General features: G+C 42.8%; 1 protein-coding gene across 1 annotated transcript; it reads left to right on the plus strand.

Moving 5' to 3' along the window:
- Window positions 1-3,663: 3,663 nt before the first annotated feature.
- On the plus strand, window positions 3,664-119,144 carry SLC16A2 (solute carrier family 16 member 2; the record flags this gene model as incomplete). Its single annotated transcript, XM_079727153.1, has 6 exons — window positions 3,664-4,299; window positions 107,957-108,101; window positions 111,340-111,790; window positions 113,107-113,250; window positions 117,091-117,319; window positions 118,924-119,144. The coding sequence occupies exons 1-6, from the start codon at window positions 3,864-3,866 to the stop codon at window positions 119,142-119,144; spliced, it is 1,626 nt and encodes a 541-aa protein (XP_079583279.1). The 5' UTR covers window positions 3,664-3,863.
- Between the last annotated feature and the right edge of the window lie 25,035 nt (window positions 119,145-144,179).

Below are 144,179 nucleotides of genomic sequence, written 5' to 3' on the forward strand. Positions count from 1 at the left end.
TGAATATGAGTGCCTCAGAGACAGGTACCAGGTCTTTTTGTGTCCTTGGTATTTAGTACAGAGTCTGGCACATAAAGGTTCTTAGTAAATGAGGCTGGTCCCAAACCATAATGGACTTTTTATGCCTGGTTGTGGAATTTAAACTTAACAGTCAAATGGAGAAGCACTGAAAGCTTTTAAAGCAGAGAAGTGTCATGATTAAAACTGTATTTTAAAGTTGTAATGGGCTTCCCTGGTGGTGCAGTGGTTGAGAGTCCACCTGCTGATGCAGGGGACACCGGTTCGTGCCCCGGTCCAGGAAGATCCCACATGCCGCGGAGCGGATGGGCCCGTGAGCCATGGCCGCTGAGCCTGCGCGTCCGGAGCCTGTGCTCCACAACGGGAGAGGCCACAGCAGTGAGAGGCCCGCATACCGGAAAAAAAAAGTTGTAATTGACAGGATTGTTTGGAAGGAGAAGAGACAAAAAGCCACCGGCACCTTCAGACCTGATTTGGCTCCTAATTGCCGATCCTCACTAACACTACGACCATCCTTTCCTTCACTTGAGCAAGAGATGTCAGCATCATCTTTGCTTCTTCTTTTTCTCTCACTACCCAGATCTGTTCTGTCAGCTCTATCATAACAATGGTTCATAGAGCCGACCCTTTTTCTTCATCCCCAGTCAGTGCCCTATTCCAGATCATGAAATTTTTTTTTACCCGGTTCATTGTTTGGTTTCTTTACCTCTTATCTTTCCAAGCCACAGTATACTGTCGCCACAGTTTTTTTTTTTTTTTTTCTAAAGTGCAGATCTGATATTAGTTAGCTACTCGAAAATATTCAGTGGCTCTCTTGTATTTCCAAAATAAAGCCTATACTTCTCAGTATGCTATTTAATAACTGTGAAGTGGGTATTAACTCCATCTTGCAGATAAAGAAACTGAACCTCAGAAAGGGTAAACAACTTTCTTAGGATCACCCAGGTATGCAATGGTAGAACCATGATTAGAATCCAGGTCTCTTGATGCCAGTGCTCTAGCCATTATAAAATGCCTTTTAAAAAGGGAATAAATGGTAGGTGCTGCATGTGTTTCTAGAATGGCGGGATGGTAATTATGTAATCTTGCTTCCTGGATGGAGCATATAATTTGAAGCTCACACAAATGAGCAAAGATTCCTGTTCTGCCTCTTGATGGCTTTGTAGACTTAAACAACTGAGTTAACCTTTCAGAGCCTCTGTTTCCTCACTTACAAGACAGGGACAAATCATCCCAATCTTATAGGATTGTTATGAAGATTATATGAGATCATGTTTGTAAAAGGCTAGCATAGTGCTAGGCTCACAAGAGTTTCTCAGTGAGTGTCACCACCCCCCACTCCAGTGCTCTAAAAAAGACATTCAAACTAGAACAGAATTTAGGCAGTAGGAGTCCGAGATGACCTGCAAGACTTCAGGGTCTATTCCTTGTTCTGGGGTTGGAAATAACCCTTTTCAGGGTCTTAATCAGGTTCCCTGAAAATGGAAGCAAAGGCTAGTGCTCCCCTAGGGCAACAGTTGGTCCTGTGAAACTGCTGACTAAAAAGCAAATCTTAAGCCCCAGTGCCCATACTGTCCATGATTTGTCGCTCCTCATGACTGAAGCATCGTGGATTTTTATTAAAATGCAAACGTTTCCTGGGAGAGGCAGCATACATATTAACTTTTTGGCCTGATTAGCTTTCACTTACCTCTTTCTATGAGTAGAGTCCTTCCATGCCTCTTTGTTTTGTCCTTCTTAGGTAGGGACACCCAACCTCCACCCCCAGCCTGTTAAAATCCTTCTCAAGATTCAAGGCCCATCTAGGCCACTATGTGCTCCGGAAGCCTACTGTGATAACTCAGCCACATCCTGCCTTTCCTTCCTCTGTCCCTCTTCCGGGGAGCACCAAGCCCCAGCCGCCTGTGGTGAAGCTCAGGGAGCACGAGGCTTTGCCTTGAATTCCACCTTGTACTTGACTTTTCCCAGGACCTTCGGCTAATAAACGCCTTGATTTCGTTGAGCCTCTGCCTTCCTGCTTGGAAAAAGCAGGTGATAAAAATACTCACCTCCGGGCAATAAGGGAATGCTCTATTCCTCTAGCAATGCCTGCTTTGCTGACTGGCATGGCCCCCGTGATTTGTGAATTATGGCCGATTCCTTTCACGGCATGGCAAGCTACTTGGGACACCTCTACCCTCCCGCTCAGCTCAGCCCGCGTTCAGGTTCTTAATGACTGTGTTCCTGGGCATCTGTCACAGCCCTGAGCTGCATTTTCACCTGCCATGCAGTCTTTTCACCCAGCAAGAAGGTTAATGAGATGCTGGGTAGAAAGGGCTTGGCGCTTGCCCTCCCGCTGGTGGGGAGCGAAGTAGCCTGGTAACCACACCACGAACTCATGATTAGTGCATTAGACGCGCGGGCCCTTAGGGGAGGCAGAGCTTCCCGGGATCGCTGGGGCCGGCCCCGAGGGCTGAGGCTGGAAACAGCCGTGCACTGCGGCAGGGAGCCCAGCCGCCCGCAGGGCAGATCACCCCTCCCGCCTCCCGGGAGCCGCGCACTCCGTAGGGAGCAAACTCTCCCTTACCCTCGCGGGGCTAGGGCCTTAGTCTGGGACATTCACCGGGATTCTGGTGTCTCTATGCCCGAGGTGGGCGGAAGGGCGCGGTGGGTGCTGGGAAGACATCCCTCGGCTAGCGCCTCGGCCGAGTTCCCGAGCGCCCGAAAAGCCGCGGCGGAGGCCCGGGGGACCAGCCCAGCTGGGATGTTGGGGGCTGAGCGGCCCTTGCCCGAACTGGCGGCTCGACATGGCCCTGACTCCCAGTTCCCCAATGCGGGACAGAGAGCCGGGAGGAGCCTGAGCTGAGCTCTGGCTCCCGCCCCGCCCGGGCCCGGCTCCCTCCGGTGCCACTGCACCTCCCTCCCTACCTGGCCCGGCCCCCGGCCCAGACCCGGCCCTCTACGGCTCCTCTGGGCTCCAGGTTGGCGCAAACAAAGCCCTGATTGACTGCCCGGAGAGGCGGGCCTCGCTGCCGGGCCGCCTCCTCCCATCCGTGCCCCGCCAGGGATTTGCCGGGAAGGGCGGGGGTGGAGGGGGAGAGACGGGGATGGGGGGGGGGTGTTGCGCAGGACTGTGGGGGGCTGAGCCCCCGGGCTCGAGAAGACTGTGCCCACCCTCTGTCCAAGCTTGGGTGTCCCTTCCAAGTCCCCCTCAAACCCAAGGCGGGGCATAGGCACTACTGAGGGCGGGGTGGGGTCTCTCAAGGGCCACCTCTCGTCCTGGGGTCCCTGGGGCCACCCCAGTTCCAGGCTACTTGTGAGAAAGGAGAGAGTGGGAGCAAAGAACAGGCGGGGTCTTCCCTGCGGGTTCTGGGTTGATCAGTGCTCGTTTGGAGCCTGCAGGGAGGAGGGGGCAGAGGAACAGGATAGTTTATGCTCTCGTTTTTCCATTTTAACTATCCCTCTACTGGGCTTCTGGACAAGGAGAACAGGATTCAGTAGTTTGGAAAGGGAGTTGAGGGAGACAGCTGCGGATTGAGTAGGTAGGCGAGTATGAGGAGGAGGAGGAAGGGCTGGGGAGAAGAGAGAGGCTGTAGCGGCTGTCTGTTGAGGGAGGAAGAGGTTGGGGGGAAGGGAGAGGAGGAGGAGGGGGAGGAGAGAGATGACATGGGGAGAGGAGGAGGGGGGATGGGGGAGGAGGAGGAGAGGGCTCGAGGGACCGTCTGTCTCGGGACAGGCTGGCCAGCTGGGGCGCGGAGCCGGGAGGAGGAGGCAGCAGTAGCAGCGCTTGGAGCAGCAGCAGCAGAAACAAGTACCAGCCACACAGCGGCTCCTCCGGCCCGAGCAGCCACAGTCCCCCGGCCGCGATGGCGCTGCAAAGCCCGGCGAGCGAGGAAGCTAAGGGGCCCTGGCGGGAGGCAGACCAGGAACAGCAGGAGCGGGTGGGTAGCCCCGAGCCAGAGCCGGAGCCGGAGCCGGAGCCCGAGCCCGTGCCAGTACCCCCACCCGAGCCCCAGCCAGAGCCCCAGCCGGAGCCCCAGCCCTTACCGGACCCTGCACCACTGCCGGAGCTGGAGTTTGAGCCTGAGCCGGTGCACGAACCCGAGCCCACGCCCACCGTGGAGACCCGCGGCACCGCGCGCGGCTTCCAGCCCCCCGAAGGTGGCTTCGGCTGGATGGTGGTCTTCGCTGCCACCTGGTGCAACGGCTCCATCTTTGGCATCCAGAACTCCTTCGGGATTCTCTACTCCATGTTGCTGCAGGAGGAAAGAGAGAAAAATCGCCAAGTGGAGTTCCAAGCAGGTGAGCAGCTCCGCGCGCCCCACCTGGCATTCTAGGCAAGGGTGTCCGCTCCGGCTGCCGCCGATCCTATACCTCCTGGTCCGAGGCACCCCTCTAGCGCGCCGCTTGGACTCCTCCCCCTTGCCCCTTGCCCGTGGCGCTGCTAGAGCGCCGGTTGCCGGGCTCTGGGCAGCCTCGGCTGTGGAGACTAGGCGCAAGAAGTCCCGGGGGTGGGACCTGGGACCTTCATTGATCATACGCAAAGAATGAACTTTTTTGCTCTGAGACATATCCAGACGCACCTTTCGGGTTTGTTTAAAGTACTCTGAGCGTGTGTACTGGGGGAAAATATTTTCAGAATGTTGTTGTGGATTTTTTGTTTTTTTGGGGGGCGGGTGTGGAGTGCGTAGACATGGAGAGAGGAGAGAGTTTGGAGGTTGGGAGGACTTTGAGAGAAACACTGTACCGCAGATCTCCACAGCGGCCCCTGTTCCTGTACGGGGAGCGGAGGTGTTTTCTGTCAAAAACACTTTAGGAATCCTGGTGGCTGAGCGAAGACTCTAACACATGGCAGGCGTGTGTATCTGCAGGAGAGAGAGGAAGGGAGGGAAGGAGTGCGAGTTGGGGGGTGTGCGCACGTCTATTTGCCCGAGGTGGTTACGGCCCAACCGGGCCCGGCCGTCCTCTGCCACTCTGAGGGAGCGAGCGGATCTCTGTGCCCTCTGAGCTGAACCCCAAAGCAGGCAGGGAGGCAGTCTCCGCGGTCCTGCCAGAGAGGCGTGAGGCGGCTGGCAGACTGGGCCCTGAGGCTCACTTCGCACCGCCCCCAATCTCAGCCTTGCCCTGCCTGGCGCCCCGCGCCTCTCCGCTATCCGCTGGGTGACTCGTTAGTCTTTAGCCGGAATGCCGGCCTCCACCCCTCCTGCCTTCGTGTGGTGCTGACTTGGTCTTCTTCCCTAAGACAAGCAGGGCTGGGGGCATAGCTCTCGCTCTTCAGGCCCGCGGCCACAGGACCACAGGCTTGTGTGCTCCTCCCGTTGAGCCTGACTGTGGACTCGGAGAAGTCAAAGTAGCCATCCCGCTTTCTCAGCAAGCCGCCGGCGAAGCCCCTCAGCCGTTCTCATGAGGAGTCTCGGGAGCGAGCCGGGGGGCTTGGGATGCCGTCTTCCTCAAGGCTCACTCCCTCTTGTGGTTCCTCAGGACAGCTCCACTGGAGACCCGCCGCAAGTTTGCAGCTTAGAATACGTGGCTTTTTAAAACGCAGCTCAGAATAAGTGTTGCCCTGGAACTGAAGGGTTCCCTCCTCTCGCCACCCCCAAACACGTACTCCTGCTGCTCTTTGAGGGAGCCTGGGGATCATTTAGTGAATAGAAACCTTGAATTCTGGGGGCATCCACCTGTGGATTCCCTGGGCCCTTGGAGAGCCTCTCCTACGGCTCTCAACCAAGGACTCTTTCTTTTCTTTTTTTTTTTTTTCTTTTTTTCTTTTTTTTAGTTTGCTAGGCTGCCCTTTAAGAGGTTTTGGGACTCTTGGTGCCTCTGACCTTGTGATCCATTGGCGTTCTAGTGTGCGGGCCCCACTTGAAAGTTCAATTGTGCGGCAATGGCTGTCCAAGGCAATCTCAGGACTGCCCAGGCTGCGTTGACGCCTGAGTGGAGGGGGTCCCTGACTGTATGGAACAACATTTGGGCGGAAGGTCACTGTCACACTCACCCCTGGGACTACATTTTCCCTGCTTTGATGCAGTTCAGGGGCTCTTGGGAAGGAAGCCAGTGTAGGGCCTCTGGCTGTTGCCTAGGTTACCTTGGAGGGCACCTGCTGAGCATTGCCCTGTGGTTAAAGGCAGGCTGTTGGCCTTCGGGGTTAGTGGCAAAGTCTGGGTAAAACTTCATGGGAGGTAATGGGGGATGGGCTGAAGCTAGGCCCTGGCATTCATGTGATGTGAGCAGGCCTAGAGCTGGGGCCTTAGGAGTGTGTAATAAAACTTGGAAAAACCACTATTTTACCAGGAAGAGGTTCACTGCTGGGGAACGAACTTCAAAGTAGGTGATCATAGGGGACTCAGGGGGAGGGCTGGCTGAGACTTTCCGGTCAAGACATCACAGTGCAGCTGGGAAGGGGGGGTAGCAGTGAGCTGTGCAGAGGTGTGGCTGGTGTGTGTTCTGACACAGACTAGGTCCATTGAGGGGCTGGGGTTACCAGTTTAAATTATGGTGAGTATAGGTCAGGGAAGAACAGAGAGGAATTTGGTATGTCCCCAGGGTCACAGACTACTTTGGCTTGGGTCCTTGCTGTATGTGTCTCGAATTCATGAAAGTTATCTGATACTAGAGGCTCTGGGAAACACCTCAATTTTTATTTTAAAAAAGTCAGGAACACCCCACTACACTCCTGAGTTCCTAGAAAATCTCATCCTCACCACTACCTTTCTTGAGCCCCTCAGCTTTCCCAAGCAACCATTCAGGTCCTGAGATTCCAAGTGTGCCTCTGTCTCCACACACTTTCTTCAGTTTACTCAAAATTTCTCAGCTACCTATGCCACAACACTGGTGTCTCAAAGCGATAGAATAAGCCCGTAGAAGCTTGCTAAGATGTTTTTCAGCCAGTGTTTGCCCAATAGCCATTCTGAGGAACACAGAATATACACTCCCACAGTCAAGGATGTTGGTGCATTGTCCATTTCTATTAATGTCTGACATGACTTACATCTCTAGAAATCTATGAATTTAATATTTCAAGGCACCCCACAATCCAAATTCTCTTTGGCTAGGCCTAATATCTTCACAGTCCTAAAGCTGTGCTGATTGGCTTAATGGGTCTAAGGCTCTGCAGATGACTGGGACTATTGTGAGGGTGCCCCAGAGAAAGGTTGTTTTGATGTCTGGGGGCTAACTCCACATCAGAGGGGTCTCTGGTCATGTGAAAAAGCCATGAAGAGTAGAAGGGAAGTGGAATGCAGGCCATTCTAGAGCATGCAATGTCCAGTCTTTGTGAACTCTGTGGTGCATACAATTCTATGGTGGCAGTGTATCTTGTCCTTTCTCTTCACCCATTTTGAAAAGGAAACCAACTTTCCCTGGGCCTTAGGCCTGGGATGACTGGCAGACAAAAGGTTCTTGAGATGGAGGCAAGTGACCAAGGTCCGATTTAGGGGAAAAATGGAAAAAAGTCAAGAGAGAAATGAGCCTATATTTTTGTAGAGCTTGTGGGAAATTTGGGAGTTCCCCCAACCCAGACCAAGCAGCAGACAGGACATGGGCAACCCAACAATTTGGTGAAAAGTATATCATGGCTTCCTGGCATGAGAGGGGAGCATTTTGGAGGAAAGAGAGAGCAAGGTAGCATTGATTGCAGGCCTCAGATCATTACTGGAACCCTAAATGAGTTGGAGCTGGGGCAAGGTTAGGGTTGGGGGTCCAGAAGACAAAGCAGAACAAGTCAGAGTTTTTAACATTGTCTCCAAGCTTAGGTCTTTTTGAACATGCTCCAGAGTAAACCCAGTACCCTGCACTTTCCACCTTGACTGCCAGTCTAGCACTGAGCCATAAAATATGATGGGAGGCATCTTTTCCTGGGCAGTTTATAAGCATGACCCTTGTAGGCTCCCAGGTGAGGAGGGTGGGGCTATGTCTCTCACCACCTGGGGAAAGGGGTAATAATGGTCAGGAAGGTTAATTATTGGGCACAAGATAGTTCAGGCTCATGGGCCACTCTGATGGAGACAGAATTTTCTAGGCATGGGATAAATGATACAATCTACCTTTGGGCAAATAGTCCCAAAGATAGATGGGGCCAGGGACAGTTTAAGCTATCTTTCTCTTCCCCATTTTAAGGGCTTTCATTGCTTAGTTCAGTGTCTCACTGGACTGACCACTAAATTGCTGACTTTGAGAGCCAGGTATCTTTTGAGCAAATCTGCCAATGTCTTGACTTTGGCTAAAGGCTTTTGTCCAGAGAAGGTTGGCTCAGAGCCTGCTATGGCGCTTTGGGTCACAGGGCCATTGGCCAGGCATCTTTGAAGTCACTCCTCTGACTCCTCTCCAACCAAGCTGGGTCCCAAACTGAGACCTTGACTCATACCAGAGGGGGTGAGGAGGAGAGGTTAGGGTACTTGGAAGCCAACCAGGGGGATGCTTGTTTGAGCTGGAGTAGCCAATTGAAGTTGGATCCCTGGCTCACTGTCCAGTAGCCTCGAGTGCTCATTCTAAGTCTAAATCTGGATCCCAATGGGCTGGTGATCTCAGTAATACCAACTAGGCAGTGACTAGGAGCTAGACAACTTGTGCCCCTGACTTACTCTGTGACTATGAGCAGGCACTTTACCTCTCTGTACCTCAGTTTATCTATCTGTAAAGTGAAAGGGTTTGACTAGATAAACTTAGCTCTGCTGTTCTATCCTTCTAAAATTATGTGATATTTTATTCTTTACTATTCACTTGGCATACATTTTGACTCATTCAGACAAATGGAAACATGTTAATCTGCCTGAATAAGGGTGTGGATGGGTTGGGAGGAGATTGGGAAAGCAATGAAAAACCATGTAGACATCATTTCTCCATGTGTATTAAAAGACTATGGGGCTAACTCATATGTACTGATGTGGTTGAAAAGACCCACTTTTTTTTAACCCAGTATGTAAAGGCAACTTCAGATCCACAGTGCTTCTTCCAGAATGTCCTGCTTAGCATAGAATTGGGCCTCCAAGAGAATTCCCTCAACTTGGCCTGCTGCTGGCTAGCAGAGTAGTTCTGTATGCTGCTGTTTCCCAGCATTTGAGCCTGTTTCTAAAAAGCATTAAACTGCAAGCATTCCCTTAAGCCTCAGTTTGGACCCCTCTCCTGAAACTTAATTTTCCACAGCTCATTCTCATTTCTCAGAAAAGCTGTGACAAAGTGAGAGAGTGGCATGGACATATATACACTACCAAACGTAAAATAGATAGCTAGTGGGAAGCAGCCGCATAGCACAGGGAGATCAGCTCGGTGCATTGTGACCACCTAGAGGGGTGGGATAGGGAGGATGGGAGGGAGGGAGACACAAGAGGGAAGAGATATGGGAACATATGTATATGTATAACTGATTCACTTTGTTATAAAGCAGAAACTAACACACCACTGTAAAGCAATTATACTCCAATAAAGATGTAAAAAAAAAAAAAGAAATGCATTGTTAGTATGATCTTGGTTTGCTGTTACTTCAGGATAGAAGAGTAAACCAATATTCCTAAGTGCAATACGGTGTTTTCCTTCAGGGGGCTTCAGACAGGGCATCTTTATAGCTGGCTAAGGCCTGCTGCCTTGTAGTGGGTATGAGAGGGCTGCTGCTTGCCATCCTAGAGAAGGCCATATTGAGTATTCACAATTTCTAGGCAACTTCAGCTTCACTCAGGGCTTAGCTGAGAGTGTGGCTACTGAAGTAGCAGGCACAGAGCTCTCTCTCCTTTTCCCTGAATTTATACTTGCTTTGGAAATATTTCCTGCAGTGCCATGAAGAGTAAACAAACAGATGGAGTATCAACATTTACAGAAATATATAAAGGATGTCATCTGGACCTTTTGAGCAGACCAGTTTCCCAGGAGGGTATGCTGCCTTTCCCATCAACATCTTTTTGTTTTATTGCATTTTGAAAAGAAAGAATCATTTATTCTTTTCAGATTGTGTGAAAGATGGAGTGGGATTTCCTGTTTTGAAAGGAATTATTTCACCTGGGATTGAATGAGTAAACCTTAGAGAAAAAGCTTTATTCATAAACACACACACACACACACACACACACACACACACATACACACTCTACACCTCAAGCCATGGATTATGAGTATTCTATCTGAAAAAAGTCTTTTCTCATCTGTTTACAGAATTAGGTTTAATGTAACAGAAGCTTCTGTAGGGGTTGCGGGGGACTAGTGCAAAGGGCCCAGATTGGGAAACTTGCTAGGTAAGAGTGATGGAGAGAATATGGCCAGCCTGGATTGTACCTCTTGGCACGGACTCTTTGCAACTCCCCAACAGTGGGGCTTGGAAACATTTATTGTAAGTTTCTTTCTGCTTCCATCCTCTCCTTATCCTGCATCCCTCTTGGTATTCAAAGGTTATTGGGAAGAGGGTTTAGAATACTCCAGCCCTCTCCCGTTTTAAGGGTGACAGAGGACTAAGCCTAGGGATGTCTAATAATTTGCCTTGAAGTCAAGGTACTATGATTAGTGTGAAATCACTTGGCGCTTATTTTGTGGGTAGGGAATGTGGCCTGCTTAAGTGGCTTGAGGAAGTACATGTTCTTCACGCTGGAAGTCTTGTCTTTCTCTGTTCTCTTGTTTGCTTGTTTCTGGGGTTGGTAGAAGAAGGGCTAAAACTGGCTGTCCCAACCACACATTTTCTTGGCTCCTCCTTTTTTTTTTTTTTTTTTTTTTTTTGCGGTACGCGGGCTTCTCACCACCGTGGCCTCTCCCGTTGCGGAGCACAGGCTCTGGACGCACAGGCTCAGCGGCCATGGCTCACGGGCCCAGCCGCTCCACGGCATGTGGGATCTTCCCGGACCGGGGCACGAACCCGCGTCCCCTGCGTTGGCAGGCGGACTCTCAGCCACTGCGCCACCAGGGAAGCCCTACTCCTCCTATTTTCACAGTGCATTTGTAATACCTCTGCTCATACGCCATCCCTTTGCTCCCAGTATTGTTCTCTCTTCTTTCCCTCACTCAATTAGAGGAACAACTGGGGTTTGGATGTTGTACAGGCCTCACTCCAGACTGGATCTCAGGCCCATTCCCACACATCCTGTGGAAGTATCTTTTCCCTTTTCCCCTTTCTCTTCTCTTATTCTCCACTTTCTTGGGGAAGGGTGACTTCCTGTGAAGCACTCAAGAGTGTAGAAGCTATCACCTCTGGATTTTTGCAGTAAGATAGCTGCTATGAAACACTTTTCATCATTTCCACACCTCCTTTTTTCACAGCCCCAGGACCCCAGTCAAAGATATAGCATTGTAGCAGGTCTTACTCAATAGTATTCAACAAATGTCCTGGTCAGTTGCACCATTCCTCTTTAAATCCTCACTATTGTTGTCCCTCAATTCCTCAGACAACTGAACTTCCAGAGACTTCAGATTGGTTTTCAGTAGCTTCAGGGGTTCTCGATAGAATAGAACTCTTCATTCTAGTTTGAGCCCCTATCATCTCTTTTCTTGCCAAAAAATACTGCAGAATCGATTGTAGAGGAGTTGAAGGGGGGAGGAGACAGACACCCATGTCCTAACTAGAGTCAAAAGTGAGGATGGAGAGGGAGGAAGTGAAACTCCCAGGTTAGTTGCTTCCATGCAGCTGAAGGGAAAAAAGGAAAGGAAAGGTCACTAAACTAGCAGTCCCCACACAGTCTCCTTGTCTAAGTTATCCTGTGGATCTGTCCACCCACCTTCTAACCCAGGCTGGAAGGGTATGTGCATGCACCCATGTGTCCAGACCTGTGTGTACGTGTGTATAGCTGGGTGTGTGATGTCTGTCTGGGCCAATTAGCACAGTTGCTTAGAACATAGTGCCGATGAGACTCAGGTCACAAGTTCAGTCACTTGTTTGGGTAACTGAGCTTCTCACAAAGAAAAGAACTCTTCTGTTCATCACCCATGCCCCTCATGTGGGGTTGCCACTGATCCCAAGAGGACTGGGTAGAAGTATGGAGATGACTCCCTATAAGCTTTCCCTATTATGGAGGAAAAGACACGAAGCATACAACCTAGTGATAGCTGCTCTTCCACAGTGTTATTTCTTTGACATTTAGCTTCTTACTTCCATCAAGCACCCTAATAGTAGTAATAATAATAGTAATAATAACAATAGAAATTGCTAACATTTATTTAGCATTTAGCAATTAATTCTGTGCTAGGCATTATGTTAAGCACTTTACATGTACCAACCCATTTAAATTCTGAACAACTCTATGAGGTAGGTACTATTATTTCCTCCATTTCACAGATAAAGAGAAAGATGCACAGAAGTTAAGCAGCTTGCTTAGCTCATATAGCAAATAATAGCAGAGCCAAGATTTGAACCCAGAGTATGAGACCAGAACTCCTGCCTTTAGATATCACCTAATACATACTAAAGATGGGAGGAGCACAGCTACCAAGGAAGACTGCTGCAGAGTATTCAATTCCTGTAGCCTCAGGGCATCCTTATGACTAAGGGATAAAAAGAGATGACCAAGAAAGGGTTTAGTAAACAAAAGTCTCACAGTCTTGTGATACATGACATACTCTTCTAACCACCCATCTTACTCTACCCAGAGTCATGGTCCTTGGGTCCAAAACAGGGCCAGAGAAACTGTCTCTTTTTAGTTGGTTAGCCTGAATAAGTCACATAACCTTTCAAGGCTTCAGTGTTCTCATCTTCATAGTGAGATTGACAGCATTTACTTTTATAGGACTATGAAGGGTCACATGAGATTCTGTATGTGAAAGACATTTGTAAATTGTGAAGGGGTTGGTATTATTATTATCACCATCACCGTCATCATCATCCAGTAACCTTTTCCAGCTCCTAGAAAGTGAGTTGCTATACCTTTCTCTAAATATTTCTGGAAGAGGAATCAACCCCTCCTCTCCACCTTCCACCTCCCCACGCCATCTCTTCCCCATCTCTCCTCTGTATTCTTCTGCAGTTTTACCCGGGTATCCTGTAGCTAAGGACTGGCCATGTTTTCTTTGTTCCTCAATTCTCTAGGAGCCCAGGGAGAGGAGGGGTCAGATCCCAGGTCATATACATTCAAGGAAACAAGGCATGTTGAAATATTTACAGCTCTTGGCAGGAGCTCACAAACCTCCTTTGAGTCAAGGACTGAGTTTTTAAATAGGAATTGCTGCGCATTGGGGGCAGATGGTGGGTGGAGTTAGGGTGTCACTTCCTCCCGAGGGTCTCTCACAGAGCCTCTGTTCTCCTGCAGGTAGTGAGAAGAAGGAAAGGGATATTTAGGGTCAGAAGGTCTGGGCCAGGGGACATTAAGCAAAGAAGGGGCCTTGCTCCTTTGTATTCAGTTTCGGAGTGGGCCAATTTCCTTATGTTCTAAACAGGATAGCCCCAGAGAACAGAGGCCACAGAAAGCCAGAGATCTGGAGGAGGACTGCAACAGCAGGTTTTTAAAAAATTTTTATTGGAGTATAGTTGCTTTAAAACTGTTAGTTTCTGCTGTACAGCAAAGTGAATCAGCTATAAGTATACATACATCCTCTCTTTTTTGGATTTCCTTCCCATTTAGGTCAGCAGAGAGCACTAGGTAGAGTTCCCTGTACTATACACTAGGTTATCATTTGTTATCTATTTTATACATAGTATCAATAGTATATAAGTGTCAATCGCAATCTCCCAATTCACCCCCCCACTTTGTATCTATTTCTGCTTTGTAAATAAGATTGTCTATACCAATTTTTTCAGATTCCACATATATGCATTAATATATGGTATTTGTTTTCCTCTTTCTGACTTACTTCACTCTGTATGACAGTCCCTAGGTCCATCCATGTCTCTACAGATGACCTAATTTCATTCCTTTTTATGGCTGAGTAATATTCCATTGTATATATGTATACCACATCTTCTTTCTCCATTTCTCTGTTGATGGACATTTAGGTTTCTCCCATGTCCCGGTTATTGTAAATAGTGCTGCAATGAACACTGGGTGCATGTATCTTCTTGAATTATGGTTTTCTAAGGGTATATGCCCAGTAGTGGGATTGCTGGGTCACATGGTAGTTCTATTTTTAGCTTTTTAAGAAACCTCCATACTGCTTTCCATAGTAGCTGTATCAATTTACATTCCCACCAACAGTGCAAGAGGGTTCCCTTTTCTGCACACCCTCTCCAGCATTTGTTCTTTGTAGATTTTGTGTTGATGGCCATTCTGACTGGGGTGAGGTGATATCTCACTGTAGTTTTGATTTGCATTTCTCTAATAATTAGTGACGTTGAGCATTTCTTCATCTGTTCATTGGCCATCTGTATGTCTTCCATAGAGAAATGTCTATTTAGGTCTTCCACCCATTCTTGGATTGGGTTGTTTGTATTTTTGATATTGAGCTGCATGAGCTGTTTGTATATTTGAGAGATTGATCCTTTGTCAGTTGCTTCATTTGCAAATATTTTCTCCCATCCTAAGGGTTGTCATTTCGTCTTGTTTATGGTTTCCTTTGCTGTGCAAAAGCTTTAAGTTTAATTAGGTCCCATTTCTTTATTTTTGTTTTTATTCTCATTACTCTAGGATGTGGGTCAAAAAAATCTTGCTGCAATTAATATCAAAGAGTGTTCTGCCTATGTTTTCCTCTAAGAGTTTTATAGTGTCTGGCCTTACATTTATGGCTTTAATCCATTTTGAGTTTATTTTTGTGTATGGTATTAGGGAGTGTTCTAATTTCATTCTTTTACATGTAGCTGTCCAGTTTTCCCAGCACCACTTATTGAAGGGGCTGTCTTTGCTCCATTATATATTCTTGTCTCCTGTGTAATAGATTAGGTGACCATAGGTGCGTGGGTTTATCTCTGGACTTTCTATCCTCTTGCATTGATCTGTATTTCTGTTTTTGTGTCAGTACCATAGTGTTTTGATTACTATAGTTCTGTAGTATAGTCTGAAGTCAGGGAACCTGATTCCTCCAGCTCTTTTTCTTTTTATTCTCAAGATTGCTTTTGCTATACGAGATCTTTTGTGTTTCCATACAAATTGTAAAATTTTTGTTCTAGTTCTGTGAAAAATGCCATTGGTAATTTGATAGGGATTGCATTGAATCTGTAGATTGCTTTGGGTAGTGTAGTCATTTTCACAATATTGATTTTTCCAATCCAAGAACATGGTCTAACTTTCCATCTGTTTGTGTCGTCTTTGATTTCTTTCATCAGTATCTTATAGTTTTCTGCATATAGGCCTTTTGCCTCCTTAGGTAAGTTTATTCCTAGGCATTTTATTCTTTTCATTGCAATGGTAAATGGGATTGTTTCCTTAATTTATGTTTCTGATCTTTTGTTGTTAGTGTATAGGAGTGCAAGAGATTTCTGTGTATTAATTTTGTATCCTGCAACTTTACCAGATTCATTAATGAGCTTTAGTAATTTTCTGGTGTCATCTTTAGGATTTTCTATGTATAGTATCATGTCATCTCCAAACAGTGACAGTTGTACTTCTTCTTTGCCAATTTGGATTCTTTTTATTTCTTTTTCTTCTCTAATTACCATGTCTAGGACTTCCAAAACTATGTTGAATAATAGTGGAAAAGTAGGGACCCTTGTCTTGTTCCTGATTTTAGAGGAAATGCTTTCAGTTTTTCACCATTGAGAATAATGTTTGCTGTGGGTTTGTCATATATAGCCTTTATTATGTTGAGGTAGGTTCCCTGTATGCCCACTTTCTGGAGAGTTTTTATCATAAATGGGTGTTGAATTTTGTCAAAAGCTTTTTCTGAATCTATTGAGATGATCATATGGTTTTTGTTCTTCAGTTTGTTAATATGGTGTATCACACTGAATTATTTGCAAATATTAAAAATTCCTTGCATCCCTGGGATAAATGCCACTTGATCATGGTGTATGATCCTTTTAACGTGTTGTTGGATTCTCCTTGCTAGTGTTATGTTGAGGATTTTTGCATCTATGTTCATCAGTGAAATTGGCCTGTAATTTTCTTTTTTGGGGATATCTTTGTCTGGTTCTAGTAGCAGGGTGATGGTGGCCTTGTAGAATGAGTTTGGGTATGTTCCTCCCTCTGCAATTTTTTGGAAGAGCTTGAGAAGGATAGGTGTTAGCTCTTCTCTAAACGTTTGATAAAATTCGCTGGTGAAGCCATCTGGTCCTGGACTTTTGTTTGTTGGAAGGTTTCTAATCAAAGTTTCAATTTCATTACTTGTGATTGGTCTGTTCATATTTTCTATTTCTTCCTGGTTCAGTATTGGAAGTTTGTACATTTCTAAGAATTTGTCCATTTCTCCCAGGTTGTCCATTTTATTGGCATATAGTCACCCGTAAGAGTCTCTTATGATCCTTTGTATTTCTGTGGTGTCAGTTGTAACTTCTTTTTTGTTTCTAATTTCGTTTAGTTTCGTTTCTAATTTTATTGAAATTAAAATCTCCCTTTTTATCTTGATGAGTCTAGCTAAAGGTTTATCAATTTTGTGTATCTTCTCAAAGACCCAGCTTTTAGTTTTATTGATCTTTGCTTCTATTTCATTTATTTCTGCTATGATCTTTATGATTTCTTTCCTTCTAATAACTTTGGGTTTTGTTTGGTGTTCTTTCTCTAGTTGCTTTAGGTTTAAGATTAGGTTACTTATTTGAGATTTTTCTTGTTTCTTGAGGTAGGATTGTATTGGTTTAAACTTCCTTCTTAGGACTGCTTTTGCTGCATCCTATGGGTTTCGGGTTGTCGTGTTTTCATTGTCATTTGTTTCTAGGTATTTTTTGATTTCCTTTTTGATAGCTTTAGTGAGCTCTTCATTATTTAGTAATGTATTGTTTAGCCTCCATGTGTTTGTGTTTTCTATAGTTTTTTTTTTCCTGTAATTGATTTCTAGTCTCATAACATTATGGTTGGAAAAGATGCTTGATATGATTTCAATTTTCTTAAATTACTGATGCTTGCTTTGAGACCCAAGATGTGATCTACCCTGTAGAATGTTCCATGCGCACTTGAGAAGAAACTATTCTGCTGCTTTGGGATGGAATGTCCCAGAAATATCAATTAAGTCTATCTGGTCTAATGTGTCATTTAAGGCTTGTGTTTCCTTATTAATTTTCTGTCTGCATGATCTATCCATTGGTGTAATTGGAGAGTCAAAGTCCCCCACTATTATTGTGGTACTATCAATTTCCCCTTTTATGGCTATTAGCATTTGCCTTATGTATTGAGGTGTGCCTCTGTTGGGTGCATAAATATTTACAATTTTTATATCTTCTTCCTGGATTGATCCCTTGTTCATTATGTAGTGTCCTTCCTTGTCTCTTATGACAGTCTTTATTTTGAAGTCTATTTTGTCTGATATGAGTATTGTTACTCCAACTCTCTTTTGATTTCCACTTGCATGGAATATCTTTTTCCATCCCCTCACTTTCAGTGTGTATACGTTCCCAGGTCTGAAGTGGGTCTCTTATAGACAACATATATACAGGTCTTGTTTCTGTATCCACTAAGCCAGTCTGTGCCTTTTGGTTGGAGCCTTTAATCCATTTACATTTAAGGTAATTATTGATATGTTTGTTCCTAATACCATTTTCTTAATTGTTTTGGTTTTCTTTTTGTAGGTCTTTTTCTTTGCTTGTGTTTCCTTACTAGAGAAGTTCTTTTAGCATTTGTTGCAAAGCTGGTCTCGTGGTGCTGTATTCTCTTAGCTTTTGCTTGTCTGTAAAACTTTTGATTTCTCCCTTGAATATGAATGAGAGCCTTGCTGGGTAGAGTAATCTTGGTTGTAGATTCTTCCTTTTCATCACTTTAAATATATCCTGCCACTCCTCTGGCCTGTAGAGTTTCTGCTGAAATATCAGCTGATAACCTTCTGGGTGTTCCTTTGTATGTTATATGTTGGTTTCCCTTGCTTCTTTTAATATTTTTTCTTTGTATTTAATTTTTGATAGTTTGATTAATATGTGTCTCAGCATGTTTCTTCTTGGGTTTATCCTGTATGGGACTCTCTGCACTTCCTGGACTTGACTTACTATTTCCTCTCCCATGTTAGGGAAGTTTTCAAGTATAATCTCTTAAAGTATTTTCTCAGACACTTTCTATTTCTCTATTTTTTCTGGAACCCCTATAATTTGAATGTTGGTGTGTTTAGTATTCTCCCAGAGGTCTCTGGGACTGGTCTCAATTCTTTTCATTCAGTATTTTTTATTCTGGTCTGTGGCAGTGATTTCCACCATTCTATCTTCCAACTCACTTATCTGTTCTTCTGCCTCAGTTATTCTGCTATTGATTCCTTCTAGTGTAGTTTTTAAAGAAATTTATTGGAGTTTAATTGCTTTCCAATGTTGCATTAGTTTCTGCTGTATAACAAAGTGTATCACCTACATGTATACATATATCCCCATATACCCTCCCTCTTGCATTTCCCTCCCATCCTCCCTATCCCATCCCTCTAGGTTGTCATAAGGCACCGAGCTGATCTCCCTTGTGCTATGCAGCTGCTTCCCACTAGTTACCTATTTTACATTTGGTAGTGTATATATGTCAATGTTACTCTCTCACTTTGTCCCAGCTTACCCTTCCCCCTCCCTGTGTCCTCAAGTCCATGCTCTAGTAGGTCTGAGTCTTTATTCCTGTCCTGCCGCTAGGTTCTTCAGAACCATTTTTTTTTTAGATTCCAAATATATGTGTTAGCATATGATATTTGTTTTCCCCTTTCTGACTTACTTCACTCTGTATGACAGTCTCTATGTCCATCCAACTCACTACAAATATCTAAATTTCGTTTCTTTTTATGGCTGAGTAATATTCCGTTGTATATATGTTCCACATCTTCTTTATCCATTCATCTGTCAGTGGCCACTTAGGTTGCTTCCATGTCCTGAGTATTGTAAATAGAGGTGCAATGAACATTTTGGTGGTACATGACTCTTTCTGAATTATGGTTTTCTCAGGGTATTTGCCCAGGACTGGGATTGCAGGTCATATGGTGGTTCTTTTTTTATTTTTTAAATTTTTATTTATTTATTTATTTTTATTAGTTTCTGCTTTATAACAAAGTGAGTCAGTTCTACATATACATATGTTCTCATATCTCTTCCCTCTTGCATCTCCCTCCCTCCCACCCTCCCTATCCCACCCCTCTAGGTGGTCACAAAGCACCGAGCTGATCTCCCTGTGCTATGCGGCTGCTTCCCACTAGCTATCTACCTTACGTCTGGTAGTGTATATATGTCCATGCCTCTCTCTAGCTTTGTCACAGCTTACCCTTCCCCCTCCCCATATCCTCAAGTCCATTCTCAAGTAGGTCTGTGTCTTTATTCCTGTTTTACCCCTAGGTTCTTCATGACATATTTTTTTTTCTTCAATTCCATATATATGTGTTAGCATACAGTATTTGTCTTCCTCTTTCTGACTTACTTCACTCTGTATGACAGACACTAGGTCTATCCACCTCATTACAAATAGCTCAATTTCATTTCTTTTTATGGCTGAGTAATATTCCATTGTATATATGTGCCACATCTTCTTTATCCATTCATCTGACACTTAGGTTGTTTCCACCTCTGGGCTATTGTAAATAGAGTTGCAATGAACATTTTGGTACATGTCTCTTTTTGAATTATGGTTTTCTCAGGGTATATGCCCAGTAGTGGGATTGCTGGGTCATATGGTAGTTCTATTTGTAGTTTTTTAAGGAAGCTCCATACTGTTCTCCATAGTGGCTGTATCAATTTACATTCCCACCACCAGTGCAAGAGAGTTGCCAATTCTGCACACCCTCTCCAGCATTTATTGTTTGTAGATTTTTTGATGATGGCCATTCTGACCAGTGTGAGGTGATACCTCATTATAGTTTTGACTTGCATTTCTGTAATGATTAGTGATGTTGAGCATCCTTTCATGTGTTTGTTGGCAATCTGTATATCTTCTTTGGAGAAATGTCTGTTTAGGTCTTCTGCCCATTTTTGGATTGGGTTGCTTGTTTTTTTGATATTGAACTGCATGAGCTGCTTGTATATTTTGGAGATTAATCCTTTGCCAGTTGCTTCATTTGCAAATATCTTGGGTCACAAATGAAGCCATGGTTAAATTTAAGGAAATTGAAATCATATCAAGTACCTTTTCCGACCACAACACTATGAGAATAGATATCAATTGCAAGAAAAAACTAAAAAATACAAACACATGGAGGCTAAACATTATGCTACTAAATAACCAAGAGATCACTGAAGAAATCAAAACGGAAATAAAAAAATACCTAGAAACAAATGACAAGGAAAACACGACGACCCAAAACCTATGGATGCAACAAAAGCAGTCCTAAGAGGGAAGTCTATAACAATACAATCCTACCTCAAGAAACAAGAAAAATCTCAAATAAACAACCTAACCTTACACCTAAAGCAATTAGAGATAGAAAAAGAAGCAACCAAACAAAAAACCAAAGTTAGCAGAAGGAAAGAAATCATAAAGATCAGATCAGAAATAAATGAAAAACAAATGAAACAATAGCAAAGATCAATAAAATTAAAGCTGGTTCTTTGAGAGGATAAAGAAAATTGATAAACCATTATCCAGAATCATCAAGAAAAAAAGGGAGAAGACTCAGGTCAACAGAATTAGAAATGAAAAAGGAGAAGTAACAGCTGACACTGCAGAAGTACAAAGGATCGTGAGAGATTACTGCAAGCAACTATATGCCAATATAATGGACAACATGGAAGAAATAGACAAATTCTTAGAAAAGCACAACCTTCCAAGACTGAACCAGAAAGAAATAGAAAATATGAACAGACCAATCACAAGTACTGATATTGAATCTGTGATTAAAAATCTTCCAACAAACAAAAGCCCAGGACCAGATGGCTTCACAGGTAAATTCTATCAAACGTTTAGAGATGAGCTAACACCTATACTTCTCAAACTCTTCCAAAATATAGTAGAGGGAGGAACACTCCCAAACTCATTCTACGAGACCACCATCACCCTGATACCAAAACCAGACAAAGATGTCACAAAAAAGAAAACTACAGGCCAATATCACTGATGAACATAGATGCGAATAACCTCAACAAAATATTACCAAACAGAATCCAACAGCACATTAAAAGGATCATACACCGTGATCAAGTAGGGTTTATCCCAGGAATGTAAGGATTCTTCAATATATGCAAATCAATCAATGTGATACACCATATTAACAAATTGAAGGAGAAAAACCGTATGATCATCTCAATAAACGCAGAAAAAGCTTTTGACAAAATTCAACACCCATTTATGATAAAAACTCTCCAGAAAGTGGGCATAGAGGGAACCTACCTCAACATAATAAAGGCCATATATGACAGACCCACAGCCAACATCGTTCTCAATGGTGAAAAACTGAAACCATTTCCTCTAAGATCAGGAACAAGACAAGGTTGCCCACTCTCACCACTCTTACTCAGTTTTGGAAGTTTTAGCCACAGCAATCAGAGAAGAAAAGGAAATAAAAGAAATCTAAATCAGAAAAGAAGAAATAAAACTGTCACTGTTTGCAGATGACATGATTCTATACATAGAGATTCCTAAACATGCTACCAGAAAACTACTAGAGCTAATCAATGACTTTGGTAGAGTAGCTGGATACAAAATTAGTGCACAGAAATCTCTTGCAGTCCTGTACACTAAGGATGAAAAGTCTGAAAGAGAAATTAAGGAAACACTCCCATTTACCTTTGCAACAAAAAGAAGAAAATACCAAGGAATAAACCTACCTAAGGAGACAAAAGACCTGTATGCAGAAAACTGTAAGAAACTGATGAAAGAGATTAAAGATGATACAAACAGATGGAGATTAAAGATGATACAAACAGATGGAGAGACATACCATGTTCTTGGATTGGAAGAATCAACATTGTGGAAATGACTATACTACTCAAAGAAATCTACAGACTCAGTGCAATCACAATCAAACTACCAATGTCATTTTTCACAGAACTAGAACAAAAAATTTCACAATTTGTATGGAAACACAAAAGACCCCAAATAGCCGAAGGAATCTTGAGAAAGAAAAACGGAGCTGGAGCAATCAGGCTCCCTGAGTTCAGAGTATACTACAAAGCTACAGTAATCAAGACAGTATGGTACTGGCACAAGAAAGAAATATAGATCAGTGGAATAGGATAGAAACCCAGAGATAAATCCATGCACATATGGTCACCTTCTCTTTTATAAAGGAGGCAACAATATACAATGGAGAAAAGATAGTTTGTTCAACAAGTGGTTCTGGGAAAACTGGACAGCTACATGTAAAAGAATGAAATTAGAGCACTCCCTAACACCATACACAAAAATAAACTCAAAATGGATTAAAGACCTAAATGTAACGCCAGAGACTATAAAACTCTTAGAGTAAAACATAGGTAGAAAACTCTATGACATAAATCACAGCAAGATCCTTTTTGACCCACCTCCTAGAGAAATGGAAATAAAAACAAAAGTAAACAAATGGGACCTAATGAAACTTAAAAGGTTTTGCACAGCAAAGGAAACCTTAAACAAGACCAAAAGACAGCCCTTTAGGTGTTTTTTTTTTAAATTTTATTTATTTATTTATTTATTTATTTATTTTTGGCTGTGTTGGGTCTTCGTTGCTGCACGTGTGCTTTCTCTAGTTGCGGCGAGTGGGGGCTACTCTTCATTGCGGTGCGTGGGCTTCTCATTGCAGTGGCTTCCCTCATTGTGGAGAACGGGCTCTAGGTGCGTGGGCTTCAGTAGTTGTGACACACGGGCTCAGTAGTTGTGGCTCACGGGCTGTAGAGCACAGGCTCAGTACTTGTGGCACACGAGCTTAGTTGCTCCACGGCATGTGGGATCTTCCCGGCCCAGGGATCGAACCCGTGTTCCCTGCATTGGCAGGTGGATTCTCAAACACTGCGCCACTGGGGAAGCCCTTTGTTGTATTTTTAATTTCATTTATTGTGTTGTTCATCACAGTTTGTTCTATAGTTCTTCTAGGTCCTTATTAAATGTTTCTTCTGTTTTCTCCATTCTATTTCCAAGATTTTGGATCATCTGTTCTGTCATTACTCTGAATTCTTTTTTAGGTAGACTGCATATTTCCTCTTTATTTATTTCTTCTTATGGATTTTTACCTTGCTCCTTCGTTTGCAACATATTTCTCTGTCTTCTCATTTTGTTTAACTTTCTGTGTTTGAGGTCTCCTCTCTGCAGGCTGTAGGGTCATAATTCCTCTTGCTTCTGGTGTCTTTCCCCATTGGATGAGGTTGTTCCAGTGGCTTGTGTAGGCTTTCTGGTGGGAGGGACTGGTGCCTGCAGTTTGGTGTGTGGCGCTTGACCTTTGGCCTCTTATGGGCAGAGCTGCATCAGGTTTTGTGTCTTAGGGTGTCTGTGGGCTTAATATGACTTTAGGCAGCCTGTCTGCTGATTGTTGGGTTTGTGTTCTTGTCTTGCTTGTTATTTGGCGTGTGTCATTCAGCACTGAAGCCTGCAGGCAGTTGAGTGGAACTGGTTCTTGGAGTTGAGATGGAGACCTCTGGGAGAGTTCTCACTGACTAACATTCCCTGGGGTCAGGAATTCTCTGGTGTTCCAGCATCCTGGACTTGGCACTCCTACCCCAGAGGCTCAAGCCCAACCCTGGCCTGGGAACCAAAACCCTACAAGCCACACAGCTTGGCAGAAACGGCAAAAAATGAAAAGGAAAAAAAGGGCACGATGTAAAACAGACATACAAAACCCAAGACAATAACAAAGACAAAATCTAGCAAACAATGACAACAACAATTAAAAATAGACAATCAAATGAACAGACAAACAGAACCCCAGACAAAGGTAAAAGCAAAACCGAACAAACAGAAACAGACAAACAAAAAAACAAACACACACAAGATAAGAAACAAAAACATAGAAAACAATAAACAAGAGAATAACCAGACAAACAAAAGAATCCCAAAATGAAATCAAATTATTAAAAACAAAACTAACAAAAACAAAAATATAAAACAAAACAAAAGCACAATGGCAACTGAAGGAAACAGCAAAGAAAACAGTACAAACACACAAAAAAATATTTTAAAAAAGATTAAAAAAAGGTAAGAACAAATAGAACAAAGGGAAAAAAGGTAAAAACAAAATAGAACAAAGGAAATTAAAAAAGCAAGGAAAAAACACAGAACAACAAAAGAAGCAACATAGACATAGAAATATAAAAAAATTAAAAGTATATAAAAAATTTAAAAAACTAAATGAAACTTAAAAAAGTAATAAAAAACAACAACAGAACAAGACAAAACATAAAAAGAAATAGTAATAATTATATTTTCCTGGGGTTTCAGCTGTCAGTGTCCTTGCCCCCACCGTGAGTCACAGTCAACCTCCACCTCCCCAGGAAGCCCTCCAAAACCTCTAGGTAGGTCTCTGGTCCCTTTGTGGGCACTGTGGGGGCAGCTCAGACTCTGACCTGGCATAACTCCTGCATGTACTAGTCCCCAAAGTCCATAGCTGCTAGAGCTAGAGTGGTTTCAGTTTTGCGACCACCTGTTGTCCATTCAGATATTCCATAGATGCAAGATATTACCAAGCCGATTGTGGGGATTTAATCTGCAGCTTGTGCTACTGCATGGAAAAATTTTTGTTCCTCTTCCTAGTCGCCCTGCCCTGGGGCTCAGCTATGACCCCACCTCTGCGTGTGGGCCACCCACAGGACTCTGCTCCTGAGGCTGTCCTGGAGCACTCGGATCTGCCCTGGTGAGGACAGGGCACGGAGGTGGCATGAAATGCCTGGGTCCGGGGGCCCTGGCAGCAACAGGTGTGTGGGGAAGCCGGTGACCATGGGCATGAGAGATCTGGCCTTAGTGGGAGCCTTTCCTAGTGCCTGACATCAGGTGTGAGAAGGTCAGCCCTGGTGGGGGCTTTTCCTAGGGCCTGGCAGGGCTGGGGGCTGGCGTGTGGGGAGCGAGAGGTTGCAATGGCAGCTCCACCCCCTGCGCATCACTCAACAGTGGCGCCTTGCTTCTGTGGCAGTCTGGGTTTCCTACACAAGCATTCCTAGTTATGGATTTCCTCCCTCTGGTCCCCTCAGGCAGTCTCCTCACAGCCAACTGCAGTCCTCCCCATGGGTTTGCTCTCCAATTCCCATGTTCAAGCTCTCAGCCCCTGTGTGCACTGGTGGACACACGTTCCGGTCTGGGGTGCACAGGGCTGTGGCACAGACTGTCTGTGTAGGTCTCACTCTGTCCTTTCTGCCACAGACTGGCCATTTCATCCTCCTCTTACAGCCTCAGATGCTCTCCTTCTGTCCCGACTGATTTCCCCATTGGTGAGGGGGCTTCCCCAGATGTGGGACCCTCTCCTCTGTTTCAGCTGCCCCCCAGGGGTGCAGATCCCTTACTGCTTCCTCTCTTCTTCTTTCTTCCTTCTTTCTTTTGTCCTACCTGGTTATGCGAGGATCTTTATTGTCCTTTTCATTGTCCAAGGTCTTCTGCTAATGTTCAGCCGGTGTTCTGTGAGAATTGTTCCATCTGTAGATGTATTCTTGATGCATTTGTGTTAAGATGACCTCCATGTCCTCCTCCTCCATCTCCATCTTGGTTTCTCTGCAATAGCAGTTTTGAGCAGCATTTCAGTGAACACTTATGGAGCCTCCATTAATACCATTTAGTAGACAAATGTTTATACCATTTCACAATGAAAATGTTTTTCTTTCTTGTTGTAAACAACAAAACAAAATCCCCAAGTCCTTTTTTGAGACTAATATTTCAAATATACTAGGACATACCATCTTGACTTTCAGTTATTTAAATGTGTGAACTGGAAAGCATTTTAGACTACTTATTCCTAACCATTTGGTTCCCATTTTACAGGGAGAGAACTGAGATCTGGAAAGATGTAACCTCAATCAGTATTATAGGTAGATGATTGTAGTGAAGGTTGGTTTATAAGAGGAGTTGGGGAATGGGTGTAAGGGGTGGGCTGTCTGCCACCTTGGGGGTTCCCCAGCTCAATAACTGGCATCCTGCCCCCTTCATCTTTCCCTGAACTTTTCTAAAGTTAATCCCCAGGCACTACTTTGTGGAAAGAGATTGTATTGTGTTGTAATAAATGTAATTTTATTTATTTAATCTGAGACAGAATTCAAGGGGTATGATGCTAAAAAGTGTCTCTCCTACACTGTCTTGTGCCTACCTTCTTCCCCTCCCTAGAGGCCACCAGTGTTATCTGGGGTGTCCTTCCAGAGATATTCTGTATATTTACAAGCAGTTGTGTATGTGTGTATACATCCTATTTTAAAAACACAATGGTAGCCTTTAATTCACATATCCTCCACCTTGACTTTTATACTTCAAAATATATCTTGGGGCTTTCCTGGTGGCGCAGTGGTTGAGAGTCCGCCTGCCGATGCAGGGGACACGGGTTCGTGCCCCGGTCCAGGAAGATCCCGCATCCTGCGGGGCGGCTGGGCTCGTGAGCCATGGCTGCTGAGCCTGCGCATCCGGAGCCTGTGCTCCGCAGTGGGAGAGCCCACAGCAGTGAGAGGCCCATGTACCACACGCACACACACACACACTATATATATATATATATATATATATATATATATATATATATATAGGATATTATTACACATTAAGTGCATAAAATCCTCACTTTTTTAAATAACTGCACAGTATTCCATTATATGGGTATGTCATAATTTATTTATTCAGCACTTTGCTAATAAGCATTCAAGCTGTAACCAGTCTTTGAATATAGGCTTTGGAATCAAACAGCACTAGATTCAAATACTCACCATATGGCTGGCCTTGACAAAGGTTTTAACTTCTTGAAGTCTGAGTTTTCTCATTTGTAAAATAGGGATAATAATAACATCTGTCATTATTGGTGTGGAGAGTAAATGAGAGGAGGCATATAAAGCATCTAGCATACAGCCTAACACATACTAAGTGTTCAGTAAATAGTTCACTCCTTGCTCACAAGCCTTCCCCATACTCTCCATCTTCAATTCAATTGATGTTGGTTCAACTCAAGTCAATAGGTGTTTATTATGTGTTAGGAGGCTGGACCTTGGAGGAACAAGAGAAGGACAGGTGTTCCTCAAGAAGTTTATAATTTCTTTGAGAAGACATAACATACCAAACAACCACAGATCACTGCTAGGTAGCAAAAATATGTATATATAAAATTGAATGCAATTTTGCTGTGGTGATGTGGAAAAGGAGAGACGAATGTGAGGGCCAGAAGAATCAGTGAAGTTTTGCTGGTAGAGTTGTAACTTGAAAAGGGACTTAGCTAAGTGGAGAGGAGCCTATGAATTGGGTAGTGGTCGGCTGAAGGTTGTGAATTGGACAGTTTGGTTGTTACTCAATGTCTGGGTCTTTGCCCTCTGGAAGTCCCTGACCCGGCAGGTGGAGTGGAGTGGAAGGGAAGGAGGAGAGGAAAATACTGAAGACATTTAGAGAAAAGGGTATGGGACAGGGGGATGTCTGGACATTGGGCCACAGAATGAGGTGCCTACAAGTGGCTTGTGGCATAGCCCACCCAGCCTACACCACCTGCTCTTCCATGTCAGCAGCCAGGTACTTTTCCTAAGAGGTCCAAGAAGAGGGATAAAGGGCCTGAGAGCAGAAGTGGCAGCAGCTCTCAGCCTCTCACCCTGAGTCCCAAACAGGTCTGATGCTATGAGCCCCAGAAGAGGGAGAGACAACTGAGTGATAATAATCCCTTCTGTGTGTGGTACATTTGTAGTTTACATCTTAATTGATGTTTATCCTTGCAACAGAGACAGTTATGAAATAAAATACTCAGTTGAATCTCATTATGTGCCAACTTCTTTGATCACAAGTGGTGTGTTGAGGGGTTCTGGAAAATGAAAATTCAATGTGGTTTGTGTTAGTTAAGGAAAAGTTCATGGCAGGGAAGGGCTGTGTAGAGAACCATAGTCCCATTTTACAGTTGCAGAAAATGGAGAGCAGATTGAGGGCAAGTGAGTGGCCCAACGTCTCATATACTTAATATTTAGCAGAGCTGAGACTAGAAACCAGGTCTCTCAATTCCATGTTCCATGGGGGCAGAGATGTAGGAGCTCCCTGAAACTTGGAACAGTTTTTCCTAAACTTGATAGCAGCCTGAAACAAATTGGGAGTCAAAAAGCTAAGGGGGACAGAAATAAGTGTCATTGAAGGAAGGATCTGGGCATAGCTAAGGCCTGCTGGCTGGGATCAAGAAAGAGCACTGGACTGGGAGTCAGGAGAGCCAATTTCTGCTTCTGGCTCTGCTACTGTCTTTGTGACCTTGACAAGTCCCTTTCCCTTTCTGGGCCTTGATTTCTCCACTTAAGCAATGAAAAAGCTGGACGTCCTAGAAACGTAGTGGTGCTTAGAACCAACGGTTTCTATAAACCAAAGAGGTCTTGGGTGCTTCCTGGCAAGGGGTCAGAGGTTATAAGGAATGGTGAGACAGTGAGTGTAAGAGAACAACTTCTCTGATGAAAATTGAAAACTGATCCTCCCTGATTTGAGAAAAGATGAGTTTTGGAAATGATAGCTATCCCATGGTCTCTATCTTATCTCCTTGAAGAATTCCACCCAAGAGAGGCAAAGAGAGAGCATGTGTGCACAAGTGAGCAAGTACCTCAATGTGAAACTGAGATTTGGTGGGACAGATTATGATATGCTGAGTCAACATGCCTGGACATCTTTCCTGAATATTCTCTACTTTAATATCACTTTTATACGATCTTAGCTTTATTTTTTTTTAAAGGGAGTTCGTGTCTTATGGGAAAAGTACCACTGAGAGTCCTCCTTTCTTGGAGCCCTCTTGAGTGAGCACTGACTGACCCTGGAGCCAAACTGCCTGGGTAAGTCCTGGCTCCACCATTTACCAGCTGTGTGTCCTTAGGCAAGGCACTTAACCTCTCTGTGCCACTAGTTCGTCATGCGTAAGGGAGGATAACAAGAGTACTTACCAGTAGGGTTGTTAAGTGAGTTATATATACCTCAGAACAGTGTTTGGCACATAGTAAGTGCTTTTACTGGCACATATAAGCATTTGCTGTTCTTGTTATCTGTCTAGTAAGCTAATGTAACCCCAAGTGAGCCCAAGGGAGTTTAGCATTACTCATTCAGGAATTTTGGAGGTAAAGGTGCCTTGATACCAGGCTTCTCTGATGTTGGTCATTCCCAGGACCAGATTAATACCTTTAGAGGCTTGCAGCACTGTTTTTCCAACTGCTGAATTCTGAAACAATTCATTAAATTTATAACTTTTTCATTTTGGGGTGCTCTTGCTTCATTGATGCCCTAAACTCATACTTAGTCCACCTGTTGGGTAATCCTGCACTGGCCACATCAGCCTATAAGCTCCTCCTTAAATTCTGGAGGGAACCAATGACTGTGAGTGGTCTACACATACACATACAACAATTTTGAATCCAAACAGCTCTATCTACAACATGGTGCTCTGTGTCCTGCCTCCTAAGAGCTTATCCTGCCAAGCCCCTTGACCTCCTTGCCCATTGGGACCTCCCATCCTGTTACTTGGAAGAAGGGTTCATCTTTTGGGGTGGGGGAGGGGAGGACAAATACCAGCAAGTCCCAGTAAGGGCCCCCTATGGGAGGCTCTAAATATTAGCAAGTTAAAATTCTGGTGACCAGTTGGGATGACTGAGTACAGTCATAGTAGAGAGGATCTCCTGCCTGCAGATGACTAGGAGACCATCCCCCCTTCCCTGAGCTCTGACTTCTCCAGGGATTTCAGATTAGTGATCCTGAAGATTTGGAATTACTATCATTATCTCTATTACTCTTGACCAGGTTCTAATCATCCAAATGGTGAACGACAGGAAAGTTGTGTGTGTTCCAAGAGCCACAGTGGTTTTTTGCTTTGACCTAGATTTTGCCTATGGAAAGACTAGCCAAAAGCAAGTTTTCCTTAAATCTTTGGGTCAACCAGCTGGAGGGACCTGGTGGCCAGGGTAAAGGAAGTTAGCAGGACCCCAAACAGGTTCATTTGCTGCTTTGCCCTGGGATGGCACCACTCACATTCAGGCTTAGCCAAGCCTGTGCACCCTGCCCTCCTCACAGTATATCTCAAACATGGAAGGCTCAGTGGAACCGGTCAAACCAGATGTTGAGAGCCTGCGGCTCTTAGGAAGAGAAAGACAGACAGCCAGAGGAGAGAATAGGGAAGGAACAAACCTATTGTCCTGACTCCTAACCCCTGGAAGCCTCCTCTTGGGCTCCAGGGTGTCACCAGTGAATACCTGCTCAAGGGGACCATGGCTTATCTGTGTCCCATGAATGGATTTGGCCACATCTCCAGGCAGGACCAGCAACCTGCAGGCCAATCTCCAGACCATGGCTCAACAGAGAATAGCACAGGTCCTGGAACCCTCTTCCTTTTCATGGAATTTGTCTCAGCACTAAGAGAAAAGATTTCTTTGGAATGGGAGGTCATAAAGAAGACCCTGAAGTTCAAGTCCCTTTTGCGTCATTTCTCCTTGTGCTGTGTGCTATAGGGTAAGGAACAGGATCTGACATCAGATAGACCAACATTAGAGTCCTGACTTTGCCATTTACCTAATCTGTAACCCATGGCCAAGTCATTTGGCCTCTCTGAGCCTCACTTTACCTATCTGTAAAATGGCGGGTGGGGGAGAGAGTAATAATCTCTCAGTCTTGCGATGAGGTTCAAATGAGAGGATGGATGTGACAGTCCTCTGAATACTGATTTGAGCCTTACATATGAATTATCATCATGGCTGCCAGGTACATAGGTTTATCTGTAGATTTGCACATGTACTCATGAATGTAGAGCTGGATTGAGGCATCACCAAGGATGCACATATGTATAAGCAACCACTTGTGTGTACAAAACTATACACATAATCATGACATAGGCAACTAAAAGCACATACCCATAGGCACACAGATACACATTTATCTATATTCATAGCCTCTTTCTCTTCCTGTCACATATATATACACACACAGGCAGATGTATATGTATCTATGTATGTTTTTACATGCATATGTACATATATGTACAGCCCCGTAGCTGTACAGGTGAGCATACCATACCCTTCAGCTTCCCCCCAGACCATTCAGTTTTCTAAGGGTCTGAGAAAGGTCCTGTTTGTTAATCCCCCCTTTCATACTGATAATGTCCCTTTTGCCCTTGCTGGGGCCTCTTCCTTGCTTCCATTTTGTTTGCAGATTAGCACAGCTACTGCCACAATTCAAGCTGTAGTATGTGGTATCCAGAGTATGCTCTGTGAATAGCACTCTATTCTGCGCAATATATTGATATCCATGTTTGACAGTTTTTTCATATTTATTTCAAAACACAGCTAATCTAGCCATGAAAATAGTCACTGGCTCATATGTCCTGAAGCTAAAAGAAATTAGCAACAAGCCTAATGAAACTCAGTCACAGAGCCTAAATGAGGTTGAATCAATCAGTCTCCCCTCTCCTGTCCTCTCCTTTCCCCTCCTCCTCCTCTTCTTCCCCTTCCCCCGGTCCTTCTCTCTCTCTCTCTCTCTCTCTCTCTGTCTCGGTAGTGGGGTAGAGGATGGTGTTTGCATGGAGTGTATTGGATTCAGAGAGATCCTGGGTTCATCAGGCTCTCCTCTTTGGGAGGAAGGAAGAGAAAGGAAAGGAGAAAAAAAGTTAGGGTTTCGGGGATTATAAGCAGGAAGAACATAGCTGCAGAATTAAATGGGGTGACACCAAAAGGAGATGGATTCATGCCCACTTTGAGGCCAACTAGAAAGGCAAAGCACCTCAGCCTCCCCTTAATCACCTAGATGTGATCTAGTAAACTGTTTTGTTTGTGTGCAGGGTGGGAACACCAAGAAGTATCCCTAGTGAGAGAATTGAAAACTTAAGCTTGGTTAAAGAGCAAGATGGGTTCCCGGGAAGAGAGCAGGCCCAGGCCAGATGTGATGGGCCTCATTCCAGGTGGCCTAGCCATGGCCCAGGGTGAGGAGAGCTTTACTCAGGGCTATCAGATCATTTATTTTCCAAACTGGGATACTTTTAAGAATGAAAGCGGACACCATTAATAATATTAATTATTATGAATAATAATAGTTCCCATTTCAATAGCCTGGTGGGACAACAGGCATAAACTAGGATTGTCCCAGGCAGACCAAAATGTATTTTCATTCTAAGTTTAGGCCATATTGCTCTAGTTTTCCAGGAAAGGGCAAACTGTAAGGGCTCCTCACAAGTATGACTTGAATAATGTGTGTGAGGGGGGCGGTTGGGTAGTGGGGAGCAAGGCAGGGAGATTCATCCTTGAGACTAAGGATTGTTTATTCTGAACATGAATTCCTTTTCTTGCTGTCGTCCATAAATATATAATGGAACTCTTTCCCAAGTATGTTATTTCCTGGTCAGCTTCAGAAGAGGAGAAATTGTATGTTTGTGTGTGTGTGTGCAATTTTGTGTACTGTGTGTATGTATTTGTATCAAAGTTTTTAAAGTATGTACGAGTGGGAGTGGGAATATGAGTATATGTAATTGTGTGTAACTATGGGCACGTACATGTGTATGGACGTGTGAGTGTATGAACATGGATGTGGTGAGGATAAATGAGGGTGTGTGTGCATGTGTGTGTGTGTGTGCGTGCACATGAGCCCCAGACCTGACCCCCTGATTCATTAAGTTGTGAACTTTTTAACTTCCAGAGAGCAATCACATAGACCACCACCTCATTTTACACGTGAGGAAACTGAGGCATGTGTAATGAGACTTACTATTTTCTTGTCAGTGATTGGGGGTAGATTAGCGACAGTCACAAAATCCTGATTGGGAGCCAACTGCCAATCCATGCATTGGAGTAAAAGCCTGGCTATTTCTTTAAGGTTTCTGAAAACAACAGGCGTTTGGCAAGTGTGGGAAGAAGCGGCTTGAGAGTAAGCGTGAGATGCCTGTAAGGCTAGATTTGAATGCAAGGGGAAGATTTGACAGATGGCCAGTTCTCTAAGCCTGCCTCCCTAAAGGAACTTTTCAAGTAATAGAAACTTTCCAGTGTTTTGAACATCACACAAAGCCTCCCAGTTCCAAACATACAACCTACAGATGAGGTTTGCCTTGGAGACAAACCTGGATAGTAAAGACCCACTAGAGGCCTTCACAGGATGTGGGCCAGACATAGGCTGAAAGTATCCCCAGACCGAGCAATAAGACAGGAAAGCCTCTCCCCTTCTAATCTCTGACCTTTCAGCTCCTGCCCTCATCACTTTGGGCTCTGGGCAAAGGAAATGGCTGGAGAGGCCCCAGGAGTGTTAGGGTTGGCTGTTGAAATGGGGATTTGTGCCCCCAGGAGAAGGATGGGTGACTCTCTCATGAGCTCTAGCCTGTTCTATCTGTGGCTGAGGAGTTACCTGTGCAAGTTAGCAAGTGCAAGCTCTGCATTAGCCCAGTGCTGATGAAGCCAAACCCCAAACCGTGATTCAGTCCTCACCTGGACAAAGCCAGCTTTCTTGAACCTCTGTTCAGGCTGCATACATTTGCCTGACCAGTCAAACAAAGGATGAAGCAAAAGAGTATGGGGCGCTGCAGCACAACTGAGAAAACAACCCAGGTCTCATGTTGTGATATGCCAGTTCAGACTCAGTCAATATTTATTGAGCATTTACTATACGCCTAGTACGATGCTGAACTTTTACATGTATTAATTATATCCTTGAACCTTCACAAGAGCCCTGTGAAGTAGGATTCATCTCAGTAAGAAACTCCAAGAGGTAAAGTAGCTTGCTTAAAGTAAAACAGCTAGTAATAGGGGAATCAGAATTCAAACACAACTCTTCTTGACTAATGGTATGAAATCCATTTACATTTAAAATAAATTATTGAGAACCCACTGCACACCAGGCACTATGCTAATATTTTTTCCATTCGTTATCTCACTTAATTCTCAAAATAGCCCTATGGGGAGGATACTCCTCCCTTTTTTTACAGATAAGGGTATTGAGGAATAGAAATGCTAGGTCATCCAAGGTCTAGTGCTAGTATAGCACTAGTATAGCCTCTTGACTCCCAAGCCTAGGGTGTTTTCCCTGATCCACTGTGGATATCAGATTCCCCATCTACACGATTCCTAAAGCTCCTTCCAACTTTGACATTCTAGTGGTCAGCAACTCTATGGTAACCCTTCCCCACAAACTCAAGCAGCCTTGAGTCACTTTGCTGTGTTCCCCTGTCATGATCCCCTTCCCTCTAGGGAAGAGTGAGCAAGTGGCCCCCAATCAGCTTAGTCTGTTGGCCTGGAGTTCTGACTTAGCTACTGCACTGCTGACCCCAAGTACCAAGTGAGGTGCTTTCTGTATCAACCTCTAGAAGCTGCTCTGGGCTCTAAGCCTGGGCCCTGTAATTCTTTCCCTCCGTGAGAAACAGGAAATATCTTCTTAAATTGGCAAATGAGAAAATCCTGCAAAATGGGCCCAGAGAAGCTCCCTCCATGCCTTATGTGACTATGTCCGTGTCTGTGTGCCCATTTCTCTGGGTTTATGGTACAGTTAAGAGTTGCAGACAGAGGTCAACCTTTTAAAAAAACTTTTTTTAGTGACACATAGTTGATGTATAATATTATATAAGTTTCAGGTGTACAACATAGTGACTCAATTTTTAAAGGCTATACTACGTTTACAGTTATTATAAAATGTTGGCTATATTCCCTGTGTTGTACAATACATCCCTGTAGCTTATTTTTACTTATTTATTTACTTATTTTTATACATAGTCGTTTTTACCTCTTAATTCCTTACCCCTCTCTTGCCCCTCCCCCTTCCTTCCATCCACTGGTAACCACTAGTTCGTTCTCTACATCTGTGAGTTTCTTTTTTGTTATATTCACTAGTTCGTTGTATGTTTTAGATTCCACATATAAGTGATATCATACAGTACTTGTCTTTCTCTATCTGACTTAATTTCACTAAACATAATACCCTCTAAGTCCATCCACGTTGTTGCAAATGGCAAAATTTCATTCTTTTTTATGGCTGAGTAGTATTCCATTGTGTGTGCACGCGTGTGTGTGTGTGTATGTATACCACATCATTTTCCATTCATTTGTTGATGGACACTTAGCTTGCTTCTATATCTTGGCTATTGTAAATAATGCTGCAGTGAACATTGAGGTGCATGTATCTTTTCAATTTAGTGTTTTCATTTTCTTCAGATATATATCCAGGAGTGGAATGCTGGGTCACATAGTAGTTCTATTTTAGTTTTTTGAGAAACCTCCATACTGTTTTCCACAGTGGCTGTACCAATTTACATTCCCACCAACAGTGTACAAGGGTTCCTTTTTCTCCACTTCCTCACCAACATTTGTTATTTGGGTTCTTTTTGATGATAGCCATTCTGACAGGTGTGAGGTTATGTCTCATTGTGGTGTTTTTGTTTGTTTGTTTGTTTGTTTGTGGTATGCAGGCCTCTCACTGCTGTGGCCTCTCCCATTGCGGAGCACAGGCTCCGGACGCGCAGGCTCAGTGGCCATGGCTCACGGGCCCAGCCGCTCCGCGGCATGTGGGATCTTCCCAGACTGGGGCACAAACCCGTGTCCCCTGCATCGGCAGGCAGACTTTCAACCACTGTGCCACCAGGGAAGCCCTCATTGTGGTTTTAATTTGAATTTCTCTCATGATTAATGATGTTGAGCATCTTTTCGTGTGCCTGTTGGCCATCTGTATATCTTCTTGGAAAAATGTCCATTCAGGTCTTCTGCCCATCTTTTAATCAGATTGTTTGTTTTTTTGGTGTTTAGTTATATGAACTGTTTTTATATTTTGGATATTAACCCACACAGATCAACCTTGATTCTGCATTGTCCACAGCCCTTGGTAGGCTGAGATGAATATTTCCTTCCCCACTACTCCATCAGACCTTTTCCTCTTGGAAGCTGATGATGAATTTTCCATCCTTTTCTCAACCCTTGAGCAGAAGAAGGCAGTTTGGCTCACAGAGTGATATTAGTCAAGGTCTGGTGGAGGTGGTACTGATCTACACAATCAGAGACTACCTGGATGTGCCTGGTGGCCAGGGTCTGGCATGAGCCAAGTTGACTGTGGAGGCAACATCTGGGGAGGGGAGTTTCCCTAGGAGGGCCCTGAGCAGCACTTGGGAAATTACTATGGGTGGAGGGGCTGTGGTTCAGATACCTTCCCATTCCCCTTCTTTCATCTTGATGCTCTCTCTCTTCCTTCTCTATACTACCTCCTTCTTGAAACCTTGCTTTCCTGACACCATATCCTGCCCCTCACTCCTTCACCCTTGTTATTTGTTACAGGGAAAGGAGCACTCTGAAAGGAATCAGAAAACATGGGTTCTACTACTATCTGCAAATTTCACTACTATCTCCCTGTTGACTTTGAACAATGTACTTTATTGCCCTGAACCTCAGTTCTGTCATTTGTAGAACAGGAAAAAAACAAACTGTTTTTCAAGGTTTGACTCAGGATTTAAATGAAAAATATGTATGCAAAAAACATCTAGGACATTTCTGTTGCTTATTTTGAGGATAGAATGAGAGAATAAACTGGAAATATTTGGAGAGCTCTAAAGTGCTATTTGCACAGGAGGAGTTGTTATTGTTAATACCCTCTATTCCCTGACTGCCTTGCCATACACATACATTCAAAGTTACCCAGCTTGGCTAATGTCCTGGCCCCCTCCGATGTTTGCTCTGAAGACTAGGTAGTCATCTGTTCCTGGAATCTCTATGTCTTTGGCAGAGAATCACAATGTTCGCACAGGGTCCTCTTTCTTCTCCCAGGGACAAACTTAGCTGGGCTTTTCTGCACCGAAATGCTTTCTCATCTCACCCATAAGAGTAGTGGCAATCTCAAGTCAATGCAAACCAGTAGGAGAAATCTACCTGGGAAGATGCAGCCTGTCTCAGGATGTTATTGTTAGCCAGTTATTGCAGATGAGGAAACTGAAGCTCAGAGGAGTGAAGTAAAGGGCACGTAGATGATAATTGTCAAGTTTTAAGTTGTGTGTGTGTGTGTGTGTGTGTGTGTGTGTGTGTTGAGGTGGGTAGGAAGTTCATCTGGAAGCATATGAGAGGTGAGAAGTCTGGATTAGCTATTAAGATAACCATCAGTCTCCAGGAATCAAATAAAACCAGGCAGCAATCCTAAAAAAGGTTAAGCAGTGCACCAAAAAGATACTGACTGTGCACTACCTTTTCATCTCTTTCTCTATTTGGCTTGGGTTCTTACAACAAGACTTATTTTATTTCACTATATATATCACATTTGCTAGGTGCTATGATCAGAGGGTCAAGGGGAGCTAGAGAACGAAGTCTCATGTTTCATGTCTGTATGAACAGACATACAGTTGAGTACAGTGATTTATAAAGAATGATGTAGTGATCCCGGCACCTAACACAATGCACTATATATAGTAAGTGTGTGATAAATGTGTATTGAAAGAAATGAGGGCCAAAGGTAGGAGACCATGGGCATGTTTGGGGGAAAGGTTAATGCATTGTGGGCATGTTTCATGCCTGTCACTTCAGTATCCACCGCTGACGTCTCAGACCTTATTTGCAAGGCTACTTTAAAGGTGTGATGTATTTGGATTTGTTTTCCAAATCATTGTTCTTAACAGCCACGGTCGTTGGAGTTTTCGGCTTTTCCTTTGACTGCTGACCATGCCCCCCTGCCTAAGAAATCCCACAGGAAACCCCTGAGCTTCACTTTGCTCTTGGACAGCTGGCAAATGTCTCTCCCATTTCCTTGCCCTATCTATGGCCTCTGATTTTAGTTGTGGAGGCCAAGATTCTACACACACCCTGCCTTCTTCCCCTGGGACCAATCAGGTTTCTCAATTCCAGAGTAGAGGTACACTCTCACCCATCCTCTGGCCGTCCTAGTCTGGAATTCCCAAAGATGGTTTGCCTTGTCTGCACTCCAGGGCAGCTGGACAGGGTAAATTTCCTAGGCATCTTCCCTGTCCTTCCTTGGGCAGCCTGGCCTCCCCACCCCCAGTTTCCAGACTCAACCTAAGTCAGTTCTCTGCTTTCTTTCCCCTTTGTGAGAAAAGTTGACAGGGGGGACAGGATTCTCTCTTGTCAGCTCAGTGACACCTTTGGATGGAGCAAGCAGATTGCATCCCAGGTTCAAGTGGATTCTGACATATAATTATCTAGGGGTTGGTATTTTAAGCTTGCCTACCTCTCATACAAAGACCAGATTACTGGTGAGGTAAACCTGCAGCAGAAAAAATTAATCTAGAAGAAAGAACCTCTCAACTTTGAGAATTCTAAGACATTGTTACAGGTACAGTTCTCCCTAATGCCTTGGATTCAGCCTCCTGCCTCCAGTCATGACAGAGAAATGAAGGTCTGTCTATTTTCTTAGTGTCTGAAGTTCAGATTTTGGCCTGGGGCCCGGATGAAGATGAGGATGACAGAATGACAGAGTTACCTAACTGCAATAGAGAATGCATTCCTCCCCACCCGGTCGTGCCCCAACATGTAATTGAATACCTCTCCCTTTGCCACCCCTCAATAAGCTTTTGCCCTTCTCATCCTAAATAAGGTTATTAAGTTATTGACTTAGTTATTCAAATAAAAATTTCAATGTTCAAGAGACCATAGGTATGTCCTTTAGGTCTGAACACGTGGTCAATTTCAATCTTTGTGAGTTTTCAGAGAGGCCCACAAACTCCCCATGTGAAATGCCCAGACCTGAGTCATGTGAAGGTAGTTGCATGATAAAGGCTTTTTGGATGGTGACACTGATAATCATGATAAAGTACTTGGTCCAAACTTGACTTATATTCATAGAAGGTCGGGGCTAGAAGATCCACAGCAGTCATCTAGTCCAGTGGTTCCTAACTCCGGCTGACCATCAAAATTATCTAGGGAATGTGTTAAAAATACAGCTTCTCTGGGGCCCATGATAAATCTACTGAATCAGAGTTTCTGAGGTGGGGCCCCAAAGCCTGTATTGTATTTTAAATAATCTCATCAGGTGATTCTGATAATAGGCCAGGTTTGGGAATTGCTTGGTTGAATCCTTTGATTTTTGTTTTTAGATGCTGAAATTGAGGCTCAGAGGGTCAGTGGCTTACAGCAAAGTGGCCAGACAGGAAAATAAGGGCAGAGCCCTTCTGCCTTGGTTCTTACCATCCCCTCTTTGCATAGAACACACATATTACTCTTCTACATCCTGCCATTACTTATCTTTCTGTGTCTCTGGAATTATGCATACTTTGACTCTGGGGCCAAGTCAGATCCATCTCTGAAGCTCCAAGTCCTTGAGTTTTATGCTTGAAGCCAGACTCTCAAATTGCTGCACATTCTTAGTCTCTGCACCTTCATTTTTCCAGGGATAAAAGGTTGGTGCAGGAGCCACAGTGACCCCTTCCTTCAGAAAGCAGGGACGGCTGCAAAGTTTCAAGTGTGTGTGCTGCCAGAAATCTGTCCAGAGCTGTGTGGGAGCTGGGAGCAGTTCTTGCGCTGAGGGAGCCGGAATGTCTAGTGGCAGCAGGTTACCTAAAGCTCGGGCTGGAGCTAAGTGTCTGTTTATCTCGGGGAATTTTGGCCTTATTCCCAACACACTATCGCCGGCAGCAGCCTTAAGTGCAAGGGTAATGACATGCTTTGAAAAATGCCTCAAATGTCAATTACCCAGCATTGAGGCAAACCCTGGGAGGTGTTCCTTCATGTCCACATCTTAAGCTGTGCTTATCACTCTCACAGCACTGTTTCACCCTTTCTAAGTCTGCAGGGCTGCCCACATCTTTGGCCTGCTGTTCTTCAGGGCCAGGGTAAGAAGTTGAATGGAACGATGGCTGGTGGAGGGCAAGGCAGGGCTGACTTGTAGTTCTCATTTTTGTTCACTGAGATGAGCTCAGTGTCAGGCTAGGTAGGGGAGTATGGTAGAAGGAGCACTGACTGTCATTAGACCTGGGTTCTAGCCTCACCACTGCTATGTTCACTTGATATGACTGGGGAGTAGGCCCTCACCCCTCTACGCCTCAGTTTCCCCAACCACACAATAAGGAGTTTGGACTCAGAGCCTTTCACTTTTGATTGAATGCTGCTAACTTAAGAGCCAAGCTGTAGGGTCAAGGGAGAGGGCACCTAATGGGTGATGCTCATTCCCTGACCCCGTGGTACCCTATTCATCTCACATCTTGAGTTCATTCTTGGAGAAGATGTGTTATTACCCCAGGTTCAAGATCTAACCTCCAGAGCAATTTGCATAACATGTTCACGCCCTACTGTGCTGGCTTCATTGGGCCTCAGCTGGGTGATATCTCAGTGCAGCCTGGCTCCACTGCACTCTGAATGTTTCAGCTTCTTGAAGGCAGCCAGGTGCAACAGAAAACTGCTTTTCCCACTGGATGTGAGAGCCTGAGGACATAGCTAACTTCGCTTTTCAGGATCCCCTCCCTGGCTCTCTTTTGCATAATCTACATTTATGGGACTTTTTTAGCACATTGACTCCCTTAGCCGTACACCCCTCTCACTAGGTCACCTGCTGGCACCAGCTCAGTGCCAGCAGCTTGTGGTTTCTCTGACTGGAAAGGACTTGATCATCTTGTTGTGGGGAACTCTTCTTTTTGGCAGTTTTACTCTGGGGATTTCTCCTCTGCCTAACCTTTCTCCTCCCAATAACCCTCCCTCCCTCCTCCTCCTCCCCACCCTCCACCTTAATCCTCAAGGGATAATAGGATGGTCTTTGTCTTGGAACAGGGCACTATGGTCTACCAGGAAGGCCCACACTTCCTTTACCACCAGTTACAGTAGTAACAAGGGCTACCTTGGGAAACTTTAGCATCTCCCAAAGCCATAATTAATAAATCAATAATCTAAGTAAAACTCATGCACTTGCTATGCAAGCAAGCATCAAAACAAGTCCTTTAGTCACCTCCTTCCAGCCAAATTACTTTCCTTATGCCCTTCCTATTGAGAAATTATGGACGCCCCATTGCATGCCTCAGGGTCTAACACAAGGCCTGCCTGGCATATAATAGATACTAAAGAAATATTTGTTGAATGAATAATGACTGAACAAATGAAGACTAAACAGACTGAAAAACCAAAGGAAATAGTGCTAGCTGAGTCAGGAGACCTGGATCAGCCACTAACTCATCTTTTAACCTTGGGCATATTCCTTCCTCTCTCTGGGTCTTAAGTCCCTCCCTCTATAGAATTGGATGCTGAACTCAGTGGTTCCTTAGGGAATCTTCCATTTCTGGCAGTTTAAGGCTCTGTGATCTGAACTCTAGTACCAAATGCCCACCCCCTCCACTCCAAGAAATGAAAGAAACTTCCATCTAGTTATCAGAGAGTATTTGGCTCATGCTAATGGGAAAAAAGAACTAAACTCTGGATTTTGGACCAACCAATTTCAGAGAAGGCACTGCCTCCCTCCCTGACAATAGGGATTACTGATTAGATCTCACTTCTATGAGTGAAAGTCACAACATTCAAGGTCCCCCACTTTTTGCCCCTTCTACACTGTCTTTGATGGCCCACGAGAAGTAAGTTGCACAAATGGTATCCCCTCGGCTCTAGTGGTGGTTGGGGTGGACAGGTTCCTGAAGACCTGGGAGTCTTGGTCATGACAGAATAAATCCTTGTCTTGGTTTTGAAAGTCTCATTCAGCCATAAAATATATATAGCCATAAAATGTATCCCTGCCTGGGATTAAAGGAAACCAGGCAGAAAACTGGAAAAGGTAGAATCTCTCTTAGTTAGTCTTTCCTTTCTTGTCCCTCTGGATTGGGTTTCCATAGAGCTCTGTGGCTGAGGCACATGCTCTTGAAAGATGCTGTTTATTAAGGATAACCTTTAAGAAAACTTCCAATCCCTGACATCTATGATTCTGATTCCAAATATGTAACCAGTAGAAAGGCAGTTTGTTTTGCGCATATGCTTTGAGTGTGATGAGTCAGGTTGGAGTTGGGGTTAGGCAGTGGGTATGTGGGTATGTGGTGAGTTTCAGAGGGGAGGTAGAGGCAGTTTTCTGAGGAAAGGCAAAGCATGTTCATTGGACAAAGAATGTATGCAGCCTAAAAAGTGTAATCAATAAATTGAAAAGCTGAGCACCCATACCTCCCACCTTCCCTCGTATATACAGTTAGGCTCCATGATCAAAGATCAGATTTAGGCTGCATAATATCTAAGGTAACTTCCAGTTCTGCTGTTCATTCTATGACTCTATGAGATTATTCAGACTTGCAATGCACTTTGCCAATGACACCTATTATTTTCAATGTTTTATTCCAGGCAAGGAACAAATGACCATGTCACATGGCTAGACTTTGGTAGGCTTGGCTATAAATTGACATGGAAACTAAATGGTTAGTGATGGGGGGATAAGCTATGAGGCAAGGAGAACTCTGTATCCTCAGGGCCCAGTAGCTCAAGAAGGGATTATAAAGGAAGTGTGTGAATGTGTATGAGGGGGAATTTCTCATAGTGACATGCCTATTTGCATTGAAATGTCATCCCCCTGGTGGTTCCGCACCTGTCATGGGACAAATGGAGAATGTGACACTTAAATGTGCCACACTGATCAAATGCTTTTGGTGTACTTGAGCCTCCCTGGGGTTATAAGTAGGAGAGAATGAGCCTGGATTCAAGTATGTCATGCTCTGTCAGAAAGAGGAGGGATGCATTACCATTAGTAAGGGGCTTGGAGGAGCCCATAGTTGGGAAAAGGGCTAAAGGAGGCCCTCTATTTGAAGAAGGGAAAAGTCAATGTCTTTGTCCACTGTTAGAGCACAATTTGAGCTAAATGACTAGCAGCAGGTTGGTCCTTGACCCCCTTGGATCATGGTAAAATGACCAGAATGGAGTTGGCAAGCCCCCTAGGCATCCCCCACGCTGGACATGCATTGAAGCTGGGCCAGCCAGTTCCTACCACCTTTCCAACTACCGGTCAGCTCTCTTCCCTGAAGCATTACCACCACTACTCTCAGCAGAGTGGATTTGAGAACTAGCCTGGAGGGGGCAGGCCTTCTCTTTTGTCCCACTGGGGGCAGTCTTATAGCTCCTGCTCTAGGAAAGAAGAGCAGGGACATGCCCATAATTCAGGTACCATTTTGGACCAGGGAGCAAGCAATGAGCAATACAGAAGGGTAGAGGCCTAGAACATGTGGAGACCTCTAGATTTATCTAGTACAGTGTTTTTCAAAGTGTGCATTATACCCCATTAGTGGGTCATGAAATTAATTTAGTAAGTTCACATTCTGCATTTTAAAAAAATACAGTGCATTAGAAAATGTCAGTTTGTCACACAGAGTAGGAGTAATTACTGTTTAAGAAATTTGTTTAAGGTATATGTAAATATCATATGTATATTTTAAAATATAGATTAGTTATATATATATACGTTTTACATCCTGACACAAATGTGACATATACATATATAGGTATGTGTAATACATATATATTTTGCACATATAAATATATACAGTTCTTCTTTCATTGACACTCATATGGTATAGTTTCAATTGTCCTCACTCTACTCTCCTCTAGACATATTCCAGTTGGTCTTTGAGTGTGGGGCCCTGGAATCACAGCATTCCTCCAGGCATAGTCTGCTTAGAGCAGAAGAAATCACAACTATCTCTTCCTTCGTTCTGATCAGTGCATTTTGGACAACTCAGTTCAAGATTTCCAATAAGGCAGCACATCACAACTTTGATACCTATTAAACTTATTGTTGTCTAAAACTCCTAGGTATCTCTCACATATGTTTCTACTAAGCCATAGCTCCTTCATTCTATAATTGTGCAGGTTTCTTCTTACTCCAAGTATATTAACTGTCATTTATCTCTATTACAGTATACCTTTCACCTTGACTCACGTTTTTTGAATCCACTTACATATCTCATCCCTGACCACCTTCATGTATATAAATTTTGTTTCGTTGGCCTGGAGAGAATTACATTTAAACCCCACATAGCTCTTGCTCAGCAGGTCATGTTTATTTTTTTCCAGACCATTCCTTTTACTGTTCATCTATCCTTTCTCTGTCTGGCTGCCATGATGCCCCAACTCCAGCCAACTCGGTGTCCTCACTGTTTTCCTCCCTGTACCTCAAACATACTTCTGACACTGGATTTTTGACTACACTAAACCCTCATCTTCTGATACCCTCCTTGCTCCAATTCATCTTTCATGACCTAGCTTAAGTCACTATATCTTCCATGACACTTTATTCAATAGCTTTAAATCACATCGATCTATACTATGAATTTCTAAATTTCTATTGCATTTCCTGTCTATTGCATCACACTTATTATATAAGAATATATATGTATGTATGCATTTGTGTGTGTATATGTAAATTAATATCTTGTTGCCCATACTGGAGTTGTATTACTAAGTCATACAAGTGAGCACTCAAAAACTAGACTGCCTAGGTTCAAATCCAGTTTTACAATTTACTAGTTGTATATCCTTGTGCAAATTACTTAATCTCTCTCTGTATCTCAGTTTCCTCAAAATCAGGATAATAAACGTATGCTTTGCATAGGGTTGCTTGGTGGTTTAAGTGAATTAATCTATATGAAGTACTTAGAACAGTGTCTGGCACATATAATGATAGTTAATAAATATTAGTTAGTAAATATTAGTTAATAAGTATTTATTAACTATCATTATGGTTATGTATGATATGTTTTCACATATGTTATCTTGTGATCTGGGAGGAGGTTAGAGTGAGAATTGTCATCTCCATTTTACAGATGAATAACTAAAGCTTGAGAGGTTAAGTGACTTGTTGAAGGTCATACAGCAAATGAACTGTCTTAGGGTTATTGGGGGATTAATTATAAAAGTAGAATAGAAAATGCTAAGGGCCATGAGAGAGGGGAACAAAAGGCCTCAGGGAATTTAAAAGTTCTTCTGGCTGGGGGAGTAGAGAAGGCTTGCTGGTGGTGATGAGGAAGCAATGAGGAATGGATGGGGTAGTATTGGCCTTGATAAGAGTCTGTCAGCCCATTCCAGGCAGAGGGAGCCCAAGTGGGGTGGGGGGTAGTGGAAGAGGTGAAGTGTTGTTCCTCCTACGTTATACTGCTGGTAGAGAAGGCCTGGATCAGGAGGAGAATGAACCTGAAGAGGAGACATCAGGTCATGGCAGCCATGTGGGGAGCAGACAGGAGTAGTTCTATGGCACAGGTTGGAGTGTACTGTGTGGGAGAGGAACAAGGAGAGCCTGCAGTGGCAAGCCAAGGCTCTGGATCTGTATTCCAAAATATCTACTCACAAAATCCATGAATATCTGGCTACGGCACTGGGCTCTTACAATCCTTGATTGATTAACCCTGGCAACTTTATCAGATGAGCCAACTGGCCTCTTGTGAAAGATATGCACTGAACCGATCAGTTCCGTGTTAAGCTGTAGGGGACTGAGGAGAAAGAGGAAGCAAGATCTCTTTCCCAAGAAGCTTTCAGTCTATGTAATTGACTTACTTGTGAGTTGTGGTTGTTGCATGGTGAAATTGTTATTGAATGGATTGTGTTCTGTAGTTGTCGTTCATGAGTAGGGCTATGGGGGAGAGGCAGGAAATGGATGAAGAAACTGCCAGGAGGTATGAGGACACTGGCTGGGAAAGGAGGTACAGATTGCAGGTGGAAGAAGACACTTTGCTCCCTTCCCAACTGGGCAGCAAGCCATTCTTTTTTTTTTTTTTTTTTTTTTTTTGCGGTATGTGGGCCTCTCACTGTTGTGGCCTCTCCCGTTGCGGAGCACAGGCTCCGGACGCGCAGGCCCAACGGCCATGGCTCACGGGCCCAGCCGCTCCGCGGCACGTGGGATTTTCCCAGACCGGGGCACGAACCCGTGTCCCCTGCATCGGCAGGCGGACTCTCAACCACTGCGCCACCAGGGAAGCCCAGCAAGCCATTCTTAGAGTCCAGTGTGTGGGCTGAGAATCTTGGCCAGGCTCAAGCTTGGAAAACGGTGACTTGAAATATGAATTACCATGTACACTTCTACCTCGGTTCCCTGGGCCTTTGTCTTCTCAGTGGGGAGATAATAAGAATGAAGAAGAGAATGCAGTTGAAGTGGTTTAAGCTCCTTAGGATGTTACCGCAGACACATTTGAGCTGTCATTATTATGAGATGGGAAATCTAGATGTCAAATTAAGATCATTATCACTACTACTACTACTGCAAATAATATTAATAAACTTGTATGTGATGCTATCAACGGGAGCCTGCACTTAGGCACTGCCTCTACCTAGTGGGTTCACAATTGAGGAGGACCTGAGGACAGTTTGCAGGCCTTCCAATTTGAGCTCTGGATAGGTAGGTACCTGAGACCAGCCCTTCCCAGTGGGCTGGGTTAGCAGTGCTTTTTTGCATCCCCTGCGGGCCAAGGCTTGACCACACAGCAGTAGCAAATCATCCCCCACTCCCTTCTCCTGCCTGGTAAATTCCTAGAATGTTGAAGAAGTTGGAAGGACACTTAGAAATCCAACTCTTTTTTTATACTGGTGGAGATATGGGAGCACAGAGAAAGACATGGACTTGACCAGGGACACACAGTAAAGCAGTGGCAGAAACATGGCCTTGACTTAGATCTCCTGGCTCACATAGGCCAGTGTGTGCTTTCCACAGCATCCATCTCTTGCTACTTCCTCTCTCTCTACCTCCACCAACTCCCAGTCACTTGACCTGTTACCTAAGCTGGCATCAAACTGAGACTATGGGCTTCTTCCAGAGCAGTGGTTCTCTTCAAAATCCCTCGGGGAGCTTTAAAAAATGCTGATGGGCTGGCCCTACCCCAGACCAATTGAATCAGCATCTCTGGGGGCTGGGGCAGCATTTTAAAAAGCTCTCTAGATGATTCTAATTTACAGTCAAGATTTTTTAAAGAACTTGCTCTACAGAAAACGAACTTTACATCTGTGAGACTTGAAGGACAGACTCCCAACAAATCAGGCTTCCCAGCCTCTGCTCAATTGACTCTCGGTCACCCTGCACCTCAACAAGACCCTGAATCCTGGTATGTGGAGGGCCTAGAAGTCTGAGTTTCAGGATCAGTGATACTGTCCTGAGCCCCACTGACCCTTTTGTCATCACCTTTCCCCTTGTGCTAGATCAGAACTATTTTACTTCCAGCCTTCTTACTCTTTCTTTACCTATCACAAAGGCTTATGAAGAAACTGTCTGCCTCCAGTGAGAAGCCCACAAACAATCTGACCCAGTTTCTGACTTTTCTTGGAAGCCTCCCACACAAGGCATGTTTCTTCTCTGGCTCCCTCCCAGGGACTCATGCTATCTAGAATATCCTTCAGCTTCCACCCCATCTATCAATACTTACAGTTCTCACACATAGAGCGTGCTTCCTATGCACCAGAGACTTAGGAAGAGTTAGCACAGAGGAGGGAGAAGAGAGACACTGGTCACTGGGACTCCTGATGCCTGTTCATCTCTGCCTGCTGTCTTGCTGGCTGTGGGCCCATAGTTGTGTATAAGCTTGACTTGCCCAGGGATGAGGGGGTAGATATGTGTATCTTTTCCCACACCACCAAATGGACTTTCTTTTTTTTTTAGAAAAGTAAGATTTATTGAAATATTCTAGTAAAAAATACATTAGTAATACTGAATAAACAGAACATCCTTTTCAACATACTATATACACCTATCTTTAAATAATCAGTCTGGAAGGGATTATCAATAATTTTTTGGCAACATAGGCACTTTGCTATGTTGTTGTCTTTTGATGTCCTCCTTTGGTCAGATTTCTGCTCCTTCTTCTACCTCCTACCACCTATGGCTTAGTGCCCAAGAATGTGATTGTTAAATCTCCTGGACTGGTGTTCTGTGGACTTTTTAAATGTAAAATCAAAGCTACAGCAATAAAGAAATCCCTCTGGGCCAGTGTTGTGGGAGAATAGCTTATCCTGTTCGCTTCATTAAGTGGTGCATGGACTGGAGTGCCTAGAAAGCCCAGCTAAGCTCCAATCTCTGTCTAACCAGAACCTTGCCTGGATCGCCTCAAGCCAGTTCCAGACATCTGCTCTGGCCTCTATCTGTAACTGATCCCTGACCCTGATCTTAATCCAGGGCTTTTCCTGCCTCCTATCAAGGCCAGAAGCTGAGAGGTATGCTGGGAAACAGACACTGAGACAGTGGCCACCCCAGTGCCTGGAGCTGAGTTGAAGACATGGCAGTTACCAGAAAGAAATGTAGATTAGTGATGGCCTCCAGTGGAGGCAGCTTGCAGCGACGGCTGTACCCCTGCCAATCCCTGGGGTTCTGAAAGAGGAAAAACTCACTGAATGGCAAAGTTTGGGTCCCCTTCCCCCAAGGTTTTGGTTCATTATAAGTTTAGTGCCTCTGCCACTTAGAGTTGTGTGACTGTAGGCAAGTGGCTTACCTGTATCCTCGGTTTTCTCATCCACTAAACAAGTATTCTAATACCTATCAGTGCAGATGTATAGAGTAATGCAGGTTAGGTATATTGGAGGGGGGTCAACAAACTGTTGGCCTGGTCCTAATAGTCACACCCACTGTTGGAAGAAAACAGTTGTATGTGACACTCTCTCCAACTCTCAACCCACCTCCTTGGCCATTCTTTGCTTTGTGTTCTCCAGACCCAGGTGATTAGGAGGCTAGAGAAAGGAAGGATAAGAATGTGACTGGAGCAAGAAAGAGTCTGTACATTCAGGGTACTTGGAAAGGCTGATGGAACTGAATGCCTTCGATCGACAACTAGCATGGGTGGTATGAACATGTTATCCCATGACAGAAGGCAGAGCTATGGAAGAAAAGAACCACGGCTCAAGGTGGGTCTGACTTCAGTGCTTCAGGTAGAGGCTCTCTGGTCCCTGTTCTCGTCTGTTCCTTCTCTCTAGAGACTCAAGGTTCCAGCTGGGCCTGTGGGTGTGGGGAAAGCAGATGCATCTGGGCAAAGAAGGGGTACAGTAGAAGATAAAGGTGGAGTTCTATGGTACTCAAGAGAATGTGCCTTGATGACCTCTAACTACAAGAAGCTTAAGCGACCAAGGGCCTTGGCTGCTGTGATCTGAAATCCATCCCAGCATTTGCACTGAGGCACCTGCTACATAGCAGAGATACTAAGGTAGTAGGCCTATTCCTGGGAGGCACAGAACTCCTCTGACTGCCGACTGAAATTGGTCACATGAATCTCTGACGGCTTTGCCAAACCTTCCTTAGAGTGTAGGGCAGACTGGGACACCTCTACCCAACCTTCTCTTCCTCTCTCTTTTGTTCAGGGCCAGACTTACACTGCGGTCTCATGGCTCTCTTAGCCTTCCCAGGCCCCCCTCCCCATGCTCTCATTTCCCTTAGTAAATCCTCGAACATTTATTTCCATTTTATTGTCTGATTCTTGGAAGCCCCAGACTAACACAAGTTCTGAGCAATGTGAAATCAAATGGATTGGCCTGGAGTCTGGATCTATATCCAGGGTCATATGTGATGAGAAACCGTGAACCACCCTTAGAAAACAGTCATCAAGGTTCTAAACATTGGGGGAAAATCCCTAGGGTTTAGAGAGACTTTGTGAGTGATCCAAATTTATTGTCTTGCTTTACTCCAAATCAGAATCTTGTATGAATAAGTTTCTTTTCTTTTTTTTTCAGTGTTCTAACTCAGTGTCTTATATGACTTCTTATGGAGGAAGATGTTTCTTTTTTATTGAGGTATAATTGACATAACATTAAATTAGTTTCAGGTGTACAGTGTAATGATTCGATATTTGTATATATGCAAAATGATCACCACAATAAGTCCAGTTAACATCCATCACCAACGTTATAATTTTTTTTATGATAAGAAATTTCAAGATTCACTCTCCTAGCTGCTTTCAAGTATGCAATACAGTATTATTAACTATTGTTACTGTGCTGTACATTACACCCCCATTACTTATTCATTTTATAATTGGAAAGTTGTACCTTTTGACCCCCTTCACCCGCCTCAACCCTCAGCCAACCACCAATCTGTTCTCTATATCCATGAGCTCTGGGGTTTTTTGTTTGGTTGGGTTTTTGTTTTTGTTTTGTTTTTATATTCCACATATAAATGAGATCATACGGTATTTATGTTTTTCCCTCTGACTTATTTCACTTAGTGGAATGCCCTCAAGGTCCATCCATGTTGTCACAAATGGCAAGATTTCATAGGAAGCTCTTTCTTTAGTCTAGCTATAGTATTGCCTAAGAAGCATTGATTTCATCTTGATCTCCATTTTGGATTGTGAGTCAGGGAAATCTATCTCCAGGTTTGCCACTAACAAACCATGTCACCTTGAACAAGTCCTTACACTCTCTATGACCTTCCCTTTCTGGGCCTCAGCTCTTATTTTTTGTGACTACCACCTTTTCTCTGTTTTCTCAGTCTTTTCTTAACCAAATCGTGGTGTTCAAGTTCTTTTAAAGGACAGCAATGTGTTGGAAAAGGAGTGTGTGCAGTGTGTGTGTGTATGTGTGTGTGAGAGAGAGAGAGACAGAAAGAGAGAGACAGAGACAAAGACAGAGACATCCCCTCCATGCAGCTTGTTTCCAGCTTCGCTTGGCGGTTCCCTCACACGCAGTGCTAGGCAACACACATGGTGACCTACTTTTGTAAGAATGAATGCTCTTTTTGGAGTTACAATCTTCTTTACCTTGCTCCTCGGCCTGGGTTGGATCTGCCACTAAAAGACAGATACAGATATATGGAACAGTGTCTGCAGCTCTGGTATCATTACCAAATTAAAGAAATTACAAAGTTGAAAGACATTCTAGCTCTTAGCTTTATGTTGCCGGAAACCACCCCAGAGATTTGAAACTTAATCACTTCCAACTCCTCCTAGGAGAGATTCAGCCTTAATCCCATCTCCAGCCCCATATGGAGAGGCCAGCAGCAAAGGCTCCAAGCTCCTGATTTCTCTAAATCTAACCCTGTGCCCTGCAGTGGCCTTCACTCTCCTACCCTCAGTGGAGTGTGTCTTTCTGAGCCCTTCAGCCCAGGCTCCAAGCTCCTGATTTCTCTAAATCTAACCCTGTGCTCTGCAGTGGCCTTCACTCTCCTACCCTCAGTGGAGTGTGTCTTTCTGAGCCCTTCAGCGCAGGCCAGGCCAGCTCGTTTCATAGCTGCCCCTCTCTCTGGACTCCCTCTTCCTGTCTCTTCTTCGCCCTAGTGGCGGAAACCCCACCTCTGTTGACCCAGTGTCTTTGAAGAGGGTCCGGAGCTGCCCCTCTGAGTTTGGGTGGAGCCCCTCTCAGGCATCCAGGGAATGATTGGGAATCAAGGTTGTTTGTGTTTTCTGGTTCCCAGGCTCCTTTGGGGCTTGAGGTTCTCTTCATTTAAAGTGGTACTTGTACTGAGGTACTTGTTTCCTGGGGAGACTTCTGACTGCTAGTGTTTCACCCAGAGCTTTTGGTCCCTGTTTAGTGTTCTTGTCCCAGCATGTCACAACTTTGCTGTGAAGCCTGCTGTAGATCCAGGGAGAATGGGCTTCTCTAGAAAGGAGGGGGAGGGTTCACAGGTCTGGAAGACCATGACCAAAGAGAAAAAGGACTGAGCAGGGGGGAGAGAAATAGTTGTGCTTATGACTAGTGTAGCAGGAATTCATTAGGGGTTCAAGACACCTATGAAGAAACTAAAGAGAAAATCCCATCAAAATAAAAGCCCACAGGCTCAACACAGGGATCTGGCCTGGGACTCCCAAAATATTTGGGCCAGCAACTTCTGCTTCTGTCTTGTGAGACCATGTACAGGTCCCTTCACTTCTTTGTGGCTCAATTTCTCCACCTATCAAAAGAGGAGACTGGACTCCATCTCTTTTAGGACAGATAGTGAGATAGTAGCTAGTCTGGGAAAGACAAGATCTGTACGACTCCAGAGATTATTCAGAACCCCTCAGGGACTACAGCAGAGGGAGAGGATTGATGAGGAGAAAACAAATGAGAAAAAATTGAGTGGAGTTTCCACTATCCCGACAAGAACTCTCATCACACTAGTGCAGCCCTGCTTTTATATGATTTACACAATGTGCTTCAGTGTAAGATTGCAATTGGAAAGGAAAAGAGATTCCATGGATTTAGAAAGATTTTAAACTTTCTAACTTTTAGCTGGGAGTCTGGAAAGGTAAGCTTTTAGCTTTTGTAGCTTCTGTAATGGTGACAGAAATAGAGAATTGAAATAGATATTGAGTGAGCCCAACAGCATCTGCTACAATTAACTTTTTTACTCTATATCTAATTACTTTTTTTTACAGGTTATGAAAGTATAATTGATATACAACAAACTGCATACATTTAAATTTTATAATTTGGTAAATTTTGGCAAATGTATGCACCCATGAAATCTTTTCAGTAATCTAGATAATGAACATATAACCCACAAAAGTTTCTTCATGCCCTTGCACAGTATATCTTTCCTTCCACCACCATCCCCAGGCAACCACTGGTCTGTTTTCTGTCACTATATATTAGTTGGCATTTTTTAGAATTTTGTGTAAATGGACTCATACAGTATGTGCTCTGTCTTAGAAATTCTTTCACTCGGAATAATTATTTTGAGATTCAAAATAATGTGTGTATCACCATTTTGTTCCTTTTTATTGCTAAGTAGTATTCCACTGTATGGATATAACACAGTTATCCATTCACTTGTTGATAGATATTTTGGTTGTTTCCAGTTTTGGACTATTAAAAATAAAGCTGTTATGAACATTTCTGTGTAAGTCATTTACAAGTGCTTTTTAATTCAACTGATGACTTCCATTTTCAAAATGTGTTTAGCAGAAACTGACTTGGCGAATGTTGCATTTGTGTTTCTCTTTTGTTCTCAATGCTATTTTTGGCAGTTTTTGTTGTTGTTGATATTTTACATCCTTTGATGTTATTACACATTGTTGACCCTGCAGTAGCACTTCCCCAAGTGTGAGGAATGGGTTTCTGAAAACCCATGTAGGAAGAATTTCAGTTGAAAAACTTATGACGTTTTGTATAAAAAGTTGTCTTGGTGGGGAAATAAGAGCCAAAGCCTTTGTAAATATTATATATTTACTAAAACAAACCAATAAATATAATACCAAAAAAGGACAGAATTAATTTCTTTTTAAAGCCACTGGCCTAGATAAAGGCTAGGGTCTTCAGATAGGAGAAACTACAAGTCCATGAGTGGGACAGGGAACACAATCCTAAGATAGTCAGTTTCAGACCTATTGCTCTGCCATTGAGCCAGAGACTATGGCAACATGGAGGGATCTGGCCTTCAGGTTTGGGCTGGCCCATGGCCAGCAAACAGCTGTTGTTTCAGGAAAGGGGCTCAGAGAGAGATTGCATGGTGTGCATCAATGCATCTGTGCATGGGATATGGTATCTATCTCATGTCTTCCCTCCAGGACTCTCCAAGGAAATGGCCATACTTTTATTTCATTCTTATTTTATTTTAGTTGATATTTCCTTAACAAAATTTAAAATGGCCTCATGGAACTATTTGGAAACCAAGGATGACTGTCAGTCCAGGAGAGAGTGTGGCTTGAGAAGATTTTGTCACAGTGTGAGAAAGGGCAGCCTAGAATGGGGAATCCAAGCACAAAAACTTTGCCCTGGACTCTGGAGTCCCTGCATGTGTCCCTGAGAATAAATTACTACAGAGAAAGGCTGGAGCAGAACCCTTTAGAAAGCACTGGCTCATCAGTTACTGCAGCCCTCCAGGTTCTAGCTGCCCTCACTCACTCTTCAGATACTTCCCCTGGACCTTGAGGCCACTCGGACCAGCTTAAATAGTATTTTTTTGCTATGCTAGGCTGCCAAGGAGGCTGGAGGTAGTGCTCAGCCCATCCTGTAGATTGGAGACAGTGTTTGTTCACCAGAACAGTCCCCACTGGCAGGCAGGAAAGGGCTGGAGAGAGTTGGAGAGAGGCCTAGTGAGGAGCACACTGCAGTTTTCTTCCTCAGCCAACCCCCATACTGAAGAGACAATTCCAGGGAGGTGGGATGCATTGTTCTTGGCTAGCTGCAAGTTTCTGGGCAGTGAACAAAGCAGTCCAGAAGCTGTGCGAGGGGAAAAAAGATGAGGAGGGGACTAAAAGGGAGGTAGGGGAGGATATCTAGACCAGGAGCCCCTGGGGCTGCCCAGGAGACTGACGGATCTGCTTACAAACATTAGAACTTCCCTCTCCGGCCCTCCCAGACCCCAGGGAATGGGGACTGCTTTGCTCTCCCAGATCAGGAAGAACATGATGTCCTTATCTGGTGGGAGAGGGCTGGTCAATACCACCTCCAAGGAGAAATGAGAAGGGAACCCGGAGAACTGCAAACCCAGCAGGCAACGCCATTGGGGGAAGCCTAGGAAGAAGGATACAGGCTCCATCCAAGGCCCCAGGGTTCCAGGAGTCCGGATGGGCGGTGGATTCAGACTCCATACTCTCTCACCAATGCTTCAAAGCCATGGTGCTTGGGGCTGGTGTGAATTTTTTACTTTCATTGTCTTTATAAGCTTCTTCTAGACCTGGCTCCTAAAAAGCTACAAATGCCAAACAGCTGCTCAGGCGACAGCATTTTCCATCCACTTCTCTGACTCCATACTCACCATTCCTCTCACCTGAATATATTTTATCTGGGATCTGCTGCAGACCCATGCTTCTTCTAGGACTCTCATTCTCTGTGCCTCTCCTCCACACAAAGAAATTGACCCATTGTGCCTGGTGAAAACAAAGTTGCCTCTCCCTGAGTTACTTTACCAAGCTCCGACCCAGTCACAGCCACTCTGAGCACCAGTTCAGTGGCACTGGGGACACAGTAAAACACTCACCTGGTAGGAGGGGTCTGGGAGTTCTGGAACTTGTGGTTTGGATTGAGACCATGATGTCCTGATCTAAATTAGGGCTGCCATAGATCTAGCATGGTTCAGAAGTCCATGGCTTTGCAACAGTACCCAATACTTAGTGATGTGGCCTTAGAGAGGTGTTATACATTTTAGCCTGGGTTCTAGTTTCTTGGCCCAATTCTGCCAACCCAGATCACTTTATGACCATGGAACCAATCTAGCCAGACATTTTCCCTGGCAAAACGGATGGGTTTTGTTCAATTCAACAAACCTTTCCTGAGCACCTGCTTTATTGTGGAGGAACAGGCAGTCCTGGAGTGGAGTAGAGGAAACAGGGTTCTGGCTGGTTGTTAAGAGGTCTGGGCTCCATAACTGACAGGTCCACTCACTATGTGACTTCAGACAAGTTACTTCTCTTCCTTGGGTCCCAGTTTCCTCATGAGTAAAATTAAATATTTGGATTCCATTAGCAGTTCCCAAATATTTCACCCTTAAAAATATTTCCCCTCCTGGGCCATGTATTTTGTGAGATTTCTTTTTTTTACTAATAAATATATTGATTCTGTTATAATTTATTTCCTCATCTTATTAGCCTAAGTCATAACTGCCAATCAGAACTTCTGACCAGTAAAGATAATGACTATTATAGCCAAAAAGAAAGAAACTTCACACTTTAGTGAGCATGTGCTGTATGTCACCTTATCCTGGGTCAACCTAGAATTTCTTTGAGGGCTTCAGATTCATTCACAGACTTCTCTCCTTCCCTCCATTCCCTCTTTACTACCTTCTACCATTTTCAGTTAAAAGCTGCTGGAATAGACGGTCACTAAGCTCCCATCAGCCCTTTAGGTGCCCCAGAGAATGAGCCCCTGCTCTCAACTTGCTGCCTTCAAACCTGGCTCCCCAGTTTCTGTGACACTGCCATACTAGCCTTTCAAACTGTGGCTGCTTTGTAGAGTGGTAGGCCTTCTTCTCTAGGTTGTTTCTCCTCGGTTATAAGGCCTCTGTGAAGTATGGGCAGGAACCCAGACAGGCTAGAGGGACGAGGGCAAGGATCCTCACCACAGTTAAGCCAAGCCTGATCTCCAAGTTTCTTTTGGTCTGCTTGCCATTGTTCAGTGGACTGTTCAGATTGTTAACGAAGGGTATGCTTCTTATAGGTTCCTATCTTACCCAAAACAATATGTTCTCCTGAGATGTGGAGAACCAGAGAACATTGGAAAATATGGAGTACATTTTGAATTTGAAAGTGGAACACTCCCAAAGGGCAGATGCCAGGTTGAGGGGAGCATGTTTGGCTTAGGCACAGTCCCCACCTTTCCCAGGCTGAACCAGATCACCATATACCCAGGTAGCTCTCAGCCAGAGAGAGAGGTCTAAGGGCTTACCCCTCTTCTCTATTTTCCTGTCTCTGTCTCTGTTCCTCCTCTGCCCACTCAGCCTTAGCTCTATTTAAAGAAAGCTCAGCTGGAAAGTGATAAGGACCCTTAGAGCAAATATTTTCAGAATCCTTCATGATATAGGCAGAGAAACAAAGATCTAGAAGAGTAAGGGACTTAGTGGTAGAGCTGAGAACTGGAGTCTAGGGCTATGGGTTGAAGGGAAGCTTCTAAAACAGAGAATATCCTAAGTTAAGTGTGTGGGCGGCATGCAGAAAGCAGATCAAGACCCATACTCTGGACTTTGTGGCCACCTCTAGGGTTGGTTTGCTTTTGATCTGGTAGGCTCCTGGCCCTGGCACCAAAGTATCTCTCAGAAACAGAGATGCCATCTCTGAATAATTCTTTTGGAGCTTGAAAATTGTGCATGTTTAATTTTCCAAAAATAAAATCTTAGTATAGGCGAGACCCTGTGGGAACGAGGATCAGGGCAGGCCCTGAGGGAGGCAGCTCAGAGAAGACAATTGAGAAAGCCCCCAGTGACAGCCTTTGCAGACTACACAGTTTACAAAAGCCTAACTGGTATTCTTGCCTCCTCCCATATATTCTGCAGACTGACCGTTGTCAGGACATACTCCATAAAAATGAAAATCTGACTTTGTCCGTTCCCAGCCCAGAAACAACTCATGAGTCTCCATTGACTTGGTGAGATTCGATCCAGACTCCTGAGCATGCCATTCAAGTTCCCAGGCTGCTTTCCCAGGCTCATATTTTTCTGCCCAGCACCTACCTAAACCACCCACACATACCTTCTCCATTCACGCTGTATCATTCGTATTTCAAGCCTCCAGACCATTTGTAATTATTTGATTATCCTTCAGGACTCAATTCAAAGATCACTTTCTCTTCTATTAAGCTTTTTTTTAAAATAACAGCTTTATCGAGACAAAATTCATATGCCATACAATCATCTCAGCAAACACTAATCTACTTTCTGTCCACATGTCTTTGCATGTTCTGGACATTTCATATAAATGGAATTATACAATATGCAGTCTTTTTGACTGGCTTCTTTCATGTAGCATAATGTTTTCCGGGTTCTCCTATGTATCATTAATTTATTCATTTTTATGGCTGAATAATATTCTATTGTATGGATATATCACATTTTGTTTATCCATTCATCAATTCATGCACAGTTGGGTTGTTTTCATTTTTTGGCTATTATAAATAATGCTGCTATGAACATTTGTGTTCAAGGTTTTTTTTGTAGACATTTATTTTCATTTGTCTTGGATATATACCTAAGAGTAGAATTATTGGATTATATGATAACTCTATGTTTAACATGTTAAGGAACTGCCAAAATATTTTCTAAAGCAACTGAATCATTTTCCATCCCCACCAGCAGTGAATGATGATTTCAATTTCTCCACATCCTTACCAACATTTATTTTACTTTTTAATTATTGTAGCCATCCTAGTGAGTATCAAGTGGTATCTCTTTTTTTCTTTTGATTTACAGTTCTCTAATGATGTTGGGCATGTTATCATATGCTTATTGGCCATTCATATTTCTTCTTTGGAGAAATGTCTATCTAAATATTATTTTTGCCTGATTTTTTAAAAGACTATATTTTTTAGAGCAATTTTAGGCTCACAGCAAAATTGAGTGGAAGGTACAGAGATTTCTCATATACCCCCTGCCCCAACACACACAGAGACTCCCCTACTATTTTTTTTTTTTTTTTTTTGCGGTACGCGGACCTCTCACTGTTGTGGCCTCTCCTGTTGCGGAGCACAGGCTCCAGACGCGCAGGCTCAGCGGCCATGGCTCACGGGCCCAGCCGCTCCGCGGCATGTGGGATCTTCCCAGACTGGGGCACGAACCCATGTCCCCTGCATCGGCAGGCGGGCTCTCAACCACCGCGCCACCAGGGAAGCCCTCCCCTACTATTAACATCCCAAACCAGAGTGATACATTTATTACAATGAGTGAACCTACATTGGTACATCATCAGTGCCCAAAGTCCATAGTTTACATTGCGTTCACTCTTTGTATCAGTACATTCTATGAACTCTGACAAATGTCGAACTCCACCATTAAGTATCATACAGAATAGTTTCACAACCATAAAAATCCTCTATGCTCCACCTATTCCTCTCTCCTTCCCCCTGAACCCCTGGCAACCACTGATTCTTTTACTGTCTCCATAGTTTTGCCTTTTTCAGGCTGTCATATAGTTGAAATTATATGGTATGTAGCCTTTTCAGATTGGCTTCTTTCACTTAGTAACATGCATTTAAATTTCCTCCATGTCTTTTCATGTCTTGATACTTCATTTCTTTTTAGCACTGAATAATATTCCATTTTCTGGATGAACCATAGTTTATTTATCCATTCACCTGCTGAAGGACATCTTGATTGTTTCCAAGTTTAGGTAGTTATGAATATAGCTGATATAAATAATCATGTGCTAATTTTTGTACGGACATAGGTTTTTTGATTCATTTCCTTAAATACCAAGGAGCACAATTGCTGGATCATATGGTAAGAGTATGTTTAGTTTTGTAGGAAACTGCCAAACTGTCTTCCAAAGTGGCTGTACCTTTTTGCATTCTCACCAGCAACGAATAACAGTTTCTGTTGCTGCACATTTTGGCCAGCATTTTGTGTTGTCAGTGTTTTGGATTTTGTCCATTCTTATAGGTATGTAGTGGATCTCGTTGTTTTCATTTGCAATTCCCTAATGACACATGATGTGTAACGTCTTTTCATATGCTTATTTGCCCTCTATATATCTTCTTTAGTGAGGTGTCTGTTCAGATGTTTAGCGCATTTTTTAATCAGGTTGTTCATTTTCTTATTGTTGAATTTTGAGTTCTTTATATATTTTGGATAACAAACAGTCCTTTATCAGATATATCCTCTGAAGATATTTTCTCCCAGTCTGTGGCTTATTTTCTCATTTCTTGACAGTGTCTTTTGCAGAGCAAAAGTTTTACATTTTAATGAAGTACAGTTTATCAACTCTTCCTTTTATGGATCATATCTAAAAAGTCATCACCAACTAATCCAAGTCCACTTTTATATAACACTATACTGCCTCATGAGTAGTGCAAGTATCTTATAAAAACAAAATAATCCTAATTCTTCCTTGCTGTCCCTTCTATCATTGCTGTCATTTATTTCACTTATATGTAAGTATACATAATCGAATGCTGTTGCTATTATTATTTTGAGCAAAAAATTGATCTGTTAGATCAACTAAAAATAAGAAAAATAAAGTTTTTATTTTACTTTCGCTCATCTGTTCTCCAATGCTCTTCCTTTCTTTATGTAGATCAAAAGTTCTGACCTATATTGTTGGGTGGGCCAAAAAGTGCCTTTGGTTTTTTAAGTAAAAATAGAAGACACATTTTTCATTTTCACCAAGAACTTTATTGAACAGTGTATTCACCCTTTTGTTCCACTACCTTCTGCCATTTTTCAGGCAACTTCATAATTCCATCTTCCCAAAACTTTTTATCTTTTTGAGCAAAGAACTGTTCCAGGTGCCTTTTACAGTCTTCCAGGGAATTGAAATTTTTTCCATTAAGAGAATTTTGTAAAGACCGAAATAAATGGAAATCCGAAGGTGCAATGTCTGGTGAATACGGCGGATGAATCAGAACTTCCCAGCCAAGCTGTAACAGTTTTTGCCTGGTCATCAAAGAAACATGTGGTCTTGTGTTATCCTGATAGAAGATTATGCGTTTTCTGTTGACTAATTCTGGGCGCTTTTTGTCGAGTGCCGCTTTCAGTTGGTCTAATTGGGAGCAGTACTTGTTGGAATTAATCGTTTGGTTTTCCAGAAGGAGTTCATAATAGAGGACTCCCTTCCAATCCCACCATATACACAACATCACCTTCTTTGGATGAAGACTGGCCTTTGGTGTGGTTGGTGGTGGTTCATTTCACTTGCCCAACGATCTCTTCCATTCCACGTTGTTGTACAGTATCTACTTTTCATCGCCCATCACAATTGGTTTTAAAAATGGAACATTTTCATTAAGTTTCAGTAGAGAATTGCATGCAGAAATAATGGTCAAGAAGGTTTTTTTCACTTAACTTATGTGGAACCCAAACATCAAAGTAATGAACATACCCAAGCTGGTGCAAATGATTTTCAGTGCTTGATTTGGATATTTTGAGTATGTCAGCTAGCTCCTGCATGGTATAACGTTGATTGTCCTCAGTTATTGTTTCGGTTTGATCGCCATCAACTTCAGCTGGTCTACCCGACCATGGAGCATCATCCAGCAAGAAATCTCCAGCACGAAACTTCGCAAACCGCTTTTGACATCTTTGATCAGTCACAGCACCTTCTCCATACACTGCACAAATCTTTTTGTGTGTTTCAATTGCATATTTACCTTTCTTGAAATAATAAAGCATAATATGCTGAAAATGTTGCTTTTTTCTTCCGTCTTCAATATTAAAATGGCTACACAAAAATTCACCAACTTTATTTTTTTAATATATTTAAAAAATTTATTTATTTTTTTAACATCTTTATTGGTGTATAATTGCTTTGCAATGGTGTGTTAGTTTCTGCTTTATAACAAAGTGAATCAGTTATACATATACATATATCCCCATATCTCTTCCCTCTTGCATCTCCCTCCCACCCTTCTAGCTGGTCACAAAGCACAGAGCCGAAAGACAGCTAGGTGCTACTAGAGCCATCTTAAGGAAAAAACCGAATGAACTTCTTGGCCCACCCACTATTTTCCTTCTCGCTGAAGAACTTCTTCTAACATTTTTTTGCATGGCAGGTTCACTGGCAACAAATTCTCTCAATTGTTATTTTTCTGAGAAAGTATTTCTCCTTTACCTTTGGAGGTTAATTTCCCATGGTACAGAATTCCAGGTTGGTGCTATTTTTCTCTCAACATTTTAAATATTTCACCCCACTCTCTTCTTGCTTACATGACTTCTGAGGAGAAGTCAGATGTAATTCTTATCTTTTCTTTAGGTAAGATAATTTCTTTCAAGATTTTTTTTCTTTACCTTTATTCTCTGCAGTTTGAATATAATATGCCTAGGTGTTGTTTTGGGACATTTATTCTGCTTGGTGTTCTCTGAGTTTCCTGGATCTGTGATTTTGTGTGTGATATTAATTGGGGAAATTCTCAGTCCTTATCGCTTCAAATATTTTTTCTGTTCCTTTCTCTCTTTTGTCTCCTTCTGGTGCTCCCATTGTGCATATGTTACATCTTTTGTAGTTGTCCCTCAGTTCTTGGCTATTCTGTTCCATTTTTTCCAGTCTCTTTTTCTTTGCTTTTCCATTTTGGAAGTTTCTATTGACATATCCTCAGTCTCACTGACTTTCCTCAACCGTGTCCAGTCTACTAATGAGCCTCTTAAAGACATTCTTCATTTCGGTTACACTGTTTTTTTATCTCTAGCCTTTCTTTCTTTTTTTAAATTATTTATTTATTTGGCTGTGTTGGGTCTTCGTTGCTGCACGCGGGCTTTCTCTAGTTGCAGTGAGCAGGGCGTACTCTTTGTTGTGGTGTGCAGGTTTCTCACTGCCATGGCTTCTCTTGTTGTGGAACACAGGCTCTGGGTGCACGGGCTTCAGTAGTTGTGGCACTCAGGCTCAGTAGTTGTGGCATGCGGGCTCTAGAGTGCAGGCTCAGTAGTTGTGGCGCATGGGCTTAGTTGCTCCGTGGCATGTGGGATCTTCCCGGACCAGGGCTCGAACCTGTGTCCCCTGCATTGGCAGGCAGATTCTTAACCACAGCGCTACCAGGGAAGTCCCTTTAGCATTTCTTTTTGATTCTTTCTTAGAATTTCCTTCTCTCTGCTTACATTGTCCATCTGTTCTTGTATGTTGTCTACTTTGTCGATTAGAGCCCTTACCATATTATTAACCATAGTTTTTTAAAATTCTTGGTCTGATAATTCCAACAACCCAGCCATATCTTGTCTGGTTCTGATGCTTACTCTGTCTCTTTAAACTCTGTTTTTAGCTTTTTAGTATGCTTGTAATTTTTTGTTGAAAGTCAGACATGATGTACTAGGTAAAATGAACTCTGGTAAATAGGCCTTTAGTGATGTGGTCATATGGTGTGATGGGGAGGGAAAGAAAGTATTTTATAGTCCTATCATTACGTCTCAGTCTCTTAGTGAGCCTGTGCTTCTGGGCTGTGAACTTCAAAAGTATGTCTCAGTTCTTTTTCCCCTTTAGGTGGGACAGGATGGCTAAAAGGGGTTGATTGGGTATTTCTCTTCCCCCAGGTCAGTTAGACTCTGATAAAACCTCAACAGTTTAGGCTCTGGTAAAATAGTTTCTCTTGTGGACAGACCTTGTTAAGAACAGAATGCTCTGATATATTTCAAAATAGCTACTTTTCCCCCTCTCCTTGCTAGAAACATGAAAGAATTTTTCTCCAGTCTTCACTGTGAGAACGTGGTAGAGCTCCTGAGGTAAAATTCACAAAAGGGTTGCCCCCCAACCCCCACCATGATAGGCTCCCCTGGAGTTTTTAAGTCTCACACTGAGCCTCCAGCAATTTGTCAGTTACAATTTAGGTTTTCTTACCCTGATGCTTGTTTCACGGAAGTTTCTGCTCATGGGTTTCTGCTCTAGTAAGTTGTGATTCTTTGTATTCAGGTGTCTGTCTCTATAATTTTTAGTATAGTAATTTGCCCTGTGACCTCACTTCTCTAATGAATCTAAGAAGAGTTGATTTTTTAGTTTGTTCAGCTTTTTATTTGTTGTTAGGATGGAGTGATGACTTCCAAGCTCCTTACATGCCAGACCATAAAATCTTTGCCTATTTGAAATGGAGTTGTTGGGACTTCCCTGGTGGTCCAGTGGTTAAGACTCCATGCTTCCAATGCAGGGAGCGTGGGTTCGATTCCTGGTTGGGGAACTAAGATCCCACATGCCATGCATGGTGTGGCCAAAAAAAAAAAAAAAAAAATGGAGTTGTCTTTTTATTGTTGAATTGTAAGTGTTCTTTATATATTCTGGGTACTCAGCACTTTTCAGATAAATGATATGCAAATATTTTATCCTATTGTGTTGGTGTCTTTTCACTTTCTTGCTGGTGTCCTTTGAAGTACAAAAGTTTTTAATATTTTATTGTGCTAAAATATACATAACAAAATTTACCATTTTTAAGCATATGTTTCAGTGGTATTAAGTACATTCACGTTGTTGTACAAGCACCACCACCACCCATATCCAGAACATTTTTTATCTTCCCAAACTTTAACTCTATACCCTTTAAATAATAATTCCCCATTTTCTCCTCCTCTGACCCCTTGGCAACCAACATTCTACTTTCTGTGTCTATGCATTTGATTACTCTATGTACTTCATTATAAGTGAAATCATACAATATTTGTCCTTTTGTAACTGGTTTGTTTCACTTAGCATAATGTCTTCAAGGTTCATCCATGTTGTAGCATGTGTCCGAATTTCTTTTCTTTTTAATGATGAATAATATTCCATTGTTTGTATATACAATATTTTGTTTATCCATTCATCCATTGATGGACATTTGGGTGTTTCCACATTTTGGCTGTTGTGAACAATGCTGCTATGAACATGAGTATACAAATATCTGTTTAAGTCCCTGTTTTCAATTATTTTGGGTATATAACCCCAATAATGTTCTTAATTTTCATGAAGTCCAGTTTATCTACAGTTTTCTTTTGTTGCTTGTGCTTCTGTTGTTATATCTAAGAAACCATTGCCTAATCTAAAGTCGTGAAGATTTACTTCTATGCTTTCTTTTAAGAGTTTTATAGTTTTAGTTCTTACATTTAGGACTATGCTTCATTTTGAGGTAATTTTTGTATATGGTGTGATGTAGGGGTCTTACTTCATTCTTTTGCATGTGACTATCTAATTGACTCATCACCTTTCATTGAACAGACTACTTTTTCTACACTGAATTATTTTGGCACTCTTGCAAGCAGTAAATTCACAATAAATGTAATTTTTGTGGACTTTCCATTTTATTCCATTAATAGATGTATCTATCCTTATGCCAGTACTACACTGCCTTGATTATTGTAGATTTGTAGCAAATTTTAAATCAGAAAGTGTGGGTCCTCACCTTTTTCTTTTTCAAGTTTTTTTTGGCTATCTGGGTCTCTTGTATTTCCATGCAAATTTTAGGGTCAACTTGTCAATCTTTGCAAAAAACAATGCAGCTGGGATTTTGATATGGAACCCGTAGATCAACTTGGAGAGATTGCCCTCTTAACAATATTACATCATTTTACCTATGAAGATGGGATGTTTTTTCATTTATTTAGGTTTTCTTTAACTTCTTTCAACAATATTTTATAGTTTTCAGAGTATAAGCTTTATACTTCTTTTGTTAAATTTATTTCTAAGTAATTTATGTTTTGCTGCTATTGTTAATGGAATTTTTTCTTAATTTCATTTTCAAATTGTTTGTTATTGTACAGAAGTACTACTGATCTTTGTATATTGATCTTGTATCCTGCAACCTTGCTGAGCTAGGTTATTTGAATAGTTTTTTTTCTTTTTTTCGGTAGATTCCTCAGGATTTTCTATATACAAGATCATGTTATCTGCAAACAGAGATAATTTTATTTTTTCCTTTTCAATCTGGATGCCTTTTATTTATTTTTCTAGCCTAATTGGCCTAGCTGAAACCTTGAGTTCAATGTTGAACAGACATGATGACAGCAGACATCCTTGTCTTGTTTCTGATCTTAGAGGTAAAGTAATCAGTCTTTCACCAACATGTATGATATTGCCCTTGGGTTTTTCATAAATCACCTTTATCAGGTCAAGGAAGTTCCCTTCTATTCCTCATTTGTTGAATGTTTTATCTTGAAGGAATGTTGTGATTTTTCAAATGCCTTTTCTGCATCTCTTGAGATAATCATGTGTTTTTTTTCTTTCATTCTATTGATATAGTGTATTACATTGGTTGATTTTCAGATTTTAAGTCAATCTTGCATTCCTAAGATAAACCTCACTTGGTCATGATGTATAATCTTTTTTTATATATTACTGTAATCAATTTACTAGTGTTTTGTTGAGGGTTTTTACATCAATATTCATAAAAGATATTGGTCTGTAGTTTTCTTCTCTTGTGATGTCTTTGGCTAGCTTTGGTATCAGGGTAATACTGGCCTCATGAGTTGAGAAATGCTCCCCCATATTTGTGGAGAGTTTGTGAAGTTTGGTATTAATTCTCTAATATTTGGTACCATTCACTAGTAAAAGTATTTGCCTTAGGTTTTTTATTTTTGAGGATGGGAGAAGTATTTCAATTACTTATTCAATCTTTTGTTATATCTCTATTCAAGTTTTCTGTTTCTTCTTGCATCAGTTTTGGTAGTTTGTGGTTTTGTATGAATTTGTCTATATCATCTGTTATCTAATGTATGAATTTGTCTATATCATCTGTTATCTGCTTTTTTTGACTTGTCTTTCCTAACATGTAACCTCTACCCTATGAGTAGAGGTTTTGTATGAATTTGTCTATATCATACAACTGTTCACAGTATTCACTTATGCTCCTTTATTTCTGTAAGGTTACATTGATATCCCCTATTTGTACTTAATTTTACTAATTTGAGTCTTCTCTCTTTTATTGTCTTGGTCCATCTGGTTAAAGGTTTGCCAATTTTGTAGATATTTGCAAAGAACCAACTTGTGGTTTTATTGATTTTCTCCACTTTTTATTCTCTATTTTATTTATTTCTGTTCTAGTCTTAATTTTTGCCTTCCCTCTGCATGCTATGGGTTTAGTTGGCTTTCTTTTTTCTAGTTTCTTTAGCTGGAAAGTTTGGTTCATGATTTGAGATCTTTACTTTTTAAAATTTTTTGTTGAGATAAAATTCACATACCATAACATTTGCCCTTTTAAAGTGTACAATTTGGTGTTTTTAGTATATTTACAATTTTTTCCAACCAATACCACTCTCTAATTTCTGAACATTTTCATCACCCCAAGAAGATTCTTCCTAGTAGCTATCTCTTCTCAACCTCCCCATTCCCCAGCCCCTGGTGACCAATAGTCTACTTTCTGTCTCTATGGATTTGCCTATTTTGGACATTCCATAGCAAATATTTTTGATTGACAGTTTTTTCCTTTCATCACTTTGAATATGTCATCCCACTGCCTTCTGACCTCTATTCTATTTGGTAGAAGTCAGCCATTAATCTTATGGAGTTTCTCTTGTCCATGATGAGTCATTTTTCTCTTGTTACTTTCAAGATTTCCCTTTGTTTTTGGCTTTCAACCTTTTGATTATGGGGTCTCTGGGATGTCTCTCCTTGTGTTTATCCTCTTGTTATTTGTAGAGCTTCTTATATGTGTAGATTAATGTTTTCTTCAAATTTGAGTTTTCATTATTTTTGAGTATTCTTTCTTTCTGGAATCTCACTGCATGTATATTGGTGGGCTTATTGGTGCCCCACATTTCTCTGAGGCTCTGTTCATTTTTTTAAATTCTATGTTCTCAATGTTTTTCAATTTACATAATATGTATTGATCTACCTTCAAGTCTGCTGATTTTTTTTCTTCTGCCACCTTAAATCTACTGTTGAGCTCCTTGTTGAATTTTTCATTTCAATTACAGTACTTTTCAACTCCAGAATTTCCATTTGATTCTTTTAAAAATTTTCTGTCTCTTTATTGATATTCTCTTTGTGATTAGAAATTGTCATCATGCATTCTTTTAATTCTTTAAACATGATTTCATTCAGTTCTTTGCAAATATTTATAATAGCTTCTTTGTCTTCTATGTCCACCATTTAGCCCCTTCAAGACAGCTTCTAGTGCCTGATTTTTTTCCTGTTTATGGGTTACACTTTCCTGCTTCTTGCATGTTTCATAACTTTTTTGTTGAAAAATATACCGTAACAACTCGAGCTACTGTTACTGGCTTTTCTGGACTAGGTTTGTGAGGTCTATTTCCTGCAGTATACGACCTCCTCAAAAGTCGCAGCCATGGATATGTACACAGCATCACTACTACCAGTGATTACTGTGCTTTCAAATGGAATCTCTGTTTCCTTCATTGAGATTCCCATTTAGCTTCTAACTGATCTATCTCTAGTGGTATCACACCCAGCTATTAGCCTCTACTAATTTCTTCTTAATTCCACTATTTTTTTAAAATCATGCCTGTGGGCATAAATTATTCCACAATCTGATCCAATTAAAGTTTCTGCTCCATTGCAGGGGCAGGGTATTATCAGTCCTTGAGGCTTGCTCAGACCCTAGAATAGTTCTTCTTAGTTCTTTCCCTGGTTCTCTCTGTTAAACTTCTAACTGGTCTAACATTTTACAGTTGCTACTAAAATTCTGAAGCTCCAAGTCCCCTCTTAATTGCTCAACATCAAGAACTTCATTGTTTCTGACAATACCCTTTGGCAAGAACTTCTCCGCTCTCTTTTCCACATAAAGTTAGTCTCATTAGGGAGAGCTAAAGGGGCTCTCACATCTTAAAAGTCTGTCTTTCCACTGGATGGAAACTTCTGCTTCACTGTACTTGAGCTGGAGGTGGGGAGAGCATCCCACATCTCCCAGAGTGACACCCCAACTCTATGAGCAGGATGCTAGACAAGACGGTAGCTACTGCTTTTCCTGACTTCTCTTTCCTAACATGTAACCTCTACCCTATGAGTGAATTAGGGCAGAGATTATCAGAGACAATATTCTAGGTACCATATCTGGAGTAGAGCTCTCACCATACCAGTAGGAGCTGGGTGGTAGAAAGGCTTATCAGTCCACTTGGACCTGCCTGTCTGGAGCAAAGCTTTTGCAACACAGAGATGAAGGAAGGATGAGAGATGCCTGTATCCTATCCTTCCAGGAATCAAACTGTAGCCCAGTACTGGGACCTGGAGGATGAGAGAGCCCCCTATTGTTGGCCACACTCACCTACAATAGAGCTTATATTACACTGAGCAAGAGAGGGCAGAGATGGGAGCAAGTCATGGCTCAAATGCCATGGACTCTTGTTTTTCCTACCAAGATTTATTAGAGTATTTTGAATAAATGCTGCTCCATTTGCTATATGACATTAGAACAACTTCTTAATAAGTTTAAGAGATGATACCAATTATGTTTTTTTCACTAGAAAATGGGTCCACAAGGCTTATCACATCCCCATTCTAGAACTGGAACCCTCTCTGTTAAGTTTATAAACACCCCACCACATTCCCCAACACAGACATAGACTCTTCTTTCTGACCCAAGATCTCATCTGAGCCAGGGTAGTGGGAGAAGCCTGGACTCTTCGGCAGGAATTGGATCCAGGTCCTCTTTGTAAATTTGTCCATCCTAGGGGCTTCTTCCTTAAGGAGGCTAAAGACCAGGCTGGGGGTGGGGGATCAGAGGGCACCAAGTCATGGTGAGGTCCCACCCATTCTGTCCCTTGAGTAGTGGCAAGAGGTAGAAGGCGGGCCTCACAGAAGAAAGAGGCTACATGTCCCTACAGCAGGGCAGATTGGGATGACTCTCTTGGCTCCTGCAGGAAAGAGCCACAGGAAGACAGAGTTGGGCCATGTGGGGGAAAGCACTCTCTATGGGAAAGATACAGAAAGGGCTGTTGCAGGAGGAAGTGAGCTCCCTGTCATCTGGGGGTTATTATCAAAGCAGAGGGCAGCGTGTCGAGGGACCTCTGTCATTCAACAAGAGGTAGGACCCCAGGACTGTTGGGGGCCCGTGGACCCTAAAATGCTCTGATCCTCCCATCTTTGGAGGACAAACCTTGCCCAATCCTGTCTGGCCTGGTCAGATGGCTCAGAAACACCCCAGGGACTGCAGGCCTTTTCTGGGGTTTCAAAAAGGAGCAGCATTAGCATTCATTAGTGCTCTAATTAGCATCTTAATTGCCAGTTTCGCTCTGGTCTTTTGGTCTTTATAATGGATATCTGGTGCATAGCCCTCCTCCAGCCACCCCACCCCCAACCTTCTCCCTAGAGATCAGCACCCAGCTGCACCTCACCTTCCCTTCACCTCCACCCGCATGCACCAGCAAAGGTTGGAGGCAGGGATGAGCTTCCCCAGGGCATCTGCATTGTGCCTTCTCTCCCTCCCCCTCTCAGTGAGCTCAGGAAATTGGTTTTAATCCACCAGGCTCCAGTTGCTTAGCAACGGAAGAGCCTGCTCCTAACAAGCAGGAGCCACAAAGATGCTGCAGAGAAAGGGGGCTGTCTGGGCCCTGCTCCTGCTCAGCTCCTGACTACTGCCTCCCTGATGTTTTTTTCTCATTGAGTACAGCCAGCCTTCCTCTCTCAGATGCTGGGTCTTGAAAGGCTGATCTCTGGGGCAGCTGCCTGACCTCACCCCCTATCCTGCCTGCCTAGAGCTTCTCTGAATCCCACCTCCCAGGCCAGCAGGAGGTAGTTCATGATCCTAGCAGGGTGGCTCTAGGAAGGGTCCTCACTCTGTCTCTCAGAGGTCGCTGGCTATGTTGGTTCTTCCAGTCTGGCCTGGTGGGTGGGAGTAGAGTTGATCTCGGGTGGCCTCGGCCTGCAGAGGCTTGAAGCAGGGTTTCGGTTCCCAGCCAGGGACTGAAGTTAGGCCGCAGCAGTGAGAGTGCTGAATCCTTGCCACTAGACCACCAGGGACCAGTGGCCAGTAACAAGGCCCTGGCCCATCAGCTGTGTAGAAATGAATTTCCACAGAGAGACAGAAAGTAGTGAAACAAGTGTTTATTAGGAGGAAAAAGAGTACGTGTGAATAGGCACACACGGGTGGGCTCAGAGAGAGTCACGCCCTCGTGGTAGTTTGAATCACTTATATGGGACATTTCTTCCGGGTTTCCTTTGGCCAATCATCTTGCTTTGCCTGGTTCTGAGTCCGTATTTGGTTTATCTCAGGGTCCTCCCATGTGTGCACACGCATCTCTTAGCCAAGATGGACTCTAGTGAAGAGGCCTATGGGTAGGTTGACATCACTCCCTTTTTGACCTCCAAGGAGCCTTTCTGCACATGTATAGTCGGGAAGGTCTCCTTGACCTCGAGAATGAGAAATATGTGGTCTCTGTCTTTTACCTGGGCAGGGCTCAGCTCCGCCTCCTCTTCATCTTGGAGTATCTGTCCACAGGGGACCAACTCCAGCTGCTCAGCCTGGGGCCCATCTACCTCCTACCTCAGAGTGGGCCAGGCTCCTTTTACCCTGGATGAGAGCAATTCCTGCCCAGGGTCGGGGGGTGGGGTGTGCACTGTAACCCCAGCCCATCTGAGCCTGAAGGGAGGCAAGGTACCATACTCCCTGGGCTTCTAGAGATCAGGAAATTGAGAGTCAGACATGGGCTCAGGCCCACACAGCCTTCCAGTGAGAGCTGGGTCTGAACCAATGCCAGAACACAGGGCTCCCCAACACAGTCAGCGTCCATGAGACTGCCAGGCCACTGCGCAGCACCAGAGGCTTCCTCCTTCCTTCCCCAAAAGACAGCGAGGACAGAATTCTCCTCCCCAAGGGGGAAGCCTCCTGCCCTCCTGCCTTCTGGAATGGCCCCAGCAAAGGGTGATCACCAGTGGAGAATTTCCATTAGACGAGCTGCTTTCCCAGAATTGTTTTTAACTCAATAAGAGCTCAGGAGCGTCCCCCAGGGGAGGCCTGTCTGAAATTCTGACTCTGAGTGGGTACTAGTTGGTATCTTACTTAACCGCAGACCTCACTGGTCTTCGCGGGAGGTGCACAGGTGTGCACCCCCACCCCACTCCTTCTGTGGGGCCTCAAGCTCTGACAGTGAGGCTTCCCCCAGGAATAAACCATGGAAAGTGGGGGCTGTAGGAAACCAGCGTCCAACAAGGGACCCCACCACCCCATCTATCCCCCCTGGGCCAGCCCGCTAGGCAGGGACAAGCCTTCCCCTGGGCAGCTTCTTTCTGCCTTCCCCACTCCTCGCTTCTCTCCCTCCCTTTCCCCCTTTCTCCCTCCCAAGTAAAAGGCTTCTGGCTTCTGGCTTCCATTGCCTGGCAACCAAACTGGGCTGCCACAGGCTGAGAGGAGCAGCACAGATGCTGCCTAATGAGGGGGCTGAAATGAGGGGGCGAAATCACTGTCTCTAGTCATATGTCGCTGTTGCTCACAAAACAGATACCAGGCTTTTCTTAAATTTGCGATTGTTGTTCTCTATAATGAAAAGTCTTCCAAAGGCAGACAGCTAAGCCACATTTGGGTAAACATCTCCTTGATCCACCCTTTTCTATTTCATATTAAAAACTTTTTGTTGTGGAAAATTTCAAGCCTATATACAAGGAGAACAGCATAATGAGGCTCCTGTGGACATCACCCAGCATCAACAATTATCAACCCCTGGCCAGATATCACACCATTGTAACTGCATTTCAGTATCTAGCTTTGAAACATGAGAACTCTCTTTCTAACAGAACTACAGTGTCATTAGAGCACCTAAAGTAATTATCAATAATTCCATAATCTCATCAAATATCCAGGGAGTGTTCAAACTTCAAATGCCTCATCAGTATCATGAAGTGCTGATTGTTTTTCATTTTTTGTTCTGATTTCACGGTTTATTAGAGTCAAGGTCTAAATAAAGGCCACACAGTAATCTAGCAGTTCCCCTTTCTGAATACTTTGGGGGAGAAAAAATTGTTCTCCTACTCTCTTAGGTTCAGTACCTAGGGCCTGCGAATGAAACTGATAAAAGACAGACTAACGGGAGAAAGAAACAGAGTGTATTTACATGTGCAACTTCCATATACACAGAAGAACTCAGTGATGATAACTCAAAGGAGTGGTTGGAATTTGGGGCTTATATACCATCTTGATAGATGAAGTGGGGGAGAAAGGCACTTGCCAGGAGTATAAATGACTTTTTGGAAAGATACACGGATTTTCAGGAGAGCCAACACTTGATAAGAGAGGCTGTCACGTTTGTCTATACAGGTGTGAGTGGCCTTTCTATGTTTTCAGGGCCACAAACTCACTTGGGGAAAAGATTTGGCGTAGACTTTTTATTCACAGTCTACCTTCCGGGAGTAGATCCGCCCTGAGAAGGAATTTTTGGCAGGCTCATTTCCTAGAAGTTGCTGTTTTTAGTCAGATAAGGGAAGCTACAAAAAAGGCTTTTTGCCCTGTTGTCTATCAAAGCTCAAATGTCTTCAGCTAAAATAATCTTTATACCAACTCTGGGTCCCGAGTATGTCCCTACAATATACTGAAATCCCAAGAAACCGAAATTACCCTGCAAACCACTAACCCCCGGGCTCTTCCTGAGGCCTCCTGTGAGCCCTGCCTTGAGTTATGTGAGGCATTATTAATTCCCAAATCTTGGGATGAGGAGACTGAGATTCAGAGCAATGAAATGAAGAGCTCCAGGTCACCCAGCTACTGAGGCACGGGGCCAGGCCGGGAACTCATGTCAGGAGCCTAAACTCCTAATAAACACACTCTGCCACCTCCACCTGTCCTGCCTCCAGAAAGGCAGGGGAAGGCTTTAGGAAGGAGGCAGGGAAGGCCTCCACCCTGTCCCCGCCTCCTAGTCCAGGTCCTGCCTAGCATCTGTCAAAGACCCACGCGTTCCCACCTCCTCTGACCACCCTGGCCCATTTCTCTCTATTCCCAAGTGTCTGCCTTTGGGTGCATGTACCTCAGTCTCTCCCTCACCCAGAAGCACCCCAAGTGCGGGGAACTTGTTTCTGGATATCTGTGACCTGCCCCAGCTGAGCCTCACCCAGAGTCACTTGGAAGGCACTCCCCAAAGGGCAACTGACTAACTGACTGACTGCCCGAGTGAGGGGCCTCCTGGAGGGTGAGTGGGCTCAAGGTACGGGCAAGGCTTTGAGGAGAGATCCTGGACCCCAGGCAGGAACAGCCATCAGACACTCCAGAGTGATGGGGGTCTCTCTTTCCCCCAGAAGGGGCAAGGGATTGCCCAGGGAACAGCCTGGGCTTGGGCATCCTGAGGACAGGGGCCTCTGGCCTCTGGCCTCAGCCCTCCCTCCCATAGGTCATTTACCCTCTGAGAACCTCAGGGAGTCTTCATCTGTGCAGCAAAGACACTCCAGAGAATCGCCTGGGCTGCCCTGTGGTTGAAGGAGGCCTCTCAGCTTGGAATAATGGAATCAGCTCTGGCCCGAGAGCCCTGGTGGCAGGTCTGGGTCTCTGCTCTTCCATTACTCTGCTCTGTGACCCTGGGCGGGCTACTTCCTACCTGTGGGTTTCGGTTTCCTCATCTATACAATGAGGGGGTTGCACCAGTCGATCTCCAGGGGCCCGTTAGCTTCCACGTTTCTGTGATCTCCAGGAAAGGGAGACCCACAACATTCCTTGGTCAATGATTGCTGGTTTTATTTACCTTTACAGTCAGGAGGGTCTTCCTGCCTGTGTCCCACTGTCTCTGAGCCTCATTTCCTCTGGCCGTGGCCTGGGTCTGTCTAAGCTTCTTGGCTGACCCAGAAGTACCCGGGTGGGTGACAGCCATTTTCATCACCACAACTCAAGTCACAATGGTGGCAGAGTGGGCTCTAGAGCCCTCAAGTCCCTGCTCCCAATCCCCGAGGCGTTCAGGAGGCAGCAGTGTTCAGACATCAGGCAGATGAGCAACTGTGGCACCGATTGGCTCCTTGCCCTCCATGTAGCCCCAAATCCTCAATTTCCAGACAAGGAAACAGGGACTTGTCCAAGGTTACACAGAGCTGGGACAGGGAGGAGCTTGGGGTAGGAAAGAGCTGGAGACCTCCTCAGGAGGGATCTTGCCTGGGCAGGGTGGGTGATGGTGAAGTGGAGAGCCAGCCCCCTGAGGAGCAGAGTTGTGGCATGAACTCAAACCAGTTTATGAAACCCACCCTCAGGGAGCTCCTGGGTTCTCCTGGGCAAATACAGGACACACGCACACACGTGCACACACACACAGGCACACATGCACACGTGCATGCGCGCCACAGGGAGAAAGGTCACAAGCACGTCTGACTACCAAGTGCCTGAGCTGGGACTCTTAACTTGACCACCCACCACGAGCCACTGAGTATCCTAGCTACTTCTTTTATTCAACAACTAGTGACCGAGTGACTGGGAACCAAACAGTGAACAAGTGGGATGTGGTCCCTGCCCTCTCAGAGCTTGCAGCCTAGCTAGGCAGGCAAGTGCTCGAGAGGTGAGTCCAACCCCTGGGGGAGCTACCCCCAATCCAGCTCCTGGGGGAGCTACCCCCAGGCTAAAGGAAGCCAGGGGCTGTGGGAAGCCAGCGGAGCCCATCTCATGGGCTCAAGAACCATCCTGTGCTGCAGGCACTTTCCTGGCTGTCCGTGCCCATTTCTGGAGGAGTCGGTTCTAGCTGGTTGGGAAGGTATCCTTGGGGAGCCATCGGTCTCCCCTCTTCAGGCCAGGCAGACATGGTCAAGGGTGCGGATGACCCTCCGGAACTTTTTGTCACGTCGCTGATAACTGGGCAACTTCTGGGGCTTGGAGAAGAGGTGAGGCTCCCCTTCATCACACCAGGGGTTCTCAGAGTAGTGGTTTGGGATCCCAAAGCTCACTGTTGAGTCTTCAGTGGCTCTTCTGAGCAGAAGCTGAATATGAACTGGGTGCCCTTTCTCTTGCTGGCTCTTGCGATGCAAATTGTGGGTTGCGAGGCCTCCAAAAATGGCAACAGTTCAATTGTTCTGAGAAACGGTTTCCTTTTTTCCCCACTCATGCAGAGGGCCAAGATATTGCCTTCTTCAAACCTGTGTCTGTGATTTAGCTTCCATTGACCTTGACAATGAACATAAAGGGCAGGGAGCAAGGCTGCCCCTTTTCTCCATCCCTGCTACTCTTCTCCTAGGTATGTGGGGGTGGGGGTGGAGGAGTGACACAGGAAAGAAGGGGGGAAAAGCTGGGGAAAATGTCCTGTGGATTCTTTAACTTACTGAGCTCAGTGACACACAGGGATGTTTAAGTGAAACTTTCAGGGAAAAATTAAGGAAATGCCTTATTTTACCTGCCTGGTCACTCCTGTTGTTTGACTTCTGAGACTTCTGGTTTCCAGGCTGTTTCATAAGTACTGAAGCACTGAGAAGCTGTATGTGTTCTTGGAACAGAAAGGGAAGGGCCCTCTGGTCCCTGGGGCCCCCACCCACAGACTCTGTCCATATGGTCTCTCTTTGCCACTGGCCCTGGGGGGTGGGGCCTGTGCCCATGAAAAACAATGATCCCAGTGGGCCTCCAGTCCTTTGGGGGCCACACTTCCCTTCTCGCCCCCATGCCATACCCACGCCTGTCAGACTTTAGATGAGAGAAGAAGCATAGGTGTGGTGGCGTCCAGCCCCTTCTTTCTCAGAGCTGGGAACTGAGACGCAGAGAACACAGGTTTCTTGCACTTATTACAGTGATCAGAAATATGAAAATCTCTATTTCACTCAGTTATTAGTAATTTAAAGCAGTGCTTTAAATTTTAAAGTTTCTGGAGTAAAATGCACAATCCTGATTGATCTCAAAGAAACAATTATAAGCGTCAGTGTTATTCTGAGACTACCACTGTACCCTGTTTACCCTATTTCACGTATAGACAGTCTGAGTTCCGGATAAAGAAGGTCATTTGCTCAATGTTCCACAGCGATCATTTGCAGAAATGAAAATCAATTTTCTTAATAATAGGCAACCTTTATAAATAGAATAACTGGATGTCCCAGTTTATGTATGTTGTCACATTCTAATTATTGAAATTAAAATTTCCTCTCAAAATTGACATGATTTGCATGATAAATTAAGTGCTCCCCTTCTTGACATACCATTCATTTTAATTCATATGCATTATTTTATTTTTTTGTTTAAATTTAAATTTGAATTTTTTTTCTTTCTTTCTTTCTTTCTTTCTTTCTTTCTTTCTTTTTTTTTTTTTAGCCATGTGTACATGTCAATCCCAAATTCCCAATCTATCCCTCCACCCCAACCTTCCCCCCTGGTAACCATAAGTGCATTCTCTATGTCTGTGAGTCTGTTTCTGTTTTGTAAGTAAGATCATTTGTACCATTTTTTAAGATTCTGCATATATGTGATATCATATGATATTTGTCTTTCTCTGGCTGACTTACTTCACTTAGTATGACAATCTCCAGGTCCATCCATGTTGCTGCAACTGACATTATTTCCTTCTTTTTTATGGCTGAGTATATATGTAAATACCACATCTTCTTTATCCATTCCTCTGTTGATGGACATTTAGATTGCTTCCATGTCTTTGCTATTGTAAATAGTGCTGCAGTGACCATTGTGGTACATGTATCTTTCAAAGTATGGTTTTCTCCAGGTATATGTCCAGGAGTGGGATTGCTGGATCATATGGTAGCTCTATTTTTAGTTTTTTTAAGTAACCTCCATAACGTTCTCCATAGTGGCTGCACAAATTTACATTCCCACCAACAGTGTAGAAGGGTCCCCTTTACTCCACACCCTCTCCAGCATCTATTGTTTGTAGACTTTTTCATGATGGCCATTCTGACTGGTGTGAGGTGAGATCTCATTGTAGTCTTGATTTGCAGTTCTCTAATAATTAGTGATGTTGATCATCTTTTCATGGGCCTCTTGGCCATCTGTATGTCCTCTTTGGAGAAATGTGTATTTAGGTCTTCTGCCCATTTTTTGATTGGGTTGTTTATTTTTTCAATATTTAGCCCCATGAGCTGTTTGTAAATTTTGGAGTCTAATCCCTTTTCAGTCACATTGTTTGCAAATATTTTCTCCCATTCTGTGGGTTGTCTTTTTGTTTTGCTTATGTTTTCCTTTGCTATGCTAAAGCTTTTAAGTTTAATTAGGTCCCATTTGTTTATTTTTGTTTTTATTTTCATTACTCTAGGAGATGGATTGAAGAAGATATTGCTGTGGTTTATGTCAAAGAGTGTTCTGCCTATGTGTTATAGTATTCAGTCTTACATTTAGGTTTTTAATCCATTTTGAGCTTATTTTTGTGTAAGATGTTAAAGAATGTTCTAATTTCATTTTTTTACATGTAGTTGTCCAGCTTTCACAGCACCATTTATTGAAGAGATGTCTCTTCTCCATTGTATAGTCTTGACTCCTTTGTCATATATTAACTGACCATAGGTGCATGGGTTTATTTCTGGGCTTTCTATCCTGTTCCATTGTGCTATATTTCTGTTCTTGTGCCAGTACCATACTGTTTTGATGACTGTAGCTTTGTAGGATAGTCTGCTGTCAGGGAGCCTGATTCTCCCAACTCCCCTTTTCTTTTTCAAGATTGCTTTGGCTGTTTGGGACCTTTTGTGTCTCCAAACAAATTTTAAGATTTTTTGTTGTAGTTCTGTGAAGAATGCCATTGGTAATTTGATAGGGATTGCATTGAGTATGTAGATTGCCATGGGTAGTATAGTCATTTTGACAGTATTGATTCTTCCAACCCAAGAACATGGTATATCTTTCCATCTGTTTGTGTCATCTTCGATTTCTTTCAGCAGCATCTTATATTTTTCAGAGTACAGGTCTTTTGCCTCCTTAGGTAGGTTTATTCCTAGGTATTTTATTCTTTTTGATGTGATGGTAAATGAGATTGTTTTCTTTCTTTTAAAAAAATATTTGTTTATTTATTTTCGGCTGCATTGGGTCTTCATTGCTGCATGCATGCTTTCTCTAGTTGCAGTGATGGGGGCTACTCTTCGTTGTGGTGCATGGGTTTCTCATTACAGTGGCTTCTCTTGTTATGGAGCACAGACTCTAGGTGCACAGGCTTCAGTAGTTGCAGCATGTGGGCTCAATATTTGTGGCTCATGGACTCTAGAGTGCAGGCTCAGTAGTTGTGGCACACAGGCTCAGTTGCTCCACAGCATGTGGGATCTTCCGGCACCAGTCTTGAACCCATGTCCCCTGCACTGGCAGGCAGATTCTTAACCACTGTACCACCAGGGAAGTCTGAGATTGTTTTCTTAATTTCTCTTTCTGATCTTTCATTGTTAGTGTATAGGAATGCAAGAGATTTCTGTGCATTAATTTTGTATCCTGCAACTTTACTAAATTCATTGAAGAGCTCTAGTAGTTTTCTGCAAGCATCTTTAGGATTTTCTATGTATAGTATCATGTCATCTGCAAACAGTGACAGTTTTACTTTTTCTTTTCCAGTTTTGATTCCTTTTATTTCTTTTTCTTCTCTGATTGCCGTGGCTGGGACTTCCAAAATTGTGTTGAATAAAAGTGGCAAGTGTGAACATCCTTGTCTTATATCTCATCTTAGAGGAAATGCTTTCAGTTTTTCACCATTGAAAATGATATTTGCTGTGAGTTTGTCGTATGTGGCCTTTATTATGTTGAGGTAGGTTCCCTCTAAGACCACTTTCTGGAGAGTTATTTTTATCATAAATGGGTGTCAAATTTTGTCAAAAGGTTTTTCTGCATCTGTTGATATGATCATATGGTCTTATTCTTCAGTTTGTTAATATGGTGTATCACATTGATTGATTTGCTGTTATTGAAGAATCCTTGCATCCCTGGGATAAATCCCTCTTGATCATGCGCTATGATCCTTTTAATGTGTTGTTGGATTCTGTTTACTAGCATTATGTTGAGGATTTTTGCATCTATGTTCATCAGTGAAATTGGTCTGTAGTTTGCTTTTTTTGTGATGTCTTTGTCTGGTTTTGGTATCAGGGTGATGGTGGCCTCGTAGAATGAGTTTGGGAGTGTTGCTCCCTCTGCAATTTTTTGGATGATTTTGAGAAGGATAGCTGTTAGCACTTCTCTAAATGTTTGACAGAATTTGCCTGTGAAGCCATCTGCTCCTGGATTTTTGTCTATTGGAAGGTTTTTAATCACAGTTTCAATTTCATTACTTGTGATTGGTCTATTCATGTTTTCTATTTCTTCCTTGTTCAGTCTTGGAAGGTTGTACCTTTCTAAGAATTTGTCCATTTCTTCCAGGTTGTCCATTTTTTGGCACATAGTTGCTTGGAGTAGTCTCTTATGATCCTTTGTATTTCCGTGGTGTCAGTTGTAACTTTTCCTTTTTCATTTCTGATTTTATTGATCTGAATCCTCTCCCTTTTTTTTCTGGATGAGTCTGCCTAATGGTTTATCAATTTTGTTTATCTTCTCAAGGAACCAGCTTTTAGTTTCATTGATCTTCTGAATTGTTTTCTTCATTTCTATTTCATTTATTTCTGCTCTGATCTTTATGATTTCTTTCCTTCTAGTAACTTGGGGTTTTGTTTGTTCTTCTTTCTCTAGTTGCTTTAGGTGTAAGGTTACATTGTTTATTTGAGGTTTTTCTTTTTTTATTTTTTAATTTAATTTATTTTTTTTATACAGCAGGCTCTTATTAGTCATCAATTTTATACACATCAGTGTATACATGCCAATCCCAATCACCAAATTCATCACACCACCATCCCCACATCCCGCGGCTTTCCCCCTTCGTGTCCATACGTTTGTTCTCTACATCTGTGTCTCAACTTCCACCCTGCAAACTGATTCATCTGTACCACTTTTCTAGGTTCCACATACATGTGTTAATATACGATATTTTTTTTCTCTTTCTGACATACTTCACTCCATATGACAGCCTCTAGATCCATCCACGTCTCAACAAATGACTCAATTTCATTTCTTTTTATGGCTGAGTAATATTCCATTGTATATATGTACCACAACTTCTTTATCCATTCATCTGTTGATGGGCATTGAGGTTGCTTCCATGACCGGGCTGCTGTAAATAGTGGTGCAATGAACATTGGGGTGCATGTGTCTTTTTGAATTATGGTTTTCTATGGGTATATACCCAGTAGTGGGATTGCTGGATCATATGGTAATTCTATTTTTAGTTTTTTAAGGAACCTCCATACTGTTCTCCATAGTGGCTGTATCAATTTACATTCCCACCAACAGTGCAAGAGGGTTCCCTTTTCTCCACACCCTCTCCAGCATTTGTTGTTTGTAGATTTTATGATGATGCCCAGTCTAAATGGTGTGAGATGATATCTCATTGTAGATTTGATTTGCATTTCTCTAATAATTAGTGATGTTGAGCAGCTTTTCATGTGCTTCTTGGCCATCTGTTGGTCTTCTTTGGAGAAATGTCTATTTAGGTTTTCTGCCCATTTTTGGATTGGGTTGTTTGTTTCTTTAATATTGAGCTGCATGAGCTGTTTATATATTTTGGAGATTAATCCTTTGTCCATTGATTCATTTGCAAATATTTTCTCCCATTTTAAGGGTTGTCTTTTCGTCTTGCTTATGGTTTCCTTTGCTTTGCAAAAGCTTTTAAGTTTCATTAGGTCCCATTTGTTTATTTTTGTTTTTATTTCCATTACTCTAGGAGGTGAATCAAAAAAGATCTTGCTGTGATTTATGTCAAAGGGTGTTCTTCGTATGTTTTCCTCTAAGAGTTTTATAGTGTTCGGTCTTACATTTAGGCCTCTAATCCATTTTGAGTTTATTTTTGTGTATGATGTTAGGGATTGTTCTAATTTCCTTCTTTTACATGTAGCTGTCCAGTGTTCCCAGCACCACTTATTGAAGAGACTGTCTTTTCTCCATTGTATACCCTTGCCTCCTTTGTCATAGATTAGTTGAGCATAGGTGTCTGGGTTTATCTCTGGGCTTTCTATCTTGATCCATGGATCTATGTTTCTGTTTTTGTGCCAGTACCATATTGTTTGGATTACTGTACATTTGTAGTATAGTCTGAAGTCAGGGAGTCTGATTCCTCCAGCTCCATTTTTTTCCCTCAAGACTGCTTTGGCTATTCGGGGTCTTTGGTGTCTCCATACAAATTTTAAGATATTTTGTTCTAGCTCTGTAAAAAATGCCATTGGTAACTTGATAGGGACTGCATTGAATCTGTAGATTGCTTTGGGTAGTATAGTCATTTTCACAATATTGATTCTTCCAATCCAAGAACATGGTATATCTCTCCATCTGTTGCTATAATCTTTAATTTCTTTCATCAGTGTCTTATAGTTTTATGCATACTCGTTCTTTGTCTCCCTAGGTAGGTTTCTTCCTAGGTATTTTATTATTATTTTTGGAATAGTAAATGGAAGTGTTTCCCTAATTTCTCTTTCACATTTTTCATCATTATTGTAGAGGAATGCAAGAGATTTCTGTGCATTAATTTTGTATCCTGCAACTTTACCAAATTCATTGATTACCTCTAGCAGTTTCCTAGTGGCATTTTTAGGATTTTCTATGTATAGTATCATGACATCTCCAAACAGTGACTGTTTTACTTCTTCTTTTCCAATTTGGATTCCTTTTATTTCTTTTTCTTCTCTGATTGCCATGGGTAGGACTTCCAAAACTATGTTGAATAATAGTGGTGAGAGTGGACATCCTTGTCTTGTTCCTAATCTTGGAGGAAATGCTTTCAGTTTTTCACCATTGAGAATGATGTTTGCTGTGGGTTTGTCATATATGGCCTTTATTATGTTGAGGTAGGTTCCCTCTATGCCTTCTTTCTGAAGTTTTTATCATAAATTGGTGTTGAATTTTGTAAAAAGCTTCTTCTGCATCTATTGAGATGATCATATGGTTTTTATTCTTCAATTTGTTAATATGGTGTACCACATTGATTGATTTGCATATACTGAAGAATCCTTGCATCCCTGCGATAAATCCCACTAGATCATGGTTTATGATCTTTTTAATGTGTTGTTGGATTCTGTTTGCTGGTATTTTGTTCAGGAGTTTTGCATCTATATTCATCAGTGATATTGATCTGTAATTTTCTTTTTTTGTAGTATCTGTGTCTGGTTTTGGTATCAGGGTGATGGTGGCCTCATAGAATGCGTTTGGGAGTGTTCCTTCCTCTGCAATTTTTTGGAAGAGTTTGAGAAGGATAGGTGTTAGCTCTTTTCTATACGTTTGATAGAATTCACCTGTGAAGCCATCTGGTCCTGGACTTCTGTTTGTTGGAAGATTTTTAATCACAGTTTCAATTTCATTACTTGTGATTGGTCTCTTCATATTTTCCATTGCTTCCTGGTTCAGTCTTGGAAGGTTATACCTTTCTAAGAATTTGTACATTCCTTCCAGGTTCTCCATTTTATTGGCATAGAGTTTCTTGTAGTAGTCTCTTAGGATGCTTTGTATTTCTGTGGTGTCTGCTGTAACTTCTCCTTTTTCATTTCTAATTTTATTGATTTGAGTCCTCTCCCTCTTTTCCTGATGAGTCTTGCTAATGTTTTATCAATTTTGTTTATCTTCTCAAAGAACCAGCTTTTAGTTTTATTGATCTTTGCTATTGTTTTCTTTGTTTCTATTTATTTTATTTCTGCTGTGATCTTTATGATTTCTTTCCTTTTGCTAACTTTTTGTTTTGTTTGTTCTTCTTTCTCTAGGTCCTTTAGGTGTAAGGTTAGATTGTTTATTTGAGATTTTTCTTGTTTCTTGAGGTAGGCTTGTATAGCTATAAACTTCCCTGTTAGAACTGCTTTTGCTCCATCCAATAGGTTTTGGATCGTCGTGTTTTCTTTGTCATTTTTCTCTAGGTATTTTTTGATTTCCTGTTTGATTTCTTCAGTGGTCCCTTGGTTACTTTGTAACATATTGTTTAGCCTCCATGTGTTTGTGTTTTTTACGTTTTTTCCCCTGTAATTCATTTCTAATCTCATAGCGTTGTGGTCAGAAAAGATGCTTAATATGATTTCAATTTTCTTATATTTACTGAGGCTTGATTTGTGACCCAAGATGTGATCTATCCTGGAGAATGTTCCGTGCGCACTTGAGAAGAAAGTATAATCTGCTGTTTTTGGATGGAATGTCCTATAAATATCAATTAAATGTATCTGGTCTGTTATTTCATTTAAAGCTTCTGTTTCCTTATTAATTTTCTGTTTGGATGATATGTCCATTGGTGTAAGTGAGGTGTTAGAGTCCCTCACTATTATTGTGTTACTGTCTATTTCCTCTTTTATAGCTGTTAGCAGTTGCCTTATGTATTGAGGTGCTCCTATGTTGGGTGCATATAAATTTTTAATTGTTATATCTTTTTCTTGGATTGATCCCTTGATCATTATGTAGTTTCCTTCCATGTCTCTTGTAACATTCTGTATTTTAAAGTCTATTTTATCTGATATGAGTATTGCTACTCCAGGTTTCTTTTGATTTCCAGTTTCATGGAATATCTTTTTCCATCCCCTCACTTTCAGTCTGTGTGTGTCCCTAGGTCTGAAGTGGGTCTCTTGTAGACAGCATATAGATGGGTCTTGTTTTTGTATCCATTCAGCAAGCCTGTGTCTTTTGGTTGGAGCATTTAATCCATTCACGTTTAAAGTAATTATCGATATGTATGTTCCTATGAATATTTTGTTAATTGTTTTGGGTATGTTTTTGTAGGTCCTTTTCTTCTCTTGTGTTTCCCACTTAGAGAAGTTCCTTTAGCATTTGTTGTAGAGCTGTTTTGTTGGTTCTGAATTCTCTTAGGTTTTACTTGTCTGTAAAGCTTTTGATTTCTCCATCGAATCTGAATGAGATCCTTGCTGCATAGAGTAATCTTGGTTGTAAGTTCTTCCCTGTCATCACTTTAAGTGTATCATGTCACTCCCTTCTGGCTTGTAGAGTTTCTGCTGAGAAATCAGCTGTTAACCTTATGAGAGTTCCCTTGTATGTTATTTGTCATTTTTCCCTTGCTGCTTTCAATAATTTTTCTTTGTCTTTAATTTTTGCCAATTGATTACTCTGTGTCTCAGCATGTTTCTCCTTGGGTTTATCCTGTATGGGACTCACTGCACTTCCTGGACTTGAGTGGCTATTTCCTTTCCCATGTTAGGGAAGTTTTCGCCTATAATCTCTTCAAATATTTTCTCGGGTCCTTTCTCTCTCTCTTCTCCTTCTGGTACACCTATAATGCGAATGTTGTTGCATTTAATGTTGTCCCAGAGGTGTCTTAGGCTGTCTTCATTTCTTTTCATTCTTTTTTCTTTATTCTGTTCCAGAGCAGTGAATTCCACCATTCTGTCTTCCAGGTCACTTATCCGTTCTTCTGCCTCAGTTATTCTGCTATTGATTCCTTCTACTATAGTTTTCGTTTCAGTTATTGTATTGTCCATCTCTGTTTGTTTGTTCTTTAATTCTTCTATGTCTTTGTTAAACATTTCTTGTATCTTCTCGATCTTTGCCTCCGTTGTTTTTCCAAGGTCCTGGATCATCTTCACTATCATTATTCTGAATTCTTTTTCTGGAAGGTTGCCTATCTCCACTTCATTTAGTTGTTTTTCTGAGGTTTTATCTTGTTCCTTCATCTGGTACATAACCCTCTGCCTTTTCATCTTGTTTATCTTTCTGTGAATGTGGTTTTTGTTCCACAGGCTGCAGGATTGTAGTTCTTCTTGCTTCTACTGTCTGCCCTCTGGTGGATGAGGCTATCTAAGAGGCTTGTGTAAATTTCCTGATGGGAGGGACTGGTGGTGGGTAGAGTTGACTTTTGCTCTGGTTGGCAGAGCTCAGTAAAACTTTAATCTGCTTGACTGCTGATGGGTGGGGCTGGGTTCCCTCCCTGTTGGTTGTTTGGCCTGAAGCAACCCAACAGTGGAGCCTACCTGGGCTCTTTGGTGGGGCTAATAGCAGACTCTGGGAGGGCTCATGCCAAGGAGTACTTTCCAGAACTTCTGCTGCCAATGTCCTTATACCCACGGTGAGCCACAGCCCCCCCCCCCCACCTCTGCAGGAGACCCTCCAACACTAGCAGGTAGGTCTGGTTTAGTCTCCCCTTGGGTCACTGCTCCTTCTCCTGGGTCCCGATGCACACACTAATTTGTGTGTGCCCTCCAGGAGTAGATTCTCTGTTTCCCCCAGGCCTGTTGAAGTCCTGAAATCAAATCCCACTGGGCTTCTAAGTCTGATTCTCTAGGAATTCCTCCTCCAGTTGCCAGACCCCCAGGGTGGGAAGCCTGACTTGCGGCTCAGAACCTTCACTCCAGTGGGTGAACTTCTGTGGTATAAGTGTTCTCCAGTCTGTGAGTCACCCACCCAGCAGTTATGGGATTTTATTTTCCTGTGATTGCGCCCCTCCTACTGTTACATTGTGGCTTCTCCTTTGCCTTTGGATGTGGGGTATTTTTTTTTTTTTTTTTTTTTTTGGTGAGTTCCAGTGTCTTGCTGTTGATGATTGTCCAGCAGCTAGTTGAGATTCTGGTGTTTTCACAAGAGGGAGTGAGAACACGTCCTTCTACTCCGCCATCTTGGTTTCTACAGGTTTTCTTTTTTCTTGAGGTGAGAATATATTGCTATAAACTTCCCTCTTAGAACTGCTTTTGCTGCATCCCATAGGATCCATAAGATACATTACTCTGAATTGTTTTTCAGGTAGATTGCCTATCTCCTATTCATTTAGTTGTTCTGTGGGTTTTTGTCTTGTTCCTTTACCTGCAACATATTTCTTTGTTGTCTCATTTTGTCTAAATTTCCATGTTTGTGGTCCTCTTTCTACAGGCTGCAGGATTGTAGTTCCTCTTGCTTCTGATTCCTGCACACTGGTGGGTGAGGTTGCACCAGGGGCTTGTGTAGGCTTCCTGGTGGGAAGGAATGGTGCCTGCCCTCTGGTGGGTGGAGCTGTGTCTTGTCCCTCTGGTGGGCAGAGCTGTGTTAGGGAGTGTGTTTATTTGGCAGATGTGTGCTCAGGAAGACTTTAAGCAGCCCGTCTGCTGATGCATGGAGCTGTGTTCCTGCTCTGTTGTTTTTTTTTTTTTTAACCTGAGGCATCCCAGCACTGGAACCTATAGGCTGTTGTGTGGGGCCATATCTTGGTCAGAAAATGGTGACCTCCAAGGGGCCTTATACCAATGAGTACTCCCCATAACTACAGTCACCAGTGTCCTTGTCCCCACAGTGAGCCACAGCTGCCCCTTGCCTCCGCAGGTTACCCTCCAATACTAGCATGTAAGTCTGGCCCAGTCTCTTATGAGGTCACTGCTTTTTGTCCCTGTGTCCTGCTGTGCGTGGGACCCTGTGTGTGACCTCCGAGAGTGGAGTTTCTGTTTCCTCCAGTCTTTTGGAATTCCCACAATCAAACCCCCTGGACTTCAAAGCTAGATTCCTGTGGTCTCCTCCTCCCATTGCCAGACCCTCAGACTGGGGAGCCTGACGTGGGTTCAGAACTTTCACTTCTGTGGTATAATTATTTTCCTTTTTGTGATTCGCCCACTCAGTGCGTATGGGATTTGATTTTATCACGATTGTGCCCCTCCTACCATCTGTTTGTGGCTTCTTCTTTGTCTTTCGCTATAGGGCATCTTATTTGGTAGGTTCCAACATTTTTTGTTGGTGGTTGTTCAGTGTTAGTTGTGATTTTGGTGTTTCCATAAGAAAAGATGAGCTCATGTCCTTCTACTCTGCCATCTTGTGTCCAGGAACCCTTTTAAGAAGATTTCAATTGATGATTTAGGATTTTACCTCTTTATTTCAGCTCAATCCAATTCAGGTAAGAGTTATAGGGTCCTGTTGGGTCCAGAGGCCTGGCAACAGCTTTTCAAGGTGCTTTACCTCCAAAGAGAAAGGATGCAATTCTGCTCTCCCTTAAATAAATTTTCTTCTGTCTTCATTACAGGAGACAGGTTGAGAGTCATATGCATTATTTTATATAGTCCTTATACTAACCTTATGATATGACTACTATTACCCTCATGTTACAGAGTAGGAAAATTAATTTGAAGATGTTAATTGTCTGAAGTTATATAGAAGGTAAAGGATGAAGCTAGAGCTGGGCATTTGATTGTCAAAGTATTCTTTAATGTCTCTCACCAGCGTGGCCTGGGCTGTGTACAGAACAGCTGCCTGGCTTCCACTTGTGCCATGTTGGACACAGTATTTACCTGGCTGGGCAGACAAGACAGAAAGCAAGCAACTCGGGGTGGGAGAGGATAGAGGGCTATTATCCCCAGGCCTGGTGGTGAAGAGCCTTTTTCGTGGCAACTGATGATAACAGCATAAGCCAGTTGAGGAGGAAGATTGGAGAGGGTATAGTTGAAGCCCCTTGGGCAAGTAGCACAAGAGGGAAGAATCCAATGCAGCTGTTGCCATTTATGATGAGCTCGATCTCTGCTCTGGCTCCCTTTTGTTTCAGTTCCTAGTAAAACCAACTTTGTAAAACTGTCTCCCCCTAGGTAAGCATCACTTCCTAGCCAGAGGAGCCTGCTGAGGGGTACTGGAGACACCCCTTCCCACCCTGCCCTTTCATGTTTCCCTGCTTCAGACTGGCACTGCAGACTGCAAAACTTTATCCTGAAGAGAGCCAGTTCTCTCCTACTAAATCCCAAAGACCAAACCCATAATTAGTCTTTTATGTGCCATACTTATTTCTGAAGGAGTTTGTCTTGGCATGGAGGCCACCCCCTCCAAAGAGCACATGCCTTAACAAATAGCTCCTGCTCCTCTTCACCTTGGTGTTTGCTAGCTTGTTCACCCTGCCCCCACACTGGCCCTTGGGGAATGTCACCCACATAGAAGAGTAGAACAGGCTGCAATGGGAGCTGAGTAGCCTGACATTTACTGATACCTGATGCTCCACCAAAACCCGTCAGGTGGGGAGCCTTACCCAGAGACCTGACAAACCCCTGGCCCACTGCATGGAAAGAGCCCATGGAGGTAGGCCCTCAGTCACTTTCTTTGAAGTGTTCCCTGAAATCCTGTTCATCTTCCACAGGGTGGGAGGATCCTGGGTTCTGGCACTATCTGGGATGCAGATACATACTTGAAACCTTGGAGTCCTCCTCAGCTCTCTCCTCCCTCCTCTCCAGAAAGAGTCCTGTCCCTTTTTAATATCTTAAGTATTTGTGTACTAGAAATACGTAACATGTTACCTTAGGCTGTAACAAATTAGTGACTTTGGGTGATACGCTTAATCTCTCTGGGCCACAGTTTGTCCATGCATAAAGTGAGGAGGTGGGTTTAGATGAACACAAAAGTTGTTCTTCCAAACTCTTGTTTATGTGGTTCAGTCTTAAGCCTGATCTCATTGGCAGGTCTCCAGTCCAGGCTCCTTCATACCATCCCTAAAAAATTCTAACACTGGCCTCCTCAGTGGTGGTTTCCAATCCTGCCTCTACACCCTTACGGACACAATGACCACAGTTATCTTTTTAACATTCCACTTGAACCGTGTGTGGGGTCTCCAGTATGTAAAGATCCAGGTCCTTTTCCTGACCCTGTCATTCATAGCTCTCCACATGCAGAGCAGGGGAAAGGCTCAAGACACATCCATTTTGTGAGGCTCTCTGGGTACTCTTAAACAAGGAATTGCCAAAATATGCTTTTAACACACATCACATAAATACAAGGTAATCAATATATGCCATTCACAAGAGGGTGGGAGGGAGATGCAAGAGGGAGGATATATGGGGATATATGTATATGTATAGCTGATTCACTTTGTTAAACAGCAGAAACTAACACACCATTGTAAAGCAATTATACTCCAATAAATATGTTAAAATATATATATGTATGTATATGTCTTTCAAAGATAATTACAAGATTAATAAGGTCTACATTGGAGACCTTTTCTGAATGAGAGCTCCAACCAAATGGTCCTTCTGACCACTCCCCACAATGGTCACTGACACTGAAAAATACTAGTTGAGCCAATACAGAGCTTCCCAAACTTGACAATGCCCTTGAATTACCTAGGTAGTGCAGATGCAGCCAGATAAGTATGGTCCTAAGGCTGGCATTTGAGATCACTGGACAAGTTCCCTTTACATGTATGTTAGCTTCCTGCTTGGACTGGCTAGACCTTTGGCTTGCAATGCACAATAGTCACCTCAGTCTCTGGTACCTGGCCAAAATCCTGACAGGTTCTTAGTCAGTGTTGTTTTCATGGCTGAAGACCAGGTTAGAAATGTGTTTACAGCTCTGCCTGTGTGCCTGCCTTCTCCATACCCTCTTAAGGGATACCACAGAACCTCTACAAAAAGGTATTCCAAGGCTTCAAGACCCTAACATTACCCTCTACCTCTACCCAAATTATATGATTTTTCAAACCTCTCTTGTCCTATCCCTGTAGACCCCTGACATTCTCTTCAGCCACCTCATTTCTGTGTCAGCTCTCTTGGTCCCAGCCCTGAGAGCTCCACAGATCCAATTAAAAGGAGACAGGGAGTATACTGGGTTTCTTTTGTCTGATTGTCTTTTGATCCACACTGCTTTCTTTGCTGCCTTGTGGGCACACATATAGGTATTTGAGTGAAACAAGCCCAGACTTGAAAGTTAAGAACTTCGAGGAATTTCTCTACTCCTGGTACAGTGGAAAATCTGGGGGAAGCTCTTTGCCTCCTTTGCACCTTGGTTACTTCATCTATAGAGCAGGTATCATAAAATAATGAAACATTAAACTCTGACCTTGTTGGTAGATGGCATGCTTACCTGATCTCTGGCATTCCAGTGCATGTTGACCACAGGGTGCCTGGAGTGTAGTACCAATGGCTGGGAAGTGAATAAGGGAGTGAACACTAGGCTGAGGGTCAGAAGGCCCAAAGTTAGGCCTCCTTCTGGTACTAGCTTACTTTGTGTCCTTGGGCAAGCCACTCAAGCTCTCTGGCTCCATTTTCTTCCTTTGCAAAATAGGGTTATATACCTTAGCCTAGTAGCTAAGAGCAAGGGTTTTAAAATCAGACAGACCTGGGCTGGTGTCTCAGCTCTACTGCTTACTAGCCATGTGCCCTAGTCTAGTCACCAAATCCCTCTTGGTCTGTTTACTTACTTGACGGAAAGTAAGTGGGGTCACTAACAGTATTTACTTTATGAGGTTGTTATGAGGATTAAATGAGATGACATAGTTAATATGCATAAGGAATTTAACATAGGGCCTGCCACATAGTAAGTACTATACAAGTCTCAGCTATTACTACTACTACTATGAAGAAAAGGAAGACTTGCAGGAGGACATTTGCTGGCCTATCTATGTTAGGTTATTATACAGTTGCCATGAGGATGTAATGAGATAAGTGCTGGAAAAGCATTTGGAAGATAAAAGGACTTTTCAAAGGTGAGGTGGTATTGAAATTAAAACATAAAGGTGTTGGGACCTTCCCCCTTGCTGCCAAGAGGTTTATCTTGAGTCTGTGATCTCTGACTTGCTCAGTGCTGGCATGAGTGGCTATTTCCTTCCCTGTCTACCTACCTATCCTTGCCATCATGATGATTTACTCCTCCTGGCAGATTGAATTGGAAGAAGAGATTTGAAATCTTGACCTCCATCCCTCTGCCAACTTCCACTCCCACCCTTACTGCAGAGTCACCTCTCAGATAAGTAGCCTGTGCCCAGCCCGCCCAGACTGCACTTTGCATTTGCTCTGCTGAGGGTCTGGCTCTTAGTTGTTGCTGTTGCTGCTTTTCAAGTTTGGGGGTGTGCTGGAGCCCATGGGGTGCCATGAAGACTTACTGCTCTGAACAGTCATTGACTTCTGCACACAAAGACACAGTTACATAATGACCATCCAACAAACCTGGGCTAGTTAAAGGAGGGGTGTATGTGTCTGGGTGTGGGATTCCCTTCAGTAGCAGCTTGAGAGAAGTGACTGTCTTCATCCGCTCTCTCCAGGACATTATTTAATTTCTACAGGCCAGGTCTCTTATATTACCTCACTTAATCTTCACAAAACAAACATTTAGTGGCACTTTTATAATATCCATTTTTCAGATGAGGAAACTGAGGCTTAGAGATATGAACTAATTTGCTCAAAGTCAAACAGCAGGTAAATAGATCTTTTCTTAAACCCATGTCTCTCTGACTTCAGAGACTGTGCTCTTAACCTATACATTACAGAAAGACTAATCCATCCCAGAACCTTCCTTGTAGTGGTACAGGTCCCAACGGCCTGGTTCCAAGATAGCCAAGCTGAGGCTCAAGGAATTTTCTCTGTTGGGGAGCAGGTTGCCAACCACTGTAATATTCTGTGGTCTGCAGGGATTTGATTTTCTTCCTCTGTTCTTTTCCTCATTTTACCCATCTCTCTCATAAAACACTCAACAGAAAGGGTCAGTATCCCTGGAAAAAGCATTTTACATTGAAAAAATGGGTTCTGCCCATGTTTTCCCAGTCCTTCCCTCTGCCATCTTTTCCCTACCTCCATCCCTCTGCTCTAATAAGGAATCCAGTGGTGCTAGGGATTGTCAGCAGATTCCTGCTCAGAGGCAGGAACATGGCCTAATCTCAGAAGTGAGATTTCCTCTGGCTTTGATACATCCTGAAGCCATAGCAGGAGGTCCCTAACTGTGTAGGTAACATTAGTGTTTATCCCAGCTCTGAGGATCAAAGCCCTATTGATCCTGGCAGCCAGTCTTCCCTGGATTGGTTACCTTGTCATCTGTCTCAGGCTGACCATCCAAGGTTTCCTTCCTAATTGCTGGACTGCAAGTGTGGAGAGAGGTATTTCTGGAGACAGAGCTGTCACCTGCCTACTTGAAGGAACTACCCAAGCTGGCTACCTCCTTAGCTCAGGAGTGTTCTCAAAGCTGAGGGCAGAACCCTATCTAGTTTCAGTCTCAGGGCAGGAAGGGGCTCATCATTTCAGCGTTTGTTTTTTGTTCTTGTTCTGCTGAAAGCAGAGCTTAGAAAATCAGCCATCTGACCCTGCTGCTCTTCCCTGGTGGCTTGGCAGATCATTGGAGGCCTGTCAGGCATTGTGGTACAGTGGAAGGAGCACTAGATTAGGAGTCCAAAGATGGGGTTTTAGTTCTGACTCAGCAATGGACCTGCTGTGTCTCCTTGAGTAGTTTGTGTCCTCTCTGAGCCTCGATTTCCCCATCTATGGTTTTTTAAAGCTTTATTGAGGAAGAATTAACATACAATAAACTGCATATATTTCAAGTATACAATTTGACAAGTTTTGACATATGTGCACACTCATGAAACCATCACTATGATCAAAGTAATGGACATGTCCATCACCTCCAAAAGGTTTCTCATGTCTCTTTATAATTCTTCTCTCCCAGCCCACTCTGGCCCCTCCTCACTCCCAGGCAACCAGTAATATGCTTTCTCTCACTATATATTAGTCTGTATTTTTCTTGAGTTTTACATAGCTGGAGTCATAGGGTATGTATTTTTTGGTAGGCTCTGGCTTCTTTCACTCAACATAATTATTTTGAGATTCATCCATGTTGTTATATGTATCAATTGTTCGTTCTTCTCCCTTCCTACCTTCTTTCCGTTCTTCCAGTATTTCTTTTGGGGAGATGGTGTTGAATTTTATTAACATGGAAAGGTCTCTAAAACATGAGAAAAATTTAAAAGCAGCTTAGAAGTGATGTATACTATATATACTGTCTTTGAAAAAACTATATAGATATAAATGTATAGAAAAATCTGGAGGGATACATATCAAGGTAAAAATACTAGTTTCCAAGTGATTGGAATTGTGGGGATTTTTTTTGCTTTGCTTCTTTGTTTTTCTAATTTTTCAATTGTGAAAATATACAGCTCTTTTTAAAAGTAGGAAAATGTTACTTTATTTTTAAACAGCTTTATTGAGCTATAATTGACATACAATAAACACGCTCATATTTAAATTGCACAGTACGAGAAGTTTTGATATATGTATGTATACAACATGAAGCCATTACCATATTCAGGATAATGAGCATATCTATCAATCATCCTCCAAAGTCCTCTTCCTATCCACAGGCAACCATTGCTCTTCTTTCTGTCACTACAGATTAGTTTGTATTTTCTAGACTTTTTATATAAATGGAATAAAAAGTAGGTATTTTAAAAATTTGACTTCTTTTAGTGACTGCAATTGTTTTGAGATTCATCCAAGTTGTTGCATATATCAATAGTTCATTCCTTTTTGTTGCTGAGTACCATTTCTTGGTATGGATATACCACAATGTGTTTATCCATTTACATATTGATGGACATGGGTTGTTTCTAGTTTTTTACTACTACAAATATAGTTGCTATAAATATTCATGTACAGGTCTTGATGTGGACATATGCTTTCATTTTGGGGGGTTGCTGGGTCATTGTAACTTTATATGTAACCAGTTGAGGAACTTCCAAACTGTTTTCCAAATTGATTACACCATTTTACAGTCCCAGCAACTATGCAACTGCAACTCAGAGTTTCAGTTGTTCCAAATCCTCACTAACACTTGGTATGGTCAGTTTTAAAAATACTAGATGTTTTAATGGGTGTGTATTGGCATCTCATTAGGTTTTAACTTGCATTTCCCTAATGGCTAATGATGTTGAGTATTCTTTCATGTATTTGGTTACCCCTCATATATCTTTGGTAAGGTGTCACTTCAAATCTTTTGCTTGTTTTCAGTTGGGTTCTTTATTTTCTTGTTTTTGTAAATAAGAAATTATTCTTAACCACTCTGGATATGAGTCCTCCTTTATCAGATATATAATTGGCAAATACTTTCTCCCAGTCTGTAGCTTGTCTTTTAATTCTCTTAAAAGTATATTTGAAGAATAAATTTTAAAATTTTGATGAAGTTAATTTTATGTATTTTTATACTTTCTGCTCTTTGTGCTCTATTTAAGAAATCTTTGCCTAACCCAAGTTCACTATGATTTTATCCTATGTTTTCTAGAAGTTTTATAGTTTTAGCTCTTACATTTAGGTCAACCATCCATTTTGAGTTAATTTTTGAGTATGGTGTGAGATATAAGTTCAACTTCATTCTTTTTTATGTGTATATGCAGTTGACCCGGCACCATTTGTTGAAAAATATTATCCTTCCCTATTGAATTTTTTTAACATTTTTTAATTGAAAATCAACTAGCCATATATGTGTGGGCCCATTTCTGGACTATGTTATGTTCCATTGATCTATATGTCTATCTTTATGCCAATGCCATAATATCTTTTTTCGTTGTTGTTTATTTTATTTATTTTATTTTTGGCTGCGTCGGGCCTTCTTTGCTGAGTACAGGCTTTCTCTAGTTGTGGCAAGTGGGGGCTACTCTTCATTGTGGTGTGTGGGCTTCTCATTGTGGTGTCTTCTCTTGTTGCTGAGCACGGGCTCTAGGTGCACGGGCTTCAGTAGTTGTGGCATGTGGGCTCAGTAGTTGTGGCTCGCAGGCTCAGTAGTTGTGGCACACGGGCTTGGTTGCTCCATGTCATGTGGGATCTTCCCGGATCAGGGATCGAACCTGTGTCCCCTGCACTGGCAGGCGGATTCTTAACCTCTGTACCACCAGAGAAGCCCCAATACCGTCATGTCTTGATTTCTGTAATTTTATAGTAAGTCTTAAAATCAAGTCATTATAAGTCTTCCAACTTTGTTCTTCAATGTAAAAATTATTTTTGCCATTCTATATCCTTTACATTTATACATAAATTTGAGAATCAGTTTGCCAAATTTTATCCAAAAAAAAACCTTGCTGGGGTTTTGATTGGGATTGCATTGTATGTATAAAACAACTTGGGGGGAGAATTGATATGTTAACAATATTGAGTCTTCTGACCTGTGAACAAGATATATCCTTCATTTATGTAGGTCTTCTTTTTTTTTTTTTTTTTTTGTGGTACGCGGGCCTCTCACTGTTGTGGCCTCTCCAGTTGTGGACCACAGGCTCCGGACCTGCAGGCCCAGTGGCCATGGTTCACGGGCCTAGCCACTCCGCGGCATGTGGGATCTTCCCAGACCAGGGCACGAACCCATGTCCCCTGCATCGGCAGGTGGACTCTCAACCACTGTGCCACAGGGAAGCCCTATTTAGGTCTTCTTTAATTTATCTCATCAACATTTTGTAATTTTCAATGTAGAGATCTTGTACATATTTTCATCAAATTTATCCATAAGTATTTCAAATTTCGGATGGTATTGTAAATGGTATTTTTATCTCAGTTTTTAATTATTCATTGCTAATATATAGAAATACAATTGGTTTTTGTATGTTGATTTGTACCTTGTGAGCTTATTTAACTCACTTATTACTTCTAGTTGCTTTTCTGTAGTCTTTAATGTTTTCTAGATAGACAATCATGTTGTCTGTAAACAGAGATAGTTGTAAAACTATAAGTAACTCTTATTTATAATCTGTATGTCTTCTTCTTGTCTTATTGCACTGGTGAGAACCTCCAATGCAATATTAAATAGAAATAGCAAGTACAGACATCCTTGCCTTGTTCTTAATCTTAGGATGAAAGATTTTAGTCTTTCATTATTAAGTATGATGTTAGCTATAGGTTTTCACTAGTTGCCCTTTATCAGGTTGAGAAAGTCCCCACCTATTACTGGTTTTCTGAGAGTTTTTATCTTGAATGGGTATTGAATTTTGTCAAGTGTTTTTCTGTATCTACTGAGGTAATTATATGGGATTTTAAAATTTTGTAGTCGTTAATAATCACATACTGCATTGGTTGATTTTTGGATGTTGAACTAACCTTGTATTTCTGGGATAAATATTACTTGGTCATGATGTTTTATCCTTTTTACATATTGTTTGATTCAATTTGCTAAAATGTTGTTAAGCGTTTTGCAACTGTTTATGAGGGACATTCACTTGTAATTTCCTTTTCTTGTGCTGTCTTTATGGTGGTTATGGTATTAAGGTAACACTGGACTCATAGAATGAGTTGGAAAGTATTGCCTCCTATTTTATTTTTTGCAACAGTTTGTGTAAACTTGTTATTATTTCTTCCTTAAATGTTTTTAATTCACCAGTGAAGACATCTTGGTTACCCCCTCTATGATTCTTGAGGACCCTTTCATTTGTAACACTTTGCAGTTCTAATAAGATGCTCATCATCCATCTTTCTATTTTAGATATATGCATCTCTCTTTCTGTCTCCTTATTTCTTTTCTGTCTCTGCCTCCTGCCTCTTTTCCATACTCTCTATCAGGTGAGTGTCTGACTATCAGAGTCTCTAGGTGCTAGCCAGGCCCCTCAGAGAAAACTGAGGAAACTGTTTTAATTCATAATTCTTCCAAAGCACTGATGGTTTGGGTTCAAGAACCACCTCTAATATACCTTAGCCATTAGAATAGATAACTGACCATTGTCCTAAACCAGTGGTTGCCAAATCAGTGGCCATAAGACATTAAGTAAAGCCCATCATCCCTGAAGGACTGAGGCAGGAGTTAGAAGGACTGCGTTTTCAGACTCGGCATGGGTACTTTAAGTGAGTCTCTCTGGGCCTCGGTCTGACTATCTGTAAAATTAGGAACTGGATGTCTAGATCTTCTGACTCCAAAAAATGGAAGTAAATAAACAATAGCAGCACAGAGAATGAGGTCAAATAAAGTAATAAGGGGGGTAATAAGACAACTTACGTTTTCAGTGATTATTTGACTTTACAAGGTTTGACACTCAAAAGTAGGTAGCCCATTAAAGTTGGCATGTTTTGAGACAAAGTGTAGAAGGTTAAAAATGGGGTTTGTTTAGATATTGAATGCTTGGAAAAGAATGTTTTCCAGTATTTCTGTGCCAACCCAGAAAAACACCACCACATTCTAATGAAGAGAAAAAATAAAACACTGCCAGGACAAATATGAAAACACTTTTGGAATTTTAAAATAAAGGCTTGCTACAGATCTGGAGTAGCGTTCTAGACACGGTGGATGTGAGTAGCTACAAAAGTAAATGGACTTCGATAGGCTGAGAGCTGGAAGAAAGAGCTTCTCATCATAATGTTTATCAAACCATAGAAAAAGTTTTGGAATCAGCTTCCCTGAACAACATTGTTACATTTATTCACCAGAAAAATAACTACCTAGCACTTAACTCCTAGCACAAGGCTAGAGAAATAGTTAATAAATGAAGCTCAGCTGGAGGTCACTCTCCAGTCAGCCACAGAGAGAATGAAAGGCAGGGCTCCTGCCATCTCAGTCCCCAAGGAAGACCAGAGTGTTGCATTTTTCTCCTCTGGAGTGCCCCAGCTGACCCCTGAAGTGCTTTTACTTGCCTCCTTTTAAATGTATTCCACCAATGCTTTCAGTCATCTTACTAATGTGTGCTGATAAACTGGCTAGATGTGCCAGCATACCATCGGCACAGTCCTGAGCTACCTGCCACCAACCCCACATGGTCCCCATGCCCTACCTATGCCATTCTGACCATGCTCACTTAACCCATCTAGGTTTAGTCTCTTTACTGTGTTCTGGGGACTCTGAAGAAGGGTGGAGATAGGGCAGAAATGGGAATATTTCTGGCAACAGGGACTCCAGTTAATAGTGACATTTCCTCCACTTAGCGTTGCATAGCAAGCTCCAGAACATGGCTCCTAATCCTATTAGCTAGTCTTTCATCATACTGTTCACCTTGTCATGAAGCAGGGACTCCTGAATAGAGATATCTCTGCCCTCGTGTCACCCCCTTTCACCTCTCTCTCTCCTTTACCCTTCCCCAGCTTTGCCCTTTCTTTGGCTTTGCTCCATCGTTCCCTCATTTGAGCTTTTGTTAGTTCCCCACAACAACAGGAATTTGTGAAAGCCTATAATTTATTTAGAGAGTTTGGCTCTTAGAGTACTCTCTCCCCACTTTCCAACTCAGAGGGAGAGCTCAGAGAAGTTGGCTTTTGGAAACCAAGGAATGGGGAATCTGGTCTTGCATTTGAGTTCTTTTTTGAGCAGACTCCCTGTACTTCAAAGACATTAGACTGTGAGCCTGGGTAAGGAGCCAGGGCACTAATTGGGCACTTGAGTGAAAAGACTTTGAATATAAGGAACTTTGAGGGCCAATAGGTCCAGGATGGAGTTGGAAGGGCTGGGGTTCTGCTTTCACACTGCTCAGGCTCAACAGAAGCCTAGCTGGCTATGGGTGCTTAGAGGAGGAAAGGAGGTGGTGTCCAGTGAATATAGACGTTGTGTTCACTTCAGGCACAGGTCTTTGGGGGCCAACTCTTTGGGAGTACTTAACTCACCTGAGGGTAGTGGTTGAGGCTGAAGAGAATTCTGGGAATCATTGGATGAAAGTTGTGGATGGTGGGTTTATACATAGTTAATCCTTAAAGTCCTAGGGCTCTGCTGGACAGAAAGTTTATTAGTCAGAAATTAGACGCTTGGCACTTAGCACAGTTGTGCATTGAAAATAATGCTCTCTGCCTGATGGAAAGTTGTGGTGTGCCATCTCTGATTTTGCCAAGTCTGTTTATAAAGATGGCCCTCTATACCTCCTGTTAAAGTCTACTTTGAACTCTCCCACATTCAGCTGTTTCATCAAAATCACTTTGTCATCAGCAGTAGGGAATAAAAAAAAAATCACTTTGTCTTCCTCATATGAGAGCAAGGGTAATGTGGGGAACAACAAAAACTCCCCAGCTTTTTTTTTTTTTTTTTTTTGCTGTACGCGGGCCTCTCACTATTGTGGCCTCTCCCGTTGCAGAGCACAGGCTCCGGATGCACAGGTTCAGCGGCCATGGCTCACGGGCCCAGCTGCTCTACGGCATGTGGGATCTTCCCGGACTGGGGCACGAACCCGTGTCCCCTGCATCGGCAGGCAGACTCTCAACCACTGAGCCACCGGGGAAGCCCACCTCCCCAGCTTTGAGTCCAAGGACTGTCAAGAGTTCTAGAAAACCTCTACCCATGCCTTGTATTTTCCAAAAAAGGAAATTGAGTGAAAGAAAGATAAAGGATAACCAACAACACTCATTTTACCATCAACATGGTTATAATTATCATTATAATTATCACTATTGGTTCTTCTTTTTTTAAATATAGTTATAGCTGATTATTTTTCTCTTGCAAAGTTTCCTCTGATAACCTTTCCTGCTAACAACCGTTCTATTCTTCTTCAGTCATTGATCTAGCTATTAAATTACCTTTCTTTTCCTTAACGTAGCAAATTTTCTTTCCCTTGGAATGTCTGACCTCTCTGAAAATTTTTAAATAGAAAATTTTACTGTGGTCTTGAACCATGGGATTTATACATTTTACTGCCCTGTTCAAAAAAGTGTTCCTTATTCTACTGTGAGATCCTTGAAGGCAAAGACCATATGTCACTCATTTAGCAATCTCAGTACCTGTGGGATAGCTGTGTATTGGGGCCAGAAAGGATGTTAAATAACTGTTAAATAAATGAATACCATATATGGATGGCTTAATTTTTTTTAAATGTACATTTAGCATCAAAAACTATATCAAGGTACTTTTCCCTATTCCTCCCATGAAGTATGGCCAAAAACACTGGCCATTATATAAAGCAAATATAAGAAGACTAAAAGGTAGAGAGAAGAAAGTTGATGGACTAGGTATCTCAGGGCTCAAGGAACAACACAGTGGTGAATTACCTGGGTTTTCTTTTTGCCTCATATATCTTACACCTGGAGCTGAAGAAGCTTGCAACCCAGAAATGCCAATAGAAACAAATAAAATTAGCATTGAGAAAAGCCTGATTTCTCTACCCAAAAGACCAAGAAAGGAGGAGCCTAGCAAGACAGAAAACTTTTAGACAATAACCACTCTACTCCAGCCAAACACCATGGGGAAAAATGCATACCTTCTGACCTTTACCAACAAAGGCCTAATAAGGAACCTTGACTTATATACTCACCCAGTTATAACAAGGTGCCCCAATCTGTCCGCCTACCATTCCAAGGTAGTATTAGAGAAAACTGAGTAGGGAGCCAGGAATGTCATCCTCTCAGTTGTAACAAGGCCTATTCTTCATCCGTTGTTTCAGTGGAGACCATGCAGGGAACCTGGACGTTCACCCTTGCCAGTCTGTAACTTTCGGCTCTCCTCCCATTCCTGAAGAGGTGCCAATGTGGTGTCAGTGAAGGCCAAGTAGGAAACTAGGACTTTCAGCATCAGTCAGTACAGTATCAGTTGGAGCAACGTGGAGAATAGTAATGAGAGACTCTTACCTCTCCCAACCAGTTAAGTATCAGAGGAAGGCCAGTGGGGATTTGAACACCAACCCCTGCTCAGCATAACAAGGCACCCATCCTCCCCAGGGTGTCCATGGAGGCTAAGCAGGGAACCTGGACTTCCATCCCCATCTCTTCCACCCCATCTAGGAATAATGTGGTGGTACCTTGCTGGCACAGTGTCATAGTAGGCCTACTAAAACACAAGATTTAAATACAATACAGAATCTCATAACATAATATCCAACATTTCCCAGGTAAAATAGAAAAACCACTTGTCACACCAAAGACTAGGAAAATCTCAACTTCAACGAGAAAAGACTACGTGTTGTTTTCAATGAGAAAACACCAAGATGACACAGATATTGAAATTATTTGACAAGGATTTTAAAGTAGCCACTATAAAAATACTTCAATGAACAATTACAATCATACTTGAGACAAATGAAAAAATAGAGTCTCAGCAAATAAATAGAAAATACAAAGAAGAAACAATGGAAATTTTAGAACTAAAAAAAACAACAACTGAAATAATAATAATTTAAGAAACCTCACTGGATGGGTTCCATTAAATAACGGAGAAGGCAGAGGAAAGCAGTAGTAAGCTTGAAGACAGAACAATAGAAATTATACAATCTGAACAACAGGGGGAAAATAAATTTTTTAAGAATGAACAGAGCCTCAGAGAACTGTGGTGCTATAAAAAAAGATGTAATATTCCTGTCATCAGAGGAGTCCTGAATGGAGAGGAGAAAGAAGGTGGGGCTGAAAAATTACTCAGAGAAATAACAGTTGAAAAATTCCCAAATTTGTCAGAAGAAAAATCTACAGTATTAAGAAGCTGAGTGAACCCCAAAGAGGGTGAGCTCAAAGAAATCTATGCCAAAACACATCACAAACTTCTGAAATATAAACACACACACACACACACACACACACACACACACACACACACATCTTGAAAAATTGAGAGAGAAATGACGCCTTAATTAAGGGGAAAAACATTCAAATGATAGTGGATTTCTCATCAAAAACCACGGAGGGTAGAAGGAAGAAGTGGCAAAACATTCTTCAAGTGCTGAAAGAATAAACTGTCAATCCAGAATTGCATATCTGGTGAAAATATCCTTCAGGAATGAAGGGGGAAATCAAGGCATTTTCAAATGAAGGAAAAATAGGAGAATTTGTCAACAGCAGACCTACCCTAAAAGAATGGCCAAAGGAATTCTCTAAACAAAAAGGAAACAATAAAAGAAGAAATATTGGATCATTAAGAAGGAAGAACAATGAAAAGAGTAAAATTATGGGTAAATACAATAGAGTTTCCTTCTCCTCTTGGATTTTCTAAATTATGTTTAACATTTGAAACAAAAATTATAAATGATTCCTGATGTGGTTTCAATGTATATAGAGGAAATATTTAAGAAAATTATATTATAAATGGAGGATAGTGGGAGGACATGAGGGAGTTCAGGTTTTTACACTCCACTCAAACTAGTGAAATGTCAACATCAGTAAACTATGATGTAATAGCTAGAGCAACCACTAAAAAAGTTATACAAAGGGATACACTCAAAGCGCTATAAATAAATCAAAGTGGAATTCTAAAAATTGTTAAGGGAGCCTAGAGGCAAGCAGAGAAAAAGAAAGCAGGGAAAGGAAAAACAGAGGGAACAAACAGAAAACAAAACTAAAATGACCCTAACATGTCAATGATTACTTCCTTGCAAATGATCTAAATACATCAATTAAAAGACAGAGATTGGCAGGAAAAAAAAATACCCCAACTATAAGCTGTCTACAAGAAACTTACTTCAAATATATATTTCCAGGGAATTATGCTGGGTGAAAAAAAGCCAATTTCAAAAAGTCACGCACTATATGACTCAATTTCTATAACTTTCTTAAAATAATATTGTAGAGATGGAAAACAAATTAGTGGTTGCCATGAGTTAGGGATGGTGGGGGAGTGGACTGGGTGTGATTATGAAAGAGTAGCACAAAGGAGATCTTTATGGTGATGGAATAGTCCTGTATCTTGATTGCAGTGGTGGTTACACAAATCTACACATGTGACAAAATGATATAGAACTATACACACATATTGTACCAACATCAATTTCCTGGTTTTGATATTATAGTATAGTTATATACGATGTAACCATTGGGGGAAACTGGGTGAAGTGTTCATGGGACTTCTCTGGATTATCTTAGCTATTTCCTGTGAATCTATAATTGTTTCAGAAGTTGAAAAAAAAAACTCAGATTAATTTTTTTAAATCTATATTTTAAAAACTACTAATAATATCATACTAAATGGTGAGAAAATTGCAGCTTTCCCACTAAGATCAGGTTCAAGACAAGGCTGTCCCTTCTCACCACTCCTTTTCAACACTGTAGTGGAAGTTCTAGCTAATATAATAATACAAGAAAAAGAAATAACAAGTATACAGGCTGGGAAGGAAGACATAAAACTGTCTGTGTTCACAGATGACATGATCATCTATGTAGACAATCTGAAAAAAATGACAAAAAACTCTGGGACTTAAAAGCAATTACAGCAAAGTTGCAGGATACAAGGTTAATATACAAAAGTGAATCGCTTTCCTATAAACCAGCAATGAGCAAGAGGAATTTGAAATTTTAAAAATGAATGCCATTTACATTAACATGCCCAAAAATGAAATACTTATGTATAAACCTAACAAAATATATACAAATTTATATGAGGAAAACTACAAAATTTTAATGAACTAAAATTCAAAGAACTAAATAAATGGAGATATTCTATGTTCATACACAGGAAGACTCAATATTGTCAGGATGTCAGTTCTTCCCAACTTGATGTATAGATTCAGTGCAATCCCAATCAAAATCTCAGCAATTTATTTTGTGGATATCGATAAACTGATTCTAAAGTTTACATGGAGAAGCAAAAGACCCCAAATAGCCACCACAGTATTGGAAGAGATGAACAAAGTTGGAGAACTGTCACTACTTGACCTCAAGACTTACTATGAAGCTACAATATTCAAGACAGTGTGGTATTGGTGAAAGAATAGACAAATAGATCAATGGAACAGAATAGAAAGCCCAGAAATAGATCCACATAAATATAGCCAACTGATCTTTGACGAGAAGCAAAGACCATACAATGGAGCAAAGATAATCTTTTCAACAAATGGTGCTGGAACAACTGGACATCCACACGCAAAAAAATTAATCTAGACACAGACCTTACATCCTTATCAAAAATTAACTCAGGATGGATCACAGACCTAAATATAAAACACGAAACCCTAAAACTCCTAGAAAATAACTTAGGAAAACTTGGGTATGATTATGACTTTTTAGATACAAGACCAAAGTCACGATCCAAGAAAGAAATAATTGATAAGTTGGATTTCATTAAAATTAAAAACTTCCGCTCTGCAGAAGACAATATGTCAAGAGAATGAGAAGATAAGCCACAGACTGGGAGAAAATATTCACAAAAGACATATCTGATAAAGGACTGTTATCCAAAATGTACAAAGAATTCCTTAAACTCAACAATGAGAAAATGAACAACCCAGTTGAAAAATGGGCCAAAGACCTTAATAGACACCTCATCAAAGAAAATATACAGATGACAAATAAGCATACGAAAAGATACACAACACCATATGCCATCAGGGAAATACAAATGAAAACAACAGTGAGATACCACTACATACTTATTAGAATGACCAAAATCTGGAACACCGACACCACCAAATGCTGGCAAGGATGTAGAGCAACAAGAACTCTCACTCATTAATGTTGGGAATGCAAAATGGTACAGCCACTTTGGAAGAAAGTTTGGCAGTTTCTTACAAAACTAAACATACAATTTAGCAATCATGCTCCTTAGTGTTTAACCAAATGAATCAAGAACTTACGTCCACACAAAAATTTGCACACAGATATTTATAGCAGCTTTATTCATAATTGCCAAAATGTGGAAGCAAACAAGATGTCCTTCAGTAGGTGAGTTAGTAAATAAACTGTGGTACATCCAGACAATAGAATATTATTCAGTGCTGAAAAATAAGAGCTTTCAAGTCATGAAAATACATGGGAGAAGCTTAAATGCATATTACTAAGTGAAAGAAGCCAATCTGAAAAGACTACATACTGTATGATTCCAACTATATAACATTGTGGAAAAGGCAAAACCATGGAGACAGTAAAAAGATCAGTGGTTGCCAGAGGTTGGGAGGGGAGGAGGAATGAATAGGTGGAGCATGGTATTTTTAAGGCAGTGAAAATATTCTGTATGATACCATAATGATGAATACATGTCATTAACATAAAAAGCTATATCCAATATAATTTAAATTTTCTTTGACTGTGCAAAAGATACTTTCAAGCCCAATCATCAGCTTTCATTGTATTTTAGAAATTCAGAAGGGCCAGATAATGATGAGTTGTAGTTGATAAAATGACAGTAAGATAATTTACTGAATTTAAGTATTTTTTTCATTTTTGATAATACGCTTGAACTAATTCTTTTGAAAATCCAGCCAGAATAAAAATACATACATCATAAATGAGATCTCCCACTGGCACTTCCTGCTTCCCTGCCCCCTCTTCTTTTTTTATAACAGATTTATTGAGGTATGACTTACATATGGTAATATTCACCCTTTTTATATGCTCAGTTCTATGAATTTTGACAAAAGAATATCACCACTTACAGTCAAAATATATAACATTTCATTACTCCAAGAAGATCCCTCATGCTCATATACAATGAGTCATTTCCCCTCACCCTTCCTCCTGGCATGCACTGATCTGTTTGACCCCACAGTTTTGCCTTTTCAGAATTACATATAAATGTAATCATTTGTGTCTGGCTTCTTTTCACTTAGCATAATGCCTTTGAGAATTGTCCAAGTTGTTGCCTGTATCAATAGTTCATTCCTATTTATTGCAGAGTTGTATCCCATTGTCTTAATGTATATCCATGTATATTCACCAGTTGAAGTACAATTTGAGTTATTGCCACGTTTTGGCAGTTATGAAAAATTTGAAAAAACATCTAGGTACAGTTTTTTGTATGAATATAATTTTTCATTTATCTTGGGTAAATACCCAGGAGAATGATTTTAGGGTCATATGGTAATTGTATGTTTAACTTTTTTTTTTAATTTATTTTTGGCTGCATTGGGTCTTAGTTGTGGCACGTGGGATCTTCGTTGAGGCAGGCGGGCTCTTCATTGTGGCGTGCGGGTTTTCTCTTCTCTAGTTGTGGTGCACAGACTCCAGGGTGCATGGGCTCTGTAGTTGTGGTGCACGGGTTCCAGAGCATGTGGGCTCTGTAGTTTGTGGCACACGGGCTCTAGTTGAGGCGTGTGAGCTCAGTAGTTGTGGCGTGCAGGCTTAGTTGCTCCTCGGCATGTGGAATCTTAGTTCCCTAACTAGGGATAGAACCTGCGTCTCCTGCATTGTAAGGTGGATTCTTTACCACTGGACCACCAGGGGAGTCCCACTGTATGTTTAACTTTTAAGAAGCTGCCAAACTGTTTTCCAAAGCAGGTATACCATTTTGCATTCCCATCAACAGTGTATGAGATTTCCAGTTCCTCTATATCCTCACCAGTACTAGGTATTGTCATTAAAAAAAAAAAAAAAAAAAAAAAAGGCTTTTTAGTGGTTGTATAGGGGTATCTCATTGTGGTTTTAATAAGGATTTCTTGAATGATTAATGATATTGAGCATCTTTTCATGTGCTCAATTGCCATTCACGTCCTGTGTTTGTGTGTAAAATGTCTGTTCAAACTTTTTGCCCATATTTTAAATTGGATTGTTTGCTGTCTTATTGAGTTGTGAGAGTCAACTCACACTTGTACTCTGGATACCAGTCTTTTATCAATGTGTGTATTGTAAATACTTTTCCCAATCTGTGGTTTTCCCTTTCATTTTCATAACAGTATTTTTCAAAGAACAGAAGTTTTACACTTTGATGAAGTCTAATGTATCAATTTTTTAATGGATCACACTTTTGGTAATTATCTATGAAATCTTTGCCTAACTAAAGGTCAAAAAGATTTTCTCCTATACTTTCTTCTAGAAGTTTTAAGTTTTACATTTGAGTCTATGATCCATTTGTATTAATTTTTATGTATGGTGTGACTATTGGTATTTATAAAGCTCTCATACATATGATCACATCTGATAATCTTTAGATTAAAAAAAAAAACTTCGGGGAAGGCACATGGAGAATTTTAATCCCCGTTTTACAGATGAGAAGTCGGAGGATTAGAGAAGTGCTGTGTGATTTGCTCAAGGTCCCATAGCTGATAAGAGGTGAAATTGAAAGGTATAAGGTAAAATTGTGATGAGAGTTAGGGTCTCCTGCAGTCTCAGGCCAGTACTGTTGGAGCCAGCCAGCTAAGACTCAAGATGGCACCCACAGCAAAGCAAAGATTGCCAGTGGAGATCTGAGCAGCCTATTAGGCACTGAGGAAAGAGACTCAGACAGTGGACTTGTCTAACCTCAGACTGCACTCCTTTGGCCCATTTGAGGCTCCACAATTGAAGAGAGCCAGAAGCTGGCCTGGCATCCTGTTCAGGTGACACTCAATGAATACTTTTTGTTGATGATGATGAAGACTAGGAACGTGTTAAGAGGAGAGCTCTCAAAGTAATACAGATTTAGAAATTAAAGCTAAGAAGAAATATTAATGAAACTAAGAATTGTTTAGCCTAGAAAACAGAGGCCCACGATGAAACTTGATACAGCCTTCAAACAAAAAAAGCTTGGGCTTTCTTTGCGAGGGCTGAGCAAGGGGAAATGGGCTGGAAGAATCCAAGTAAAAGGGCAAATTTCTTCCTCCCTGTTAAGGATTGTTACAGACACTTAAGAGCCTTTATAAACAGAATAAACTCTTCTTATTTGAGTTTGGAGTCAGGGATTTGCCAAACATGGGCTCTGATGAAGGATTTCAGCACGAGAGTTACATGACCCTCTTGCACAGTGTCCTTATAAATCTTTGGGTGTCTCCTGAACCTGCCCTGTGTCCCTGTACAATTCCAGGAGCCCTTTGTCTGTGGCCTTCCCTACTCCTTAGTCTTAGCATCTTCACAGGACTGTTCCAATGACCAAGACAAGTCTTACCTAAGCTCCTGAAGGCTTAATTAATTCTCATGTTCCTTGGCACTGAAGCCAAGTAGCCCAATGCCTAAGGCTATAAATCTGGCTTAGCATCCCTGGAAGCAAGCTTGAATTGTTGGCTAGTCCAAATCTGACCACAGTGCTTGAATCCCCTGTTTTATATCTACCTCTGCTTGCACACCTCCAATGATGGGAAGCTTCATTCATCCCAGTAAGAGATATAATACAATGAATACTGGACTAGAAGTAAGGAGAGTTAGGTTTGAGTCCCAGCTCTGCCACTGAACTTGCTGTGTGATCTTTGGCAAGTCCCTTCACATTTCTGGAGCTGTTTCTTTATCAGTAAAATGGTTGTAGAGGAATCTCTTTGTTTTAGTTTGTGTTTGTTTAACTGCTATAACAAATAGCCCTAGAAAATTCAGTAGCTTAAAGGACAAGATGTTTCTTTACTTCTTATGTAACATTCAGGACAGGGGTTCCAGATTGGAGAGAGAGGGGGAACTTCACTCCATTCAGAGACCCAGACAGAACTGATGGCAGTTCTGCCAGTCTTAATACATGGCTTCCAAGGTCACTCTGCCGTTATAGCTCCCAAGTAAGCAGAAACATCATGGTAGCCTTTTTATGGTCCAGGCCTGGAAGTGGTATTTGTCTTTTTTACCCACATGCTATTGGTCAGAATTCAGTCACATGGTCAAGCCAAAGAGCTGAACAGGCTAAGAAATGTAGTGTAGCTGTGTGGTAGCTAGCTAGAAGTCTCCATCACAGACTTGATCTCTAAAGGCTCCCTGCCTCAGCTTTGAAGTTCTGGGTATGCTTATGAACTAGACTCCTGGTTCTCACGTTGCTTTGTTACAGGCACTTTGAAAATTGCCTAACCTCACTGACCATCAGGGACTAGCAGGCTGGCAGTGCAGACCAAGGCAATGCCCCCAGTGAAAGGCCAGAGAAGATCTGAGATACCAGCCGCACCACCAGGTAACACATTAAACTAAGGTGTCTTTGTGCTTCTTTTCTCTGCAGCATGGGTAGGAGCCCTCTCAATGGGCATGATCTTCTTCTGTTCTCCCATTGTGAGTATATTCACTGATCGATTGGGCTGCCGAATCACAGCAACTGCAGGGGCTGCCGTCGCTTTCATTGGCCTCCATACCAGCTCCTTCACCAGGTAAGGCTAAGAGTTGCCGACCATTTGCCCAAGGCTGAGGGTTGACTTCTTTCTGGGCCTCAACTAGACACTCTTCTCACTGTAGAATCCCCTGTGGCCCTTTCCATGTAGGGTCCTCAAGACCCTGCTCCCAGGAACTATTGTCCAATGGGACTCATCTTGGTAGGGTCCCCAGGACACATTGGTAGGGAATATACCCAAAGAGGACCCAAGAGTTCCAAAGTGGTGGGAGGAGCCAAAGCTTGGGCGTTCATACTGCTGGGCCCAAGTCAAGTTTTGGCCACTGAATGGCAATGGAAAAATTCATGAGTACCATTCCCCTCTTTGGGCCTCAATTTTTATACTGTAACATGAGGAGATTAGATCAGGTCTTTTCAGGTGTCTTCCAGCTCTGCCATTCTATTTCCCTTCAATATGCCACACATCTCATGACCTCAACTGCCCTCCTGGAAATGAACTTCTGGAGTAAGCCCATGTGAACACCTACCATTACAGGATTCCTAAGGTAATCTTATGCTGAAAAAGAGGTCAGCTGAGCCCAAGGCTGTTTAGCATTTCTGGTCCTTTTCCATTTCTGGATAGCAATGCATGGATGATTTGGAACAGATAAAGATTCATGTCTTGGGTGTAAGAAGGGATGTTTAGCAGCCTCCCTCACTGAGATACAGACCCAGCACCCAGCTACCCAACTAAGCCTAAGCTAGGTAAACTCAAACTCTGGTCCCATAGGTCCCACTGGCAGAAACTGGTAGTGACGGGCAAGGAGCAGGCTACAAGTTCATTTTCTGCTTTCTTTCTGCCAGCTCTCCAGAAGCATGTCTGTAGGGGAGGAGAGAAGTAAAAACCCTCCACCACAGCCTGAGGAATATGGGATTCCTAAAGAACTCCAATGACTTTCTGCCAAAGACACTTTGGGAGTTATGGTACCTCCTACTTCCAATCTGCCTGGGCTGGGGTAGGAGAATGCCAGCCTGGAGACGTGGCTAGCTTATCAGAGACTTGCTTTCTGAGCTTGGCTCCCCGGAGAAGGACCATGGTTATGCTCTCCAGGCCTAAGGTTCCACTCACAGCAGAGAATGATAATTGTGTTCTGCTACAACTTGGCCTTGTGAGGTTGAGCCAGCTTTCTTTATGACTTGAGCATTTCCGGCTGCCCAGCCCACCTTCCAGCAGAGCTTGGATCTGGCCTGCAATGGTTTCTTGGCTTGGTCCCAACCAACTGGGACAGAGGCAGGGAAAATCATATCCTGTCTGTAATCTGCTCAGTCCTCCCAGGGCAGCAGCTCCAAACCCTTTCAGGACCCCTCTGGTGGTCGGCCTCATTTGCCCTCAGCAAGCTCGTGTCTGGCTCCTTGTGGGAAGGAGCTAGGCCTCAGAAGCGGCTCCAGTCTCAGAGCTACACAGCAGAGGCCTGTTTTTTAAGGCCAAGCAGAGCAAAGTGTAAACAAATTAGCAACATACGGATCCCATTTTCCTTCCAATCCACATGAGCTCAGTTACAGGAGGGGAAGGAGCTCAGATGTGCTTTCTCCTGGCATTCTTCTTTAGGCACATTGGAGTAGGCGTTCTGTTCTCCAGCCCCTAAGCTCCTCCCCCACCCCCTTTGCCCTTTCTGCAAGAACATCTTCAAAGCCAAGAAACTTTCTGGATGGCTTCACATCCAGTGGAGAAATGGTTCTGCTTGTGGCTAGAACTCCAAGTCATCTTTCCTGTTGCTTGAATCAGGGCTCTGAGTTCCTTTGGATGGTGTGAGGTGGGGCAAAGTTCAGGCAGGGGTGGGGAGGCCTTGATAAGCCTGCTCAGGGGCCTCCTGCCTTTGGGCCCAGCTAGAAATAGATCCACCACACAGCTCCCTGAACTGAATCCCATGCTTTTCTCCCACTGGCCCCCTCCCTGAAGGTCTCCCTCAGACCTTCATAACTCCTCTCCCTTAGACAAGGCCCCCAGCCCAGGTCAATCCCAAATAGTACTTAGATTCTAATGGGAGGAAGCCCCAAGGAATCTAACAGAAGAGGAGCACTTGACTTAGCTATGTGTTCTAAGTAGAGGCAACCCTTTTGAAACCAAAGCCCTTGCTCATATCCAATGAATGCAAGCAGATAGAAAGAAATGATGATGATAGCTGTCTTGGAATCATGAGTACTAGCACCACTTCATCTCTGCAGCATAGGTCCAATCCTTTAGTATGAGGACTGGATCTATGTATAGAGAGGAACTTCCCGACCGTGGAAAGTATTAGGTTATTACGTGGTCAGATAAGAAGTATTGCAAAGTATGTGGAGGCATCAAAAGGAAAACAAACTTTTTCACTAGTTTGTGCCAGTATCATCTGAGGGCAAATGGCCAGCCAAGCTGACCTTCCCATGGCCTTTTCCCTTCTGATACCTTGCCTTCTGTTATAGAAGTTTATAGTCAAAGCAGGGCCTAAGGGTTTTAAGCCAGAGCCTCTCTTACTTGGCCAGGCCCACAACTTCTTTGAGTTTCCAGTTCCCATCAAGCAGCCAAGCTACTCTGGGAAGCTAGTCCATATCATGTCCAGCAACAGAAGCCAGGCTTTGGAAGTTATAGAAACTCCTTACCTTAGGATCCCCATGGAAATTATCTAGGGCCTGGAGTAAAGGGTCTTTGGACATCCAGACTGTGGGCATGGTTGGGGAGGGGGTGTCTCTCAGAATACCATCAACCATTCTGTGAAATATTAAGGGCCCTGAGCATGAAGAAAGACACTGAAGAGTCCTATGGAGGGTCTCAACCTTCTAGAATCTTGGCTCCTTGCAGAACTTTCTTGTTACTTGGGATAAAGCTTTGGTTACCAGCCCAACCATGGTGTCTAGGTGAGCAGTAGGTGTAACTGTTCTCTCTAAGGCACTGACTTACTTACTCTTTGTAGCCCCTCAACCAGACTTTGCATAGGCTAGTTTTGGCTTTCTTTTGAACAGTGCTCTCTGATGGGGTACTATGATTCGAACTAGAGTCACACAGATTTAGATTCAAGTCCAAGCTTTGCTGATCCCCAGTTATGCTACCTTGGGTAAATTACTTTACTTCTCTGAGCCTCTGTCTCCCCATCTACAAAATGGGGATCAGAAGGTCCTATTCCTTGTCTATTCTGAGGGTCAGTAGTAACTGAGGCCGTGGGTTAAGGGTGGGGGTATGCAGATCTCAGGAGGGTGGGGGGGAAGGGCAGGTGGATTGCTGGTCAGGCTTCTGAGGATAGCTCTTGGTGTCTCTCCCACAGCTCACTAAGCCTGCGTTACTTCACCTACGGGATTCTCTTTGGTTGTGGCTGTTCCTTCGCCTTTCAGCCATCTCTCGTCATCCTGGGCCATTACTTCCAACGCCGTCTGGGTCTGGCCAATGGTGTGGTGTCTGCTGGGAGTAGCATCTTCTCCATATCCTTCCCCCTCCTCATCAAAACGCTGGGGGCTAAGATCAAGCTCGCCCAAACCTTCCAGGTGCTGAGTACCTTTATGTTTATTCTTACGCTGCTTTCACTCACCTACCGACCCCTCCTGCCCAGCTCGCAGGACACCCCAAGCAAGAGAGGTGTCCACACCCTGTGCCAACGCTTTCTGGCTCAGCTCAGGAAGTACTTCAACATGCGAGTGTTCCGCCAACGTACCTACCGCATCTGGGCCTTCGGGATCGCTGCTGCTGCCCTTGGCTACTTCGTTCCCTATGTACACTTGGTGAGGAATACCAGGGTGGGTCCACCCTACCTGACCCCAAGAAGTTGCCCTTAATCTGCCTGAAGTCCAGAGGGTAGGAGCAGAAGACATTGAAAGGGCAGACCTGGAACCTTTGGAGAAAGACAAAACAGTGTTTGGAGAGACCCAGAGTAGGAAAGAGCACAGGCTGAGGGAAGACCTCAATGGGAAATGGGGGAAGTTCCTCAGGGGGAGGCCCATGCATATGGTTTCCCCCACTGATAAATCTAGATGGATTTTCAGGAGAAGATAAGCATCGCCGGGATACAGGAGGCTGCCCCAGATGACCCAATGATAGGGTTTTCTTTTCTTTCTTTTTTATTTTAATATTTATTTGGCAGTGCTGGGTCTTCATTGCAGTGCCTGGTCTCTTCGTTGCGGCATGTGGGCTTCTCTAGTTGCAGCACATGGGCTCAGTAGTCGCAGCATGTTGGCTCAGTGGTTGCAGTGCTTGGGCTCTCTAGTTGCAGCATGCAGGCTCTAGAGCATGTGGGCTCAGTAGTTGCAGCACGCCAGCTTAGTTGTGCTATGTAGGATCTTAGTTCCCCGGCTAGGGATCACCAGGCCCCCTGCATTGGGAGCATGAAGTCTTAACCACTGACCACCAGGGAAGTCCCTCAATGATAGAGTTTTCTAAGAGTGTGTCTTATGGAATGCTAGTTTTTGGGGTCAAGTAATTTTGTTTAAGAAATAACATATACTAGATTTCTCTAGCTTCATAATGTGTAGCAATCTTTTAAAGGTACCAAAATCCTGCTGTAAAGAAATCAATTAAGCTTTGTTTAACCACCATACACCCAACTTACATGGCCAAAGATTTGTTGGTTGTAGTCCAGCTGTTATCTTCCACAGACCTTTTGTTTCTTAAAGCACACTTTTGGAATATTACCTGGAAGTTAGTGGATCCTTCTCCCTTGGTGACCTGCTGTTACCCCAGGCTGTCAGTTCTGGGTCAAGGAATGAGGAGATAATAGGGGAACCCTTGGACTTTTTTCAGTTGTTAAGGCTGTATTCGGTCTTGCCAGGGCTTGGAAGGGGATTAGAGACACCCACTGCCCTCAGCTGTTGCTCTGAAACCCAGAATCCAGAGAGCCAGGGGATATGCAGCCTTTTAAGCTGTTAGAAACAGCCAGAGAGCTTGTTCTGGAGCTAAGGCTATAAGGGAGGGAGCTGCAGGAGAAGGAACTTTTGCCATGGTCCAGGGAAGTAAGCAGTAGAGGGTTCTGGGTATGCCAACAATTAACCAGCCAACTCTTCTTCTTCCTCTTATCCTGGGGGCCTGGTGCTATGCTTTTCAGATGAAGTATGTGGAAGAGGAATTCTTGGAAATCAAGCAGACCTGGGTGCTCTTGGTGTGTATTGGAGCTACCTCAGGCCTTGGGCGCCTTGTGTCAGGCCGTGTTAGTGACTCCATTCCTGGACTTAAGAAGATCTACTTGCAGGTGAGTGTGACCACCCTGTCTACCGTGGGGAAAACAGCCTGCCACAGATGCTAGGTTATCTCCAACCTTTGGGATACAATGGTAGGATGTATAATTCCTGTGGCCTGGGCCCCAGCTCTGATACCAGCTTGCTGTGTGACATGGGAAAGTCAATCAAATTCTCTAAGCCTCTGTTTCCCTTGCTTTCAAGTGAAGATCATCATCCTTGTTCTGCCTCTTTCATCAAAATGGAGTGAGGATGTAGTGAAAGCTGTCAGTGTAAATGGAACCTCTAAGAACACTTTCAAAGAAAATGTTTATTAATAAAGGCTCTCCCATCTGAAAGGGAAACTGAAGCCAGGAGTTAGATGCTGCCCCCACTGAAGACTGAACTCATTGCTACCTTATACTCTCTTGGAGGGTCTTGAGCATCTGTAGTACTCTGTGGCCCAGTGTCTCTCTCCTCTAGGCCCAGACCCATCACTTCTTATACCTCCAGAGCTACTTGGCACCAAACACTGGCTCTCAAATGCCATCCTCTTGACGGACACAAAAAAATTGCCAGAAAAGGCCAGACCTCACTTGCCCTCTCTATACCTCACTTTCCTCTTTTGTGCAATGAGAATAATCCTTGCCTTTCCTATCTCACCTTGCAGGTGAGGATCAAAAGGAATACAGGTGTGAACAGGCTTTGAGAAGTAAAAAGTGTTATAGCCATGCAAAGTTTTAATCCTTCTCACAGTGACACAGGTAGCCTCATATTGTGGGCAGTAGCCATGTGGATGCTCGAGAGGCCACTTTTTGTGTGACCTGGGCTCTGGTCTGGCTTGAATACAGACTACTGCTCAAGCTGTCTTTGTCTACTGGGCAACAATATTGTCTTTCTCACCTGGCTCACGCTTTTTGCTACAGCAGCTGGGTTTACCAGAAGGTGCCCAAGTGTGGAACCCTGTGAAGGGATAACAGCAGTCCCAGAAAACATGTGGGTCACAGTCCATCAGGAAGGTGGCTGAGTTCTGACTATCCTGGAGAAGTCCTAAAAGAACTTCCAAGGGGCCCTGACTATACACACAGCAGGGATTTCTCTGTCTTCTGATAGCCCCAAGTGTTTTCCTAAATACCCTCATATGTCTTGGATGAGGATATGATTAAGGTTTCCTGTTGTGTTTAACTTTGTGTTAGATTTGCAAGAGCTAGTGAATCTGCTTTGTCAGAGCTCAGGGTGCCATTATGGTCCATCCAGTCCAACCTCTCATTACACTGATGGAGAAACTGAGGGAAAGACTCAGACAGTCATGGCAGAGCTGAACTCCTATGTAGCACTCTTCTCATATTCCACTTTATACTAAGTGATGGATGGCAGAACCAAGTCCCAGACATAAGTGACTAGACCAAGGTCAAACCAAAAGGCTGTGATTGAGATAAACCAATTATAAAATTTTAAATTCCTGTGCCAATATCAGCAAGACCTTACCTGGGTGGCTTTTTGCATAGGACTGTGTGTGGCTTTCCCAGCCTCTTCCACATGGCACCCCTGTGGGTCTTCCCTGTCAATATCAGCAACTCCAAGATGCCAAAGAGTGCTGGAGATGAGGGTAAGCTAGTATTGGGCCAGGGCTTTATCTTGAGGAAAGGCAGCAGCCCTTGCCTAGCCATATAGCTCATTTCTCACTGTAGTCCCTAGGAGAGAGGTAGGGCCCAAGCAGTTTTTGCTTTGTATTGTGCAGAGGGAGTTCCAAGAGAGGAAGAGGCATTAGCTAGTCAGAAGAAGAACTAGGCTTGTGGCCCAGTGCTTCTGCTGACCATTTCCCCTACCCACCCAACAATCTCTCCCCTTTTCCACTCTTATTTGACCCAGTTTTACCACTTAGAATAATATAAAATAATCTTGGAACTTTTTAGCTGAAACATATCTTCATCAACTTGTAGTCCAAATTCTCCATTTTACAAACTGAGGAACTGAGGCCCAGAGAGGGAAAGTGATTTGTTCAAACTCATTGTGCTGGTAAGTGTCTCAGGCTGAGAGCACAAAACAATGAATGAACCTCTCTCTCTTGAGCTACTCAAGATACTCCATCATGAGAATTTGCCTCCCTTTCTCCCTGGGTCAGATGCAGGAGTACTGGTCTGGGAGAGAAAAGGAGTGCACACAGCTCCAGGTTCTGAAGAGCCATCCACTAGACTTTGTGGTTCCTACTACTGACAAAGACAGGCACATGTGTCTGGTGTCAAGCCCCTGGACAGTCTGTTGGTAAGGAAATGGTGACAACCTGCAGGACAACCTCACTTTGGGCCAATTCTTGAGGCCTGATTCTCAGTTCCAAGAGGGATTTTTAATTTCTGAACCTTGGCAAGGCCTCGTGGAGGATGTTAAGAGGCAGCTAGATACAGTAGGTAGTAATTACAGCCAATTGAAATCAGTTAATGGGGTCCTTTGTATTATATAATGGTATTAACTCCTTAATTGCCATACCATTATGACTTGGTTGATAGGTGGGTCTGGTTTTATCTTACATGAATAAATGAATCTCCTAGAGGACAAACTGGGATATCTGGGTTCTTATTCCTAGATTCTGCCTAGCTATCCCAAAACATCTTGGGCAAAGTTCAAAAGTCCCTCAACAAAGAGATTTCCTTAGATGGCATGACCAGGACATTTCTTATCCTCTCCAAAATCCAACCAATTAGCCTAACAAACCCATTGGCAGCAACAACACAGAAAATCTTTAGTGCTTGAAACAGCCTTGACCCTCCTACCTGCCTTCCATGTGGTGATGTGGTGACGTACCCTTACCATGTGGTGACTTACACTTCCTGGGTAAGTCCGCCTGCCTGTGTGAACTATTAGAAAATCCTGGATCCTGTCAAGGCCTTGGTTAACAGATCAGGCCTTAACCTTGACCCTGGGACAACCTGGCTCTGCTGGCTACAGTGGGTGGAGCCCAGGTCTTTAGTCTGGCTCACGGACACAGGTTGCAGATGACCTTCATCAAAAGGCCAGCTGTGTGTCCAGTGGCCCTTATCTCTATTGAGAGGGAAAAACCAGCCTCTGGAAAGGCAGCTTCTTTACTTCAGAGTCATTTTGCTCAGCCCAAAGAAAGCCCAGTGGCTCGTCAGTGCCCCCTGGGCTGGCTTCAGGCTCCCTAGACCTCTTTCTAGTGTCTTGGTTCTCCTTAGAGCCCCCTTTGTTGCCTTCGCAGAGTGCCCAGACAAGCCCAGAAGCCCCCAGAGCCATAACATCTGAGTGTCTGAGATGGGTGGTGTGTCCCATGTCCTAAAGCCTAAGGAACCTGGGTGAACCTCCCAAAGGCCTCCTTCATACCAAGGTGTTTTCTAAAAGCAGTCTCCCACAAAAATGGGGACTGGCTCCTTCCTCATTTCAGAAAGCTGTGCCTTCCATTCATGCCCCCATCTAATCATTGTTCAATTATTCAAGTCATCCTCACTTCCTCTCCTTCCTCTTCCCATATCTAACATGGATCTGAAAATACCAGCATGGTCTGATCCCAGACCCTGTTGCCTGGGGCAGCCAAACACAGAGTCAGAAAGCAGCAACAGCAATTCCCTTTATCTCAGAATCCAGTTAAAAGACAACTTCTTGAGGACAGGAGCAATGCCTCCTCTTTTAAAAGTCTTGACGGAATCAAAGTTAAATAGGGGCTCTCTTAAAATCTTTAAATCCTAAGTCCTTCTAAGCAGAACTTAGAAGGGGCCTAAGTAACTAGTTCACTGGGCTCTCTGTTGATATCCCCTTGCCCCATTTTACAGACGGTAGAAACGAGGCCCTGAGAAAGGAGATGTGATTTACTATGTGGTCTTGGCAGGCAAGCACAACATGACCTCAGGCTGTTGCTCCTTTAGGTCATCTCCTTCCTGCTCCTGGGCCTGATGTCCATGATGATTCCCCTCTGCCGGGGCTTCGGGGGCCTCATCGTTGTCTGCCTCTTCCTGGGCCTGTGTGATGGCTTCTTCATCACCATCATGGCCCCCATCGCATTTGAGCTGGTGGGCCCAATGCAGGCCTCACAGGCCATTGGCTACCTCCTGGGCATGATGGCCCTGCCGATGATTGCCGGACCCCCCATTGCAGGTGAGGTTAATATTGCAGGGAGGGCATGAGTGGAGGAGTCCTGTCTTCCTTGGGACCTAGATCTCCTAAGCACCTCTGCTTAAAGTCCCTTTTCTCCTTCTTTTCTATTTAAGCAGCCTCGTCAGAGTGCATGAAACCCCTTACCACTATTGGTGAAAGAGACTAAGGACAGTATATGTGCATGGATTCATTTGGGGGGATGGGCTTTTCATGGCTGTATATCTGTTGCTGTGGGGTTTTATTGTAGACAGCATGGCTGATTCTGGGACGGTAGAGAGAGAAATGGGTTTGGCCTTCCTGACCATTCTATTGATCCAGAATCTTCTCTCTCTCTCTTTACAGGCAGGTAATTATTTGGAAGGTAGTTGAGCAGGAAGAGAAGAGAAAGTGGGCCCTGGTTTTATTAAGACTTAGAGATACCCCCTCCTCCTCTACCAGCTTCTGAACTGAGCCTGTAGAAAAGATTTGATTAAGAACACAACCCAGGACTGGACCAATGAGGCTCACTTCCAGCAGGCAACAGGCAATGTGTTGGCTTGCCATCTTTCAGCACTCCCAATTTCTCTCTCCACTTCCAAGAAGGACATTGTTGGTACCCCAGAGAACTTAGGAAACAAGGAAAACTAATAAGAAGAGAACATCATTTCCTTTCTTTAGGATTTATTGCAAATATTGATTCATGGGCTAGAGTCTCCTAGGCTGGCCAACTGGGCTAGCTCAACAAGTATTCCTTGAATACTAATTCTGTACAAGGTGTTGTGAGGGCACTGGTCATGCTGTGTTACAGTGACAAAACCTTCTACTCAGGCCCTTGTTCAATAGCCACACTGTCCACTGGGGGAGGGGAGCCTCTACCCAACTCCTGATCCCAAAGGTGGATCCCAGAATCCATATCTCTTTCCATTTTGCTTACCTCCTAAGCAGCCTCAGGGCCTACTTGCCTTTCTTTGGTAGTGTTTCTGGGCTCATCCTCCCTATGAGGTGTCCCACATTAGCTTCTGGAGGTGAGCAGGGAAGGCCCTGTATCCCATGCCAAACACATTCACCATATTGGCGACCTAGGGAAACCCAGAGGGGCCAACCATATCTGTAACTGGAAGGAAGGATACACATACAGCCTCCTCTTAGGGCAAATGGGCACTTCAAAGAAAGGGAAAATAGGAACTTGGCTGAATTGTTCCACAAGAACACTCTAGCCCAAGCTGGGGGTGGAAGGGTATATCACTGTGAACCAAAACAAGTCTTGGTCATCTTCTGTGGAGTTCTTTTAGAGTAGCTTGCCTCCTAACTCCATACCTTGGAGTGACTAGAAGTTAGCTGTAGCTTCATGAAAGTCAGAAATGGAGAAATCGAGAAGCTTCATTTGCTTCTTTCATAACCTCAAGAGCCTGCAACCCCAGTGCCTCAGGGAGGAGCAGCCTGTCTTTGTAATAGAGGTTTTGTTTCTTCCATCTAGGAGTGTTTAAACTGAGGGGGCTCTCAGGTAAAGGCAGTACAGGCCAAGAGTCTCTGGATAGGCATTGTGATGGCCCCTAGAAGAGGCAGAGAGCACCTTTGTACAGGAGGGCAAAGCTGGGCTTGACTTGTCTCTGTTGACTTTTCAGGCCTCCTCCGCAACTGTTTTGGGGACTATCATGTGGCCTTCTACTTTGCCGGTGTGCCCCCCATCGTCGGGGCTGTAATCCTCTTGTTCGTCCCTCTGATGCATCAAAGGATGTTCAAGAAAGAACAAAGGGATTCCAGCAAGGATAAGATGTTGACCCCTGACCCAGACCCCAATGGAGAGCTGCTGCCAGGCTCCCCCACCCCTGAGGAACCAATCTAATGCCTCTTATTTGCCATCGTGTGCTCCTCCCCAAACCTTTCCCTTCACCCTGCCCTGCTCAGCATTTACATTTTTGCCACCAGCACACTTGTTCCCAAACCTGCACATGCAGCATTTCAGCCACCTGACCATCCCCCTGGAGCCAAAGCTCCAGGTGTTCCAAACTCATTAACCAAATTCTCCCTGTGAATGCCTTTAAACTTGCCAGGGTCCTCTCCTCCCAGGGTCTAGGAAAGCTTGGGATCACCCCCTCGCCTTTGGACCCTCTCCATATATTTTCTAACTCTTGGGGGAAGAGGAAGATGGGAACTCCTGGCCCAGCTTGTTAGTCACCCACTAAAAGCAACTGCCAAAGGTGCTACTGTGTCCCCAGGAGCCTGGTGGGAAGATCCAAGCCTGTGTGCTGAGGAGTTCCTTGCCATCTGTCCTTAGGAACCATCGGGGGGTGCGAGGGAAAGGGCATAGAGGTAAAATGAGACAAGGAGCCTTGTTTAGCCTCAGAGTCTCTGAGGGCTATGGCTTCCCAAGAGGTGTGGGTTACATCATTTTACAAGTGTACAGAGAGTCTCCCCATCATATGGTTGGCTAACAGTCTGCTTTCTTCTTTCCTTCCTCCTTTTTTTCCTCTACTGCCTCTTCTCCCTTCTCATCCCCCTCTATTTCTTTTTATGACTGTCATAGACTCGTGGGTGCTTGAAGAAAGGAGGGACCCAGAGCTTGGGCCAATAAGCCTCACCTTGGCCCAGCCCGCCCTTAACACTAGCATCAATTCCACTCATCTCAGGCTGAGCCACATCTCATTTTTTGGCTCAAGCTGCTATAGTCCTATAGTGGAATAATAGAATATCACATAGGAAAGGGACCTTAAAAACCATAAAATTCCACTCACTGATTTTTTACAGATTTTCCAGGACAATGCATTAACCTGCAGGCTGTCCCAGCTCCCCATCCTTATATCTACGTGTCAAAATGTGAAGAAATTCCTTTCATCTCAGCAGGCAGAGGAAGACTGATGACAGGGTGAATGGCATGGTGGGGGGAGGAGCAATCGTTATGGACCTGGGGAAGGACCAACTCCATCTCTCATTATTCATGACAGGTCAACATTTCCACCTGGGCCAGGCCAGAAAAGGAACTGTTTGAGGGAAAATCCCATTCCCAACCTGGATCCCCCAAAGGTAGAGGCAGCAGCTGCACATAGGGTTGGAAAACTTCTAGGAAGAGGAAACCATCCTAGCCTTTACTACTCAATGTGTCCCCCATGCTGGGCATCCTGGACCACTCTACTTAGTGGGCATTAAAGGTGCCAGGAAAGGTAGACTCTGGACCATCTTCATCCCTCTGAAGTAGGTACCAGATGTTTCCCTATGCCTAAGCTCTGGGAAGCACTCTTGCTGAAGAGCATTTCCAGCCACACCGTGTCCGGCCATCACAACTCACCTTATTAGGAGCTCAGCCTCTCTCCTCACTCGGCCTCTTTGTATTTCTCCCTATTCCGGGTCTTTTTCTGCTGTGTTCCTATTACCCTAACCTTTCATCATCTTCTTACCAGGCATCCCTGGCTGTCACCTAGAGCTAACAGTGACTTGCCACCCCGAGCCAGGGCCATCCCAGGGCCAGGAGGATGAGATTGCCCCTGTGGAGCTCCAGAGAAGACAGTGGTCCCCACTCATGAGTTTTTCCGTTACAAACAGGCAGCTGGGGCATGGTTGGCCTCTGATGGCTTCATTCAAGGCCAAAGTCTGGAGCCCCCTCCCTTGGTCCCAGTCCAGCTCTTATCAATTCCCCAAAGGAAAACCCATTGGTTCTTGGCTCTGTGAATAGGAAGGGGCCTGCCTATTTATAACCCTGTTATCCCAAACAGCAGTGGAACAGGAGGAGCTGGGCCCCAGGAGCTCTTTAAGTCCCAGAAGAGGCCATTGAAAATGTTGGAGCAACAAAGCCCCTGCTTCCATTGCTCCCTGCCCACTCCCACCAAGTCACCTGAGGGCAGTTCTGCAGGGCCTCCTTTGTTGCTCATGGTATGGATAGCTCTTAAGAATCAGGGTGCTACCCACTTCTCTCCAGATGAAGGAAAGACATTCACAGGTCCCAAATCTGCCCTATCAGGTGTCACATAACGTGGCAGGGTGTCAGTTTACTTCTTCCACACATGTACGCGTGCATGTGCGTGCTTGTGCACTTTTGGAGAGAATGTTGGTTGGCGAAAGCAGCACAGTATTAATATTTAGGGTAAGATGCAGCCTCTTATGCACCACAGTTAAATCAAGGAGAACGAACAAAATTTGGGAGCTTGAGATCTGGGACATTTAAATCCTCAGAAGGTTTGGAACAAAATAAACAGATCTAAAAATCCAGCTTTGGTGTGTTATGTTGCCTACACGGGTGAAATAGACTTAAAAATCCAGCTTTGGTGTGTATGTTGCCTACATGGGTGAAATAGTCTTAACCTGGTTAACAGCAGGAAGTTTAGTTTCAGAACTGAAATCTCATGTCAAATCAAATTTATGCCAGGGTCTGTACTCCTTTTCTTCTCGCTTGTAATTGATGGGGTAACTTGAATGGGCTAGTATAGCTGGGTTATACAGCCAGGCAGCAGCCTGGAATTGAGGGTGATACAGAAGAGAGACCTATTAACAATGACAAAGCTGGGAGTAACCTTAGAGTCTCCCTTGTCCATACTCTGCATTGAATTTAAGTGAGGACACTGAGGCCTGTATATAAGGCACTGCAGCAGGCTCACACAGTTTGTCAGTGACAGAGCAGGCTGAAACCTTGAACTCAGGTCGACTTCCAGTCCAGTCCAAACTCCTCATTTTGCAGATGAAGAAACCGACACAAGCAGGGGAACATGACTTGCACACTTCATTCAACAACCATATAGTGAACCCATTTGCAAAAGGGTGTTGGCAGAACCAGCTCCAAGCAAAAAGAAATCTGAGCCATGTCTGACTTTTAGCATAGCCCATCTTTTCACAATTACTCTCACTCCCAACCAACACATACTTCCGGGGTTCTCTCTTCCCAAGCGCTCCAGACCTTCATGTGGCCTTGGCCATGGACAGCTGGTCCCACCTACTGCCTTTCCACCCTCAGCAGCCCAAAAGGTACAAATAAAGTCCATCTCCCTATGGCCATACACTGAACAGGAGAGGGGTGGAGGAGACTGGTTTCCTTTGCAAGAGGGTGGTTTACCACCCAGCTCTTGGCTATTGTTGTTTCTCCCCTGACTCAGTGCAGACATCCTGAAGCTGCCAGCCTCCTCATCTCTCTCCACTGAGACTAATTACTCTGTCCTGCTGCCTGGCTCCAGGCTCTCCCACCGAAGGTCTGCTGCCCCCTCAGTCACTCCCCCAGTAGCCCCAAGGCCCTAGTCTGTGTTTGATCACTCAGGATCATTAGATTTCAAAGCTGTGGAATCCCATAATTTTTATGAGCATATGCTCTCCCCCAGGGCCTTTTCATGTCTGAAGAGGCAGCCAGCAGTTCCCTGCCACTTCACAGCAGCAGAGCAGGACAGCTGACAGGAATTACAGGTGCCCCTAGTAAATCCCTGGTATCTGACAGCTGGTGCTTAGATAGGGTGGGTGCTGGTTTGAACCAGAGCCTTTGAAGCAAGTTCTGAATTCTAATAAGCTGAAATGTAGAGGAGACTCCAGAGGCACAAGGAAAGGGATTAGATATGCAACTCCCGCAGGGGTTGAGGAGGCTTTACTTTAGAAGGCCTTTCAAATCCTGCCTTTCAGCTCTCTCTAGTGGTCACCAGAAACAAAGTTCCATGTCTGGTTTTCAAGTCATTTCAGCAATATTTTCTAGGGACCTGCTTTGTGTCAGGCACTTTGCTAGAACCCAGGGATTTCAGAAATGAAAGGAACAGAGGTGGAGAAAACAAAGAGAAGAAACACAAGAAGGAATCTGAACTATCTTCTTTCCAAGATACCTTTTCTTCTTCTGGACCCCAGCGGCCCGGAGCTTACGGACCTTAGAGCCTTTGGGGCAGGACAGGGGCCACCACGCCCCTTCCGGGATGGAGGCCTCAGCATTTCCCCCCTTCCCCATCGCCCTGCGACTGGCCTCCCCCGGCCACAGCCTCCCGGAAGAACTACGCGCTCTTTAGCGTTGGTTTCCTGCTGAGCTGGAGCGAGATAAAATTAGCCCATTGCTCACGACTAACAAGTGTCAACCCACTAACAAGTGTCAACCCGTGTCCAGTTAGGGGGAGGGAAGGTAACCCATGGGCCCTCCTGCTGGGCCAGTCAATGTGGGGACTAACAGCACCGGTACAGCGCCCCCGGCCCAGGGCCTCCTCGTTCACCCTGCTCTACCCGCTCCAGGGATGGGGAACTAGAAAGGGGCGGGGCTACAGCTACCCTCCTTTCCCACCACACCCCCCCCCTACACAGCCCTCGCAACTACTGGGCCCTGGGATCCGGGAATGTGGTTGCTAACCGGTACCGTTTCCCACTATATCCCCATGCCCACCCCACACTTGGGGAATGCCTGGGGATGGAGATGGGTCTGGGGGCGCCCAGTGGCCCTGGCTGCTCTCCTGCTCCTGCCGCTGGCTTCCGGTCACTTTAAGCAGAGTGGTGGGCGGTTCCTGCCCCTCCGTGGCTCTCCATCCATTTCCCCGCCTGGGAGGGGTAAGAACCCTGGAGACGTGCCAACTGAGACTCATCTGCCCCTGCTACTCGAACGGGAATCAGGCCCACCCAGGACAAGCAAACCTTCCCTCCCAGGGGAAGTGGGTGGGAAGGAAGGCGGGAGGGCCCAGCTTGGGGCCCTGCCAGCTGTCCGGGGTGCCAGATGGATAGACAGCAGCTGCGCGTGTCCTGAGCTCAGCTCCTCCTCAAGCCCCCACCCCCACTACCCTTCCCCGGGCCACCGCCACCAGGGATTGCAGCATCGCCGCCCCCATCGAGCGTTGGGTCCAGAGCCCTGGAGGTGATTCGGGCTGCGCAGTCCAACAACCCCCTCCCACCGGCGGCCCCCTACCAGATCTGTCCCCGAGGTTCCCAGGGCGGGGTCGACCTGCAACTACCAAGGACCTAAGTGATTCCAGGCAGGAGGCCTGCCAGGATGAGGGGTTTAGGAGCGAGAACCGCCTCCACGAAACGCTCCGCTCTGGTCCTGAGCAGCCATCCTCCTCACCCTCCTCTCCATCCTCCAACCCTGGGCCGGCTGTCCCCATAAAATCTGTCCCAGAACTCCCGGGGGCAACCATGCTTGCTGGTGGGAGCTCTCAGCTCAGGCCTGCTCTCCCACTACAAGGTCCCCAGATCCTACCCAAGATGAAGGTGAGCCCCCACCAGCTGCCCTAGGTTCACAGAGGTGAACTAGTGGGATTTCCTAGGCTTGAGAACCCTCCTCCAAACCTGGGCAAAGCCCCAGGAATGGACCAGGTTAACTCTAAGACCTGCCCTCCTCAATTTGCTCCCCACCGAACACTCTTCCACCCTACTCTCCATCAACCTGCTTCCTTCAGCCACTTCCTAAGTGGTGGTGTAGGAGGGGGCCAGGGTAACCACCTCCACTGCCCTCCCACACTCATCCACATACATCCTTCCTCCCACAAGGTGTAGTCTTCTGAGGATCCCAGCCTTAGCAGATCCTTCTGCCTTAAAGCCTGCAAAGGCCAGAGTTTCCTCCTGTCAGTCCAAGACCTTCCAGCTACCTTGCCTCCTCATTTGCCTCCCCTCCCCCATACGCGTGCACAGACACACTCCCGTCATCCTTCAGCTCCAAGAACACAAGGGCCTTCCCCCAGCATATTTGGACACAGAGGCCCCCTTCAGTGATAACAGGGCGCCTTCATCTGTGGCGGAGGGGGGCGCTCAATTTACAGTTCTTAGGTGCTCACATATCTCTCATCATGCTTGACCCTCTCCCAAACCCTGGAAGGCAGCTGCTCCTGTGCCTGTTTTACAGATAGGGAAAGTAAGCCCCAGAGGGGAACTGCATGCCAGTTTTCAAACTCCTTCTCCAAGGCTGTTTCCATCCCACCTCACAGATAGTAGGGAAGTAAGCGAATCTCTCTTTTCCCTTGACTTCTCAGAAAGCCTGCTTGCTCCTCCTGGAGATAGTACCTGCGGTTCCCCAGGCCCAGCCAAGGAAGGCTCTGGGTAGTGAGTGGCACCACGGCCCCAAGATGGAGGCATGGAAAGGAGAAAAAGCTGAGCCAGAGTCCTTGTGCACCCCCTACCCACCTACCCCAGCCTCTCTCTTGGAGGGGATGGGACAGGGAGGGGAATGTGGAAGAGGAATTAGGAGTCTGATCTGCCTTTCCCTGGGGGTATACAACACTGTCTTCTGAGTTTCTCTCTGCCTCAAAATGGGTATAAAACTCCAAACTGAGCTCTCCTATGCCTTACTCCCTCAGTCCTTCTCTTATTATTCAATAAAACTATCATCCCTGAGGGCTAATTTCCAGGGCCTTGCTAACTGTCCATAGACCCCCCAAAGGACCCTTTGTCTGGTCTAGTTATCAGGGGAGAGTACGTGAGGAACACTTCCTGGGAGGCCTTGCTTTCTTGGGAAAGGATTCGTGTGTCTAAGTGGTCAACACAGCTAGCTCAGAGGCTCCCTCTCATCTAGACTTCTAGCACTTTGTCAAGCTACAGAGAGGGGATTCGGTGGGGAGGGGAGAGTAGCAAATATCATGCAATTAAGGGTAGGGGAGCTCCCAAGACAGCGCCCGGGGAAAGGAAAAGTGGAGAACATGCCTAAACCCCTGACCACACACCTCACTGAGGTGGACTTGTCCTGTATACCCCTCTCAGCAACTGTGGCCATTACCCTCCTCCTCATCTCCCCTGCCCCCAGCTGAGAGATTCCCTATATCTGCAGGGGAGCTTGTTGTCATCTAGCAGCCCCCACCCTTCAGTACCACATTTTTTGGTGGGCTCTAAATTCCCAGATCCCAATAAATCCTAGCCTAAGCCTTTCCTTCAGGGTAAATAGCTTCAAGCGTCCAAGCCAGGTCCCTCCAAGGTTAGGACTCACCTGTCAACCACAATGGCTGGGCCCGGAAAGCAGGAAGAGGCAAGTTTCAAGAAAAGTCAAGTTCTAGGCAAAGCTAGTTCCAGTTCAGTAGCTGTGTACATCGTTGTAACTAGTGAACTTCAGGAGCACTTTAAACATTATAATGATAGAGCACAGGGGCTACAAAGAAACTTACCTTAATTCCGTTTTTCTGGTTAACTAAGTACTTTCTTCACAATCCTTGGTCAACACAGTTAAGGGCTGTTCTCTACCAGGAGGAAATCAAAGACCCAAAGGAGGTCAGAGGTGAAATGGTGGAGAGCTTCAGATCCAGTAATTTTCATACTGTACTCTGTGACTCTTTGGGGGATTCACAGAGGTACCTCAAAGACCGCTAAAATTTCTGGGACTGGTTTTCCTTATTCCTCCAATGAAGAACAGTTTAATGCTGGATATTATATATAAAACAAACCTAAGATGACTCTGAAAGTTGGAGAGAAGAAGGCAGACCAGGTAGGAGTGAAGACCTGAGGCAGAACCTGAGGAGTGATTCACATGAGGTGAGTGCTGTAGGTTTCCTTTTTGCCTTACATATCCCAGACTTGGTGATGGAGAAGCCAGAAACCCAGAAATGGCAATGGGCACTGACATAAAAAGCCCAAGGAAATTTTTTTTTCTCTCTAGTCAAAGAATCAGGAAAGGGACAGTCTAGAAAGACAGAAAACTTTTACACAATTACAGTTCTACTCCAGTCAAACACCATGGACAAATTGTGGCCCCACCCCCACCCCAACCATCAAAGGCAAAGTGGAGAGCCTAGATTCCACCTTCATCATGCTATAACAAAGCACCTTTCCCCGCCATCACCATGGTGGTGTCACAGAAAGCCAAATATGTAGCCCAGAGTTTCATCCCAGACATGCAGAAAAATGTAGGAAATAGTAATGAGGCATCCCAGTCCCTTGCATCCCTGTGGGTATCAGAGGAAGCCTAGTGGGTACCTGAACTCCAACCCCTGCAAAGCAGTAATGAGGAGCCCCTCAACACCTGGGTGTCAGTGAAGGCCCAGTGGGAATCCTGGACTTCTACTTTGACTTGACAGTAATGAGGTAGTGCACACTTTCTCTCAGTGGCACACTGTTAGAGGAGGCCTGCTGAAACTACAACAAAGATCTAATATTCATGTCACCAGAGTCCCAGAAAGAGAGGAGAAAGTAAGTTGGGCTGAAAAAGTATTCAAAGTCATTATTTAATGGCAGAAAACTCCTCAAACTGGGTAAAAGACATATTCTTGTATGTTCAAAAAACTGAGCAAAACCCAAACAGGAGGAACTCAAAGAAATCTATGCAAAAACACATCATGTCAAATGTGAAAACTAAACACAAACAAACAAAGATTTTGAAAGCAGTGAGAGAAAAATGACACCTTAATTATAGGAGAAAAAACAATTAGAACGACAGTAGATTTCTCATCAGAAACCATGGACGGGAGCTAGAAGAAGTCATAAGTTTTTCAAGTACTAAAAGAAAAGAACTATCAACCCAGAATTGTATATCCAGCAAAAAATCCTTGAGGAATTAAGAGGAAATCAAGACGTTCTCAGATGACAGAGAACTAAGAAAATTTGTTGCCAGCAGAATTACCCTAAAAGAATGGCTAAAGGAAGCTCTTCCAACAGAAAAGAAGTGACAAAAGAAGAAATCTTGAAATGTCAGGAAGGAAGAAAGTACAATGAAAAGAGCAAAAATACAACAGGTTTTTCTTATCATCTTGAGCTTTCTAAATTATGTTTAACAATTGAAGCAAAAACTATAACAATATCTGATGTAGCTCTCAATGTATGTAGAGGAACTAAGACAATACTATAAATGGGGGATGGTGAAAAGACAAAAAAGGAGGTAAGCTTTCTACACTTCACTAAAACTGGTAAAATACCGACTCTGATAGACTGTGATAAGTTATGTACATATAATGTAATACGTAGATCAACCACTAAAGAAGCTGTGCAAATAGATACCCTCGAAAATCAAATAGAATTCTAACCCACAGGAAGGCAGGAATAAAATTCATAAATGAAAGACAGAGGGAACAAACAGAAGACAAACAATAAACGTCAGAACTAGACCATAATATATAAATAATTACATTAAGTATAAACGGTGTAAATACATCAACTACAGAGAGTTGCAGAGTGGACTTTTTTGAAAGAAATATGGTTATTTAATAAACCTAATAATTAACCCTAAATACTTAAACTTTTCTGGTCATCTACTTAATCCTACATTCCTTTTAAAATTTATTTTTATTGGAGTATAGTTGCTTTGCAATGTTGTGTTAGTTTCTACTGTACAGCAACGTGCATCAGCTATACGTATACATATACCCCCACTTTTTTGGACTTCCTTCCCATTTAGGACACCGTAGAGCACTGAGTAGAGTTCCCTGTGTTATACAGTAAGTTCTCATTAGTTATCTATTTTATACATAGTATCAATAGTGTATATATGTCAATCCCCATCTCCCAATTCATCCCACCCCTGCTTCTCCTTTGGAATCCATACGTTGGTTTTCTACATATGTGTCTCTACTTCTGTTTTGCAGATAAGATCAACTATACCATTTTTTAGAGTCCATATATATGCGTTAATATAAGATATTTGTTTTTCTCTTTCTGACTTACTTCATTCTGTATGACACTTTATAGGTCGATACACGTCTCTACAAATGACTCACTTTTTTTTCCATTTTATGGCTGAGTAATATTCCATTGTATATATATACCACATCTTCTTTATCCATTGCTCTGCTGTTGGACATTTAGGTTGCTTCCATATCCTGGCTATTGTAAATAGCACTGCAATGAACATCGGGGTGCATGTATCTTTTTGAATTACGGTTTTTGTTGGGTATATGCCCAGTAGTGGGATTGCCAGGTCATATGGCAGTTCTAATTTTAGTTTTTTAAGGAACCTCCATACTGTTCTCTATAGTGGTTGTATCAACTTACATTCCTACCAACAGTGCAAGAAGGCTCCCTTTTCTCCATACCCTCTCTAGCATTTATTGTTTGTAGATTTTTTGATGACCATTCTGATTGGTGTGAGGTGAGACCTCATTGTAGTTTAGATTTGCATTTCTCTAATAATTAGTGATGTTGAACATCTTTTCATGAGACTATTGGCCATCTGTATGTCTCTTTGGAAAAATGTCTATTTAGGTCTTTGGCCCATTTTTGGATTGGGTTGTTTGTTTGTTTTTTTTTTTTGCAATTGAGCTGCATGAGCTGCTTGTATATTTTGGAGATTAATCCATTGTCAGTTGCTTTGTCTACAAATACTTTCTCCCATTCTGAGGGTTGTCTTTTCGTCTTGTTTATGGTTTCATTTTCTGTGCAAAAGCTTTTAAGTTTAATTAGGTGCCATTTGTTTACTTTTGTTTTTATTCTCATTACTCTAGGAGGTAGGTCAAAAAAGATCTTGCTGCAATTTATGTCAAAGAGTGTTCTGCCTATGTTTTCCTCTAAGAGTTTTATTGTGCCTGGCCTTACATTTAGGTCTTTAATCCATTTTGAGTTTATTTTTGTGTATGGTGTTAGGGAGTGTTCTAATTTCATGCTTTTACATGTACTTGTCCACTTTTCCTAGGACCACTTATTAAATAGGCTGTCTTTTCTCCATTGCATATTCTTGCCCCCTGTGTCATAGATTAGGTGACCAGAAGTGAGTGGGTTTATCACTGGGCTTTCTATCCTGTTCCATTGATCTGTATTTCTGTTTTTGTACCAGTACCATACTGGTTTGATGACTGTAGCTTTGTAGTATAGTCTGAAGTCAGGGAGCCCGATTCCTCCAGCTCCATTTTTCTTTCTCAAGATCACTTTGGCTATTCGTGGTCCTTTGAGTTTCTATACAAATTGTAAAATGTTTTGTTCTAGTTCTGTGAAAAATGCTATTGGTAATTTGATAGGGATTGCATTGAATCTGTAGCTTGCTTTGGGTAGTATAGTCACTTTCAAAATATTGATTTTTCCAATCGAGGAAAATGGTATATCTCTCCATCTGTTTGTGTCATCTTTGATTTTCTTCATCAGCATCTTATAGTTTTCTGCATACAAGACTTTTTCTCCTTAGGCAGATTTATTCCTAGGTATTTTATTCTTTTTGTTGCAATGGTGAATGGGATTGTTTCCTTAATTTCTCTTTCTGGTCTTTCATTGTTAGTGTATAGGAATGCAACAGATTTCTGTGCATTAATTTTGTATCCTACAACTCTACTAAATTCATTGATAAGCTCTAGCAGTTTCCTGGTGGCATCTTTAGCATTTTCTATGTAGAGTGTCATGTCATCTGCAAACAGTGACAGTTTTACTTCTTTTCCAATTTGGATTCCTTTTATTTCTTTTCTTTCTCTGATTGCCATGGCTAGGCCTTCCAAAACTATGTTGAATAAGAGTGGTGAGAGTGGGCACCCTTGTCTTGTTCCAGATCTTAGAGGAAATGCTTTCAGTTTTTCACCATTGAGAATGACGTTTGCTGTGGGTTTGTCATATATGGCCTTTATTATGTTGAGGTAGGTTCCCTCTATGCCCACTTTCTGGAGAAGTGTTTTGTTGTTGTTTTTTTTTTTTATCATGAATGGGTATTGAATTTTGTTGAAAGCTTTTTCTGCATCTATTGAGATGATCATATGGTTTTTGTTCTTCAATTTGTTTATGTGGTGTATCACACTGATTAATTTGAAAATATTGAAAATTTCTTGCATCCCTGGGATAAATCCCACTTGATCATGGTGCATGATCCTTTTAATGTGTTGTTAGGTTCTGTTCGGTAGTGTTATGTTGAGGATTTTTGCGTCTACGTTCATCAGTGAAATTGGCCTGTAATTTTCTTTTTTTGCAATATCTTTGTCTGGTTTTGGTATCAGGGTGATGATGGCCTTGTAGAATGAGTTTGGGAGTGTTTCTCTCTCTGCAATTTTTTGGAAGATCTTGAGAAGGATAGGTGTTAGCTCTTCTCTAAACGTTTGATAAAATCTGGTGAAGCCATCTGGTCCTGGACTTTTGTTTGCTGGAAGAGTTTTAATCACAGTTTCAACTTCAGTACTTGTGATTGGTATGTTCATATTTTCTATTTCTTCCTGGTTCATTATTGGAAGGTTGTACTTTTCTAAGAATTTCTCCATTTCTCCCAGGTTGTCCATTTTATTGGCGTATAGTTGCCTGTAAGAGTCTCTTATGATCCTTTGTATTTCTGTGATGTCAGTTGAAACTTCTTCTTTTTCATTTCTAATTTTATTGATTTGAGTCCTCTCCCTTTTTTTCTTGATGAGTCTGGCTAAAGGTTTATCAGTTTTATTTATCTTCTCAGAGAACCAACTTTTAGTGTCATTGATCTTTTGAATTGTTTTCTTCATCTCTATTTCATTTATTTCTGCTCTGATCTTTATGATTTCTTTCTTTCTAATAACTTTGGGTTTTGTTTGTTCTTTCCTTAGTTGCTTTAGGTGTAAGGTTAAGCTGTTTATTTGAGATTTTTCTTGTTTCTTGACGTAAGATTGTATTGCTATAAACTTCCCTTTTAGAACTGTTTTTGCTGCATCCCATAGGTTTCAGGTTGTCATGTTTTCATTGTCATTTGTTTCTAGGTATTTTTCAATTTCCTCTTTGATTTTTTCAGTGATCTCTTGGTTATTTAGTAGCATATTGTTTAGCCTCCATGTGCTTTTGTTTTTACAGGATTTTTTCCCCTGTAATTGATTTCTAATCGCATAGCATTGTAGTTGGAAAAGATGCTCAATACAGTTTCAACTTTCTTAAATTTACTGAGGCTTGATTTGTGACCCAAGATGTGATCTATCCTGGAGAATGTTCCGTGTGCACCTGAGAAGAAAGTGTATTCTTCTGCTTTGGGATGGAATGTCCTATAAACATCAATTAAGTCTATCTCATCTAATGTGTCATTTAAGACTTTTGTTTCCTTATTAATTTTCTGTCTGGATGATCTATCCATTGGTGTAAGTGGAGTATTTAAGTCCCCCACTGTTATTGTGTTACTGTCAATTTCCCATTTTATGTCTGTTGGCATTTGCCTTAAGTACTGAAGTGCTCCTATACTGGGTGCATAAATATTTACTATTGTTATTTCTTCTTCTTGTATTGATCCCTTGATCATTAGGTAGTGGCCTTCCTTGTCTCTTGTAACTGTCTTTATTTTAAAGTCTATTTTTTCTGATATGAGTATTGCTACTCCAGCTTTCTTTTGATTTCCGTTTGCATGGAAACTCTTTTTCCATCCCCCCACTTTCAGTCTGTATGTGTCCCTAGGTCTGAAGTGGGTCTCTTGTTGACAGCATATATATGGGTCTTGTTTTTGTATCCATTCAGCCAGTCTGAATCTTTTTGTTGGAGCATTTAATCTATTTACATTTAAGGTTATAATTGAAATGAAGGTTCCTATTACCATTTTCTTAATTGTTTTGGGTTTGTTCTTGTAGGTCTTTTTCTTTTCTTGTGTTTCCTGCCTAGAGAAGTTCCTTTAGCATTTGCGGCAAAGCTGGTTTGGTGGTGCTGAATTCTCTTAGCTTTTGCTTGTCTCTAAAGCTTTTCATTTCTCTGTTGAATCTGAATGAGATCCTTGCTTGGTAGAGTAATCTTGGTTGTAGGTTTTTCCCTTTCATCATTTAAAATATATTTTGCCACTTCCTTCTGGCCTGCAGAATTTCTGCTGAAAAATTAGCTGATAATGTTATGGGGATTCCCTTGTATGTTATTTGTTGCTTTGCCCTTGCTGCTTTTAATATTTTTTTCTTTGTATTTAATTGTTGTTTGTTTGATTAATATGTGTCCCTCTGTGTTTCTCCTTGGGTTTATCCTGTATGGGACTCTCTGTGCTTCCTGGACTTGTTTGACTATTTCCTTTCCCATGTTAGGGAAATTTTTGACTATAATTTCTTCAAATATATTCTCAGACCCTTTCTCTTTCTTTTCTTCTTCTGGGACCCCTATAATTCGTATGTTGATGCGTTTAATGTTCTCTCAGAGGTCTCTGAGACTATTTTCATTTCTTTTCATTCTTTTTTCTTTATTCTGCTCCACAACAGTGAATTCCACCATTCTATCTTCCAGGTCACTTATCCGTTCTTCTGGCTCAGTTATTCAGCTATTGATTCCTTCTAGTGTGTTTTTAATTTCAGTTATTGTGCTGTTCATCACTGTTTGTTTGTTCTTTAGTTCTTCCAAGTCCTTGTTAAACATTTCTTGTATTTTCTCGATCAGTGCCTCCATTCTATTTCCGAGATCTTGGATTATCTTTCCTATAATTACTCTGAATTATTTTTTAGGTAGACTGCCCATTTCCTCTCCATTTATTTGATCTTGTGAGTTTTTACCTTGCTCCTTCATTTGCAACATATTTCTCTGTCTTCTCATGTTGTCTAACTCACTGTGTTTGAGGTCTCTTTTCCAGAGGTTGCAGGGTCATAGTTCCTCTTGGTTGTGTCTGCCCCTGGTGAGTGAGGTTGGTCCAGTGGCTTGTGTAGGCTTCCTGGTGGGAGGGACTGGTGCCTGCGTTCTGGTGGGTGGAGCTGGATCTTGTCCCTCTGATGGGCAGGGCCATTTCAGGTGGTGTGTTTTGGGATGTCTGTGAGCTTAGTACAACTTTAGGCAGCCTGTCTGTTGATGGGTGTGTTTGTGTTCCTGTCTTGCTTGTTGTCTGGCATGAGGCATCCAGCACTGGAGCCTGCAGGCAGTTGTGTGTAGCTGGTCTTGGATTTGAGATGGAGAGCTCTGGGAGAGCTCTCACTGATTAATATTCCCCGAGGCCGGGAATTCTCTGGTGGTCCAGCATCCTGTACTTAGCACGCCCACCCTGGAGGCTCAGGCCCGACCCCTGCAAGCCACATGTCATGACAATAAAGGGAAAAGAAGTGGGGGAATAAAACAAACAAAAATAAAAAGAGAAACAAAATCCAAGACAAATAGCAAAGACCAAACAAACAAACAGCAACAACAGCAATAAAAAAAAAAAGTCTAATGGTAAAAGCAAAATCAAACAAAAACAAACAAACACACACACAAAAAAAACAAAAACAAAGAAAACAGGAGAACAACCAAACAAAAGAACCCAAAAACGAAATCAAACAATTAAAAACAAAACTAACAAAAACACAAACCAAAACAAAGCAGAATGCAAACTGAAGAATAAAGCAAAGAAAAGTAAACAAACAGACAAAAACGATTTAAAAAAAGGAAAAAACACAGAACAGTGAAGAAGCAAAGTAAAAATAGAAATATAAAAAATAAAAAATATATTAAAAAGAATTTAAAAAGAAAAAACAACCCCCCAAAATATAAAAATATATATAATAATAATAATAATTTAAAAAACCAAACAACAGAACTAATCAAAAGATAAGAAAAATAATAGTAATAGTAACATTTTCATGGGGTCTCAGCTGTTAGTGTCCTTGCCCCTGCTGTGAGCCACAGCCCACCTCCACCTCCCCAGGAGACCCTCCAATGTCTCTAGGTTTGTCTCTGGACCTGCTGTGGGCTCTTTGGGGACAGCTCAGATTCTGATCTGGCCCAACTCCCATGTGTTCTTGCCCCCAGAGTCCAGAGCTGTCAGAGTTAGACTGGTTTCATTTGTGGGAACACTCGTCCATTCAGATATTCCACAGACGCAGGGTCTACCAAGCCAATTATGGGGATTTAATCTGCAGCTTGTGTGGGTGACAGAAAGATTTTTGTTCCTCTTCCTTTGTTGTCCCTCCCTTGGGGCTCAGCTGTGGTTTTAGCCCTACCTCTGGATGTGGGTCACCCACAGGAGTCTGCTCCCCAGGCTGCCCTAGAGCACTCGGGTCTGCCTCGGTGAGAACAGGCCATGGATGTGGCACAGCTGCCTGGGTCACAGGAGCCCCAGTGGCGACAGGTGCACAGGGAAGCCAGCAGCCATGGGCGAGAGAGATTCGGCCCCAGTGGGAGCCTTTTCTAGTGCCTGGAGGCAGGTTCATGAGGGCCAGCCCTGGCAGGGCCCTTTCCTAGTGCTGGGGGCTAGTGTGGCAGGGGCCAGCACATGGGGAGAGAGAGGCTACAATGGTGGCTCCACCTTCTGCGTATCACTCAACAGTGGCACCTTGCTTCCATGGCAGTCCGGGTTTCCTCCACAGGCATTCCCAGTTGTGGATTTCCTCCCTCCTGTCCCCTCAAGCTGTCTCCTCACAGCCAACAGCAGTCCTCCCCCTGGGTTTTGTTCTCCAATCCCCACATTCCAGCTCCCAGCCCCCATGTGGACCAGTGGACACATGTCCCAGTCCGGGCCACGCAGGGCTGCAGCATGGACCATCTGTGTAGTTCTCACTCTGTCCTGTCTGCAACAGACCAGCTGTTTCACCCTCCTCTGACAGCCTCAGATGCTTCCTTTCTGTCCCAACCGATTTCCCCATCAGTGAGGGGTTTCCCCAGATGCAGGACCCTCTCTTCTACTTCAGTTCCCCCCCAGAGGTGCATGTCCCATCCCACTTCCTCTCCTCTTCTTTCTCCCTTCTCTCTTTTTTCCTACCTGGTTATGCAAGGTCCTTTATTGTCCTTTCCAGTGTCCAAGGTCTTCTGCTAGTGTTCAGCTGGTGTAGTGTGAGAGTTGTTCCATCTGTAGATGCATTTGTGGAGAGAGATGAACTCCATGTCCTCCTACTCCTCCACCATCCTGAAAACCCCAGAGTGGATTTTTTAAATGACACAACTATATGTTGTATGCAGGAAATTCACCTCAATTATATAATGATAGGTAGGTTGAAAGTAAAAGAATGGGAAAAGGTATGCCAGTAGATGTCAGAGCAAATAAAATTACCAAAAGAGAAAAAGACAAACATAGTGATAAAAGGGTTAGACTACCAAGAAGATATGGCAATCCTAAACAGTGTTACAAAACAGTTGAAGCAAAAACTGAGAAAATAAAAGGGAAATAGATAATATAGTAGGTAACTCCTGCACTGTGTCTCAAAAACTGACAGAAAAACTAGACAGAAAAATCAGTAAGGACATAGAAGAACTAAAAACACTATCAACCAGGGAGATCTAATCAAATTTAAGAAGCATTCTGCCTGAAATAGAGACAGAGGTGTAGAGAACAAACATATGGACACCAAGGGGGGAAGCAGGGGAGGGGGCGGTGGGATGAACTGGGAGACTGGGGTTGACATATATACACTAATATGTAAAAAATAGATAACTAAATAAACATGTATTTAATTAAGAAAAAGAAGCACTCTGCCTCACAACAGCAGAATACACGTTCTTTTCAAGCACCCATGCAACGTACACCAAAACAGACCATATCCTGAGCCTAAAACCAACTTCAACAAATTTAAAATAATTGAAATCATACATAATCTGTTTTCTCAGTATAATGGAATCAAAGTAGAAATCAAAATCAGAAAGACAACAGGAAAATCTCTAAACAAGTAGAAATTAAGCAATATACTTCTTAACAATGCATAGATCAAAGAGGAACTCCAAAAATAAATTTTTAAGAATATAGACAACTGAATGAAAATTAAAATACAGCATATCACAATACATGGGACAGAGCTAAAGCAGTACTGAGAGGGAAGTTTATAGCACTGATTGCTTATCTTATAAATTAGGAATGGTTTCAAATCAATAATCTAAGTTCCTACCTCAAGAAACTAGAAAAAGAAGTGCAAAATAAACTCAAAGCAAGAAGAAGGAAGGAAATAAAAGGCAGAAATCAATAAAATTGAAAATAGGAAAGCAATAGAGAAAATCAATAAAACAAAATTTAGCTCTTTGAAAAAATCAATAATATTTATAAACCTCTAGTAAGAATGAATACAGAGAGAAGATCCAAATCACCAATATCTGAAGTGAAACAGGATTATATTACAGATCCTGCAGCTATTAAAAAGATAATAAGAGAATACTATGAACAACTTTCCACTTATAACTTCAATAACTAGAAAAATTGGACAAACTCCTCAAACCCCACAAGAACTCAACCAAAAGGAAACAGATTACCTGAATAATCCTATAACCATTAAAGAAATAGAATTTGTAATTTAAAATCTCCTTTAAAAGAAAAGCCTATATGGATTCATTGGAAAATTTTACCAAACACCCGAAGAAGAATTAACAGCAATTTTACACATTCTATTCTAGAAAACTTAAGACAAAAAAACACTTCCCGGGCTTCCCTCGTGGCACAGTGGTTAAGAATCTGCCTGCCAATGCAGGGGACAAGGATTTGAGCCCTGGGCTGGGAAGGACCCACATGCCATGGAGCAACTAAGCCCATGCACCACAACTACTGAGCCTGCACTCTAGAGCCCACGAGCCACAACTACTGAAGCCCATGCACCTAGGGCCCATGCTCCGCAACAAGAGAAGCCACCTAATGAGAAGCCTGTGCACCACAATGAAGAGTAGTCCCTGCTCGTCGCAACTAGAAAGCCCGCGTGCAGCAACGAAGACCCAATGCAGCCAAAAATAAATAAATAAATAAATATTAAAAAAACTTCCCAACTGATTTTATGAGGACAGCATTACCCTGATATTAAAACCAGACAATACAGAAAATGAAAACTATACACCAATATCCCTTATGAATATAGATGCAAATTTCCTCCACAAAATATTATCAAGCCAAATCCAATAATATAAAGAATTGTGCACCATGCCTAAATGGGATTTATTCCATGTATATAATGCTGTTTCCATATTTGAAATTCAATCAATATAATGTACCATATCAATAAGTTAAAATGAAAAATCATATGATACTATCAATTGGTGCAGAAAAAGCATTTGACAAAATAAAACACTAATTTATGATTACGAGCTCTCAGAAAGTTGAGAATGGAAGGGAACTACTTCAATTTGATGAAGAGCATCTACAGCCAACATCATACTGATTAGGAAATATTCTATGCTTTCCTGCTAATACCAGGAACAAGACAAAGATGCCCATTCTCACCACTGTTATTTAACATAGTACTGGAAATTCTAGCCACTGCAACAAGACAAGGAAAAATACCTAAAATGTATACAGATTGGAAAAGAAGAAATAAAACTGTATTTGCAGATAAAGATTGTCTATATAGAAAATCCCAAGGAATCTACAAAAACCTTACAGAACTAATAAGTTTAGCAACATCACAGTAGACAAGATCAACATACAAAAATCAATCACATTTCTATATACTATCAATGAACATGCAGACACTGAAGTTGAAAGCACAGTAATATTTACAATCATTACAGAGAAAATGAAATACTTAGGTATATACTTAACAAAACATGTACTGAATCTGTATGCTGAAAATTTCAAAATGCTAATGAAAGAAGTCAAAGAAGAGCTAAATAAATCAAAAGGCATACTCTGTTCATGGATTGGAAGACTCAACATAGTAAAGATGTCAATTTTCCCCAAACTGATAGTTTTAACTCAATTCCTTTCAAAATCCTAGCAAGAATTTTTTTTGTAAAAATGGACAAGATTATTCTAAAATTTATATGGAAAGATAAAGGAATAGAATAACTTATTTGAAAAACAATAATAAAGTGAGAAGGATCACTCCATCTGATTTCAAGACTTATTGTATAGCTATAGTAATCACGACTGTGTGGTATTAGTAGAGGGCTAGATATATATTGGTTTGGCCAAAAAGTTCATTCGGATAAGCTCTTATGGGAATAAAAGAACGAAATTTTTGGCCAACCTAATAAAACAATGCAACAAAATACAAAACCTTGACATAGCCCCACACAAGTATGATCAACTGATTTTTGACAAAGGTACAAAAGGAATTTATAATCTTTTTAACAAATGATGCCAGAGCAATTGGATATCCATAGGCAAAAAGAATCTCAACCTACTAAATATCATGCCTTATACAAACATAAACTCAAAATGGATCATAGATTTAAATGTAAAATGCAAAACTATAACACTTTTAGAAGAAAACATAGGAGAAAATCTTCAGGATCTAGGGCTTGGAGAGGAGTGTTTTAGACATGACATCAAAAGTACAATCCATTCTGAGGGTTGTCTTTTCATCTTGTTTATGGTTTCCTTTGCTGTGCAAAAGCATTACCATACAACCCAGCAATCCCACTACTGGGCATATACCCTGAGAAAACCATAATTCAAAAAGAGTCATGTACCAAAATGTTCATTGCAGCTCTATTTACAATAGCCAGGACATGGAAGCAACCTAAGTTTCTATCAACAGATGAATGGATAAAGAAGATGTGGCACATATATACAATGGAATATTACTCTGCCATAAAAATGAATGAAACTGAGTTATTTGTAGTGAGGTGGATAGACCTAGAGACTGTCATACAGTGTGAAGTAAGTCAGAAAGAGAAAAACAAATACTGTAGGCTAACACATATATATGGAATCTAAAAAAAAAAAAAAAAAGAAAAAAAAAAGGTCAGAAGAACCTAGGGGCAAGACGGGAATAAAGATGCAGACCTACTAAAGAACGGAATTGAGGATATGGGGAGGGGGAAGGGTAAGCTGGGACAAAGTGAGAGAGTGGCATGGACATAGATACACTACCAAACATAAAATAGATAGCTAGTGGGAAGCAGCCGCATAGCACAGGGAGATCAGCTCAGTGCTTTGTGACCACCTAGAGCAGTGGGATAAGGAGGGTGGGAGGGAGGGAGATGCAAGAGGGAAGAGATATGGGGGCATATGTATATGTATAACTGATTCACTTTGTTATAAAGCAGAAATTAACACACCATTGTAAAGCTATTATACTCCAATAAATATGTTAAAAAATGGTCATGAAGGACCTAGGGGCAAGACGGGAATAAAGACGCAGACCTACTAGAGAATGGACTTGAGGACACGGGGAGGGGGAAGGGTAAGCTGGGACAAAGTGAGAGTGGTAGTGTATATATGGACATATATACACTACCAAATGTAAAATAGATAGCTGGTGGGAAGCAGCCGCATAGCACAGGGGGATCAGCTCGGTGCTTTGTGACCAGCTAAAAGGGTGGGATAGGGAGGGTGGAAGGGAAGGAGACGCAAGAGGGAAGAGATATGGGGATATATGTATGTGTATAACTGATTCACTTTGCTATAAAGCAGAAACTAACACACCATTGTACAGCAATTATACTCCAATAAAAATGTTTTTTAAAAAACCCCCAAAAAACAAAAAAAAACAAATATCAGGTATAAAGAAAAAAGAAGAGTACAATCCATAGGAAAATAATTGATAAATTGGACTTTATGAAAAGTAAAATCTTGCTCTGCAGAAGATTCTGTCAACAGGATGAAAAGACAAGCTACACACTGGGAGAAAATATTTACAAACTGCGTAGCTAACAAAGACTCTTATCCAGAATATATAAATAAAACTCAACAGAAAAAAACCCCACAAACAACTCTGTTAGAAAATAGGCAAAAGATATGAAGAGACATTTTACCAAAGTGGATATATGTTTGCTAAATAGTCACATGAAAAGATGTTTAACATTTCTTGCATTAGGGAAATACAAACTAAGATTATGATGAGATACCATTATATATTTATTAGGACAGCTAAAATAATAAATGGTGACAATACCAAATGTTGGCTAGGATGTGGAGAAACTGAATCTCTCATATTGCTGTGGGAATGTAAAATGTTACAGCCACTCTAGAAAATAAGTTGGCACTTTCTTAAAAAGCTAATTATACATTTACCATGAGACTCAGCAATTGCACTCCTGAGAAATGAAAACTTGTAAAGTTTCTACATAAAACTTATAAAGGTCCACATAAAACCTCTACACAATTGTTCATAGTATTATTTGTAATAGCCAAAATCTGGACACAACCAAAATGTCCTAAAGTAGATGAGTAGTTAAAGGGTAGTACATCTACACAGTGAAATACTACTCAGTAATAAAAAGGAACAAATTACTGATACATGCAACAACTTGGATGGATCTCAAGGGTATTATGGTGAATGACAAAAAGCCAATTAAAAGGTCACATGCTGTATGATTCCATTTATATAACATTCTTGGAATGACAAAATTATAGAGATGGAGAAGAGATTAGTGATTGCCAGGGGTTTAAAGGTGGTGGGGAGAAGCAGGTGTGATTCTGAATATAAATTGGTAGTACAAGGGAGATCTTTGGGGTGATAGAATAGTTCTATATCTTGATAGTTGTGTTGGCTATACAAATCTACATATGTGATAAAATGGCTTAAAATTACACATGCACATTGTACCAGTATCAATTTCCTGGTTTTGATACCTGGTTTTGTGCTACAGTTACCTAAGATGTAGTTAATGAGGGAAACTGGGTGAAGGGCATATATTACCTCTCTCTACTAGCTTTCCAATCTCTTGTGAATTTATAATTATTTCAAAAATAAAAAATTTAAAACTTGAGTTAGCTGGAAAAAACTTATCCAAATCCCTTATTTTACAAATAGGGGAACTGAGATGCCAAAAGGGCAGGTGACTGCCCAATGTTTCACAATTAGTTGGTGCAGCACTGAGACCTTGCAACCTTTATTACTGTCCTGAGATCTATCTTTCTTTGGGACTCTCAAAACTCAACTTTCACCAGTGTACTTTCCAATGTTGACTTGCCCACAGTTCCATTGCATTCTCTTATATCAAAGTTCTAGTTTTTCTTGTGGGTCAGATTTCCCTTAAGAGTCTTCCTCCTTACTGGTTTTCCCCCCTCTAGATGGCTTAACCTTTTTTAGCAGCCATACACTTAAATATTTATTGCTAAGGTGGATTTTTTAACCCTTACTCCTAACTCTTCACACTAAACCTTAAGATCCGGCTCAGTCATGTTCAAGATTTCTTAGAAGCTTCTTGCCTATTTTACGATCTCCTCTGTTGAGAAATGGCCCACTCATTAACTGGGCCTAGTAGTTCAAATCCACTGTCGATCACTATATGGTACCACCTAAAGAAATAAAGGAGGATATTCCACGTAAAACAAGTGTCTATAAAATATTCAGATTGAGATGCCCCACAAACAACTGGGGTGGGGGGAGGGGGGAAAGAGTGTCTAAATTTCTAAGGAGAGATCAGACCTTAGAGATATAGGTTGATGAGTCATCAGGGTATGGAGAATAGTTAAAACCATGGGGAAATTCTTCTGTAATAAGATAAACAATTCTTACATAAAGGAAAAATACCACGGGGGTGAGTAAAGTCAAACAGTGTTAACTAGAGAACAAAGGGTCTAACAGTGCTTTTTTCTTTGAGCTATGATCTCTGATGGTTGAAGCCTTGAACTGTTCCCAAGCATGTTGAGGAAAAGTAGCAGGCCTTTGTGTGATGGGGCGGTAATGCGAGGAGGGGTTCCCTCTGGATGAACTGTTTCAGCATTTTTTTGTTTTTGTTTTGTTTGTTTGTTTGTTTGTTTTTGTTTTTTTGCTGGCTGTCTCTGACCTAGAAGTACCTTCACTCCTTTTAGAAGAACAAAGGAAAATCGCAGTTCATCTCAGACCTGGGGATGCTGATTACAAACATAAAGCATAAAACATATAGTGTCTAAAATGTTGCTAAAAGATACCTGAGGGCTGCTGCTCCTAGTGAAGAGGACCCCTAAATTATAGGAGAGGGGAAACAGAAGAAATTCTAGATAAGATTTTGGGAGTCACTGGTTTCTGACAAAAGCTTTTGCTGGGCCCTTAGCAATCCACACTTTCCACATTTCTTTTCTTTTTCAACCTTTTTCAACTGTAGCAAAAATTTCTTTTTTAAGCGTCACTCAGCATGTGTGGAATCTTTGTTGAGCCACATGCAAGTTTTAAAAGAAGCATGCAAGTTTTGCCATTTATCCTATTTTACCAGCAGATTTTGGGGTTTTTCTGGTTTTGTTTTTGTTTTTGTTTTGGCTGCTCTGCACGGCTTGCAGAATCTTGGTTCCCTGACCAGGGATTGAACCCACGCCCTTGGCAGTGAAAGTGCAGAGTCTTAACCACTGGACCACCAGGGAATTCCCTGGAGGGTTGTTTTTTAGATTGTGGTTTTTTTTTTCATTTGTTTTGCACCTGGTATATCTAATTACTTGCCTATCCAGGCCCTGCTGTAGCTTCTAAATAGCGGCTAGATGCTGAATAAGCACACACAAAAAAAGTTGCCATAGCAACAAATCTTTAGCCATTGATTTGTTGCTTCACAGGCAGTTAGGTGTAATCCTAGTTTACCTGGTAAAGCAGATGCCTATTACATGGGCTTTTTGGGTTTTTTTTTTTTGTTTTTTTCCTGCTGTCTCACAATGGACAGGTCCCATCTTATTCTAGAAAAACTGTGTCTGTCCCCTGCCTGTCTCCTTCATACACCTAGTAGACTTCTTTGAGCATCCAAAGAACATTGGGATGATGCATTCCTCTTTACTGAAGCTGGTTTCCCAGACCACAAGCTCAATGCTTTTTAAACGTCTCAAAATTAGACGTACAGGGACTTCCCTGGTGGTGCAGTGGTTAAGAATCTGCCTGCCAATGCAGGGGACACGGGTTCAAGCCCTGGTCTGGGAAGATCTCACATGCCGCAGAGCAACTAAGCCTATGCGTCACAACTACTGAGCCTGCGCTCTAGAGCCTGCAAGCCACAACTACCGAGCCCACGTGCCACAGCTACTGAAGCCTGCGCACCTAGAGCCCGTGCTCTGCAACAAGAGAAGCCACCGCAATGAGAAACCCGCACAGCGCAACGAAGAGTAGCCCCAGCTTGCCGCAACTAGAGAAAGCCTGCGTGCAGCAACAAAGACCCAACACAGCTAAAAATTAATTAATTAATTTAAAAAATTAGATGTACCGATTTCACAGCCATTGGAGGTTGGCTCAGCCACCTCTCCCACTCTAGGAAATGCTGCTTTCCTATCTTATTAATATCTCAATAGAATGTCCCTCCTATTAAAGTGCTAGGGAATTTCCCTACGTGATCACTAAGCTTTCCAACAAAGTAGGCACCATTAGTCCCGCTTTGCAGAAAGGAAAATTGAGACTCAGAGAAGATGTGTCATCTAAAACCACACAGCTTGTAAGAGGCATAT

Source organism: Hyperoodon ampullatus (genome assembly GCF_949752795.1).
Source record: "Hyperoodon ampullatus genome assembly, chromosome: X".
NCBI classification, from domain to species: Eukaryota; Metazoa; Chordata; class Mammalia; order Artiodactyla; family Ziphiidae; genus Hyperoodon; species Hyperoodon ampullatus.